Source organism: Haliotis asinina, chromosome 15, assembly GCF_037392515.1.
Source record: "Haliotis asinina isolate JCU_RB_2024 chromosome 15, JCU_Hal_asi_v2, whole genome shotgun sequence".
Lineage (NCBI taxonomy): Eukaryota > Metazoa > Mollusca > Gastropoda > Lepetellida > Haliotidae > Haliotis > Haliotis asinina.
In genome coordinates this window covers 11442628-11586806 of record NC_090294.1, presented here as the reverse complement: position 1 = coordinate 11586806, position 144179 = coordinate 11442628, and the positions used below count along the sequence as shown (strand labels likewise).

Here is a 144179-nt window from a genome sequence, read left to right as displayed (position 1 = left end):
TGTGAGTTCAAAACAAATTCCATGACTTCCCTGAAAAATCTCTTGAAGCTTAGCATGAAAGGACATATTGGTTCACCAGTGGTATGTGTACTTTAAGACTTCCAGAACGTTTTGGCTGATCTAGATCTGTCACTCAAGTGTACTAGTTTGTGACAGATGAATGGTTGTAGCCGAACAAGACGCCATATAACATCAGTCGTTACGCACGGAATTATTTCTTCAATGGCAACGTCAGTCCAAACACATAATCTCTCTAGAATTTTGCAAAATGATGTACAGCTGCTTAAGTTTTACTTTAAAAAGCTAAACCGCATGCAACTGTGGGTCATTTTGAAAAAACAATGGAGAGAAATTATACATATTTTGTTCCAAATGACCAATGACTTCTTTGCAAAAACTCACCTAAAACACATAGATCCTGACCTAATGGTTTAATTGGTGAGGATTTTATATCAAATTGAAATCTATTACATAATTCCATTTTACTACCTCTAATTATAAAACGCAATCGGTTTGCGTCCTAATTAATTTATTCCACTATTTAAAGTTTCCATGAATTTCAGGCGGTGAGATAGTCTAGTGGTTACAAGCGTTAACGGGAACGTTACCAAATAAGGATTCCAGACAGTGCCCCTTCTTTTACGAAAACACTTGTCTCCAGAAGTTCTCCCCTAACCCTCGATCTCTTTGACAGTTTGTTTGTTCTGACTTTCTTCCCGATCTATCTTCCCAAGATTTCCTCCAATGGCATCACGAGTTTCCTCTTTCTAATCAGTGACGTCACGATCTCCACCGCCTTCTTGGTGGGGTCCAGTCACGGTAAACATCTCATGTCGATATCCCTCCTGAAAAGCTTTCCAAGTGGCAGTTTTACAATCACCTTTCCATTGATTGAAACCTTAAATAAATATTTATAAGCGGAACATACAAAAGATCAGGTCTTGTGACTTGCCCCCGCACCTCAAGTATGCTGGCTGACTGCAGGGTGATTGGGTCTGTCAATCCATGGCATAGAGGGGTATTAAGTCTGTCAGGGAGACCCGTGAAAAGACAGCTAAGGAATTAAGCCACATAGAACGACAAGAAATGTCACCTACAATTGCATTCTGGTTGTTTCTATGAATTTTGCAAACTCCATGTGACAGGTGGAATGACAAAAATGATTCCTATATTGCTGTAGAAATTGCCAGGCCATTACCGCTGTCTGAAGCCTCCGGTCTCGCATTCTTATCCATGTCGTTATCATGTTCGTGGTGTTAGTCGCGAGATTCCAGCCACGTCTTTACAGCGTTAGATTTGCATCACCTCGGGGCATTCATCAAGAAAACATTGTTGTTTTTCAGGACTGTCTAAAGCGGTGAGCATGGCGGTCATGGTTTGCAAATACATGGTAACTGTTTTTTCATTTCCAAAATAATATGACTCAGAACAATAGTATGTTTTGCATTTTCATTTAAATCTATCTTCATGGTGGAAAGTGGGTGTCTCCAAGGGTGTTATACAATCATCCAGCAAATCAACGTTCATGTCAGGGTTGCAGGCTGTGTGAGTTTAGTTTTATGCCGCCTTTAGCAATATTCCAGCAATACCAAGACGAGGGACACCAGAACTGTGCTTCACGCATTGTCTAGGGAAACGCGAACCCGGGTCTTGCCGAGGGAACGCTATAACAACTTGGCAACCCCACCGGCCCGCTGCCACCTGACCTTATGCAGAACCTTATAAATATTTTCTCTGCGGGACAGAGTGGAACCTGTTGACCCCATTGTGTGTGTGTCAGGGAACTAATAAGGGTCTTTGTTTACAACGCGTTTCCTGATTGGCCGTGTCATTATTGGTTCGTTCGTTGTTGTATGAGTATGAGTTGTATGTTCTCAAACGTTGCAGCTATTTGGTGTACAAAAGACAACATAATTCAATTACAAAATAATCAATCACTATTTTCACAAATGGCAAACTACATTGTTAAGGCTTACATATCGATACTCTCTGAGGTTTAATTATGTTCCGTACTGTCATGAAGACTGATTAAACTTACTAGGTCAAAGCCACAATGTCTTTCCTGTAACAACAGTAATACTTATATTGTTCTTTAAAATACATTGATACCTAAAGATATTGCATTGTAAATTCTACATTACCTGTTATTTTGTTACACACACTTACAAATTCAGTTCTAAGATTGCGTGTTTATGAAATAAACGTGCTCTACACTCTGTCAGATGAAAAAGTGAAATCTGCTGGTACTTTTCAATGTTCTTGATATCCCCTCAACTATCTGTCATGAATATATAATGCACTGAAGGCGATTTGAAGAGAATATTTTGATATTTCTGATTGATTTCTGACAATGTCTTACTCTGTAGATCATAAAACATTTACTTTCAAGTCCTCTTATATGAAAGACAGTATCGTTATGCCAAAGGCAATCTATGTTATTGGAAAGATAATATGTGAAACAAATTTGAAAAACTATTTAATTGTAACACAAATCTGTGATCTATCTGTAATGAAAGAAAGAGTTCTTTGCATGTAACCCTGAGAAGTATAGTAAGTGTTACATGTTATATCCATATCTCCAAATAAAGTGACTAACATTGACATGTTTATTACAGAGAAGAAAATTCGATTGTATATTTAGTTAGGATAAGAATACATCAGTGGCACTGATGATAAGCTTGGTTCATGTCAATCAGTTCCTAAAAGTATTGTTTTTACCATAGCTGTAGACCAAATTATATAGTCTATATGTTAGAACTTTGCCTATTTGTTAGCCTACAGGCATATCATTGTTACTGTAAAGACATTTCAGAACAAGTTAATGGAAGATAAAAAAGAATTAAAAAACTACAGACTTCGTGCTTTAAATAAACAACAATTAAAGTAGCAGTTACTATCTTAAAATTTGTTTCTTTTAGGAACTCAGAAAAAAATTAATGACAAATTTGGCAGTATTTGTCATGAATTTATGAAACCGTCAAACAGGTTTACACGTAACAAATGTATCCAAGTTTGGATCACCATCCTCAAACTGTTAAACAGGTGTACAACTAACAAAAGAATCCAAGTTTTGGTCATCTGCCTCAAACTGTTAAACAGGCTTGCTACTAATTAAGTATCAAAGTTTTGATCATCCGCCTCAAGCTGTCAAAGTAACAAAGAAATCAACAAAATTAATCTCTGTATTTGTCATACCCATTTTGCGAGTTCTGAAAAACGTAGAGAAATGAATGTTTCGCGGATTTTTTGTTTTAGATTATCACCATTTATCACTAAACTTTATTTAGGAAACTGGATGTTCAACGCTTTGATTGTTTTTGCAGACTGATTATTACAGTGTCATAATTAGTATGATCAGTCACACACTGTCTTTCAAATAACAGTCTTTAAGATGGATATAAGCGTGCAAAGTTTCAAGAACAGACTTCTGTGTTAAGCATAAGGTAATTTTGTCTCATATCTTAATGCACATCTAAATTAATCCGGAAAGAAAAACAAAAATGAAAGATCATTTATATTAAACTGTCTTTGCAGTAACAACATACGTTCTTTAAATAACAGGTATTTTTGAAAGGTGTTAAACATACAAATTGTAAAGGAAAATATGAATTGTCACTTCAAATATAAACTTAATGGTCCTAATGTAAGGACACAGCAAATCTAGACGAACAAAGACCTTCTAGATATATTGGGAATTTTCAAATTTGTATTGAATTGTCTTTGCAGTTACATAACTGGTCTCTCCAGTAACAACCTTTTACAAATATAAGTATAACTGCATTCAGAAGAGAAAGTGCAAGACATGTTTCAGTTTCTGCATATATACACCTTAGATCTTTATCACAACTAACCTGTTAATGACATTGACATTAAGATAAAAAGAATATATGACTAATCAAGATATTTGTCTTTGAAGTAACACTGATGGTCTTTCCAATAACAAAATAGCTGTTACAGAAAAGACAAATTATTGCAAAAGTAAACTCAGAAAAAAAATAATGACTATTCCCTTTCCCATTTCAGACAACATCCTTGTGTTGTAATTATGGTTCCAAATGCAAAGAGAAACACATATTTTTGGAAAATTAATGTTGCTTAAAAGACACCCATACAAAATATTTGCAAATGATTACCTTTTCTACTTGATTTTCTCTAAAAGTTTTGTCTTGAACCTAACGCCACATGTTTATCACTCTCAACCAAAAGTTGTTAATGAGAATGATAAAGAGTTCCACTTATGATCACTGATTGTTTGATATTTTTATGGAACTGTTACATGAAAGACATTTTTCCTGTATACAAGAGAAAAAGATTGTTTTTTACTTAAAAATTCACCTTGAAAATCACAAACATCTGCAAGGATTGGGAAAAGGGTGTATTCTTTTCTTCTCAACTACTCCAGAAACAATATTTTCTTAAATGAAATTTTGTGCACAGTGGACACCCGATGTTAGGTTTCTGCACCCGGATACATGAAAAAATGCATATCCTTTGTTACAAAAAGGAATAAAATAAAACGTATTTGGTTATTCATAAAAAATTCCCAAGATAGATTAGATATTAGTAACGAAGGAGAAATCAGTTTTTTAATATATTGATACAATGTGACGGTTATATTGAATCCTGATACGTGAAAAAGCTGCATCTTTTGAGAATGACTCGTATAGCGCCACGCTTAGCAATATTCCAGCCCGATCTGTAAATAATCGGGTCTGAACCAGACAATCCAGTGATCAACAACATGAGCATCGATCTAAGCAATTGGGACACGATGACAAGTGTCAACCAAGTCAACTTGACCCACAGGGACTTTTATCGCTTAGAAACGGTGTTCGAAAGACAAATGCGTGTATAGACCCTACCCTAGTACTATATAACTGATCAGATCCGCACAAACAGACTCGGACCATCCGATTGGCCATTCCCATTGTATATCTTATTTCCAACCAATCGGATGGCCCGAGTCTGTTTGTGCGGATCTGATCATTCACTTAAATGTCAAGGTCACTTATGGCCGACAAGTGACTAGGATTGACGGCGGTTTGGGTGAAAATGCTTGCTTACTGTCGAGAAAATGATATGTAGGTGTTGCAATAAGTTTTCCGACCCGAGGAATGCCTGGCTGGAATTAACACACGAATTTAAAGGGTGAGTTTTCGCTGTATTTGGTGATCCATGATTTTGGCGTGAATTTGCGGAGGTAGCTGTTTTCGATGAATCGTGGCGTATAACTTTTGAAATAATGACCCGATTGTGACCATTTATAGGCCATTTTGTAGGGAAATCATCTGGCTTTCGATCCGTTGGCGTCGACGGGGCTTTAAAAAAAATTCACGCGGTGACATGTAACTTTGATCGAACAAGGGGAGGTTTCTTCGTTACATCCCTTTCCTTTTATATAGTACTAGGGTAGCGTCTATACACATATATATCATGTCTTTCGAGCGCTATTTCTAAGCGATACAAGTCCCTGTGACCTGACCACCCGATCTTGATAGTTTTCAAACACTGAATTGAGTAACCCCTGTGGGAAGAGAATGAAAGTGAAGATACTTGCTTAATATGTGATTTTATTCTATGAAGTTTTCTTATTCTAGTAACCTTCGTTTTTAATTGATTGTTTGTTAATATTTAGGGATCTATGGTTTAACTTACAATCCAATTTGTTAATGAAGAACTTTTTAGAAGATCACATTTTTTATCATGAGGATATGTCAGCGCGGAATAAAATGGCGTACCATCACCAACAATGAAAACATTTCAATGAGGTTCAAGTGAGAAACCTTGCACACATCGGGCGGCATGATCTAAAAACTAAAACAATCGAAATGTATGCTTCCTGAAACCGGAAATCGTATAATCAGGAGCGGATGTACTTTGAACATTGTTACAAACTTATCAAGCACCATATCTGTTGTCACCGGAAGTGACAGAACGGAAAGTGCTTTAACTCGTAAGAGCTTAGAAGCTGGCAGTTGAAAGCAGCACTAGGGGTTTTTTTTACCAAGAGCATTTGTTTTTTGTATGCCATCATTTTTCATTTCGAGGAGGGGATTAAAAAGGGAACGGTAAAAGCAATTCTCTTTTCAGCAGTTTTGAAGCGTAAATACTATTTACAAGCAGTTTCTGACACGATTTATTGTTTTCGAGAATGGCGAGGAGGTGACGGTGTTCGCTCGTCACGAAAGAGGTCGGCGTTCGTTTCCCATATTACGTGGAGCCTTGGTGTTGATTGATTGTTACTAAAGGAGGCGTAAAATCCTCACTTAATCTATATCTGTCACTCACGTCATTGCACATATAGTTTGGACACCGATGCCAACAGAATTATAGTATGCAGAGAATGTCTTAATTCAGACCAGCTGATTCACATAATGGCCCAACACTCAGTCTAGCTACACTCGCCAGCACGAGGCTGGATCTGCTTATCGGGGGGGTTGGATTGATTCTTGCTTGTTGTGATTCTTGGTTTGTCTGCGCAAAACACCTCCTCGTTGGATTTACTACCAGTAAACGTCTGTCGTGACCGTCACACCTGGATTTCCCTGCCCGGATAAGGTGTCACGTAGGATTATATCTGACATACCTAGATTATAAAGGGAAAACTACTTGGAATCAGCAAAAGCGTGTACCTGATTTCTTCATTTTGGTTTGTTTGTTTGTTTACACTCAGCAATATTCCAGCTACATGGCGGTGATCTGTAAATAATTCCAATCTTGGTCAGATAATCCAGTGATCAACGGAATGTACATCGGTCGACGTTAAATGATATGTAACACTCACTGAGTCACTGTTATTGGTGCTTTTGGCCAGTACCAGCTATATGGCGGCAGTATGTAAATAACCGAGTCTGGACCACACAATCCAGTGATCAACAGCATGAAACGAAGACATGTGCCAAACAGCATGACCACCCGATCCAGTTAGTCTCCTCTTTTTCTCGTCCAGATCCCGGATGGGGTTCAGTGGTGTTAAGAGGATGACAAGGAATACTTTTGGAAACAAGTACATAACCATCCCACTCGTTCACACACTGTAAAAGGCTTTCAAACTCAAAGAGTTGAATGTTGCTTTGTGCATGATCTAAGAACACTGTTCGTAACAATAATATAACCATCTCGCCCATTCACTCACTAGAATATACCAAGAACATACCTACAATGTAAAGGAGAAAGTACTGGGACTCAGCAAGGGCGTGTACATAATATATTCTTCTAAAAAGTAAGGGAACCTGAACTTTGAAGTCGGGTAGAAAGAAAAACCCATTGAGGAACGTTACACTGACATTCATCTTGTGCATGCAGCATCATTTCACGTTATCACCACACGCAAACATAATGTATGGGAAACACGTGCACAACGCGGGAGTCTCCTACACGTGCATGGGGTGTCAGTATGAATCTTGACGTTTTTAAGGCAGGTCGATAAATCACTGTAGACAATAATAATTTATTTTAATTCCGAGAATTTCCTTGCATCTGTGCATGGTCAGGGTTTTCAGGGTCAAATCACACAATATTGACTGAAACTTGTAAACCTGAAATTTTCATGTCATACTCCAGTCACCTAACAAGGGGATAACTGAACGAACAGCCTTGCTTTGAATGAAATCCATGTGATAATGCATTCTGAAAACATCCATTATTATTGTATCAACATTGATTCAATGCCATATATCTCCCAGTTTCGACAATCGTATATTGAAAGTACAATTTTTTAAGAATATATTTTCATTTTGTCAGAACTGATCTTCAGTAACCCATACTTGTCGTAAGAACGGATTAACGGGTTGGGACGTCAGGCTCGCTGACTTGGTTGACATGTTACCGAATCGATGCTCATGCTGTTGATCAATGGATTGTTTGTTTCAGACACGAATATTTACATACTGCCACCATACAGCTGGAATACTGGTGAGTTCAGCGTAAACCTAAACTCACTAACTGCAGTGTGTTTTGTTTGCTGTTGGAATTCCCGATTATTGGCAATATGTTCTAATGACGTCACGTTGCTATTGACCACTACCAAAACAACGACAAATGAACGGTACGGTATAACTAGCTAATCAGCATGAAAAAAATGTAATGTCCAGTTAAAATATTTCAGTTTTGTCAGTTGTGACAGTGACGGACCGACCGCCCTGGTAACATTAATTGACAGATTCCAATTTTATGTTTTAATGATTGTTAAAAGATCTACGGTATCATTGACCATAATTCGAATTAATACGTCTTTCAGGCATGAAACAAAAAAACATTTCATTACTCTGAAAAAGGCATGAGACAAAAATACATTTCATTACTCTGAAAAAGGCAAGTATCACTTGCAGCTTTCGTCGAGCTTCCCTTTCAATAAAATGATTTGTCTAGTAGCAGAAATCACAGAGTATTTATAAACAGATACGTAGCTTATTTGTAACAACCGAGGTTGTTTTTTTTTCATTATACGACATCTGAAACGTCTGTCTTTTCCTTTTCTGCGTCAGGAAAGATCAGTTCTGTTGAAAAGCACATTGTGTTTGCGGTAAAAAACATGTTTTACACTTAAAGCATCTGTCGTTGGTATTTATGGTATTTTATTTCATGTTGTTTTCTAAGAGGTATTTAGGAGACTATATAGTGTTGCAAAATCTATAAACATAACTGAAAGAGAGCACTGTGTATGAAAGACTACATAACTCAAGAAAAGCGTAGTCAAAGCGACAGAGAGGGGACATAACTTGCGTTGAAAGGCTCCTGGGGGACACATATCCTGTTATTGATGGCGATATGAACATATTGCTGCCATGCTTAACTTGAAATGACATCCACAGTGTGTATTATGTCAGTGCTTTATAACAATCCTACTCGTCATTTGTAAGAGCGTACAAATATGAGCACAACTATGTTATTGAGAAAGTGCCTTTCAATACTCTATTTACTACAACCGTTTGTGTGTATTTAACGCCGCTCCCAGCCACTATGATGGCAGTTTGCAATCATACAGTCCAGACCACCCAATGGTCGATATCATGAACAACGATCCACGTCATTGCTGCATTAGCACAAACTGTGGTCCACGTCACATTGCTTGACCACCCGGTTCAGTTAGCATATGTTGCTGAGGGACACTCTGAATTCGACGTATGAGTCGGCTTACGGGATAGGATGGTCAGGCTATCTGACTGTTGGTTTACGCACACCATCGTATCCTAAATGCGTAGGCCGATGCCTAACATGTTGATCATTGGATGTTCTGATCCAGACTCGATTATATATTCAGACCGCCGCAAAAAAGCTGGAATATTGCACTTATCCCTACCCCCGAATCACCACGTGGTGACCTGGAGTAATTTCTTAAACTGGAAACCTCTAGGGTAGATCAGCACAGGGATTTAAGGGGAAGTACTCTAAACCGGAAACCCCTGGTGTACACCAGCGCAGGTTGCTAAACCGGAATCCACAGTGTGAACGGTATAAGCTGCTATTAAACTATAGGACCCGTAAGTCTGGCGAGCCGCTACTTCCGGTACTAAGCTCCGGTTCCCGGCTCACTTTGCACGAGTCAGCTTGGAAGATAGATCCCAGTTTACTTCCAGAACCAGATTTCAGATGACAAGCGTATATCCAGTTCTGATTCCAAATTGCGACCGCCAAATGCGACTTTCCTGGACCGGACCAAATTTCACCGAAGCACTGTCTCGCGAAGTGCCGTGACCTGCTTACGGTCCCTTTTCTAAACTGGAGACCCCTCGGGTAGACCAACTCAAAGAGGTGGGAACCTATCCTAAACCGGAACTCCCATGTTGTGTCCAGTACATGTCGATGAGGACCTTTTCTAACCCGGAAATCCACAGGCATGACGTGCGTACAAGTATGATGATGAGGACCTTCTTTGACCCGAGGTAGTCGGGTAAAGCGTCCGCTCGTCACGACGAAGATCCGGGTTCAATTCCATACATGGGCACATGTATGAAACCCATTTCTGGTGTCCCCCGCCATGACGTCGCTGGAACATTGTTAAACGCGGCGTAAACCTATTCTTACTCACTCATTCACTCCATTACAACTAGGCAGTCTTAAACTGCGAAAGTTTAGCTTTTACGAAACAAAAGCATTAAATACCTTTACTAATACTAATATATCTTCTTTTTATCTAAAAACTTCAAAAAATGTTCACAACGATATATTACACTCTTCGAGTTTTCAAAGTCTATCAAACAGAAAGTGCACTCCAGGGTATTGTATAACTGACTGAACTAAAACTTTTGCAAATAATTCAAAAAGTCCTTTTCAAAGTGGTCAACTTTTGTACACATATAAATGAGACATCATCTCAATGCATGGCACAGAAAACGTTTATCGAATACCGTATTTCTTCTATTAAGACACCAGGACCTACTTGCACAATGCAGTCATAGCGTTACAACGATTGTAACACCAATTCTCCAACGTAGGCTTAAGACAGCTGTAGCGCTAAGATCACATTATGCAGGAGTGTATTTCAAACCTGCCGAAATTAGCGTTTACGTTAATGCAACATCACGGAGTCAACATCAGAAATTGACACATTGTACTCATGAAGGACATCTTGGACGAGAGCCTTCGGCCTCATAACCCAGATCAATACCCACAAACACATCCTCACTATACTCAAGATCCTTGTAACTGATCGGCAGTAACCTATCCATGTCGTAAGAGTCGACTAACGGGATCGGGTGGTCGCGCCCGTTGACACATGTCGTTGTAATGGCGTGATATTCTGGCTAGGGAAATGTATATATGTTCCTGTCTGGTTACGTTGAAAACAGTGAATACTAAAACCATTCGCCGTCCTCCTTACGTCTGACAAACATGTTCTCGACATTTGTGTTCATGTCGCTTTAAGAGAACGTAATAGCATCACTCCTTTATTTGGAAGGACCCGTGAAGGTCCGGGGTGGAATAGGCCTTCAGCCTATTTTGACACAAAAGGTGACTCAGCTTGTCGTAAGAGTGCCTAACGGGATTGAGTGGTCAGGTTCGACTTGTTTGACATATGTCATCGGATCCCAATTGCGCAGATCGATGCTCATGCTGTTAAGCACTGGATTGTCTGGTCCAGACGTATTCACAGACCACCGCCATAAAGCTGGAAAATTGCTGAGTGTGACTTAAAACTAAACCCACTCACTCACTCACTTTAATTATGAAACCCCTTTTAGCCCAGTAACCCACCTTCTGAAAAGGGCATCCCATATGACCAGATGATGTCGCTGGCACCCAGTCTCACCTGGAAATCCAATAGGGCGATCCATAGGGACACAGCTGGATTTCCGGTTTAGAACCTGTACTGGTCAGAAAGGTTCCTCAGCAACCTTTGATTCGAGGGTAGGGGGTCCCTCAGCAAAATATGTAAACTAAACCGGGTAGACAGGCTATCGACCATTGCATGGGAACGTATTCTAACCCGTACATTCCATAGGACTGGCACTGGCTGACGGAGACCCCTTCTCTATCTTAACCAGGGTGAGTGAGTGAGTGAGTGAGTGAGTGTGTGTCTCTGTGTGTGTGTGTATGTGTGTGTGTGTGTGTGTGTGTGTGTGTGTGTGTGTGTGTGTGTGTGTGTGTGTGTGTGTGTGTGTGTGCGTGCGACGCTTTTAGCTGCACTCCAACAATATCACATATTGTACGCCATGCGGGGAATCGAACCCAGGTCATCGACGTAACTTCAGTTGTTGGCGATCTACAGCCCGTGTTTTATACTGTAATGTCTTCTTTAATTGTAATGTTTCAGCTTCGCTCGCTAGTTTTATAATCGTAGCTGTTATTCTGCAGTATTTTACTGTCCATCGTCGACATGTTTTAATCTTCGAAATGTTTTTACTTTTAGTCTATAAATTGCTTTTCATCACGATATGGCTGAGAAAATGCCGATGTGACGTGAAGTAGTAACTCACTCACTCACTTGGACGTGACGAGCGAACGTTGTCATCACTATGCATCCCCTCTCTTATCAAGAAATCTCGGGAGAGTTTCTGCTGTTTCCCTGGAAACTTTATTGCTAGACGCGTCCCTTTATGGAGTGTGGTTCTTTAAAGAGGAAACATGGTAAATTCGAATAACTGTCAAAACAAGCTCCGTGGAAAGTTTGAAAATAAACCAATTACTGAAATATGCATGAAAATGAAATCAACACCTTGCGGTTGTCATAAAACACTTCAATGTCAATATCACACATTTCAAGGCATTACATCTTATCACCATTCCATCATAACGACACCAGTAAATGCCAAGCCAATAAATAAACCGTTCCTCAAAGTAACTTTATTAAAGAAGTGATCAAATAAGAGACGCCGTGTCGTTTGATGCTGAACAGTGATCTGAACTGCCATGTTGGGTCGTCAGTATTCCCATGGCAACGCTACGCCGCGATTGCTATAACGTTGTAAATATGTGCCGAACAAACTTCAGTTATTGTTGATTTGATCACTTGTAAATTATATTGAGTGTTACAACAATTATTGGCTGCACAGTTTCCTGATTGAAAACACGGTGGAAAAACACTGTTGGCTCATAAAATGGTTAATAGGGTTTAGTATCTCTTTCGGTTAAGTATTGAATACATCCTTTATCTGTTTCTTGACAGTTAATTCATCCTGACACTTTATAGCGTTGGCGTGAAGGCTCACTTCTTTCTGATGTCACTGTGACGTCCAGTTTGACGGTGTAAGGGAGGTAACTCTTGTCGCGCTGTTTCCTCATGCAAAATCCCTGTTTATGTGGTTGATGATATTGCGCATATTGGTTGGATCGCGGAGATAAAAATGGCCACCAGGCATCATAGTCAGCGTGAACTGTCCAGTGGTCAAACTTTTCCAAGCTGTAAGAAATATATTTGTAATAAGGGGAATTGTTTCCGTAATTATTATTGAAAGTCATATCGTGAGTAAATATGGCTTCATGCCTCTCTTTGAACTATTCAAGCTCAATCATGGAAGACGGCACCAGTAATGAATTTAGTTTTACGCCGCACTGATAGCAGCCACATCATCAGAAACAATATGAATATTAAGACATTAAGAACAGTTATACCATTTTTTTAAACAAAAAGAAAGAAAGAAAGAAAGAAAGAAAGAAAAGATATAATGCTTGCCTTCTATGTCATGTTTGGCATCGTCTTTTCCATCAAAGAATGACATGGGGCAGGTGAAAGGTGGCTGGCCATCACTAGGGGTGAAGCTGGAAAATAGTTCACAATACAACTGTTGATGTCTAACACCATACTCTCACTAAACAATTCATTGGTAGGTGTGTGTTGCAATTCAGCCGTTCCTTACAATGGGTTATGCGAATTTACAGTAGAAAGTACATGTGTTCTGTTTGGGACCATACATAATTTATGGCCGGGGGGAGTGGGGTTGGGGGTGGGAGTTGGGGGTCTAGGGGTAGTGGTACCATCTTTATCTCATGGTGTAGTGGTTAGACACTCCGCTCGGACGGACGCTCAGCATTAATGGGTAAAACAAGGTCTGGTCGGCTCTGGGTCAGTATAATGTGCCTGAGTGGGGTATTCATGCATTACTACGACATGGTATCGCAGCGAGCTAGCACTGTAAAGCCAGTTATTACAAGCAGTCACACATACACGCGCATGCACGTTGTCATATGAGCGGATGTTCTAAAGTGCGACGTTTACCAGAAACGTCGTGTAAAGAATTAAAAAGAAGTTGTTATCCACAAAACGTGTCATGCCGTTAGAAAAACAGCATCACGAAATGATGCTTTTGTCAGTGTATGAATGTCAACACTTACTCGAACCTATCCAACATTGTATTATCTGCCCGTAAAGTTGGTAAAATAAACTTCATGATTTCTTCATTCTCCAGCACTTCCTTGGGTGTTCCACCTGTTGAAGGAACAAACAACAGTTATATCCGTATAACAAGGAAACATTTACCATACAACACAGTTTTCCTAGCACAACACATTTTACCCAGCACAACACAGTTTATCCAGCACAAAACAGTTAACCTAGCACAACACGGTTTACCCAACAGAACACAGTTTACCCAGCAGAGCACAGTTTATCCAGCATAAGACAGTTTACCCAGCACAACACAGTTTACCCGCACAACAGTTTACCCAGCTCAACACAGTTTACCCAGCACAACACGGTTTACCCAACAGAACACAGTTTACCCAGCAGAGCACAGTTTATCCAGCATAAGACAGTTTACCTAGCACAACACAGTTTACCCGCACAACACACTTTATCCAACATAAGACAGTTTACCCAGCACAACACTGTTTACCCAGCATAACACAATTTGCCCAGCATAACATCGTTTACCTAGCACAAAACGGTTTACCCAGCATAATACAGTTTACCAACATACAACTATTTTTATCAAAATAAAATACTTTAACCAAACAAGCTGGTAATGGTAAGGGAGGTAACTGTTACACATTAACTTTCAATCCAGAGACCACATAAGAATCTATTCTATGGCTTCTGCTTAGTGTTACCAATATTGATTACCATATAGCACATTGTTTGATTCTGTTTTACGGGAATACTGACCTAAGCTGCCCAAAGCCTCGATGAACTCTTGGTCCGTTGCGTTGTGGTCAATGTTTAACCTCTGCCTCATGGGGGACTGCGAGGAGGAATACAACTTTAAAAATACATATCTTCAAGACAACATGATTTATCATCACAAGAGTGAGTGAGTGGGTTCATGGGTGTCTGGATGAGTGAGTGGGTGGGTATCTTTACCATTGTTGGCATCTAAATGGCATTGTGTTATCATTCATGAGAATGATATGCTTATGTAAAACAGCATGAGCAATCCCTCCCCTTCAGCAAGGCAAACACAAAACGCTTCAGCTCCATACATGTATCTACCCAATCTATACCAGGGATAAAACAGGTAGCAATGTTTCAGATTTAAGACTGATGCTTGAATGGATTATCTAGTGTTTGTTAGGCCACATAAAAGAATATTTGCGAACACTTATGGGGCGGGCGGGTGGACTTTATAGTTTAGTTATTTTACAAAAACCCTTAAATTCTCCGGAAATTTACACATTTCTCAAAACTTAAACGTGTGAAAAGTTGCATTTCCTCCGGTGTAAAGAAATCTTATGGTCTGGTCGAATTTTGGGGTCGGGCTGTAATGACAAACAAGAATATTTTTATGGCCTTATTGCACTCTATACTGGGTTCTACTTGTTGTCTAAAGCTGCATTCAGAACAATTCCAGCTGGGTGAGGTTGGCCTGTGAAAAATCTAGGCTGGGCTGAGACTGATATCATGAGCATCAACCTTTAAAGAGAGTGGGTGAGTGAGTTTCATTTTACGCTGCTTTTAGCAATATTCCAGCAATATCACTACGTGGACACAAGACATAAGAAATGGACTTCACACACTGTACCCATGTCGGGAACCCGGATCTTCGGTGTGACGAGTGAACGTTTTGACTATTAGGCTACTTAACTGTCCCGATGAAGGGAGGCATGATGTCATGCACAAAGCAAGTTAGGTTACCTGGCAACCTGAGCAGGTAACCTGGCAACCAGATCCCATGAACCGAATCTTACAACAAGGATGAGTTGTTGTGGACCAGTTGTAAACACTGAGACCTTTCCTTGTCTTCGATTTTAAAACGTGACACAAAGCCAAGGTTGCGTTTCTTTTGCTCTTCAGTGTATAATAAATCTTACATGAGGTGCTGATATTCCAGACAGGTACATCTTCCTTGGTTCCTGTCCAGTCTGGGATTTTAGTCGACACGCCAGTTCATATGCCAGTAGACTGCCCATGCTGCCAGGAAAAAACAGGAACTTTAAAACCATTCTACCATGTGAAATGTTCAGTGGTAAAGATTTGATACAAGACACTATTATGGATGACAACTTCTTTTTAATTCTTTTAACACGACGTTTCAAGGCTAATTCAGTCAGGTGGATGACGAAGGGGCAAGAATTAGCCATGAAACGTCGTGTTAAAAGAATTAAAGAAGTTGTCATCCATAATAGTGTCTTGTATTACCTCACCAACTTCTAAATGCCTTTGAAGGTAAAGATTTGTGTAAAATAGGGTTTCTTCTGACCCAGTAGCCTCTTCAATTGTCCTCAATGGGTTTACATATACTTGGCGTCATTTATCAGGGGTTAAATGTTATATACAGCACATGCAAAGAAACGTTTCTCAAAAATGATAAAACTAAAGCGGCCTTCACATGGCAAACTGTAGTTTAACAACACGTTTCAAAATTCGTGTATGAGGGTGTGAACATTCCACAACTCGCCACCAACACCAATTTCGGAGGTGTCAAACTGATGTCCAGGAACAGAATTGGTCTCTATTCTCACCAACTTTTCGAGCAAACTTTCAGCGTTAACATACTCCAGTTTATCGTGTGAAGTGTTCTAAAAGTAGTATCGTTCAGAAACAACCAATCGCTGTCAACGAAATTGCCACAGGCCCGCATCGATTGAGACATATGGAGTTCGAATGAGAAGAAAGTATGTAAAAACGTGTGTTTTACATTTTTTACATGTGTTGTCAAACTTGAGTTTGCCGTTTAATGGTCACCTAAGCGTGCCATTAAAACGTTTAATGAGCTTACAAACGTGACACATCGTGACAAACAGACAACAATAAACACCACTAACAAACATCAAACGGGCGTACATTGGTTTGAAATCTCTAACACAGTCTACCATTAGCACTGACTCACGTTAAAGGAGTATACTAGAATATAACAATAATTTGCTGAATGAAACATAAAGTCCTCAAAAAACACGTATCCCAATTTTTGATACAAAAACATGTTTATTAATGTTTTAATCGGTAAGTTTCTGTTAGCTGAGCTTCGGCCATTACGCATATGTTCCGCTGGAACTCACGTGACCTTTCCGCTCGTGACGTCATGTACGACTCTGGTCCTGCCTATTGCCAAAGACCAAGCGCTACAGTAAACAGTTGATGCATATACAACGGCAAGTCAAGAAGTACTTGTTAAATTCAATGTTTTGTCCAGCTAGGCATGTCAGCATCACACTCGTTATTTGGCAGTAGTGTGTGCTGATAAATCTGCTCTTCATTCTCATTGGCTGAGAATATGTTAATTTTAAGACTATGACCGAGTACAATAACTATTTCCAATAGGGAAACATATATTGTCCCAACTAGTATTTTATAATTCAGCAATTTTGAAATACATTATTTACGAAAACGAGTATCCTGATTTTTTAACAATATAATTCCTTGAAACAGTGTAGATTTTGTAGCACCCACTTTCTATTTTTGCCCTGATATGAAGCATAGTATTTTTTATAATCCCTGACTCCCTGGAGTCACATATTTGACACAAACTCACATTTCAAAAAATATTTGCCCTAGGGGTTGGTCATTTATTTGTATAGGGTTTGAACTGCATCACATTTTGGTGACAAATAGAATGTCTGATAAATTATGTGGTCTATTATTTTTATATCAAGCGGTGCCTCGGTTTGGCTTGATTCTTCTTACTTTTTCACCGGAAGTTTGCCTTGTAAGATATAAAATCGGAACATACTGATACGGTCTAACATTCGTTTCAGAAATGACTCCAGAAGCATCTTATTTCACTTCAGAATCCATGGACACTGCTAAGCTGTCAGGAGAATCAACGGGAAAGCCATAAGCAACAACTTGTTGAACAAGCACGTATGACGTCATGTCACGTGACACTCCTCTGCTTATTAAATGTCACGTGTTTCCGTTATGGACGGAAATACCAGTACGTTTTTAAATGTATTTTTAGCATTTTCACAAAGCCTTTTTTTTCAATTTTAATCACTGATGGAGACTTTTGTAATTTCATCACCACTATGTAAAGTCTTGTTTTCGTTAGTATTTAAAGCGGACGTCAGCCTGCTGCTGGGTGTTACCAAATTCAAAAATGTCTATCAAGCCTGACCCTTTTCTGCCAGTGTCATATAATGTCCCACTTCAAGCTGCGATATCAGAACAGGTAAATGAACAGTGAATGAAAGTGAAAAGGCATCAATGTGTGTATGTTCATATTGGCAATTTCAATAAACAATGTGTCATTTGTAACATGTTGCGTTGGACGTTAAAGAAAGTAATGATGACATTTCAAAGCAATGTGCTTTTCCATACCGTATGTTTGATATTCAGCTGTATATTTAATATTCAGATGTATAAATTTCAAACAGTTGTATATACTTCAAACATAAAAACGAAGATTTTGTAACGTTTTAGAAATAGTGTTACCAACAGCTTGACACTTCAGTGATGCCGCCGAGTAACGTCTGTTAAGAAATGATGTTTTTGAGTAAAATTCCATATGTGCACTAGACTACAACTTGAGTAAGTGTGTGGATATAGTTTTACGCCGCTTTTAGCAATATTCCAGAAATTTCACAGGGGAAACCAGAAATGGACCTAACACATTGTACCCGGGAATCAAAGCCGGGTCTTCATCGTAACGAGCGAACGTTTTAACTACTCGGCTACATCACCGCCCCGTTAGGCATGCGCCATGTCAAAGTTGTGTCTCTCATCTCGTGACCAGGGCAGCACAGATAGTGAATGAAAACACAAGAATCTTTCTATCATCTAATTCCTAACTGTGTTTGAAAACCATGGTCATTGAGACAAAAGTGTTACTTCACTAGAGTGTAATATTAATATCATGTCTTAAAATCAAAATAAAATTCATCAATAATTGTATAACAAATATCTATACCACTCAAAGCAAGTTAAAGAACAACCGCAACAGGAAGACTGGTTAACTACAGTAATGCGAATATCTGGTGTTCTTTTACGTCTTTTGAGCAGTATGAATCTCCAGACACACTAGTATTCAGTAGCATCTTTACCTGTGTCCAAACAGTATGAATGGCTTGTCCATGTATCGGCTTTTCATAACATTTATTATATCTGTGATTATTTCTTCAAGATCATCACAGCATTTTTCATCAATCCGGGCCTCCCTCCCAGGAAGAGTAACGCCAACCACTACAACGAACAAAATAGAACGGTGTGATCAATACAAATACAAATAACAATTTGCATAGAAAAATATGTATCACATTTTGTTTGTACACTCATTTCCAGGTTATTTCAAAATAATACTGATATAAAAATTCAGATATGGTAAACACGATGAGAGATCATTCCAACATTATATACTGTTCATCACTTCACCCAAGATTAATCAATGATGACATTTGCATGGAATCAGTTTTGGACCAAATAAGCAAGTGATTAATATTATGAGCAATGATAAATATCAGCATGGCTTGATGACATACTCGTGACACCGGAGACCCAGGTTCAGTTCTTACCATGGATACAATAAGCGAAGCCCATTTCTGGAGTCACCCGATATTGCCAGAATATTGCTCAAAGCGGCGTAAAATTAAACTCACTCACTCGCTCACTGATGACATGCCATCAACCAAGTCCCCAACCTGGCAACTGGATCTGGTATAACCTCCGAAAACCCGTGAAGATCAACCTGTGAAGATCCATGTTTGAACTGGTCTTCAGTAACCAGTAAAAACAAACAGAATCGGATGGTCACCATCGCGCTTCTTGGTTGATTCATGTCAGCATGTCCCAATTTCGCTGATTCATGCTCGCGATGCGAATCACTGGTTTGTCTGGTCTAGACTTGATTATGTATTCACACAAATGAGTTACTGCGTACAGCTTTGTACATGTGCCAGGTGACCACTTCTAACTCAGTGTCCCTTCTCGAACTTGCATTGTTATTCATGGGGCGGCCGGTTAAAGCGTTCACTCGTCAGCTGAAAGACCTCATTCGATACCCTACATTTATACAATGTCACACTGTGACAAATGCATAAATATGAAGACCAAGAATATTACCTTCTATATTTTCTGACATTAATCTGCCCCAGCCGGCATAGAAGATTGATCCCCCGCCTCCCCACGGAAGGCAGATCAGCCTAACGCGAGCATTGGGTCTCTTGAAGCGACAGTTCATCAGCCTCTCGGAAGCCATCTTTGATACAGACTGAAATGAAGCCATAGTCATGTCAGCGATTGTGTTGTGTGTGTCTTTGTCCCTTGACGAATTGTTTGTCATCTTTTGTTTGAGTGGAATTTCAGAAGAAAGAAGTACGGTATATAATACGTTTTATGGACAACAACTTCTCCATTGCGTCAGTGCGATGTTTCCATACAGTTTCAAGCTGGAGAGCTTAACAACAGTACAAGAAACTGAATCGAAGTCGCACTAGCGAAATAACGAAGTTGTTTTCCATAAAACTTATTATATATTGTTAGACACTGCAATACTTTAGAAAACCTATGTACATAGGTTTAGTGAGTGTCACTGGCTAATTTAAAGTCTAATAGTTTTATTGAAATTTATGCATAATGTTCAACAAATGCATTTCTTTGTATAATTCATTCGGTAAAAGTTAGCACCACCAACGACTTACCCGTGTGTTCCGCAGCGCACGTCAGTCACACCCTTCCAGTACCAGAGGTAGCAACTCGCAGACCACAGAATAATTCATTCGTGTTATTGGTGTATATTAAATGCATTTATACTTTTTCCAATATTCGGTGTATACATAACAGGGATGCCATTATTATTATTAACATAACTATTAACCGGTCAGGTTCATAATGTATTATTGGTTCTTTTTTATGTCCCAACTGTGGAGTAACAGTTCGGCAACAATATCGTGTTTAATGTTTGATGGCTAGAATAGTGCAATGTGCTGATGACAAATATATATGACCCGAAGCAGCTGCACATGGGCGTTTGGGGAGCCTAATGGTTAAAAAGGGTCACTGATCCAGAGCGACTCATGTTTCACGTCAATTTTATTTTATTACGTGGTCCGGTGGCCAGATGGGCAGCCCCTGCTCCGTCGACCATGACGGACCCACCTGCTCCCTCGACAGTAAAGGACACTGGGACTGGACAAATGCAGAAACGAAGATCGAAGGTAAAAGGTCAATGATAAAAGTCATGTTAACAGTCACAATATTCACAGTAACGATATTTAACTGTTTGGTAATTAAATCAATTACTAAGTATAGTACTTTGATAATGCTTTGTATAATAGTAATTATATAGGTGGCTTGTGTGATGATTGTTTGCGTCGAATACACCTTGTTTTGTTAATAAAGTGGTCTTTCAAATGTTTTCAAATTGTCATTGGGGGAACTCACTGAATTTAATAAAATTGGTTACTGTGACTTTTTTTCCTGTGACAGTTTCCCTAGCCAAAACTGTGACTTTTTTCATGACGTACGTTCCTGTGACTTTCTTTCCGATTACCGACTAGACAAATGTTTACCTTGGCAGAATTTCTTCAGAGAAAACAACGAGACAATAAAAACGGTGGGTGTCTATCACATGCCGTTATTTGAAAATACCCCAGTTAGTTCTAGGCTGATTGTAGGTGCGTAGTTGTCAACGTTGAAAGAATCTTATTCGATTTCATTGATGCACAAAAAGTATTCTGTAGAAACTTTCTAGAGGGGCAGCTGCACCCCTGGTATACCTACGGCCGATTGTAGAAAGGTATTCTTTTGAGTGTGTGTGTGTGTGTGTGTGTGTGTGTGTGTGTGTGTGTGTGTGTGTGTGTGTGTGTGTGTGTGTGTGTGTGTGTGTGTGTGTGTGTGTGTGTGTGTGTGTCGGGAGGGTGTGTGTCTGTGGATTTTGTGGTGAGAAGAATGGTATGATGACTGGTTCCGTTTGATCCTATTTCTGTGTTCTTAACTCGATATTGAATCACGTCATATAACAATGTGATATCTAATGAGTATTACATTAAAATACACACGTTTGATTTATTTGAATCCGTACTTTGAGGTACTGTAAAGAAAACATGTTTAACAATGTTGAGGAAATCCAAGTCTGAGACTATTGATACACTAGCACAACATGGTAATGGATGTATTTGGGCATGGAACACGAACACGAGGAAGGGAGGCCACTGGATGTGAAATACAAACATGTTACCGATTGGTTAATGAGGTTTCGTATGATAAACGTAAGGGATGCAAACAGAGGGCTGTTGGCTTATGAGAAAAGTGTATTTAGATACGTGAGTCCCGAGCACATGGTAAGTAGATTCCATGATGACGGTTGATTGCGGCAGCTGTCTCTGTATGCCGATGGCCTCTGACGCCAGTTGTTCTTGTTAGTAGTGGTTGGCAGTACTGGTGGTTGCTTCCCATTTGATGGTGTGATCTCTGTTCTTGAGGATATGTTCCAATATGCCATTTAGATGTTGTTTATGGTTGAGGGGAAACGCTGTAACCTATCGACACAAGACTCAAGGAACACCAAGCCTCCATCAAAATTGCGCGACTGGAAGTCCTCCGTTAATCTTCTTGGCTAAAATCCAAACAAGACAATAGACTGTCAGAGATATTCGAGTTAGAGAAAACTCAGCATCACAGCATTCTGCTTTAGGTTCATAGAGACTCTGAAAGGTTGAATCATAGGCCAGAAAGAAACAGAACGGAAACGAAACTTCAAGCTTAAATCCTCTAATGAGTGGAAAGGTTTTAGATTAAACAGGCCCAATGAGAGATCCCCTTTTATCAAAGAATCGGCAAAGAGATGTCTCCCTTTGTAAAAGATCGACTATTGAGAGTAGGAGGAAGATTGCGTCACAGCGTTCTTAAGTATGATTCCAAACACCAAATCCTGTTGCCATCGTCAAATCATACCACCATGGTGATATTGAACGACGTTTTCAAAAGTGTCAGAAGGGAAGAAAAAAAGTGAAAAGCATAGTCAGAAACTATGAACAGTGAAGGAAGACGAGACAGCCATCCTAGGTGCCACTGAGAGACTGACAGCACGTTTCTTTCAGTTCTGCAGGGATTTCAGCCATTCATCACTAATGGTGTGGATCTGTTCAGACCGATCTTCCTGAAATATGGACGAAACAAGAGCATGAAAGCTCGGGGTGCACTATTTACATGCATCACAGTATGAGTCATCTATCTTGACTGGTCGAAACCTGTCCATCCAAGCATTAGACCTCCATGCTTTGAGAATATTGGCATCGATTCATGGATGGCCTAAGATGATGCCAGAGACCATATACCGCTATAAGTGCATACATGTACATGGTCTCTGGTGACACTCTCACACAACCTGACATGGTTTGTCGGAGCTCAAAAGGAACTACAAGAAATGACGATTGACCAATATGTGTTAGCGATTTACAGTTCCCAACATGGCGTCAAATGGAGGTTATGCACACCCATGAGTCTTCACCAACGTGGCACCCTATGAAAGTCGCACCAAAGCAGTCAAGAGGGCAATACAAGTCAGCATAGGGAGCCCAAGAAACTCTCGAGTGAGATGACAGGGGGTTCAAGCGCTCATCCCCCTTAAGACCACATTGAAGTTATAATATTTTGCATTGGTGGAGCCAAGGCTGACCTGCCACGTGTGGAATGTAAGAGAGTCTCCTTACATCGAAAGCTGTCGCGTGCGGTATTGTTGGTGTTTGCCGACATGGCCTCACCACTACACAATATTAGAATCAAATACTCCCTGAGCAGGCACTGAAGGACAGAGACTTGTGTCAGCTGTGACTGGATGAAATAGTGTAAGATGAAAGTTTTTGAAAAGAACTTGCATCCAGTAATTAAAACTGACCACACTTTTTGTCATTCTTATCGCCATGACTTATAGATATATGTGTAAGGATATTTTCAAGTAGGTGGCATTTGATTCAAAACTGGGGTTGATGTGTTCCGCTTCTGTGCCTGGAAAATATGACAGAAGAATTACCCAGAAAGAGTGTTCTTTGCAGTTTAAAAAGGCCTAACTGTACCCATGTGTACATAGAATGGCTGCTGAAGGAAAGCCTGGGTGGGTTTTTTTTTAACATATCAGTTTACTTTAGAAGTCCATGGGAAAACATTTGGTGTTGTGTAACCACAAGTTTACAGGGCATTCGTAAAGAGCGTTCCAAGAGACATAACGCTTCGCTCGAAATAGCGTTCGGCCAGTCCGTAGGCCGAGAGTCAATTTAATTAATGCAATGTTGAATGAATTCATTCGAACCTTTTTCGAATGTATTATTGCAATCAATATACGTATGTTTTTAATAAAATATATGGTAGTTTCCCAGGGGGCTGATAGTATTTTAAGAGAAACACATAATGTATATTCAGACACATGGTGTAGCATCGTGCCATGTATTTTCAAATAGGCGACATTTGATGCGGAACAAGATGTATTCAGCTTCCTATGCTCGGAAAGTAGGCACGAAAAGTTGGAATTTATAGTAGTTTAAATGCCAGACTGTACCCATATGTACACGGAATGGCTGTTGACATCCTTGGTATTTTTTTTAAATATATATATATATATATACATCCTTGGTATTTTATATATATATATAGAGGTCAGTGTGAAAACATTGCTTTTGGGGTGGCGCAACAGAAATATCAACCCACTCAAGAATTCTGGGATATCAGAACAGCAATGACAAAAGCGGAATTGTTCTGGATCTATGAGTCCTTAGGGACACAGCTACTCGTTATCGCTATGAAGGTTGAACATAGGTCATAGATCTACACACACACACATCCTATTCACTAGAGGAGGGGGCAATTTAAATGTTAAAAAGTATGCTTAAAATTATGTGAAAGGAGAGCTGGGGGTGGGGGTGGTTGTACATTGCATTTGTACATGACATGCAGGGAGCACATACGCTGTACATAGGCGATTGGGCCATTCATTTCATACAAGCGTCTTCATGAAAATCCTCATCGCCCCCTCCAGCTTGAATTTATGAACGGCCCCTTAAAGCGTCTACTCGTCATACTGAAGACCCGGGTTCGATTCCACATATGGGTACAATGTGTGAAGCCCATTTCTATTGTCTCCAGCCTTTATAGTGCTGAAAGTGGCTTAAATAAATACTCACTCTCTGTACTAGATCGCACAAGGAAGCGCTCTGTGGAAGAAGGGAGGTAACTCTGATTCACAGGCAATGCTTAGACGCGCGTCTTAAAATGACTTTAACAACTGGGTGTGTTGACATGGTCGAGGCTGCCCAGGACATCGCGACAACTTTTACACCACATAATTACAGCTGATTCATAGAAGAAAGACAAACTCGAGAATAATATTAGTTGGCAGATCAAGCTGCGACATTAAAGCTATGCCCACGAGTGAAGTTAGAATCAGAGAAGAGTAGATTTACTGCCCTGTAAACAAACCGACATTGAGCGAAACTGACCAAATCCAAACTAACGCTCCAAATGTTTATGACTAAGTGTACTCCCTGTTGAACTGTTTAATTTTGTAATTAGATGATCACGATACGTTTCTGTCTGTCTGTCTTATTCCATGTAAGACCGTTTTGGGTTTTTTCGTTTGTTTGTTTGTTCGCTTGGATGTTTTTTCGTTTGTTGTTTTGTTTCATGTTTGTTGTCTATATCAACAACAGTCACTGTTAGGTAGGTAACTTCGGTAGTGTAGTGAATACAGCATCTGCTCAGATGTTACATCGTCCCAGGCCTCGACATACTAAAACACATTAAAATTAGCTGCCATGTACCATGTTTGGTATTTATTACACAAACAAGAACTGGTCGGGTCGTTGTCAGTTATATATCTGGTGGGGTATCCATGTTAATTAGTCTGCCTCAAAGTCCATAAACCACAATATTTTCTCCACTGCCAAGCCCTCTCTGCAATGCCAAAGTCTTAAATGAAGCAGTTCCTCAGTTTTAGGAATTTTAATCTAGCTGCTGTCCTCTCGCCCATGGCCGTACGATCACTCAACTGTAGTACCCGGATTTGCCGATCTTGGGCTGCAGTGGTAACTCGAGGTCTGTCTGTACGGGGACGGTCATTTCTTATACCTATTTGGTTGCAACGAGCTGCAAGCCATGATATCTTGCTCAGACTAACATTCATGCGCCTGGCATGAGAAGATCGGTTATCTCCAGCAAGCATTCTTTCTGATTCAGTAGCGATGTCCCGTGTCCCAATCCCAGGGTCAAGACGTGACGTAGTGATTTGACCTTGAAACGCCTTCAAAACGAATGCAATTTTCTGAAAGTAATCTGGATTTTTATTGCCAGACAGAGAATGCTCTTTGCTGCGTAATTTCAACTGGAAGGTGATTCCTGTTGCGTTGTGGCGATGCGTTTATAATCCTTGTAAGGAATGTCATCAAAATCAAAATTTTCAGGTAAAATCAATTTTTTACTTGTGAAATTATGTAAAATCATATTATCAACACTTTTGATACGTATTTTGACGATTGTTTGAAAATACCACTCGACTATGCGTTTCTATTTGGGGATGGTATATTTTCAGAGGCTAAGCATTAGTGTACCGTGCACTGCATCTCAGACTAAAGCCCGAACATGTCCTGTTACTCGCTGAATGAAACGAATACCGCTAAAACACATTTTAATGTATCAATTTTGTTTCTGTAATTGAATTATGTCTACGTAGTTTATACATTAAAACATCATGTCAAATGCCTTGTATAAAATACAACACCCCATGTGATTGTTTTCCGGCCCAAACACACTTAAAACACTAAGCGCTATAGAGAGATAGTTGGGAGAAGAGTTCACTTCCTTGTTGAAGCCCCCTACTGGAGGGATTCGTGATCTTTGTACCGGGATTGGTGTTATTTAATAGATTCGTGTCATTGTCAGTTTATATATACTTCATCCTCGGAGGAAGCATTATTCGCTGACCGTGTATACATGGATAGCGTCGACATAGTTCTTACATGCTTAACGCCTCTCTTTGTTAACAGGTGAGTTATATCTCGATTTGAACATTTCGGTACAATGCATTCCGTGACTGTAACAAATCTGGGTATAGATATTAAAAAATCATTGAGGGCATAAGCCGTCCAAACTCGTAGAGAATTGTGACCTACAGTTTAGCAGGTTGTGCTGTTCTCGAATTAAGAGTTCCCCATGAAATACTGCGTGGGATTCAGAGAGTGATAGACTTTATAAATCTTTACTTCTTTACTCCCGAATGATTCCAGCATATCGTGATACATATATTACTCAAAATAACCTAAAGAACACACATCCACTGTGGAGTGCTCTCAGAGGAAATTAACCCCGGCAGCTAGATATATGTCTTGCAATATCCGACCGGCTTTGACAGAAAACCAAGTGAAAAATATGGTGCATTTGACTTCCATTGAGTGTTATAGCCAACATGCCGTTCTCCGCGACGCCAGACCCAACTCTCTCATTTCGTTGTAGGATTATAAATCAGCATCAGCATGTGAATCATGTCATCTTAAAGGGACACTGATGCGGAGCGAATAATGCTTCTCGCCAACGGTCTAATTACGAAAGCAGACCGCAAATTGGTCAGCGCCCACTCCTTCGACCGTGACGGACAAAGGAACTGGGCTCCTGTCCATATTAGCAGAATTTCTTCACCTAAACAGTCAGGAGGCCGGATGCCCATCACACGCCATTTGTTTAAAATATCCATGGTATTCCTTGTCTGATCGTAACCAAATATCCCAGCAGTGTAGTTCTTTTCGGATGCTTGGATGGTATACTTACTGATCCAATTTGATCCTATTTCTGCGTTTTTAACCTCGATATTTAATCATGTTATATGCAAATATGATGTCTACAGGCACGTAGCAAGCCATTTGTTTCAGTACGGAAGATTGCAAAGCTTTATATTTAGGTAGTTTTGAGTGTTGGTTGAGCTGTGATAGCAAATAGCATACGTAAATATTGGTAGCTATAGTAGCTACAATGGTTTATTATTTATGATAATAAAACACACAGTTGATTTATTTGAATTCGTAAACAAAAAAAACCCGATGACTTTGCCTTTGGTAGAGAAATCTGAAAATTGTCTTACGTAAAGAAAACTTATTTCACCTATTTACCCAAGTACACAGCAAATGCCTGTATGTATTCCTTATGTAACGAAATTCCGTTGGTATCATCAAAACAGTTCCGGCCCATAAGTGTTTTCAGGCTGCATGCGACACAGAGATTACATCTTCCTTGCTGTAACTCGCGTTTGATGGTGTAAACCTACACGTGTTATTTGTCATCATTCTCTTGATGGTCAATTCATGAATTTATAACAGGTATAATTAGTAGCAACACCAATTCGGTTACTCAACAAAGGTTCCCATTTGGCATTTCTCCTGTCTGGAGTAAATACTCAACATTATAAATTAAGGTCTGTAATGGCAAATGTATTGTATGTTATGTAATATGTGCATGTAAGTGATGCAAGAGGGTTTATCAGCTGAGTTACAAAAACAAACATCGATCAAAGGATTAACCGATAACACACTGATTGTTTAATTACTTTTATCTTCTAGCGGATTTGTCAAAAGGAAGTGTTTAGATGACTACACCCTGTCGTAAAGTGTGAGTGCAAAAACAACATCCTCCCTTCAAAGAATTAACCACCCTTGCGTTGATTGATTGATTGCTCAATATTGGTTAACTAAATTACTTAGAATAGTGGACATCATACAATTAGTTGCCAGGTGTGCTATCTTGGGAGACCAATGAGAGGTTTATCTAGTTTTCACCAACGAAAGACGTGAAACGATGTGTTACTTTTTCGCAAATGAGACAGTTGTAAGACACGCGACACAGAACAGGATTATTTACCAGCTGCAGATTAATGGAATACGATTTCCTTTACGTGGATATTGATGGATACATTCCTGAACAAGGTAGTAGTCTGACATTGTTGCTATAAAATTAGTCTGTTTTACATTCATTATTTGCATTTTGTTTTAATTCATTTGTTGTAGCATTCAGCAGAATCTGTATGACAGAAAACAGACACTAGATCGCGTAAGTGTGTAAAATAGGATCCACATTGGCAATCTATACAAGGTATAAATGTTGCTGTTATGTTAGAAATTTACTATGAGTATAAGCAGATCGTGTGTTCTTTTATTAATTTTCAGAATCATACAAATATGACAATAAACTAATTAGGGTTATGAGACAAAATATAGAGACGTGCATTGGCTTCATTATTTTTCCGTCCTAATAGTTTTTTACCATTTCTACCACTGGCAGATGATTAACCTTCAAAGTGTTTCATTTGTTTCCATAATACATTTGTAATGAAGTACAAATGACTTCACCTCAGTTGATCTGTCAATAATTAAACTAACAATTGCGCTTACGGACTGCGCAGCAGAGCTCACGAACCAGTCACGAATTCTGGGATATCATCCGGGTATTCACGGGAGAAAAACAATAACAAAAGTTTACACCAGTCCACGGAAATTGCTCCGCATCAGTGCCCCTTTAACTTGCTCGCGGTGTCACGTAGAGTGAGTGAGTGAGTGAGTGAATGAGTGAAAGAGTATGGTTTTATTGTTTTAAACCTATGCCAGCAATGTCCGGTGGAGAACACCAGAAATAGGTTTCACACATAGTACCGATGGGTATTAATCAAACCCGGTATGTCTTAAAGGTGATTGGACAAAATAAGTCCAAAACCTCCATTAATTATACTACTATACTGGTATTTTCATTATTGATATTTCATGAGTGTGTCATTGAATAAATAGATCATTATTCGTGATTTCAAAATTTCCATATATCCCTAACTATTTTTATCCAGTATATGTTTCTTTCGCCGCAATCGACAGTTGTGTGGAACACAGCCGTAGGGGTGAATGTTCGAGTCTGGACCAGACCAATAAGGAGTTGGCAGCATGGGCAACGTCTCACATCCCAGGGTCACGATGACTTTTTAACCACCCGATCCTCATTAATTGGCTTTTCTGACAAGTACAAATTAACTGTGCCTTGGAATCCGCGCGGAGGATAAGAGCGAAGGCATTTTATTGCAATAAGTTCTATCTGGCATCCCCTCAGATACAAACACGAGTGAGTGAGTTAGTTTGTTAGAGCGTCAGTGAGTGAGTAGGTGTAAAGACAAATGTAATTTGGGGTCATTTCGTTTTCCTACACGATTGCATCCGACTTTGTCACTTTGAAAACGAGTACGTTTGAAAGTTGTCGGATGCGTTCGTACGAATGAGAGTAAGATTTGTGTATTTCAACTATTGCGTGTATTGGACTCGTGACAATACACCATTCTCGTAAAATACCAATCTGAATTCAGAGATTTTCAAGAGATTCGTGGCATTTGGTCATGAAAAAAATCTTTGACCCAAACTACTTTCCTCAGGTCATTTTTTCATAACCAGTACAAGTATATGATTTAAAATTTATCTCAGGGCTGCTCATACCTAGATGTTCTCCAGAAGGTCGAAAAATCGGCCACTTAACTCATCTTAACCAAAGTCAGAAGACCGAAACTTGTAAGAGTAAGACAGAAACAACGCTAGGCTTTCGCTGTTGGGACATGTCTGATAACTGTTATCCGAAGGCTTACCGCAAACGTATAATCTACTCTTCAACAGGGAGCGATGTGGTAGCCTTGTGATTATTTAATGCGTCCGCTCGTCACGTTGAAACCCATAGTTCGATTCCCCACATTAGTACATTTCTGGGGTGGCCGCGTGATATTGCTGGAATATTGTTAAAATCGGCGTAAAACCTAAATCACTCCCCCCTTTTCAAGTGGACAAATAGGGCCCTAGTCCTTTACTTCAGTACTACAGCCGTAATTCAAGGAGAATGTAATTCAATCTAGCATGTTACCGTGGAAACAAATCAACAGTGAGAGCCTTGATCCACTCCATCGGAGTAGCTGTTGTATAGCACCATGGCTATGCTTATGATATAAGCTGAGAGTTGATTTCCTCAGTCAAGGACTTCTACACAACGTTGAATACGTACACATGGGCAGCTCCAACCTTTTGAAAAAGGGGAGGAGGGGTTGCACTTTTCTCATTTTCATCTTCAGTGGGCGGGGGGGTATGGGGGGGATGTTGATTGAGAATCAAAACATGACCTTGGGTCAAGCCCTTTTGCATTTATAGAATCATTTTATTGTCAGCATGGTGAAAGCATAAGATCGCTGTGGTAGAATCAGTCGCTACGTCATACCACACAAGATGAGGTCAAAACGGTCGCTATCTGATGTTGATCCGCTTGCCGTTCTAACACAAGTGAGTGAGTTTAGTTTTACGCCGCGCTTAGCAATATTCCAGCTATATGGCGGCGGTCTGTTAATAATCGAGTCTGGACCGGACAATCCACTGATCAACAGCTTGAGCATCGATCTGCGCAAGTGGGAATCGATGACATGTGATAACCAAGTCAGCGAGCCTGACCATCCGATCCCGTTAGTCTCCTCTTGGAAGCACAGTCACCTTTTATGACAGGCATGGGTTGCTGAAGGCCTATTCTACCGCGGACCTTCACGGGTCCGTTATAACATGAAGGGGCTGGTCGTCCTGGAATGCATACAGTGTCGGATTTGGGTATCAAACAACGGCATTTCCTGGACAGCTTAAGATAAGTTAGCCCAGGCAGCAAAAACACGCGCGTACACGTACATGCACATGCGTTATCCCAGGTAGCATGGCAGCATTGGGCCAGCATTGGGCCACTGCTGTAAAAAAAAATTGGGCCAATGCTGGCATTCAGGATTGGGCCAATGCTGATTATCAACGTTGGCCCAGCATTGGCCCAATGATGGCAGGCCAATATGTAGCCAATACTGGCTCATCATTGGCCCAATGATGACGTGCCAGCCTGTAGCCAATACTGTGCCCTCCTTTTGCCAGTCATATCATCCTGGCTTTTTAATCTACATATATGATTCTTCATTGACTAATGCCAAGAAATCGTATCTTGGTTTTCTCTGCCATCCATCCCTTGTGATTGTGACAATCAGCATTTGTAAAGATACTGTAAAACACTTTAAAACACTGTATTTACCAACTGTAAGTTAAATTCTAAGGTTTCTTAACAAGAATGTTTAAGAAAACATGTTTAATTAAAACGTTATGAAACGGAACATGTGTTCACATCTCATTATATATCTTACAAAAAATAGAACTTTAACAAATATCTACGAATTGTCTTAAGATATTCAGTAGTACTAAAATGTGTGTGTGTCATAAATAGTTGAATCTATGCGGTTGAAAACAGAAAACAAAATAATTAAATGTATCTTCTTAACTTTAATTCTCTCTTTTATAATAATATGTAATGAAATGAGATTCTATGCATCATCAAAAATCATGCTTCATTAGTTTTCAGTGAAAATGTACAACTCTCAAAACTGTATTACCATTAGACTTGCAGTGCAGTGATGCCACAGCATTGTGACGTCATAAAGTTCATTGACAAGGCACTGTACATAGTCTACTGTCAAAACGATATCTCCCAGGAGCTGACACACGATCTCATACAAGCGATATCTCCTGTGGAACACAGTTTTTGATGATGGAGTTGTTTATTGTACGTTTGTTGCAGTTTTATGAGGCTTTCCAGTTCGCAATCAGACGCCATTGTGCACACTGGGTTCTTCCGTGCTGCTTCTGAAATGGAAATTGAAATTGGACGTAAAAGTACATAAAACTGCTGTATCAATAATTCTCTAATTTCATTAAACATTTCAGTGTATATTATTGTGTATTGTCATATATAAAGTCACAAGTTTGACAATTCTAGATTGCCTTACCTCCGAAGCTCCTTTCAATTTTGATTAATATTTAACTATATCAAGTTTGTATGTTTCAAACACTTTCCTTTCATAATATAATTTTAAATTTTAACAATCCCAGTCAGTCAAGTATGCATTTGTTACCAAATGTGGTATTGATCGAAAAGCATATGTATTTCTGATTACAGAAAACAGTGACAAGTAAAGTAGTGAAATGAAATGCTGCTGTAAATCGTGAGGATGGCCATGTTTAACTCAGTGGCACTTACGTATCAAATTACAACCATTTCCAAATAACCCACTTATCCTTTAGTAACATGTTTGCATATATTTTAAAACTGTGAAAATATGGTAGACTATACCTTTCTTTAATGATCCTGGTATATCACATGGAAAAGGGACTTGAAATCTGTAAATCCTCGGACAAGTGCAAGAGTGAACACTGGTGTAAGATACCGCTCTAAGGAGAAATTCTTCAGTTGACAGTCTGCAGCAAATGCCTGTTTCAAATGTTTCCATTGTTTGTAGTTTCTGTTAAATTATAATTAGACTATAAACTTTTATCTTTTGCAAAAACACTTGTGCAGTGATTGTGTGAAACTGGACAAGGGCTTTTTAGATATATTTGTAAGTTAATCTTCAAGTTTCACAACTAAAAGTAGCTCCGGGCAGATGTACTGATAAAGAGGTTAAATTTAGAACACATGGGTCAGTGCTGGGAATCTGCTGGTACCAGCTGGTGGCTGAGAGACAGTGGCTCCCCGGCGGTGGCCCAGTGCTGTGCCAATGCCGTGAGCCCCGTTGCCGGCACAAGCGTAACTCGCGGCAGTAATACAGCATTGGGCCAATGCTGTCATGCTACCTGGGATAGAAGCGCTGTAAGCTTGAAAGTGCAATTTTTTCACCTTTGAAAAAGAAACAAGGTTAGGTATTTGTAGTACTGTGAATAAAGTATTTGGTTCAACGTTTCTGAATTAAGTGTTCGATTCCCACATGGGCATAATGCGTGGAGCCAGAGATGTGGTCTCTGGTGAAGCTCATTTCAGGTGTCTCTCGCCGTGATATTGATAGAATAGAACTGAAAGCGGCGTGAAACTAAACTTACTCACTCACTCAACCGGACCAGCGCTCACTCTTTACAACCTTATTTCAGTTCAATCAATACGACAAGCAATGTTCTCTCACTCATTCAGTCAAACAATGTCGACTGTATGGCATGGACATGTAATGATTTTATGAAGCAGTCGAGTGCCAAAATTAATGTCATTTCACGGGAAAATAATTGTTTCTGTGCATCGCTAGATATATGAACATGTCTTACTCGGGGCGATATATGATGCAGACAAATACTACCTGGTTTAACGTGCGTATAACATTGTACAACAATAAAGTATAAAGGGCACCTGCAGAATACGAAACAACGTCTGTACAACGGCGAATAACTTATCGTCTGCAATAAGTATTGAAGTGCGCATGCGCAATCGCAAGATGGGATGATGGCGGAAGCTAGTACACCCCGCAAAACTGCAAAGATTGCAGCTTGGAAAAAGCTCCACGACACTGTTCAGGATGCCAATACGTTGAGGCAAGAGGCTGTTAGTGCTCAGCATGATCACTTGATTACGGAAATTGAGACCTCAGACGGACCTCTGGCAACAACTCTGAGGTAAACACCTGCCAACTTCGCCGGGCACTTCACTTCATCTATCACTGACATCAGAAATATTTATCATGTTACACCTTGACAGTGCGTTCTCAATGCTCATAGATGGTAGATGTTTAATGTAAGCTGACCATATCTTCGGACTTGATCCCGAATTAAAATGTGAGACTTGCGTTATAGATGGAAAGATGAAAACGGTTTTCGAAATCTGTCAAAGAGCGATAAGATTGCTAATCAGAGTTAGGTCATTTCATAGTAATAAGCCTGTCCACAACCAACGTCTGAACCTAGTTTGTGCAATATTAAGTTCCTAACCACCATGTAAGAAAAATAAGAGGATGGAGAACCAACTTCTGCCTGCACAACCCTTCAAAGGGGAAATTAAAAGGGTGTGTTATTTACACCAGTTGCTTATTATTATCCTAGTCTACAAATGTCAATTTCCCACCCCACCCATGCTCCACAAGTCACTGCCAGAGTATCTTAGTACCAGACAAAAAGTCCCTGTTTTCCCATTTGAAAATCTGTTTGCATGTGCATTATGGCACCTGCATATAGATTTACTTAAGGGGATACAAGACTACAAGCCCTATTATTGCTTTTAAAATTTAAAATTAAATAGATGTTGTGAACCTCCAGGGGTGTATATTAGTAGTAGCATAGATCGGGTTTGTTTATGTAAAAAGTTAGCTGATTACAAGTAGAATTTTCAGTTATTTTGCATGGTGTTGCTATTTAGAGCTTGCATGATTCACTTGCTTGTTTGGTGAATCAAGTCATTTCCTTTCAGGAATTTAGTTCATTATCCATGATCAAAGGATTCAGATATTCTTGGATTGTTTAAGGATAGTGTTTTATGCTTCACATAGTTTCTTGTTTATCAGAGCAATGTATATTCACATGTGTCAGTACTGTCACCTTGCTGACCTGTCAACCAGAGGATTAGTCTATGAGCCATAGGTGTAACAATGTCAACATTGTGAAACCAATGTGAAAATCTATATATATTATTCACTTAATATGTATTGGTTAGTGGTTAGAGCATACAGCTGGAGAGCAGGAGGTTATGTGTTTGATCCCCAGCTGCATCATGCAAAAAGACATAATGTTTCTGAATCTGTGGCATGGTATCTCAGTGAACTGGCACTATAAACCAGCTTTAGTCTGCGCTAGTTCATCAAAATTTTCTCAAGTACAACATTTGACCCTATTTCACCAACCCTTACCCATGAATTTATGTATAATTGTATATTCATTCCGCTTTATTCCTGTTACATAGTATATTATTATTGTACATATGTCATATTCATCATTATGTGTACTCTGTCAAATGAACCTCTACTAGCTGAGCACACACAACCTAACAGTCATATACCATGGTGGGGATTTTTGAACTGGCAATTTATGCTTGTCATAGATTGCATAATAATATTAAGCGTGACTAGTACCAATTCTTATTCCTGCCTTTTAGGTGTGACACCAGGCACAATCATATTCTAGGCATATGATTGCAGCCTGTACATATTTCACAAATGGTCCACTGATAGATATTGTGAGCATTGATCAGGTTACAAGGACATGTAATCAACCACTCACAGAATCTGACCACCCGATACATTAAGAATCATGATAACACAAGATTGCAACTCTGCATACAAAAATGGCAGGTAAATTTGTCTTTCAGGTTTAAGGGGTTGTGGGATAGCTAGTGGTTAAAACTTTTACTCAGCACACCATAGTCACAGGTTCTATTCCCCAAATGGTAATGATATGTGAAGCCCATTTCTGGTGTTTAATGCCATGATGCTAAAGGCAGCTTAAAACTATACTCTCTCATCCAGGTTTTCTTTAGCTCAGTTTATTGAAACAGAGTGTATTTTTGAACTGTCATTTTGCTTTTGTTGCTCCAACGGTTATAGTGTGATTGGTCAGGGTACAAGATGAGATATACTCTTGACAATGCTGGATCATTACCTGTTCCCCAACCAGTTCTGTGTTTTTGCAGGTTAATCATTCCCACCTTTTGCCATGCTTGCATATATCTATTTCTTACAGAGCTGTTTATGATGGAGACGAATTGGGCAAGTTTCAAGAGACTTTGGATACTCGAATCAAAAGTCATGACCGTGAGATTGAGCGAATGTGCAACTACCATTATCAAGGGTTTATTGACTCCATCAGAGAACTACAGCAAGTCAGTGGTGATGCTGCCAAGCTTAAGGTAAAATTGACAGGATTCTTTATTTTTTAACCTAGCAGTTAAGGTGTGTGCTCATCACACTTAAAACCTGGGTTGGATTCCTCACAGGGGTACAATTTGTGAAGCCTATTTCTAGTATCACCTGCTGCGATAGTGCTGCAATATTGCTAAAAGTGTCTTAAATCTAAAATCGCTTTATTGAAAACAACCAGCCAACGGGAACATGACAAACTGACATTGACATAAGTCAACATCAGTAAAAAACTGTAATGTGTGATTGTGTTAGTAATCTAGGTAAAACATTAAATAAACTGGAAGGCACAAAATGTCAGCATAGTTGTTGTTGTCGTTGCTGTTGTTGTTGTTGTTGATGTTGTTGTTTATGCTAGAGCTGCAATGATATTTGTTTAACTAAAATATTTTTATTTGAATTCTAGGATGAGATCAGTGGTGTGGATAGTGAGCTACAAAAGTCATGTGACCCCCTTCTGGCTAAAGGTGATGAGCTGGTCAAGAGTCGCAAGATTCAAAAGAATATTACAGCTGCCATAGAAAATCTCTCTATGTGCCTGCCAGGTAGGACAGTGGGGTCTCTTTGTACACTTTCACATTGAACGTGGTGTGTGTTTAATGTAGAATTTTGATGTTCTTATAAAGGATATTTTATCTTGATTTGACATGGATTTGTTAGAGCAAATTAAAAGCAGATCTGTATAGACTTCCACTGAGGCAAATTATGTAGTTTCCTTTCAGATGGTTTGTATTTACAGTCATCATGGTTACTAGTGGTGAACTGATTGATCATATAATCGGTTTATTGATTGTCTGATCGAAGTATGTATATCGGTTAACTGTAAAAGTAATCTAAATTGATGTAAGTCGTCAAATACTCCATGATTTTCAATATCCTTTTGTCAAAATGTTTTTAATCCATTTCTAAAGAAGAATTTTTTACGATTTTGTGTCATGTAACATATCTTTGTTACAAGTGATCGTGTAGCAGTCGTATCATCAGCTGGTCTTGTGTTCATAAATCAATACTTGTAGTTGATCATTTATCAATAATTGATCAAAAGAAGTCATCGATAATCAATTATGGTTTTACAGGTCGATTCCCAACACTAATAGTTACTACTACGTAATCATATTATTTTCATCTTGATTCTGACTAAAATCCTCAAGTGAATATCTTGATTAGAATTTATCTTAAGATAGAACTAAGAGGATGGGGTGGCTTGGTTCACACAAGACAGTGTACCATAGATTGATGCTATTGATCACGTGGTTGTCAAGTGCAGACTCAATTATTCACAGACTGCTACCATACAGCTGAAATGGTGCTGAGTGGGACATAAAAGTTTAAAACTAAACACTCTCACTCATTCTGGCTAAAATCTGATGGGCTGTTTGTATTTTATGCACAATTTTCAAAATGGCATACTGTAAGTACAACCTGCAATGTGCTAACATTTCAAATTGACATTGGTAGGACGTGTAGAATATGCTTAAAGTGAAACATTTTGAAATGTGTTCCTGTTGCTGGTTTTCACAAACACTGCTGAAAGTGGTTGAAAAGTTTTAGATAAGAAATGTTCAGGAAACTGCCCAAGTGACTGTTGTGTTGCAGTGGCATAATTATCTACAGGAAGTACCGCATTCTTACGATTACTGTGTCGAAAGCGGGCAGAACTTATTGCTTGTATTCCAAATTTCTGCTGTCTTATTTGCTAATTATAGTTAAATAAATACATAAAAATAGTTATTTTACGTGCAGTTTTGAAGTTTCTAAACCTACTCAGGTTGTATGAATGCCCTTGACCAGAGATGGAATGTCGCAGCCAAATGGCTGATTGTTTCAAAAGTTTAGAGTTGGTGTATACAATGATGGGTACAAACAGAGTAATAAAACTGTTGCCATGATTTCTTAGTTGTTTGTATAAAAAAATACATCCAAAAAATAAATATTTCTGTATTTCACTTATCGTTTAACAAATCCTCAAATTCGATTATAAGTCCACAAACATTCAAAGTAAATTAACACTTTCCATGTTTTTAACCGTAGAATACGTGTGTTTTTAATGTATGGCTAGATTTCCTAAATTGGCAGTGGCTGAAGGGATGATGAAAATCCAGCTAGGGTCCATGCAGGAAGCTTAGGTACTGTAAGTCCTAGGATGGTGATCTACCTTCAGTTGTTGGTGATATATAGCCCGTTTTTTATATTGTTTTGTCCAAATAGTGCTACTAGTTTTAACTTTTCACATTAGTTTTAACTGTAACTGTGATATTTTAGTTGTGTTACTGTCCTTTGACGACAGATTTTTATAATCTATACATATTTCATTTCAATATCAAACATGTTCTCGTCACGATATGGCTGCAATATTGCCAATGTTACGTTGAATATTCACTCACTCACTCACTCATTCAAATTCAAATATGTTTTTGTTATCATAAACTAAGCCATTGCAAATTTTATGTCAGTTCAGGAAACATTGTGTCGAAATGTTGAATCTTGTTGTTTGAAGATAAGTTAAATCAAGAGATCTTAAGTGTAATAAATTCGTCACACAGTGTTTTAAAAGTGTGTACAGGACTCTAAGACCCTTGTGAATTCCGTATTTCTTGAGATTACAGTCTTGTTCACCCATTTCAAAACACTGTGTAACTAGTAATATACGAATAAAGAATATTGAAGTTTTGTGATTATCTCTTCGGTTCCATTTAAAATCGTCACTGACTTTTATTTTTTATTGTAAATAATTGACAAAACTTGCAATACATTTTATTAAATAGAAAATGTAATCCCTCAAAACGCAATCTAAATTTGAAATTTGTGTTGTTATAGCCAAAAGAGTATTTTCACGGCTTTAGTTTGTAGAAAATAGGCTTTGCCTGTATAATTGATGTCTCTCACAGTCACAGTATTTCGAAGTACGTGTCAGAATACAGGTACCAGAATCGCAATGTAATACAGATTATTTGCCAGTATTCAGCCCGATAAAATACTGTATTGTTTAAGAGATATTTTCTGTATGTTCTTTGAAAAGATAACCCTGCTACCTGGGTTAGGCATGACACTTTGTGGCTTGTCCTAGTTGGTCACTCTGTGACATGTTTACATGTTTACATGTTTACATTTACATGTTTACTGCTGTTTTGCAGTGGTTTCTGTGGAGATAGGTCCTTCACTCTTGTGTTACACCTGCAAGAACCTATCTTAGTGGCGTTGGAATTTGTTTAAATCTCATAATGTGATGACCCGAGAAGATCCTGGGTTAGAATTAGTCTTCAGTAAGCCATGATTGTCATAAGAGGCGACTTACACTAACAGGACCCGGTGGTCAGGCTCGCTGACTTGATTCACTCATATCATTGTATGCCAGTTGTGTAGATCGATGCTCATGCTCTTGATCACTGGATTGTCTGGTCCAGTCTCAGTAATTTACAGATCGATGTCATATAGCTGGAATATTGTTGAGTGAGGCATAAGTTTATACTCAGTCGTGTGCCTCACGTGCAGTAGCCTATCACTTCTTAGTTGTGTTCAGAATTTGTTAGAATCTCATAATTAATGATTGGTTCATAGGAACCAAGCAGTCAGTGAAAATAATTGGTTAGAAACATGTAATGCATTTTCCTGTTATGGCTGTTAGTGAAGATATTACAGAATAGAAGAAGAAAATTAGATGACCCGTGAAGGTCCCAAGGTAGAAAAGGTCTTCAGCAACCCATGCTTGCTCTAAAAGGCGACTCAGCTTGTCGTAAGAGGTGACTAACAAGATCAGGTGGTCAGACTCACTGACTTGGTTGACACATGTCATCGGTTCCCAATTGCTTAGATCGATGTTCATGCTGTTGATCACTAGATTGTCTGGTCCACACTCGATTATTTACACTAAATTTACAGACCGCGTCCATATGGCTGGAATATTGCTGAGTGCGGCTGGTATTTCTTCAACTAATGACCCTAATGATTATGAGAAAATACATCAACGCGAAATGATTAATGAGCAGAGCCTTAATAATAGTGTCTCAGTGTGATGATGAGAGCTTAGTGGGAAACTGTCATCCCAAGGAACCAGGTCAGATATCAAAGGGTATCCACCAATTACAGATTAGCTCAGCATGTTCTCATGCATCAAAGCTGTCAAGCTGAATTTTTCATTGCTTTATGTCTATTTTCAGATAAATCAAAACCATTTTGTTTTAACTTTGTTCAAACAAACAGGGTCTTCAGTGCTTGAGAAAAAGAAAAATATTAACAAAAGTAATTTGCTATATTGTATTAAATTATAATTACATTGATACTGCAGCAGAATGTAAAATTAACATGTTTTCAAGGGATTAGGATGGTTGGAGGGAGAGGTCTTTGTGCTGTAATGAAAGATAGATGGTAACAGACAAGACATCAGTGTACCAGTAGTTGTAATGACAGATAGATGGTAATAGACAAGACATCACTGTACCAGTAATTTAAGTGATTATAAGGTTAGTAGACAAGATTATTTTGGGTTGTTGTTAAAATGGTAAAAATTGTGGTCATACAATGGCTAATGAGTTGTGTGCAGATCAGTTAGACAGTACAGAACTTTCTGGCAAAAAAATAACCAGCACTGATTCTGCATATGTGCAGACATAATTTAATTCATAAATGTGCGTCTGTCTGCTTTATTTCATTGTCATTGCACATTGTTGGGAATGAATGTTTGTGATTATCAAACTTGGTTGATTTTTCAGTGCTGGAGCTGTATGGCAAGCTTCAAGAACAGATGAAAAACAGAAGGTATGATCCACTTTGTAATTTCTTTCATGTTCTTTCTTCTCCATTTACTTGTTCATCATCCAGACCCATGTCTGTCTCTTGTCAAGTTAATGGTCCCAATCTGATGATATGGCACAGTGTTCTTGATTTTCGTGATTTACTTATTTGAGCATATCTGAATTGATTGCAGATTGCAGTTTGTTTGCCATCATGATCATCCACTGTTGACTATAACTGACGTGGATCATATTTCATGTTTTCAAGGATTGTAAAGATCCACGTTAAAATTGATCTTCAGTAACCCATGCTTGTCTCAAAGGCGACTAACAGGATCAGGTGGTCAGGCTCGCTGAGTTGGTTGACACGTCATATCCCAATTGTGTAGATTGATGTTCCTGCTGTTGATCACTTGATTGTCTGGTCTCAACCCATGCCCATTGTCAGCAGATAACAGAGATCAGTCCACGATTTCTCATAACAAACTTCAGTTTTCACTCAAATTTCAAATTGAGTTTTAACTTGACTGCAATTTGAAAATAAACAACTGAAGTAATTTATGCACCAAACTCAAATTGTCTGAAAGTATGTTTGAATTTAATATCAATTTTGGTTCATTCTGGGAAATGTATTTTCCTACATTTTCTCAAATTTGAGCGAAAACTCGTAACTTAAGTCAAAACTCAGCCGTAAGTTTGTTTTGAGAAATCAGGGCGAGGTGGTCCTGAATTCTGACTTGTTTGATGTGTGTTTCATATGGGCATTGATGCTTATGTTGTAGTCAGTGGATTATTTGACACAAACTTTTACAAACACGTTGTTTCAAAGGCATTTAGAAGTTGGACTTGGAGGAATCAAACTAAAAGTGCTTCATGGTTCAACTTCTTTATTATACAAGGTGAAGAAGAGACTAGAATCTGTCTCAAAACGTTGTGACCTTGTATAATAAAGAAGTTGAACCATAAAGCACTTTTAGTTTTACAAACACGCATTGAATAAATATATTCCTGAGAATGATATTAAACAGCAGATAAAAATTAACAGGCCAGTACCACAAGAACCTTCTCATCCTGCCGTTTCGTAGCCAAAGACACCAAGACAAAGACATGGGTCGGTTTCCCACATGGGTACATTATGTAAAGCTCATTTCTGGTGTTCCATCTCTTAATATAGCTAGAATATTGCTTAAGTAGCATAAAACTCAACTCAACCCAACACATCTCAGCTCCGCTCAGCTAGCTCTCTCTCTCTCTCTCTCTCTCTCTCTCTCTCTCTCTCTCTCTCTCTCTCTCTCTCTCTCTCTCTCTCTCTCTCTCACTCACTCACTCACTCACTCACTCAAAGTATTCAGATATTTAGAGGGAGAGATCTTTTTGCTGTAATGACAGATGAACAGTAAACAGGCCAGGATTCAATGTACCGGTAGTTGTAAGTTGTGTCTCAGTCTTAGTGGAATTTTGCTAAAAGTGGCATAAAACTTAGCTCCCTCATCTGCCAGGTTCTATCCAGCCCTGAAGACCCTGGAACAGCTTGAGCACACATACCTGCCTCGAGTCATCAGCCACTGGTTCTCACAGACCATGTCAGAAGCCATCCCCAAGCTGAGGGAGAAAATAAAGGAGGCATCCATGTCTGAGCTGAAGGACTTCCTGGAGAGCATCAGAAAACACTCAGAGAAAATAGGGGAAGTGGCAATGACACATGTAAGAATGTTGAACTGTTTGTGCTTATGGAGAAGGGTTTTAGGATTTCAAACTAAACCTGTAAGACAGGCAAGAAAAAAAACCCCAAACATACGTGTGAAAATCAGGATTTCTAAAAATGAAGATCTCAAAGCATCCTAGGTGAGATGTTCAGTATGACTGCATATCATGTGAACCGTTTTAAGGATTAGTACTCTTTATGGAATTAATTAGCATGTTAATGTTGTATTGATTATTGCTAGTTAAGCTTACTGGACCGAGCAGACGTTACTTGACTCAGGATACAGACTAGAGTCAACGGTCTCAGGCTGTCTCACCTTGTCATTATCTCTGCAGGCAGCTGAGCAGAACAACATGGATCCAACAATAGTGAAGAAGAAGCTGAAGAAGCGGCGAGCGCCGCCGCCACCGAATCCATTTTCTGGAGAAGTAGAAGCTATGCCTGAGGTTGTGAGAGAAGACTCATTGGAGGGAGAAGAGGTTAGGTTTTATTGTTGTATCAGTGTGTCCGTGTTTGGTTATCCAGTGATTGAAATTATATGTGAAAGCCCAGAACCCTTGAAGGTCTGGGCTAGCATTGATCTTGAGTAACCTATGCTTGTCGTAAGAGGTGGCCAGGCTCACTGACTTGGTTCACACGTCATCAGTTCCCATTTGCATAAATCGACGCACATGCTGTTGATCAGTGGATTTTCTAGTCTAGACTCGATTATGTTCGGACTAATGTAGGTTTTGTAGTGACAGACTGCCGCGATACCTTGCCAAACTTCAGCATGAATCTATGAATCAGACAATCAGCATTAGTCCAGGCTAGTCCTTAGTCCAGCAGTTTAACATTGATGCCTGACTTGCACTCAATTCTTACTTCAAGACAAACGGTCATTGTTTTTTTTCATTTGATACTGAGCATTAGACTCAAGTTTAGAGAAATAGGGGTAATGATTGTTTAGGGTGAAAAACACTGACATGATGTCATGATTATTCTGGAATCTGTTTTAAAGCAGTACAATCAGCCGTATGAGATGTATGAAATCTCAAATGATGTGAACATTTTGTGACTTTCAGGAATTGAGTGCTCAAGATCTTGTGGATTTCTCTCCAGTTTACCGTTGTCTACATATTTATTCTGTCCTGGTATGTATTACTTGATATTATGTTTTGCTTGAGATACTGCAGTTCAGTTCTTGATAAATACATTGCAGAAAGCAGGGTAAATATTAAATGTTTAAGGAAGTGAGATATGGCAGCGGTTACACTTTTACGTTTTGTAGCCTACTCCCCCGTTCTCTCAGTCTATGGGGACAGTTGGTAAGCCTGGTGTTTAAATCATTTGCTCCTCACACCAAAGACACGGGTTCAATTCCCCATGTGTTACAGTGCGTGAAACCCATTTCTGGTGTCCCCTGCCAGTATTGCTTAAATATTGCTAAAAGCAGGTTAAAACCATACGTACTCACTTACAATCTATGATCATTGCAAAAAGGTACTATACATAGTGTGCATTATATATGAAAAATTTGTCTTCATCAAATATTGTAATGTCATTTGCAATGATTAATACATTAGATTAAGACAGCATTATCATGATTACCCGAGGTGTTCAAAATATGTTTAGGAAACTACTTCATTTTTCATCACTGCGAGTAGGTTTTGGTTCTATTTCAACTGATGTCAGTTTTAAAAACTTGTATTATGCCAGTGATGTTATTCCTGTCATTCCTATATGCAGGGTGATAAGGAGAAATTTGAGACCTATTACCGGCAACAGAGATGGAAGCAAGCCAGACTGTCCCTCCAACCACCAGCAGCCATGGTAAGTAAGATGCTACTGTGTGTCAGGACAATTGTTGGGATGCCAGGGCACAGTATTTGTACGGTGACACTAGATTTATTTCAAACAGTTTTCAAAAACATTATGTTGCCAACTCACTGAGCTGGTTGATGTGTGTCATGGTGTTCCAGTTTGAAGATCTGGGTTAGAATTGGTCTTCAACAACCTATACTTGACGTAAGAGGTGACTAATCGGATGGGATGGTCAGGTTTATTGACTTGGTTGACACGTCATCTTGATGATTTGATCACTGGATTGCCTGGTCCAGACATGATTGTTTACAGACTGCCGCCGTATGACTTATAAGTGCTTCATTAAACAATTAACAAAACCAGGCTTTTGTTGAGATCTATGCTCGTGATCTAAATCATATCACTATATTGTTCAGTTCCAAAAAACTTCCATTACTTGCATATTAAGCTTTCTACATGTTGCTCGTTTCTGTTGTCCCCCACTGTGATATTGTAAGAGTATTGCTTAAAGGGACATAAAACTAAAGTTGCTCACTCACTTGAGAAAAAGGTAACCAAGCAAATTCCATGAATACTGAGTCAAGATTGTTTCAATTTCAGCATGAAAGTGCAGACGCTTACCGAAAATATTTCCATGATATTGTAGGGTAAGTTTCACTAGCCACTTGTTGAACATGTTGGTGTTATCAAGTGTTATGTGAGAAGTGACAGTGAATGTTTACACAAACTGAAATATAGTGGTTATAACTTGATAATTGACATGAAGAAGTTTTACAATAATTGATGTGATGACCTGCGTGATGTTAGCACTTGCCGAAAAACTGTATGACACATATTTACATCCATTTGGGTAAATTTTCAAGGTTGGTTCTTCTTTAACTATGCTTGTTGTACCCAATACTTTGCTGGATGTTACAGTAATGTTTTATCACTTTTATAGGTTTTTTGTTGTGGAAGATCATATTTTACACACGTCCCAAGGCCTGGTGAACAGAGCATACATGGATGAGTTATGGGAGAAAGCTGTAGAGAAGATTGTAGCAACCCTTAGATCAACTGCTGTGAGTAGCATCTTTCATCATCAGTGAAATAGTGTCTGCAGTGTCTCCTTAACTCATCGTGATCATTGATGATGCCAGTCCTGTTTGTCAATGCCATAAATGATGGGTTGGCTTAAGTTGTCCAGATGCTCCGTCAGTTTTTCACAAAATGTTGCCACATTGAAATTTTTTTTTTTTGTATATTTGCTGATGTCTTTTTATCCCAGGCTGTCAGTATGAGGAATTGTCAAAAGCAACTAACTTTCAAATAAAAATTCAATGAGCTCATGTTACCTTGGTTACCACATTACAACACGTATAAGTAAATATGTTTGTGTTACAACTACATACGTTGTCTCCGCATATCGAACCATAGTTTGAACTCCTGATGCAATATTGTTTTATTCATGTTTTGGCATCATATCCCACTGTGTTGTTGTTACTACAGTAACACTGAGCCAGATCTTTCAACTTCCTATTCTGCTTTTTGAGTGCTGTAGATTGGCCTGTGTGGCATATATTTACTAGTGTTCCCCCTAGGCACATGTAGGAGGGCGCAGCACCCTGCCCTTTGACTTTTGCGCCCTGCCCTTTGACTTTTGCACCCTGCCCTTTTTCACCTCAATAGCAGTCCTTTACTATGACTAGTGTGTATTTTCCAGATTTGAAATGCTTTTTTCAAATCCTAATCTTAAAATACAAACTGAGAAGAGTAAAAACGAACTTTAGAATTGAAATTATAAGACAATTTGACTTCTTATACATTTTGTTGTTTTTTAAATAGTCTTCACCAACATGCCCTTTGAGGTTATGAAGTGCCCTTTTCCATGAATTTACCCTGCCCTTTCTGAACCCTAGGGGGAACACTATTTACCACCATGGATACATGAGAAATACTACATTTGTCAGACTCATGATGATTGTTATGTTTGAAATTGCTTCAATTTGCTGACTACTCCTGTTCATGTGATTTATGCTTTGTTTACATGTTTGTGTTGAAAACAGGTTCTTTGCCCAAGGTGGCCAGAGTTCAGATTAAAATATTTTGATTTCTCGCAGTGTTCAAACTACTTGACTTGTAAGCACTTGATGTGGTATGTTGAGATTCCTTGACGTGAAACCTGGAACTCTAGTGGTGCAAGACAAGTAGTGACACTAATGCAGTGAAGCAAATCTGGTCACCGGACATAATAAAAATGTACTTGTTTCCAATACAAACTGTTCCTTTTGCATTATATGTACCATTTTTGTTTCAGTCTGTGTTTTGTGTTAATCTGTAATATTTTGTGTCAGGCATTACCTACCTCATCATCTTCAATAACAACTGAACTCTTGTGTGAAAATAGTCAACATTTTATAAACAGATTTGATTTCATATGGGGAACGTTTTTATGTGGGAAGTCACTCAGCCCATTTGAAAGAAATTTGTTTGAGATCTTAACAAGCTCTTCTAATATGATATAGATAAACAGGAAAATAATATACAGTCAGGCCGCGTTAATCCGAACACTTCTGTTTTTCATCAAAAACGTTCGGATAGTGAAACGTACGGACTACTGAAACGAACTTTCATGAACACAACTACAATAGGGTTACTTCCCTTTGACATGGCAATACAAAAACATACGAACGTATACAAGTTGGCTGAATGTGCGATGTGGTGTTTGGGGGCAAGAAATCAACTTTCACGTTGGTCAGTTTGACATTGGCACACTTGTGACTGGCAGCATTGTTACGAAGTAGGATCACGTGTCAACCACGTGATTGATTGCATCTGTCTGTCAAATGATCATAGCCAATCACAAAACATATCCGATGTCCGAAATTGTGCTCTTGCCGATAGACTGTCCGAATTCTTGACCAAAATGTTTGCACATAAGATCAAAATTGGCTTTAGGGTTTTCTCTTTTATTTTTTTTTTTTTTTTGTGCTGCAGTAATTTCACATCTTTTACGCCTAGGGGCGGGACTTACCATTATGACTGACAAGCATCTGGTGATCTCATTTTGACACGATCAGTGTTTTATACAGGAAGTAAGCATGACAGGTATTACTCCAACTAACCAAAAGTGAGACCTACTAATTGATCAAAATCACAAACTAACGACATCTTCAACTCGCAAGTGTCACTTAACAACTACCACTGAATGGGGCTCATGGTGTGAAGGGATTATCCCAACCTTTTTGATGTACCGCCGGACTAATGAAGCAAAACTATGTGTAATTAGCTAATCTGTTACCGCTGATGAACGTTCGGATACGGAGAGTGAAGCACCGGATTACTGAATCAACAGGTAATGAGTTTACATAGTAAACAAGATTGGTTACAGCTAGCTATTGTTCGGATATCGCGGGAATCGGATTGTCGGGGTCCGGACTAACGCGGCCTGACTGTATATTCATTTAGAAATAACTGTATTGATGCTACTAATTTGGTTCACAGTCTCCCAACACCCAATTATGATTAAACAGAAACAGGTTTAGGGTGGCTCAACTTATTAGAGATTATTCAGTGTTTGACACTAACCCAGACATCCTTGTTGTAACCTTGATAGTATTATTACCTGTGATAGCTAGCAAGGTCTATGGGTCCCTTATTCACCGTGACTCACAGTATGGTCACATTATGTACCATACATGGATAGGAAGCATCCAGTGTTGAGTTAGAAATGATAGAGATCTCTCGCTGGCTTGGTTGACACATGTCATTGTGTCCCATTTGCGGAGATAGATCGATGCTCATGCTGTTGATCACTGGATTGTCTAGTCCAGGGTTGATTACTTATGGACCACCACCATATAGCTGAAATATTGCTGAGTGTGGCATAAAACTTAACTTACTCAATAAATAAGTGAAATGGTCTCTCCACATAGCTGAAACAATACTGAGTGCGATATTAAACAACAAATACAATTTCATGAATATGAAGCAAGAGATATCTTTTAAAATGATGCAGTGTTCTTGTTTATATACCTCAACAAAAGGGAAGTAATTAAGTTGCTGTGTCAGTAGACATTTTCCAGGCATATACATGTCCTTTTGGGTTTGTAGGAGAGGAGCATCGCTTTTTGTAAACAGGAGGTACTTTGGTATTGTCTTTCTGTCTGTCCCTACTGTATGTGTCTGTATGTCTGTCTGCACAGGCAAAGCTTGTCAACCAAAAACACTGGAATGCACAGGTATCAACCAAATTTCCATAGCAACATATGTCATGTCAGAATCCATGTTTGTTTTGGGTAAATGGCAACAAATAATATTAGAGCCAAAGTCAGGGTTTTAAAAATAGTAACTTTCTAGAAGAATGTGTGCTAACATTAATCAGGAATTCCAATTTTCGAATTCGAAATTGAGGTGTTAGACCCAACTATTAAACATATCAAATTCTTCCTCATTAACTATGTCCTTACCAGGGAAGCAAAAACATTGATGTTTTTTATTGTAGACATGAGACTTTAAACTCATGTTTTTGTAATTTTTTAACTAATTTTCCTTTGGGCATTGATTTTGTTTATAGCACTCATTCAATAGGCTACCTGAACACATTACAGATGATGTGCCCTTATAGTTTAGGTACAACTGCAGACTATGAAGACTTTTTAACACTGTCAAGTTGCTGATTTTGAATTTTAGAGTAAAAGGAGGGTTCCTCGTGAAGTAACTTTCAATTCACCAATATTTTTTTCTCAAATATTCAAGATGATTGTGAATTTTCATTGCATGTTTTATACATGTTTGTCTACATCACCAGACCCTCAGTGATGGTGGTATCAGTCACTGAATCATGAATATTCAGGTGTTTTCTTTGTCTTCTTGTTTTCTCAAGAATATTCACTTTAACAATATGTAAGTAGTTCTATACTTCTTAAGGAGCCTTTACAAGATGGATTCTGACATTGAACAATGAACACATATTCCTTCTAACATGTCTGTATACACTGATATACCTATCACCTACAGTTACTGCCACTAACTGCTTGTACCATATACTTTCTAACTTCAGTACACAGAATGTTACTGTGCATTTTGAAGATTCTACCTTCAGATCATGTAATCCCCTACATGTAAATATTGCATGCTGGATACAGGAAGACAGTTTGAATAGTAATCAGTTGAGGTATTATTTGAGTTTCTTGAAGTATGGTGACCATGAAGGTTACACTTAACCTGTTAACATGTTAATGAGATTAATTAAACATATCTGATCAAGTTTATTCAAATAGTGTATGTTTTGCATAGATTGTTGCTGATTCTACCCTAAATACTTCATTTAGGTGTTATGTTTGGTGTTAACATAAGTTTAGAACCTTTATAAATCTATGATTGTTCATTTCAAAACACAGTATGTTTGTCTCTCAGTTATGATTCTGTATATTTTTTGAAGAAATTACAACTCACAAATGAATGAAATTGATAAATTAAATCATATACTATAGAAAAATGTGTATGTAAATATGTTTGAAATATTGAAATTGAGTGAAGTGGGATTAGTGACATAAAACAATCTGCTTGTCTGGGTGTCAGCTTGATTATTATTTATTTGTGAGTTTATTTATAAGTTCAGTCTTCTGAAAAAGTCACAGATCTGAATCAGGTGGGGTTCGTTTTCAACATATCCTGCATGTGTGCGTGCGTGCATATGTGCAGTACATTGTACTTAGAAGTCTTTAGTAAACTATACTTCTCATGATTTATCAAAATGCCCAGTCTAAATGGTTAGGTTGACCACATGTTATTCTACACTGTGTCCATCAGTGGATTGTTTGGTCCAGAATGTGATTATTTGGAGGTCACAATCACATGACTTGAGATTTGTTGTTACCCATCAGAAATATAAAAAACAAAGCAGAAAAAACAGCCTCAGTAGATTGTTTGACTATGTACAGTTCTCACAGAATGTACATGTAACAATTTAGATTTAATTGCTGAAATTGAATTTAGTAAACATTTTATGTGTTTTGTGCAACTTGATAGTAGTAAGATAGTGCTGATAGAGACAGAGAAATGGTGACATAATTAGACTTAACTCTGCATAATACATTCATTTTCTTAAGCATGCTTTGAGATATGATAACCCTCTTGCCAACTGGCATGATGGCTACATCTGTTTACGTGTAATGCGTTTCAGAATCTGTACTCAGCTACTCACTGTATTTAAATACAGGAATCCAGCATGGGAATGTCGAAACTCACAGCATGATCAAATATTGACTGATTTTGATTGACCTTTATGAGTACTGATGTGTTAAACTAGGATTTATGGTGCAAATAACTCATTTATTTGAAGTAAAATATTTTTACCGTTATCATTAACAAGATTAAACATTTCGGTATTGCTTTTTTTCCTACTGGTATACCCTTTTAGTTCCTGTGATTAAATTTCTTTTCTTTTGCACCTTTTTTTTTAAAGTAATTCTTAATACTTTCCTTGCCTTATAGTCATACCCGGTATAAGATATCTTTGATTATGTATTGACTACAGTTTGACCAAAATTTCTTTCAGGATGATTTGAGAGTGTTCCATTTATCAATGATTCTTAGTTTCAGCTTTCTGCCTTTGGAACAGAACAAATATTTTTAGTTTACCGTTTACCGTTTCTCAATGACAGAATACAACCTTTCCCAAGGGAGGTAACTCTAGAGTCCCATAAGATTTGTTTAAAGGGACTGTTTAAAGGGAAATGTTATTATTATTTGTCTTAACTTCACTTAAATGCTAGTGTTGTCTTGAACAGTGATGTTTCAGATAGCAACCAGTGAAAAAGTGAAAAATCATTTCTTAATAACAAAATGGTCCATTGTGACTTCTCCACTGTCAATTTGCTTCATAGTCTAATGTAGTGACCTTTTATGAAATCTCTGTTGATCAATGGCTTTTTTGTGATTTCAGAAGTCTTGTAAAGTATCCAACTTAATGCTGGAAATAAAGAAACTCATAGTGTTATTCTGCCATACACTCAAGGTGAGTAGTTTTCCCAATGGGGCTTCCCATGGGGGAGGATTGTGGTTTGAAATAGGTCCACAGCAAACTGGTCATAAGAGGTGGCCAAGTGGATCATGTTGTCCGATTTGGTGACATGGTCACTGATGTGTCATCTTACCTGACTGCATGAATTCTTACATACCATATCAATCACCGAATCATCTGGTCTAAAATAGAATCTGTAATAATGTGTATGTGACATTATGCAACAAATAAACACAACAAATTCCTTATGAAGCAGGGAAATCACTTGCAAATCTTAACTCAAACCCAGGTTTGATATCCCGCATGGTATTAAAGATTCCGTACTCCATGTTCCACGCTCAGGCAGTAAGAACTAGTAGAGTGTCTTTGTATTATAGTCTTAAAAGGAATACAATCTAACACTAGCATGTTGTAGTAAGACACTGCAACATATTGCAGTGATAAGGACAAATTGTCTGATATCCTTGACAGGGATGGTCAGAGGGTTTGTATTCAGACTGGACAGTTTTGTCATCTGCAGACACAAACACCAGATATTCTTTTATTTAATTTTGATCTACATGACCTAGTTTTGGAACAGAAATGGTGAACAAGTATAGGTGCTAAAACTGTTAGAGAAAAAGCAGGTTTGATATGCCCTGTGTTCAAAATAGTGGCTAAAGTCTCCGACACTGCTGCTGTTGCCAGGGTTACGGTTTTAGTGTCGGAAGACTGTTGGAGCTGTTGTTGGAGATGAGGGATCGGTACAGTGAGATCTTGTCGGAGCAGTGGGTGGACATCTTCAATGACATCTTCAAGGAAGACAACTACACCCCCATCTGCTGCAACGACGAGGAGGAGTTTAGCCTCATCATGTCCCAGTTGCCGTTGAATGATGATGAGCTCCAACAGGTAACTGAACCCCTTTCTACTTATCAGAGTCTTCACAGGCAATGATAAGTGCTCCAAGTACATTAATATTCTTGTGTGAAAGGATGTGCATGACATATCGAAAAAGAGCTTGTTCATGAAAAGCACCAGAATTGTATGAAAGCTGTTTTGCAGTTCTTAAATGCATATTGGAATGACATTGGAACAATATTGATAAAGCCTTTTTATATAGACATTAGACTTATGGCTTAGCCCATTGGGTACTCATTTTCTACTTTTGTGAACAGAGGCAAATTTGAACTTGCTTGCCTAAGATGAGACCACATATGTCACATGTGCTTCATTGTGGGGCAGTACAGAAGTCATAGAAACTCATAGAGTTTAGCATAGTTAAACATGGTCACCCATCCAAGGACTCAAACTCTGTATGACCAACATTGCATAACACCAACTGATTTGTGGTCTGGGCACTATGCACAAGACTGCTTACCAACAATAATGTAATTGGAGAGATGTTTCTTTGTAACCTAACTTGTCTCCCTTCATAGCACACCACACATTCCAGATGTGCCAACATTTCCGAGTGTACGTAAGAAGCATTAATTTGTGATCTACGTTTTTCCGTTCCAGTCACCATACCCCAAAGTCCTTCCCTACTCCCAGTTTGTGCCCAGTATATACAATCAAGTCAAAGAATACATCAATGCCTGTCTGAAGTTTTCTGCTGATCTTCACTTGAGGTTGGTTATGTTTAATGTTCGTTTCTATATTGTGCATAAATAGTACTGATTAAATACCTGACCAGCCTTACCATGTATTTTATCATTATTAAACAATCACAGTTGATGTTTTGATGAAAGTTTCATTCTAAACCTGACTCCAGAAAACATGTCCATGACTCCCTCTCACGACCCCAGAGTATCATGGTGTACCCTACATTTTCATGTCTAGGGCAAACACTGATTAAGAGGTGGTAGGGTAGTCGAATAATCATGCTGAGGAGTGGGTTCGTTGTCAAACTAATACAATGTGTGAAGGCCATTTTTGGTGATAAAACTGGAATATTACTAAATGTGACAAAACACCAAACTCATTCACTTGATGTACATACCTGTCTTTCTTCATGCTGTGTTAGTTTACAGGTATGATACACACAGATAAACAAATACATCTGCTCACTTGATGATGATTGAAATGTGCACTGTTCTAGTCACACCGAGATAGATGACATGATCAGAAAGTCTGCCAATCAGCTGCTCACAAGGACCCTTGGTAACTGTCTGTCAAACCTTATCAAAACACCAAAACTTAGCTTAATACAGGTACGTGTGGCATGTCATCTTTGTACATGTATAGTTGGGAAATGCACATGATTATAATTATTAATAGTCAAAGGTGAAAAAACTGTTCAGGCATTGAATCCTTCACCATTCAATATGCCTCCACCTAGATAGTTATGCTAACTAGATATGTATGTTACATGTTATCATACCACAGAGATGTGGGTTATTGTTTACTGTCCAGATTCTATTGTTTACAGGCTGCTATTATGTAGTGGGAATGTTGTTGATGGTGGCTTTAAAACAATAACCATACACACTTCTATGGGGGTTTGGTAATTGTCCAGGGATAATTAAATGTAAAAAGGGCCAATACCTCAGTTGGGATGTAGTTCAAATGGGATATAGTTCGTTTGGAAGGTAGAATTGAATAGTATGACACACAAGCCTGATATAGTTTGTAGCACAGTTTTCTGTCATTGCAGTTAATCCAGATCTCTATCAACATGAACTATTTGGAGCGATCTTGTGAACACCTCGAGGAGTACATCTCCAGTATCACCGGGTATGCGACAATTTTATGACATGTCACTTATTCTTTATTTTAAAGTTAGTTGCTACTTTGAGAAGTTGAATATCTGTCTTTTGATTCACTGTTTGATCACTTGGTAAATATGTGTTAATGTTTTTTTGTAGTGCTGAAAAAGATAGCGTCCATATTGCCAGGTTACATGGCACGTCAATGTTCAAGGTAAGAACCGAGCCCGATTTCTCAAAACAAACTTAAGTTTTAACTCAAGTCTCAAACTGAGTTTGACAATTTGAAACAGCAGAATTTTTATCGCAACTGCATTTTTTAGACTAAAAAAGTCCAAACAACTAAAGAAAACTGTCCACCAAATTCAGATTGTCTACTATGTTTGAGCTGGATACCAATTTCCTTTAATTCTGGAAAATGCATGCTCCTGCATTTTCTCAAATTTGAGCAAAAACTTGAACTTAAGTCAAAACTCAGACTTAAGTTTGTTTCGAGAAATCAGGACCAGATTGGTTATGAGTATTAAGAACTAGTTAAAAGTGAGCCCATGGTTTGCATTATGAATGTAACCACTTGAAATGTAAAGAAGCTGTAATGCCCAGTGAAAGGTTCATGTCTTCATAGTGATTATTAAAGCAAACCCCTGTCAGGTGTATCATTTGGAGCTTCAGAATTTCTTAACAAAAGTTCAGTAATCAGAATTGTGTTAAAATTTGTATTTCTGAGCCATGATAGTGGAAGAATCATTTGGCAATAGTAACTCAGTCAGTGGCCATCTTCTGTTTTGTTTAGCATTGCCATATGGACTATCATTAACTGACCTTATTGGACATCATAGATATTTCACTTGACTCAGCCTAGTGGCTAGAGATGCACACTTGTAACTGTATGTCGTTATTTGTTCTCAGGATGCACGGAATGATGCTGAGCAGCATATATACCAGCAGCTGAATCTGAAAATAGATGAGTTCTTAGAACTAGGTAAGTATTGAGAATGTTGCAACGTAAGGGCAAGAAGAGATGAAGGAGGGAATGGCTGGAGCGTAAACAAAGGGAGATAACTCTTACCTGAAAATGATTTCTAGCTTTATGGAGTATTTTTTCTGTTACATGCAACATGTATGAACATTGGTATGATAAATGCTCTTGATGTTCAGGACCACCACAAATTTCGGTATTTGAGTATTTAATAGTTCACGTCATGATTCATATAGTACTTAAATATGGAATATTGAGGTGGTCCGTAACTTTTGTTTGCTGAGTATATTAGTGGCCCTTTCCATATCTGTAGTAGCCCTGATCATGTGGAGTAGGAATGGCTTGAAGCATGTCATGCCTGATGCTGCCTGGGAGCCATTAGGTTTTATTCCTTGAGCCCTCAAATAGTTTGAGAGTTACTTGACCCAGGTAATCTGTTACATTATTGTTAGTAGATCAGGTGGTTTTTAACAAATTTTGAAGGTAGTTAAATATGCTTGTCTAGTATGTAGATGATGGCATACAGTAGTGCTTCATGTAGCACATATTTTTATCCCCCACAATGCCTTTTGCGGGGGGTATACAATGCACCCCGTCCATCCGTCCGTCTGTGTGTGCAGAACTTTAAAGCCATTCCATGTTTCCTCACCAAACTTGGCTCATAGATAGATCTGGTGGTGTATTAGTGCCGTTTGGCAGTTTGGGTATTCTTAATAAAATATTTTTCGCGTTTCCATGGCAACAGGTGTGACTAGACTGAAATTGGAGCTAATGCAGGAGATATTGATGACTGAGTCTCCATGTTCATAGATAATTTGTTAAAATGTTTCCAAGGTATATTTGATTCTCTAGTGGAATTTGATGATCCAGTGTCTACATGAAGGTATCTTCTATTGCAGCTAATTACAACTGGATGCTGGCAGAATCTTCAGGTCATGCTAGTGGTTATCTCATGGATCTTGTGGCCTTCCTGCAGAGTACATTCATGTCCTTCACAAACCTACCTGTGAGTAACACCAGGTGTCTTGTTAGATAGGTCACAGGCTTGTTGACCACAGTTTTCTGTGCTTAATAGAAGCTTCTACTTTGCTTAAACACAACTAATTTCTTGTGTCAAGTGCTTTCTTTGATACGCACCACTTTTCTTTATAATTTGTCCTCATGCATGAGTTATTGTGAAGTGAGGTGTCATTGAAGTTGTTTGTGATGATCGAATTATAAGTGATTAGACTGGCAATGGCATAAGATTAGTGTTGGATTTGTTTTCACAAATATTTAATCTCTGTCAGAGGTTTTTCTTGGGAATTAAAGTCCCCTGGATTAGGTGCTGTGTGAACAGTTTTGTAAAGACTTGCATTCTATGTTAGACCAGAACAAATCTTGAGTGAGTGAGTGAGTGAGTGAGTGAGTGAGTGAGTGAGTGAGTGAGTGAGTGAGTTATTGTTTTACACCACACTCAGTAATATTCCAGCTATGTGGTGGCAGAACAGATTTGAGCAAGTAGCATAGTTGCCAGAAACTTTCTCTGTACATACGTTCTAAGTTATGTGTTGATACATGGTGTCCCCATCATCTCAGGCAGAAATCTGTCGTCATGAGTGGTCCCCATATGTATGCAGAAGCACTTTTCTTGGTATGTTAGGAATCTATGCATGCTTATAATTTTAACCCAAGTGGTAAACTTCTGGGATTATTCTGGATTTCCATTGTACAACAAGGTGACACACTGTGACATAGCTAAAATACTGATGAAAATGGTGGAAAACTATCTCACACACTATCAGCTGCTTCAGTTATCAGCAAGGGGGGTGGTGATGGGATGGACGAGTGGTTAAAGCTTTCACTCATCACTCCGAAGACCTCTTTTCGATTCCCCACTTGGGTACAGTGTGTGAAGTTCGTTGTGTTCCCGGGTGTGATATTGCTGGAATATTGCAAAAACCAAAAAGTGCAACTCGCTCACTTACACAATATCAGCAAACATTGTATACCCCAGTAGATATATCTACAACCCTCTCTGGAATTATTGTTCACACACAGATGAGCTCTGTTTTGTGTCGACAACACATATTTCTGTACAGTGAAATGAGTTTAGTACACACTATATGTTAATGTTTGTTACAGATGAGAATTAAGAACCCAGCTTTGGTAAACTGACTAGCCTATAAGATTGAGAATGACAGCATGCTATTCAGAGCACACACTAGATTTGGTTTTGAAAGTTCATTGTGCACATAGTTATGAACAAGTGTTACAAGTAATGAAACATTCTGCAAAAGAATTTGCAAGATCATAGCTACCTACCAAATCCAAGCTCATGTATAAGACATTTCATCAACCATGGTTATCCCCAAGACATGATAAAACTGGGAAATGGAAAAGAATTTATTCCAATAATTATCATCTCTATTATCGCATGCAAGTTGGTTTTGAAATATAGTTTTGTGGACAGAGTATATTGAATTTTTGCGCATTGTTTGTGTAAATGTTAAAGTAACAAAGTCATTTGCATTAACAGCTTATAAAGATCTTCGCATGGAATTTTAACCATTGGGAATTAAAGTGGAATCATCATCAGTAATGATATATTGTTGTGATGAAAATTGTTTGACTCATTCAAATGAACTCATCATTTGTAAGTGTTGTTTGTTAATGTTGCAGTTTGGTATTTTAATGTGTGATAAGGCATGGGAATGGTATTCACTGTACATGCAACATAGAACCACAGAATGTTGAATGTTGTATAGTTAAGCATGACAGGCTAGCTGTAGATATGATTTAGATGTAGATGCAGATAGATGTAGATAAATGCAGACCCTGTTCCACAAACAATAATAAACTCAACACGTCATGCTAGCCTATTTTAAAGAATGGGCGTTACAGTAAACCAGAGCATGCCTGCATCATTTCCCTTAGAATTTAGGAGCCAAGAATCAGATTTACAAAAGGTTCCATACTTGCATGATCATGTGATGTTTTCACGTGGCCCATCCTGTGTAGTGTTGTAGCCACAAACCCTAGTATGATCCTTGTCCTCCTTACAATAGCATGGGCCAAGGTTCTCTGGCGTGGCCAGCACTGTCCTTTCAGTTCCACACATGCGCTTGGCCAGTGTGGCTTGGTAAGACCACAAGTAAATGAGTTATTTCATTTTCACTCAAGTATTTATTTAACAGATAATATATATATTATTTTTTGTTTCAGTTTTTGAAAAAATGATAATGTCTGTATAATTTTCTACCAAATATATAGTTTAGAAATTATGTGTAAACCTCGAACTCAAATGTAAGGAGCCTTTGGAATTATCTCAAGAAAAATATGTGAAGATCAGTCTTTTAGAATAAGGTTCTTGTACATGTACAAGCTAACATGAGTACAGTGTGTTTGGGGTGGTTGGTGTTTTACCCCCATGTTTTTGCTCATGCTTTCAAGCTCTGGTTTGTCAGTTATAAACTAAGCTTTATGTTGTTGTATAGCAGGAATATACTTAGTGCAGCAAAAATGCTAATTCCCCCCCATACTGATGATCCAAATCAGTGTTGTATCAGAATTCATGACTGTACACAACATACTCTAAAGGACTTTTAGTTTTTGTTTGTCATAACTGGAGTTTGTTATACACCTTTCAACAAAAATATACAGCACAAAATGACATCATACCTGTCAGTCTTGTCATCAGCAAGTACATTGTATTTGTTTTTGTATCAGCATTCTGAAAAACAAACATTTTCTGGATGTTAATGGTTAGGAAAATATGAAGGTAATATTTGTTTATATATAAACACATCTGCTGTTGGTCATACAGAGTTGTCTCCCTTAGTTATGTAAGGATGTTCTGAACACACTCCAAGATTCTCCCTGATATTTGGTTATTCTCAAGGTGTTCTCTGAAGTTGTACATAACTTTGTTTTTTATCACTAATGGCTTTTCTCCAAGTGATCAAGGCTACCCAGGTGCCTTGGACCTGTCCTGTTTCTCTGGGATGAGTTGTGTCCCCTCACCTGAGGACAATGGGGTAGCCTAGTGGTTGGGTACAGTGTATGGAGCACCATGCTGTGATGTTGTGGAATACTGCTGAAAGAGGCATAAAAATAAACTCACTCATTCACCCTTAGCCTGATCCACTGACATAAGCAATACTGTACTTAATGGACTGCCTCCTTGGTCAACTGCATAGAGTGTCTGCCTGTCATTGTTTTAAAGACATTAAAAGTTAATACTCATTGTTACCCTTCCTCGATCCTGGGACTCAGACTACAAGGGTTGATAGAAGGATAAGTCTGCTGTGTTTACAACTTCTGCGTAGGGTGAACATATCCATGTTGAACCGTGACATGTTAAACCTACCTAATTACAGACTTGTATATATAAGACACCCACACACATGCATTGTTGTATATGTGCAGACATCTTAACAAGACATTGAATACAATTTCTCCTCGCCTCACCTACTGCTTTGTCTCACCCACTCAATCTTGTTTGAAACACAGCCTAGTGGGACTATGTGTCAAACATCGTCATTCAAAACCTGGGTAAGTTCTGTCAATATCATTACCCTCTGCACTCTACTTTCATCCTCCCTAGAATATACATGGAACTTTTGGATTCAATTACTAAGCCAACAGGTATGATATATTAATGGCAATCTGTTTTCCTCTGATTGTGAGTAATATTTTACATGATTACACCACAAGCAAATGCTTTACCTGCTTTAGTGTCCCTCAATAATAAGAAACAGAGCATCTTGCTAATTTGGTCTAGTTCTGGCAAAATCAGACATTCAACATGATACAATGTGACGTAGCCATTGACATCGAGGGAAACAAATACCAGCGCCTTGAGCAAGCACTAGTTGCATGGATATGTGCGCTATGTAAATTTCCTTTAAGAATAACATCAATTTAGCCATCGTAAATAATGCTTCTATCACTGCTGCACTTCCAAAGACCCCCATATCACAACATAGACCCCAAATACAGAAATCACTGTGCCATTTTCCTTTGTTGCGCGATATCTGCCAAATACCCACCCCTACCAAACATTTGTCAATGGTAAATATATAGATTACATGCACTGTTTGTTAAAAAAAAAATTAATTTTACTATCCTTTGTTGATGTATATTTTAGATTGATTACCTTGCTTTCATTGTTATTTGGCTGTAATGTTACTGATGCAATGTAAAATTTTAACTCACTGAAATATTAAAATTCTTTACCATCTGCTGCTTTCTTTCAAATAAGATTTGAAAATCATTGTTTGTGTTCAGTGTATAGTTATGATTGCTGTTATATATCTGTAACTGTAATGTTACTTTTAGAGTAATTGTAATATTTCTTCACAAGCAAACAGGATTTCTATAAGCATGGTCCTCTACTGCTCGTAGTAACAAGAAACAATCAGTTATGGTTGCTATTCCTTGTTTATCCAAACATGTGTGGCTTCCTTTGCAGAATATCATTATTCAGTCCTGAAGTTTACGCTGTACTAATTTATATTTCACACTTTACAATAATAGATTATTTTGTGATGTCTTGCTGAATTTGTCAAGGTCACGTTTTCATTGGGCGGTGAAGATAAAACATTTTAGCAATATTTTACATGCCAAGAAATAATATAGTGATAACAGTACAGTGCATACATCATGAAAACTTCACACTTTCCATGTTAGACAGTCATTTCTTAGGGTAAAAGTACCCAAAGGAAACCATACCAAAATATTTACATACATTTGAGTTGAAACCTTTATGAACCTTTTGTATAATGAGTGTGGCTCTTTACACTGGGCTACAGTTAGGGGCATACAGGCATAGTGTAGTGCTAGAAATCAATGAGGAACAACATAGTATAGATTTCAAGCGTATCATGTCCGCACATTGATGCCTTTGTACATCTAACATTAAATTTCAGTGCATACTGTGCAAATGGAATTCTACTTTGGATCAATACATTTGTCAAAAGTTTCTTTGACTTTGTCACTATTTTTTGATTTGCTAGAAACTACACTGTTCCTATTTATATCCAGTCAGTTGTTTCGTACTTGTCTTCAAAATACATTTACACTAAAATCTCACTTTGTTACTGAGAACTGTGCATACATTGTGTGTATTATCGCATGCTAGGCAGTAACATACCATTAGAATATTTACGATTAATTTGAACAGTGATAAACACTGGATTGGTGTAAAACTGAAGTAGGACGAATCAGGTCTAGCATCTAACATGGCGTGTAAAAAAACAAATAAGTTTTGTTGGGGGGAAGAGGGTCTAAATCAGGATTAGACAATTTTTGACGAAGAAATAAATGGAGGGATTAATCAGGGAGCTACTACATTGGTTAAGTGACCACAAGGGTTGATGTAAGTTAAAGATCCTGACTGAAAAGAGCATGCCAAATTCATACCCATGTTTGGAAATAGTGATTGGGGCGTTGGGGTAGCCTAATGGTTAATGCGTTCGCTCCTCACACCGAAGACCCGGGTTCGATTCACCACATGGGTACAATGTGTGAAGCCCATTTTCTGGTGTCCCTCCACCGTGATATTGCTGGAATATTGCTAAAAAGTGGTGTAGAACTAAATTCACACACTCACTCACTGGAAATAGTGATTGATGAATCGTCTGGACAAGAGAAATTGTTTGGTGAAATGTGCAAGTAAAGCAGATTAGTAACTAAATGTTATGGGGACAGTGGGTTTAAATAGTGTGACTCTTAGGGATTATGTAATCTTGTAAATGAACATTTTGTGAAATAAACATTAACAAAGTTTAAACTTTATACTTCTTTGCCATATGCAAAGTTTAATAGCTGATGGATTGTGTTAAATTATTAATAGCAAACCACATCAACAACTTGTTCACACAAAAACATGTCAATACTCCTTCAAAATTCTCAGCACACCTCCACCTTGTGAGGTGTAAGTGCACTCAAACCTCAAAAAGTTGGGGTACAAATCAAAATGTCCAAATTATTGTGGCAGAGAAATAGTGTTTTAGAAAGCTGCCATCTTATGAGCTCTAAGACCTGACCTGTTGCAGAGATGTCTTCCGATCTTGATGTAGGCATATCTTTGAGTAAAATATCTTATTTTAGCAGGATTGTAAGTTTCAGGACTTAATATGCCTTACTATATTTAAACTGTATAAAATAGTTTTGAAATGTCGCCTGTCAAAGGACAGGCTGCTCAAGAAAGTGACCAGAATAGAACAAACAGAGCCAGTCCCATTAACTAAAATAACAAAAACATCAGCAAGTTGCGTATATTTTTACAAATATTTCCCCCAGCAAAAGGACAGCCTTACTTACATATTAGGCTGTCCTTTACAAAAACAGACTGCCAAGGATAGTTGGACAGGCTGTTTTACACACTGATATTTAACATGTCCATGTGTTTAATCATCAGTGTTTGGGATTTGACATCTCTTGTAGACTTTTGGAGTTACACTGTAATGTGACAGTAACACTGAAATATGTGCTATACATTGAGTCTAGTAACTGGCTGTCTTTTTAACAGTTGTCACCTGTATGGTTACATAGTTTGTATTGTATCAAGGGCAGATAACTCCAGTTACCTTGTGACTGATATATTCCCACTTGCAGATAGATGAAAATGATCAAAATTATAATGTCACTGCATCTGAGATGTAGAAACGCATGGAAGTGTACAAAAACTTGTCAACACCCAGAGATATGTATTCAAAACTCTGCAAAATATGTATGTTTCATTACTTGATATCTTGCTTTGTTCTTGCAGTTACCTGACAAATCACTGTTTGTTTGCATGAGTGAATTACAACTTGGAATTTGTAACCTCATTTTCATGATTTGATTTACTTTATATGTTGATCACTTAGTTCTATATCTAACTATGACTGCTAATTGAGAATCTTGCCTTATGCAAAGATGAAAATTTTCTGTGGATCATTGCAGTATGTGTATAAATGATGTAGTTCTCCAGTTATGTGTCCAACATTCAGTGATAAAAGCACTCTTTTTTATCATGATAATATTCTGGGGTTTAGGCCAAACCAATTTCCTATTTTATGGATCACAAGTCATATTGTTTCAAGAAAAAGAGGAAAAAAGCATCTTTCCCCACTCAAATAATCCTAATGTTTTTCGTGGCAAAAAAGTATCAAATGGCACAGTGATACTTTTAATGTGTTTGAGGAATATCAGGCCAGACCAATTTTATTTCTTGTTTTACAGATTTTTGTCCTCAGAAAACCAACCCAAAGGCAGAAAGTTGGGGGAATCCCCTGGTAAAGTAACATACTTCTAAATGCTCAAAGTATTTTACTCTGGGTATTTTATGAAGTGATATGGAGCAAAATATGGTAAAAAAAAAAAAATAGTTTCTTGTAAGTTTACATGTTGGCCAATAAACACATTAGGATTTTATTTTTGTGAACAGGGGAAATTCTCTTTTATTTATTTTCTTATTCTTGAAAAAATATGGCAGATGGATCCCTAAAAGAAGAAATAAAATTGGTGTGGCCTTATTTTCCCCCTCCTGCCTTCAGCTAAGAAGACAAAGTGTTCTCCGGCTTGACAACAGTATAAGTATCCATACCAAAACATTGCATCTTATATAATAAAAAAGTCATTATTCATAAAGAATCATACTTTCTCAATCAGAATCAGTGTGTTATAGTTGGAATATTGTCAAGTGGGTGTTAAGACAGACAGCATTTGCCCTGTCTCTGGAAGAAGTGTTAAGTCTTTTCTTGTCAGACAACAAGCAAACTAATATCCCTGTCCAGCTTTTCAAACATGTTTTGTACAAAGTTATCTTTAGCAAGTTTTCTTTCATATTGCTACATGTCAAATCTATCGATGCTCAGGTTTTCAAAACAAAATGGTTGTTATTAATATGTGATACACTACATTCATTGAGTAAGTGGAAATCAGAGGGGAGAACATGTGTGGTTGATGCATTTTTTCTCTTTGAATGAGTATTTGTGTGTCGTGTGTTTTTACTGTGAAAGCTGGTAACAACAGGGTGTCCCTAGACAGAAAGATTATGTTGTCTTGTAAATGTATTTTTAATGGAATTTGAATGTTAACATTTGTGCATGATTGGAAGATGGTCCTTATTTGGTGTTGTTAGACAACATGCCTAATGTTACAATATGTTGCATAGCCTCGGTAAACATCTTATTTCAAGTGTCTCATGTCTGCGTATTTGCAGGAGAAGGTGGCAAAGACGGCGTGTATGTCAGCCTGTCAACACATTGCCGGTACCATGATGGGCTTCCTGTTGGATAACGACATCCGACAACTCACCCTTGGCTCGCTACAGCAGTTTAACCTTGACCTTATGCAGTGTGAACGTGAGTCAGAATCGTAAAACTCCTTTGCTGAAATGGGGATTTGGAGCAGTCCTTGTTTTGATCCCCAACTGTCCTGGTTTATTGTGTGTCATCAGTTTATGAAATTCGAAAAAAATCTGCCAGACCACAGGGCTGGTTCTGATATAAAAATTGCTAGCCCTGACCAAGATTTACCTGCCCACAAGATTTCTTCATATACATGAATAAAGTTTAACGCCACTGCTGAGCAGGAAACAGGCAGGCATTTCAAACACTGGTGTCATCCAGTGAACACCAGTTATGTAGATCAAAGCTCAGGCTTGACATGCTCGCAGATGTTGTTAATGCACATGTCATCTTATCTCAAGTGTACGGATTGATGCTCATAATGTGTGTCACTGGATTGTCTGGTCCAGACTACATCAAGTGGCAGGTGTATTGCATGGAATATTGCATTATGATCATAATCCTGCTTGACAATGGTACAAGAATCTGTATCGAAACTGGACCAGTTCTTGAAAGGTTGACTCCTCACTTACAAACTAAACCTCATTTCAGAATTTGCAGCCTCAGAACCAGTTCCTGGTTCTAATGATGGCACTCTACAAATGGCCTTTGCTGATCTTCGGCAGGTAAGAGATTAAGCTTACAGTAATATTACAGTCAGTTTCATCCCTATGATGTTTGAACTTGCTGAGGAGAAATCTAGATAAAGGAGGTTGTGTTTCTTAGCTCCCAGAGGACACAGTCGTTTGGGGTGCTTTTCTCAGTGTGCAAGCCTTACACGCAAAAGTAATGTTTTGATTAACTTCTTTTGATTATGCTTTGTCAGACCTGTGACATTTCAGCTTGTCCATCCATCCACATTGAGCTGAGGTGCCATTACAAGCCTGAATTACTGTTAACAGCAGTGAATCCAATCCATTCACTCACTCCATGCACTTTGCTGAATTCATTGATAGGTAAAACATACTAGAATTTCATTCTAGGCTTACATGCCATGACGTATTGACATACTGTTCACTCCCAGTTTGACATTGCTCTTGGAAGAAAACAAGAAACACATTGTATATAGCATTCATACCTTACTGTTTCTCCGTTTATATTTTCTTGATCAAGATTGTCGACTTGGAATACTGCCTGATGTTTAATTGTTTGTTTTGGTGTTGAATGATCATGTTTGTATGTTTCAGCTTTTAGATCTGTTTTTAAACTGGGATTGGTCTCTGTACCTGGCTGACTATGGCAAGCAGCAGTCAAAGTATCTTCGCGTCCAGCGACACGTTGCAATCAGCTTGCTGGAAAAGTAAGTTTAATCCAGCAACATTATACACGTCAATGTTTTTTTCAATGTCAAGAGAGGTAGCACAGAACCGTTTAACAAACTCATTGCACAGAAATACATTGTAATGGGTCACTGCAGTATGCTGTGCAGACACTATCTTGGGTGTGTTTCTCTTCTCTGATTTCTGTGTTGAGAAAATACTCCAGGAACATATCTGCTGTATTCTTCAAGGTGAATGCCACCCCCCACCCCGCTAAAAGTTATGTACAAAGTAAGAAGGGGGTTGCACCGCTCACCCCACCCACTCACGAGAGGGGACTAATTGGGTTGTCAGTCTTCCTTACTTGATTGATGCAGGTTATTGCATTCCATCTGCAAAGATCAGTGCTCATGATGTCAATCCCTAGATTGTCTGGTCCAGACTTGATTATGCAGACAGCTGCCCTGTAGCTAGCATATTCCTGAGTGTGATGTTAAACACCAAACTAATACTTCCAAGGGGATATTGGAAACTGTTGTTTTAGATTTGACCTGTCCTGTGGTTTTGAGAATTCTTTCACAATATGGTATGTTTCAGTTTAGTGATTTGTTGATGATTGAAGTTGATTCTCAGGTTCCCAATCCTGAAAAGGTTATAGAATGTGGCTGGGGTAAGACTACAGAGTACCGGATAACTTCCGCCACGTTTTAAAGGAAGCAACTTTACTTTTGATTAGGGTTAGGGTAAGGTATAGGGTTTTGTTGACGTGACACTAAGCAATATGGTAGGTATCTGGTATTCTATAGATGTGCCTGCCATCGCCGATCTTTTTTTAACTCCTAGCTTCAATGTTCAGAATCAACAATTCAAGAAGCAAAAAGTTTCTTAAAGCAGATTCGACTTGATGCCAAAAAGTGTAGTTTCAAAAAATTAAATTATTGATTACAAAAACTATGAGAGAGGAACCATACTTTCTTTGCTATGTAATTTTAATATTTCCCCTCTGTTGCATTCAGGCTGAATAATGCTGACAAGAAGAAGAACAACTTATTTGCATCGCTGAAGAGGAACGAGCGAGACAAGAAGAAGCTGGTAGAGACAGTACTGAAACAGCTGAAAGGTCTTGAGAATGGCACTGCACCTCAGGTCTAGTCAGTGTGGTGCGTGTGTTCTAAGATGAATCTGATGGTGACAAGGACACCTGTGTGAGATGTTGTCCTCACTGCGGGGTTTACCCGAGTACATTGACAAATGTTTGAGGAGTCAGGAACCTCCTTGTAGATGCATCTGAATGGCATTGTAAAGGGTTTTATGGCTTGAAGAGTACATGATCAAGACACCCAGGTTGTTTTGTTGAATCTTAATGTTGTGATCATTGACACTCCAAGGATAACTGCCAGTGCAGTTTCACCAGCAGATTTAGATGCCAACACTGGTCCAGCAGCCTCGAGACGTGTGAAATATTGAAGGAACACTTTTTAATGTAAACCAGTAATGTAATTGAGAGCTGGTAACTAATTGGATGTCATTATCCATCCCCAATCAGTCAGGCAAGCACCACAAGAATCATCTAAACCCTGTCCATCTTTTCCAGGGGTACATTGTGGCCCAGCAGTAGGGATGAGGGATGACTGTTGTCACTCATCATTAGTTCCGGGAATAGTAATTATAGAAATGCAGAGATGGAAAAGACCAGGGAGTTGCAGAAATGTTTCCGATAAATACCAGACTGGCAAATGCCAAACATGTGGATCTACTGAACTCTGTTTTAAGGCTGCGATCAAGTAATTTGTGATGGAGTCACTGGTGCTGAGAGGCAGGATCTTGGGACAGCTTTCTCAAGGTGTGCTAAGAACTCGAGATTCATTCCCACAACTCAAAGTGCCATGCTGTGATCAAACTTTCTCGTCAAGTCTTTCATAATTTCCCTGATGCACGTGGAGTGTGTCTTACCCGCCAGAACACACCTGTTTGAGTCCGAGATTTCAGTGTACAGCATGGTAACCTATTTCACCCATACAGGATGAGCCATCAAAGCCAAAATGGGTTTCTTTCTTCTGCAATCTAAGTCATGAAGTCGCCCACAAGCTGTGTGGATGCATGCCTGCACAATATCCCCAACAAATATGCTTATGAAGCTTGAAGATTCGTAGATTAGAATAGTGCTTTGAATTTGGGAATTGCCACTACACCATCAAAGCATGTTGTTGTTTTATTTGAGACTGTAATATGTAACTTTATTTATGGCCCAATTTCAGGAGGTGAAATATCTCTGAATTGGTCACCTTTGACCTGCAGTTATTTCGCTTCTAGAACAGCTTTGTGCAATATTGATGAAGTATTTAAGTCTGGTTTCCCGGGTACAAGAATTGGGTACCCAGACAATTTAGAGGAGACCTCCTCCTTCTCTGACATGGACTGTTGCAGGTGGTGAACATGACTTATTGCAACATTTTTTCTTAAGTGTATGTTCAAGTACGACTTTTCATAATTTTCAGTTCAACATAACTATGTCTCTCTGTTTCATGAAATGAGATCAACAATAGTAGTGTTTTACTGACAGTGTAAACTTGTCTGATTGCATATCAGTATAACAATTTTTAACAAGGTCATGACAAATACAGTCTGTTTGACTCTGATGTGGCCCGATGAATTGCAGTCTTACGCAAAAACTAATAAACATAAAATACTGAATGAAACGCTGATCATAATGTGAAGAAGGATGCAGACGGCTTAGCACAGGTTCATGAATCAGTAACTTTGTCAGCACATGCACATGCTTCTCAAACATCTTGCTGTCCTTTTCTCTGCACTCCTCACTCGTAACAGATAGTGAATTGTGTCAGTATTTTAATGATAGATTTTCAGTACATGAATTCTGAAAAAAAAGAGAGTTAGTCTGATGTTTTGATTAGAGTATTTTATGGTCATCAGTTTTCAAGTTGCAATTCATCAGCCTACTTTTGGAACAAGTGGACTGTGACTTCAAAATTGCTGACATGGCATCAAGTAGTATTCACTCAATGAGTTGACATTGTTACATGTACAGACAGATGCCAAGTTTATGTTTGTATTCTGCAACAGCTCATATGTTCAGGAAGAATTTAAAGCTAATTTATAGCCATAATATAGTTTTGGAATGGTGAAATGACTGTGTAGTTGACTTACACAGATTTTTGCCAAGGTATTTTAGAAAATGTAGTATGGTATATCTACTCTTGTACAACTTGGAAGGAATAAAGAGCAAAAGGTCCTTCAGCACAGTTTTTCGAAAAAGAATTGTGGGATCATTTTTTCCAACTTGTGCTCTGCAGATGTCAGAATTGTCGTGTTGCATTTGTCTTGAAGACAAAATATGTTGTCATGCAGTTAAGGAATCAAGAATTGCCTGGAACAAGAATGTTGTAGCGTTTGTCGTTAGCCTTCTCTTTCTGTGGAAAGAAGTCTCTGAAATTCACAGTTAACCCCCTGGATGCCGAGTTTTTTTTCAGGCGCACATTTTCATAAAGTTTGAAAAGTGAACGTTGTGCGAGATTTGCGATCGCGTGGCCCAGGTTCTGCGTACGGCTATGAAATTGCACAGACATGTAGAATATTTGATTTACTATCCGTTGGTATGAATATAATTGCGGCTACCTCAGGGGTTTGAGAAATAGACACTGCTAAAAGTTGTTCAAAACTTTTGTGTGTGTTCAAAAACAGTAAATTTCTCAGTTTTTTATCGTGCACCAATAAAAGCACTCTGCTACGATTTTTTTAATTTGGCATCTTTACGGAAAGTGTGAGCGAAGAAAATACAGCTTGACATCTGAACGACATGAGTGTATATGAAATGGATGTATGTGCCAATGCATAACGTCATACTCACAAAATCAAAAATGACCCGCAATAAATGTCAAAAATCGATTTTCTACTATGACGTCAAACGTCGACAGAGAGGTCATGCACGTATAAAGATAAGGGGGCATAACTCAGCTATGGTTTACATTAGGTCAATGTAACTCCGATCACATGGAGAGAATTTACTGTGGATATGGACAGTATATTTTCTTGATGTTTTGTTCACAGTGAACCAAACTATTCCAATACAAATTTCCCCAGTGTGAGAGGATACCTTTTGGTAGTTTCACAATTTGTAAGAAAAGATGCAAGTGTACTACATAAAAAATCAGGCAATAGCGATACATATTTTAGTTCTTAGATTCCCATATTCTCCTGTTTGTGTATATGTATTTTTATTAATTTTCCATCATTATTAACGGAGTAACAGCCACATTTTCAAACGTAATGAAATAACTGAAAATAATGCGACATTTTAGTTGACGTCACAGCATGTTTTGTGCATTTTGTGACGTCGGAAAAAGACTACTCTGGTTGCTGATTAGTATATATCTAACCTAATTTCCATTCAGTGTGTAAAAGATATCGGCTTCTGTGTCAGAATTCAACACTTTTTAGCCAAAATATAAAATGAATGGTTTTATCACTGAAATAGTGTCCTGAATATATCAACAATTACACGGTTTTACTACATATCTTATTGTGAGCAACACGCGCACCTGCCTAGCATCAATTTAGCTTAAATGAAAATTTCACAACACCTGAATATTCATTGAGTATTCATTTAGGAAAAAGACTTTTCTTCTCATGATTATGAAATCAATTCCCTTCATAAGTATGCAATGAAAGGTACAAAGAGATCGCTTTTTCAGTAAAGAAGTATTAGAAAATGGATGTAATGCTTGTCGAAATTAAGACTTGACCTGATGTATATATTTTTAACAATTTCCGTATAAATATTGTTTGAGTTAGACATTCTGCCATCAGATATATTTTAATCGCATTTGAATTGACTTAATTATCGAAAAACAATGATAATGAATCATGAAACGTTTTGACAAAGTCGCACCTGGTCAATTAATATTCATAATAGTTTTGTCTATAAAAACGACACAAACCAATACAATGAACAAGACAATTCCTTTAAACAGTAGTATGTGTGCCCCTACATTTGATAAAATGTACAAATCATTTTCATTAATATTATCCGTTTTACTTCTAAGTTGGAATTAAATCGCTGTTTATTAACCTGTTCATATGTAACTGCAATATTTGTCCCAACGTATTGAATATTGCACATCACGTCAACTAAAGCACATGTTGCAGTAATGGCTACGTGTGATCTTCCAACACTTGTGTAGGGGCTTAAAATGTGGTATAATACACTTACTGAGTCAATTTCCCATGTAGATATTATTCAAACAATCAAAAGCTTTCAAAGAATAAAAACGGATACCTTATATCCACACATGATATGGTGTTGAACATGGATATATGTAGATACTGAAATCAGTTTCATGAAAAAATATCTGAACGATGCGCAAAATATACATCACAATACTATAAGTGCAATTGGAATGGTATGGGCATTGTGTTTACTCTTGTTCAACCGACCTTCACCTCAAAGAAATTGCCTAATATGTGCAACAATGTTGACGTATGACATCACTACCGATGACCGATTTCTCTCAAAATGGCGGCTTCGCTGAGAAGGGTACACGGGATTTTGCGACGACTTTTTGCTTGATTCAGGGATCTTTTGTATATAAATGTGAGATGTAAGTAATCAGAATTATTCTGACTATTTGTGTATTGTGATATGTTCTTATCGTTTACATTGTAAATGACGGAACAAGCCAGAAATGCCGATAAGTACCGTTGTCGTTCTGCGTGATTTTGCGTCAGTCATGGCGTCACGCTGCACTGAAAGTTTGACAGTTTCTTATGAATTACCAAATTATTTCATTGTATCTATTTTCAATTTGCTATTTTTTGCCACGATACTCTTCCCCTGAATATACTAAGCGTATTGAGCCATTGTAAGCAATGATTAGAGGGCTGGATGTTGGGAAATTTCCGAAAATGCTACGCAGTGTAAAATTGGAATTTTTCTTTGTTTACATTTCAGTCAAGCGCTGTCTTTCGAGCACAGCGTTCGTTTTCATACTAAATATATTTCGTTTCGTTTTGTCTAGACAGTTGGTACTGGTGACAAAGACCATTTGTAATTTGATTCTAAGATATATGGGGAATTCAATGATGCATTTGTCGCAGCTAACTATGAAGTATACATGATGTAATGGGCTTCTCAATACCGGCCTTCTCGAAACGTGATTTTGTAAACACTATCCAATATGGCGGAAAGCGCACTTCGGCGTTCGTGTAAGTGTATTTTCAAAAACATCCCAACCGATTCTGGGTACATCGGTGACGTTTCAGAATTATCATTCCTGGTTACATGAAAACTTGATATCAGTGATCATTAATATACTATTTTTGAAATTCATTACTCCCAGTAATTATCCGATTTTCACATTTCAAAACATACTGCAAATAACGCTGTTAATCTCGATTTTGTACAGTTTGAAAAATGGCGACATTTACGATGAAGCCTATTTTGAAAAGCGATTTTCAGCACTTTAGCTTGGTCTGAGATGATAGTTTATGGTATCAATAAACTGGGAATTTTCCGCAGAATTCAAAACTGTGTAGTATTTATATATGCGTGGTATATATAGAATTTTATTTGACTTCCAAGTGAGGTATGTAGAGGAAGGACATATATGTCCCTGTGGCATCCAGGGGGTTAAGGAACCATTCATAATTCATGGCTAGGTGGGTTGATGATTGTATTGAGAACCATGTACAATGTGACTGACCCACCCTAAATTTTATGTACAAAGTATGTCATGTACAAAATCAATAAAACAATACACACATGCACACACACACACAAGCATAATTTTAGAATATTTTTGTACAAAATCGATGAACCCCTAACTCCCCAGAACAAAATTGTTGACCACCCCCACCCGCATTTAAAATCATGATCACCCCTATCCTTAACCATATATTATGAACGGTGCCAAAGACATCTTCATATTTCACTTATGAATAATCGGTTCTACTTGAAACAGAATAGCAAACAATTACCCACTGATTAACACTTTCCGTTCTTGGTTTGCCTTGCTGGTCATGGTTGGTCACCAGATTTAAGATGAAAACAAGTTAAGTTTTCAACATGGATATGTTGTTCTAGGTATTACTGCCTCAACATAATGAATATTGAATTTTAAACTGAAGAATGATCTTAGAGAATATATATTCAAAAAGAATATATTTATGCTATTCACAGGTGCATGTTCCTTAAAGCTCTTATCAGCTGCTAGCATTATGAGAAATTTTTTGTAATGAAAATTAGCAGCGATATCCATGGTAATAAGTTGTTAATGTTTAAAGGCGAGAATTTATGGATGTCAACTTCCTGTTAAAGTCTCTCCTTTGTGTTAATCACTTCTAAATTCTGCTTATAGTTTTGTTAAGGTTTGTCATTATATGGAGCAAAGCAAGTACCTGCCATCATTCATGGGTGAATAACACCTGAATTATTTTCTGTTCCAGTATTATTAGGTGATAGTACCAATATAACTGATAATAGTGATGTATACCTTTATATTATTTTGTAATACAGTGTAGTATTCACCTCTACATAGAATACATACAATCCGTTGTTATGCATGCATTTTATTGTTTTATTGCGTATTACAGGAAATATTTATGTATTGTCAAACAGACATAGCGTCCAATTGACCACCAGGGGTGAGTTTTGTATTTTTGCTTTGATATTTATAAAAGTACAAATAAATACGGAAAATATGTTTATTAATTGAGAGTATCTTTGTTTTGATGATAACTGTATGAACTGGAAATTTGTTCATTATAGTTTATATCAGCCCAGAGTACTGTTTTGCATGGCCATTATATTGCTGAGGAACCAGCCAGTGGTTTGTGGATATCTTCAGAATTTGTCTGGCCCTTCAATCATATTGAAGGCATTATCAGTGATACTGTGGTGATAACACCAATACATTCCCTAGGGCTTTTCATAAAACTCCTCCTACATGTCTAGAATAGACACTGGGGGTATTTTCATGTCTGCCAGTACCTTTCCAGCTTAGTTAATACAATTTGGGGATAACTTGTCCTGAGCAAGCAGACTATACATGTGGCTTGCCTAGGAGTAAGTGATCATTACAGGAATTGGACCTTGATATTTATTGAACCTTACTAGATGTCCACACAGCCTGAATATAAGCTGGATTGATCACTGAAACATTCATACATAATATATGCTGATTTGATGATTGCTACTATTGGAATGTATATACTCAAAATGCAGTTGGAATCATGTTGCAGTTCCTACCAAGAATTGTAGGTTGTAGTTGTCATAAGGAGTAACTGGGAGTTCTTCAACTTCTTTTGGGTGGAAATTTGCTTTTCTTGTGATCTTGACATGCTTTAATTTCTGAAGTGTTTTATGTGGGTGTGCCCTCAATAGTGTGGCCAGGTATCCATTGGTTGATAGGGTCTACTTGATCTGATATTTCACTTCTTTTTACTTCATTAGAACAGACTAGCATCAAAGAATGTTTATGGGAGGTCAGTTAAGTTCATAAACAGTTAACATATTCAACATGTTTGCATACTTTAAATAAAGACTTGTCAGTTCAGCTACATTTGTTTTTAAACTATCTGTGAAAACGGCTTTTGTGATGATATGACATATTTTCTACAAAGAGCCTGTCTCATTGGAATAAAATACAGTTCAGTCTGCTTGTATTCTGGGCTCACAGCACCTAGAATGATTTCATAGCTGGAGGCATTTTACCATTGCACAATCACTGAAATACAGCAATTTCATGAGACCTGTGGTTGTCAACCACTAATATTTGTTGTTGCAACTAGCCCCCCCAAAAACGAAATAGATGTATTCAGTCTCATAGTTTGTGTTTTAAAAGTCTGGTATTGCAGTTCTTGCCACACATACCTTTGAATATCTGATAGCTCATCTTTCAGCACTATACAGTACCATTCAGCTTTGTTTTAGTCACGATATGGCAGAAACACTGCGGACATAACTAAAAATCCACTCACCTTTCAGCTGATCATGCATAGCTTAGATAAGCCAGTGCAAGCTCCTTCTTCATCATAAAAACATTAAGTCGTGTTCACAGCACTAAAGATGTATGTTGATGGCAGATCATCAAGCTCTGTATTCATTTTTCTCCATGGCATAACATGGTTTTATTTCAAAGTTTCTGACTACTGTTCATTGATTAAGTCACAGAATATGAAATTATGGTTTTGTTTCTTAAAATAGACTGGAAACTAATTGGAATTGCATTGTTGCAGCTATGATAGTGGCTAATACATGTCCTTCCAGTGATTTTGTCCCTGGTAATCAAACCAAAGACTCGTCTATAGGCAATTCTCTACTACACAGAAAATTTGCCCATATTCATATGTTTTCTTTGGTGGTCATTTTAGATGTTGAGTTGAAGAATGACGGATATCACGTGCCTGACGACGACATTATAATCTATGTCTAAACATCGCCAGAATAAAAGTTGTTTGTCCTTAAAAATTTCATCATTCTTCATTTTCAGATGGTTAATTCAGAAAGTTAATCCAGATAATTTAGATGCTACTTCTAATTTACACTTCCATGGTTCTTTCAGTAGGATGCTGAATGTTTGTCGTATCGTAAACACAGCCAGAATAGATTTGTCTTGAGCACATGGTCTCATTTTTTGTAGAACTTGCCAACAATGTAGCATGATGACATGTCAGTGTTTATTGTGTGGCCTTCGTAGAATTCTTCCATTAGTTACATTGGCCTATGCAGTTTCTGCTTGTGTGAATGTTTGCCATGGAATTTCCACATGCTACATACCTTATGCAAAAGAAATAGTATTCTTTGAACCAGCTACTTGTTTTGTCACTAGATCCAGTTCATGCTGCCCAAGGGCATATGATTGTGATGTAGCAGTTGTTGTCTTGAACATTCTGTAAGAGATTTCCATGTGAGCACTTTTCAGATTCTCTTGAGACAATCAAACTGTCAGTGTGATATTTTGTTTAAAATATGGCTTCTGTTCACAATTTCTATTTGTGACCCACACATTAGATAATACTGGAGGTATCTCTACCAGATCTTGATGTTGTGTTGGAAGTGGAGTGACTAACAAGACTTCAAGAACACTAACTATGATATCATTTCAAGTTTAACTTGTCTTAATAGTTCAGTTTTACATTTAGTATCAGGCTGTAGAGAAAAGCGGAAAGTTGGAGCCCTTTGTTCCAGAATGCTAGCTACCAGACAACTGCAGTCAGGAATATTTAAGCATGTTTTTCAAGATGGTGCCATCTTCATAAACAGATGATACGTGTTCATGTTATGACTTTATACAGACAAGTGTTTACCTGGACCAATCAAAAATACCAAATAACAAATTCAAAGATGGCATCAAAAAATTTGCTGGCCAAATTACTATTTATATTATTAAGTTCAGAGTATGAATAAATGGACATTACTCCATCTGAACTTTCACTGGGGTCAGAAGTTTCAACATCCATTGTATACTGTCAGTCAATACCAGTTTACAAAGATCAAAATACAATTCTTCTTCAGTACCCTTTATTCAGACTCACATCATACATGAGAAGGATTTTTACAGCAGATTTTGAAGCAGTGTTTCTTTGAGATTAGTAATGGATTGTGACAGTAGCAATAATATGGACACATGCACCATAGACTTTTACTTGCCAGTCATTTGTTGGTGCAGAAGCTGCTCACGTGACCTGTGTTGACCAATCAGTGTTTGAGCAGTAGGTATTTGAATATCATGTATATAGGTATGTATCACATGTATAGATAACTTTGTATATAAACATATGCTGTACAGATGTACATGATCATAATTTGCTTTACATGTCTAAAGCAAACACATTCACTGTATTATTGCAGTTTTACAAGAAAGCACAATAAATGTAAACAAAGTGTAAGTGTCTGTTTATTGTTTTGTCTTGTCAGTAACTGTCACATATTTGGTCAAGGTCTCTCCCTTTAAGGATATTCATTGCCTCCTCATAACCAGTATGTATGGGTTTCAAAATGAGAGAATGTTGATATTTGTTTAAATCTTTCAGCACCTGTCTTCATGACAAGATCTTTTCGTCACATACCCATCATGTCGTTCCAGAAATAAAGCTGTCCTATATCTATCGTACATGTGCAAATGTAACCTTTGAAAATGCTCATGGTAAGGTGACCGTGTTTGGTGAGAATTGTGTATATTTGCAATGTCATCGTGGACAGTGCTGATGAACAAATCTGTTCTTAAAATGCATTTAACTTCTCTTTGTCATTTATGGCATTTGTCCACTGTGTTAAACATCATCACCATTGTTAAGGAGATAATAATTCCTAAAGTCTGACATTTGACATGTCTTTGGTGTAGAGTTGTGTCCCCTTTCTGTGACCAGATCCTCTGACTGAGGACAATTTTTTCCTCATTCTGCACCAGGCCTGTGGTTTTAGGGCTAATGTTATAACTGATACATGGGCATAAACCATTTTGCTTCCTCATAATATCCAATATAATATCCTTCTCATGTATAGGATTTCTTTGATATATTAAAATCCATATTGCGTATAAAATGACAAAATAGAATAAGTCCACATATATATGTCCCGTTATCCTTTCTTGGGGTCAAGAATTTCAGGGTGTTCCTCCCAAAACTTGGCCCCTATAATATCACAGTGTAGTGTTGTAACAAGCGGCCTGCTCTTTCCAGTAGCCAACTTTGACATTGAGTGGTTGAGAGAGTTCATGCCTGACTGTGTCCTTGTCGGGGAGGAACAGACTTCATCCTGCTGAGAACAAACTGGGAATTATCAGATAATACTCATTAGATAATACTACAGGCAGGACAGAAGTGAGGTGCTCACGCCTTGTGCATGCATATGGTCAACTGATTTTGAAGACTACCGAAATCTTAACGAAATTTGTAGTGAGTTCCTCAACTCACCTTTTTCCTGATTAATACTGTTCCTTTCCTGTAGAGCTCTGGCAGATTGTTGTAGTTGATATTGAACTCGGTGAACAGAATCTCATTCTTGTCACTAGATAATGTGCCCTGCAAAACAGTCAACATCAAGTACAAGAGTGAGTGAGTGAGTTTAGTTTTACGCCGCACTCAGCAATATTCGAGCTATATGGCTGCGGTCTGTAAATAATCGAGTCTGGACCAGACAATCCAGTGATCAACAGCATGAGCATCAATCTGCGCCATTGGGAACAGATGACATGTGTCAACCAAGTCAGTGAGTCTGACCACCTGATCCTGTTAGTCGCCACTTATGACAAGCATAGTCACCTTGCTGAAGGCCTATTCTACCCCAGGACCTTCACGGGTCTCAAGTACAGGAAGTAAGTCAGCATATCAGCATATGGATATAAAAAATTATTTGATCGTAAATGGAACTGCATATGTAAAAGACAACTCTGAATACAGTATGAAAGTATACAACTATATTATCCTGTGTAACCAACTGGATCCAACCTGTGTCAAAAGAGAAGCACAGCTGGCAGTATGTTATCCTGGATTAATTGGTTTCTGCAACAAGAGGCAGTGTATTTGTGCAGGAAGGTAAACTCAGATTGTGGGATGGTCGCAACTAGCTGGGAACAAGAGGAATGACTGACCAAGGGCATCATAAGAATGTAGTAAGCACTAATGTAATTATAAAAGCAACAGTCTGAACCATGAACAGTTGGTAGACAGTAGTTAAGATAAGGCATATTTAAAAGTATAGAAGGGAGAACAAGGACAAGTCTCTGTAAAAATTACTTGTGTACTTGTCAGTTTATGAATCAGATGTTTTAGGTGAGTGAGTTTAGTTATCCATGGCTACTAGCAATATTCAAATAATATCGCCACAGGGGGACCAGAAATGGGCTTCACACACTGTAGCTGCATGAGGATTCAAACCTGACGAACGAATGCTTTAAACACTTATAGCTACCCCACCACCCCTGAAACTTTACGAAAGGACAAGAGAGCCACAAAAACTCAAAACGATCATAATTAATTCATTGAAAGGGGTGTGGCACACTCTAGTGAACAAAACTAGAGGAATAATAATCAGTGGGAACAATGCATGAAGCCCAGTTTCTGGTGTCCCCAGCCGTGATATTGCTGGAATACAGCTAAAAGCGGCTTAAAACTAAAACTCACTCACTCACTCACTCACTCACACTAATTACAAGCTTGGTAAGCCATTGCAGCTCAGTTTTCAGACAGATTACAGAATTCAGCAGAATTCAACCATGCTTAAAGCATCATCTGCAAATGATTAAGTTCATCGGACTAATGTCGACAATCTTCTAAATCCTGAGAGCTGCATGAGCTGAATGTCCTCTTGTGGCTGAAATGGCAACAACTCTCACCTTCAGTTTTTCCTGAGATTGTGCAGGTGTGAGACAGCGTTCCTGTACCAGCTTCCAGAACACAGTGTTATACAAGTTGTTGATGTGACCTGGGAAGGGAACACAGTATTATACAAGATGTTGATGTAACCTGGGAAGGTAAGACAGTGCTATACAAGTTGTTGATATGACCAGAGAAGGGAACACAGTGTTATTCAAGTTGTTGATGTGACCTGGGAAGGGAACACAGTGTTATACAAGATGTTGATGTAACCTGGGAAGGTAAGACAGTGTTATACAAGTTGTTGATGTGACCAGAGAAGGGAACACAGTGTTATTCAAGTTACTGATGTGACCTAAGAAGGGAACACAGTGTTATACAAAGTGACGAGTCCTTCAGATCATCCCACTGCCCTGGACATATAAAAGTCACTCAAAATTTGCACCAGACTGTTAGGCTGCTTAGCTGTAAATTTAGACCGTCAATCAGAAATTTAGCCCATCTCAAGTACCGGGTATATGCCTAGGCCTTAATTCATACACTGGTCTTAGCCTCAGTTTTCTCCTCCACATGGAATACATGCACCCTGACTCACAATCTGCCTGCCTCCAGCTGAGGTAATCTTTGAGATTCTGGTCACTTGGATACAGGACGACCCTGGCGTCAAATGCTGGGGGATACTGCAGCTCCTGAGTGGCAAAGTAGCGAGGCCAGTTCATCACAAACGCTGCCGAGAATAGGCTGACTAGATTGGTCATAATCTTGCTGAAAGAGGAAAAAGAACATGTTGGAAACAATGATGAACTAAATGACAAGAAAAGCTAGCTGAATAACACGAGTGTAAGCATATACCTGATGAATGAGTAAACATACACTCCAAAACATTGTGTTATTCAAAATAAAGACGTTGACGTCCAAAAATCTTGCGTTTCTAATGCATTCCACTTCACTCACTTTCTCTTCAAAGATTCGATGAACTAAATCAATAACCAAAGAATCGCTGTTGGTAAAAATACTGACAATATAGTGATCTTCATAATCAGTGTACCTTATCTGTAAGTACCACCTGATACGTGATACAGAGTTTATACCAAACACATTCTTTATGCCATGGACTGCCTCTTTGACTCAACCCCCAAGTTTCTTATATAAAACACTGAAAGATAGTAGTCCACCTTTTGTTGCCTTGCCGGGGGTTGGCACTAGGGCCTAAAACAAATACTGGGGGCTCTCTTGGTTGGTTTGTTGTTCAATACCGAGCACAGCGATATTTCAGCTATATGGCAGCAGTCTCTGAATAATCAAGCCTGGATCAGACAATCCAGTAATCAACAGCATGAGCATTAACCTATGCCTTGGGGTATAATGGCATGTGTAAACCAAGTCAGCAAGCCTGACCACCCGATCCCAGTAGTCGCCTCTTATGACAAGCAGGGGTTACTAAAGATCAGTTCTAACCTAGATCTTCATGGTGCGGGGCTTCAGAGTCAGTATGTTTTCACTAGTGTTTGATTTTGATACTGCATCAACTGTGGCTTGGTGTAATACTGGCCCAGCAATATAAAACTGGCACTGTGCAAGCAGCTAGCCACAGAAACCAAACACATTTAAGTGTTCTATCCTGCCACCTTCATTCCAATCGTTCGCACCTTCAGAAGCACTATCCCACTCCATTGTTACAACTACAAACTTTGATCTCTCAAGAGCCAAACAATTCCATTTACATCCCGACCCTCCCAGCTTCAGCCCCGCTCTTCCATTATCCCCACTCCACCAATACAGCCCTTCCCTTCCAATCTCAGCCTCCTCCTACACTCCCACAGTACTACCATACACCTCAAGTACAGTTCCATCCTGATATCTTCCTTCTTTTCTTGGGGCAGTGGCAGAGCCCAGTGGTTAAAGCATTCACTGATCATGCAAAAACCCTGGGTTCGATTTCCAACATGGTTAGAATGTATGAAGCCTATTTCTGGTGCTTCCCACCATGATATTGCTGGAATATTGCTCAGCATGGCATAAAAACCAACTCACTCACTCACTCACTAACTCACTCATCCTACCTTCCTCGTCGGTTGTACATCGTTGTGTGTTTCTTGAAGACAAAGCTGTATTCATCACTCTGCCCATACGCCATGACAATGTCCTTGAAGTCTTCCATGACTGCCAAGGCAGCTCGGGTCATCAGACCAAGTGACCTCTCATCATTTGGCTTGACAAAATGGTGAGTATCAGAAAACCTGCAACATCAATGTTTCAAATCCTTCAATCCTTAAGTTCAACCTCCTTTCTCATATAAATTTCATAAGCTGAACAAATATTTGGAAAACTTAAACAAAGTATGTCCTCAGTGTCTGTGCAGTAGCCAGTAGTAATGTCACCTTGGATATAATCTGTTTTACCAAAACAGATTTCCTGCCTTCATAAACAAAATACCTTGGTTATGAAGCCAAACTGGATATGACATTTGCCAGAGGCTTGGGGAATAAAAGTCATTTTCCCCTGGTTAGAATACAAATTACACTTGCTGCATGTAGTATGCATTCCTTAATTGGTTAATTGATGTGACACTAATTTACTGACAACTCCATAAGATCTTTAAATGGCATTTAGGAGTGATACACACAAGGAAGACAGTTTCATGGATGTCAACTTCCTATGAGAAACAACATTTCTGTGTACATCCTTATACTCCATCATAAGGGGAATAATGAAGGAGTAAGGATACTTTGTGAAATGTTATGCTCCTTATAATAAAGAAGTTGACATCTATATAAACTCTCTTCCTCAACCTCCTTAATGCCTTAAGTATCTTGCAATCACAGATGGGATAACACATGTGAGAATACAATTCCGGCCAGCAACCACAACATGCTGCCCTGAGGGGCTGGGATAATACCCAGTTAATTAAAGCTCACTAGAGGTCAGGTGAAATGGAGTAGTATAGGGAATGATAGTCCGAAAACACTTTTCAAAAACCCCTCTAAAAAGCCTCATTTACTAAATGAGGCTTTGGTGGGACTATTAGCTCTTGCTATTATTGCCCCTACTACAAAGCTACGCCATCACGTTTACCGTGACTTGGCAGGCGGTAACACTGTGCCGTACGGTACGATCAATAATTCTTCTCTTACAAACCCCCTACCCGGCCCACCCCTCAAGTAGTACAAGTTAGGTTCGTCGGCTTTCATATCCACTTTATCTATGTTGTAAGTTTTGACTGACCATATAGGATCGGTGGCTCGCTTACGGCTATGTTATGTTTATATCGATGAAACAGTTTAACGTGAACCGCCTACGATCTCTTTGGTGTTCATAATAAAGGCTTGCTGGGCTTTTTGTATCCCCTGTTCTATGTACTTTTTTTTCTCGTCCTCGCTGATAGCAGACTTACGAGACTTGGACCGAATATCTTGTTTCATTCCGTTATATTTTGTGAGTTCAGATAGGATTGAACGAAACTCCTCTTCTGAGATCTTACTGTCAGAGAGTGCCGTGGAAATTCGCTCACTCACTGTGTTCAGCTTTGCTTCGGCCAGAACCCTGATCTCGTCGTGTTTCAATACCTTACGATTAAGTCTGCGTGATACTAACTTAAGAGCCAACCCTACCAACCCTGTCACCCCAGCCGTTATTTCAATACCTAGCACTATAGGTGCAGCCACGATGGTGGTTAACAATCCAACGCCTGCCGCCCCTAGTCCCATACTGGTTGCCATAAGGGTAGTGTCAGCCCCATCCACGATATTGAAAGCTCTATTATATTTTTTACATAGTGCTTTCCGCGTGTCACGGTCTTGTTCTAGTTGACGTTTTACATCACATAACTGCCTCAAGCGGAACCCATCTACGGTTTCCAACGTCTTCGCTACTTCCTCTACGACTGGGTACAGACCCATCCTATAATATATATTTTGAAAGATATTTTAATTGGGTTTCAGTTAATACTCTATTAATGTATTTGAAGTCTACAAGATCTAGATTACCCAGGGTAATAGGTGAGAGGTAAATAAAATTTCCTGTTGTAATAGAAACCCCACGGAGGCTTATTAAGTGGTTTATAGTACCCCCGTGGGTATCCCACTGTATAACAATACGGCAATATTGGTCTAGGTGTTCGTCCAACCATTGTATTGACACCCCGGGTAAAATTTGGTGTACTAGTGGGGTGTTTTTATAAAAGAAGACTTCTATGATGAGTGTGCAAGGGGATGATATGCTAGGAAGATATTCGCTAAATGTTAATTTAGTGGGTGGATAAGCACCTAACCCTTTTTTTTTGTCACCAACATGTGGTAAGTGTACTAATTCCCTCTCCGGAATGAAATCCCCGACCCAGATGCCGTTGTTCCTAATCTTAGAGATTAATTTATCTTCATCTTCATCTCCTTCTATTGTGATATAAGGTGAGGTGAGTGTTAAGTTGATCAACCATTTAGGCTCTTTAAAATCTGATAACGGCACCCGTCTGTACACGTTGTCTTTGAAGTGTAGGATGTATAATTCATCTTCCTCACCAGGCTGATCGAATCCCTCCGTATCTCCCAGGTCATTAAGCGTAGTGTTGGGATGATGACTAGTCATTATTATACTATTATGATATAATTTCCAACTGGTTTTCTGATAATAATTCAGGGGTTAACTTAATACCCATGAAGTGTATGTTGTCAGGCAGGAAGATATTGATTAGTGATATCTTGTTTTCTACGATCACGTTGACCCCCTGCAGACTGGTCTTGGAGTCGACACCCACCCGCACGTAAACGTTGCAAACTTGAAACTGGTGTCGTTTCACCCACCCGAGTTTGATCCCCTTCACGATCTCGACATCATTCCCCGATGGTTCCCCTAGGTAGACTTTGATGAACAGTGTTGAGTTTGCCGGTAGACTCTCTAGTATCTTAACCACGCCTTCGAATTCAGACACCAACTGCAATTTCACGTTTTGCATGGCCGGTTTACTCGATAGCATGTGGGCTGCTATAGTGTTGACTGGGCTGACGACTATGCTACGTCTCTGAGTTGGGATGTAAGCCACGAGCAGGGTTCCATTGTTCACGACTTTGTTTAGGTGGTTGTCTTTGTTATCCGTGAACACGTAAGGGGAGACGAGTCTAATATTGAGAAACCATTTGTTATCGGGTAACAACACCCACTTGTCATCTTCGGTGAAGACGAGCATATATGGTTTGTTTTTGACGACGGTAGTGCTCTCAACATCGTCTAAGTCGAACAGTTTACCTCCGAATGATGGGTATATTCTCCAGTTGTCATCACCGGTGTTGACGAGGGCGTACTTAGTGTTGGCTGTTGCTCCTGTGGTATCTATCATATCACTTAGGGCTCCACCGGAGGGGATTTCAACGCGTTTGTAAATGTTGTTTTTTAGTTGCAAGGCATACGATTTACCATCTACTCCGGGAGCGTCGAAACCGCGTGTGTCTCCGAGGTCGGAGATCCCGATATTGACGCATTTTTTCACTCCGGGCCCTTGTGCGCTGGTCATTTTACGTGAAGCGTTAAGCTGAGGTATCCTATATTTACAGGATTATGATTTATATCTAACACCGATATTGTCAGCTCAGGTATGTTGCCCTGGGTTAATCTCTTATACTGCCGTGGTGAAAACGACTCGGTTCTACCGTCGTTGAATTTCTCAGTTTTCACCGGCACTGCTCTCAGTATAGTGGAAGGGTGGCCTCCTTGAATGTTATACGTTGTGCTCACCTGACCGAGATGAATGTATAGCTCTCGGTACGGTACTAGTTCGGGTAACTTCGTGCCTGTGACGGTTGTTGTTGGTTTTATCTCGTCAGGAGACATACCGAGTATCCTCGCTAATGGTCGGCCGAGCCTCAAGGAGGTTCTTCCGTTGTTGATCAACACCACTGTACCGTTTGAGTCGTTCATCTTGAGTTCGGCTCCCAGGGGTTTGAAGACCTCGTCGTTTAGCGAGCACACGCTGTAGTAGCCGTCAGTTATTTGACTGCGAGTTCCACTGACGAACAGCTTATTGTTGCTGATATTAATGTTAGTCCATTGCGGTAGGTAGGTGATATCGCAGAGTGCGACTTCGAGTTGACCTGACGTGTTATCGATCGCGTGCGTCAGCTGAACGGCCTCACCGCTAGTTATTCCTGGAAGTGTTATGTACATATTATAATATATAAATTATATAATATAATATGGATTTAGCACACTTGAAAATCGTGGTGAATGCAGATGGTACGGGGTTTAAAACAACCTTTATTGATATCTTTGAAAAGTATGTCGTGTCCGTTAATAACGCGCAGGCGGTGGTAAACTGGAATCAAAACCCAATGCAGTTTTGGCAGAACCAACTCAACTTTGCTGTGTGGTGTGTGACAACAGGGTCGGGTGTGAAACCAGACTATGGTATAGACGAACTGAGTAAGGCGGTTATTTTGTTTCATATTTATTATCAAACGAGACGAATATTGAAGGAAATAAGTGCTCCTCTTCCCCAAGATAAAGCGTGGAGTATGACGAATAACCCCTATGATAGACGCGCTTATGAACGTATTTGTGGGGAGTTTGAGATTCCAACGAATAAAGACTTTCGCCTTCCTGGTGTGAACCATGGTCTCGGTATAGTTCTCGTGTACTTCTACAGGTCCGGAAAATATTATGCCGGTTCTAAAGATGGTTCATACAACCCAAACCGGCATACATTTACAGGCCCCACAACGAATGAAAAGATCCATGTCAGCTGTATAAAGCAAACCAGTCCTGATGCAGCCACAGCCTGGACTAAAATGATCTCAAAAACATCGAAAGGATTCACTCGTGCTGGTACAATACGCTTGAACGACTCGATTCGAACGTACGTGTGGGCGCTGTTGGGTGCGCAGTCGATGACGCGTTCTAACATCCTCGGTAAGGGAACTGCTTACGACGCTCAGACACAATTCGTTTCCAACGTTGAGGATGCTATCAATTCTCCAGTTGATCTCCCGAGGGCCATCGACCGTTACCAAAATGTGTTAGAATACGCCAGATCGAAAGTCAATTACGTGTTCGGCGTGGGGTTATACATGGCTCCGAGTGATATGCAACTGAGAATAAAAAAAGTGGTGGGTTATAACAACAAAATAGTTATAGCCACGGCGGACCAAAAGTTGGGTATCAACCCCGATATTAACACCCCACATATCCCACACATCCAACCACGTGAAAAAGGTATAGTGGCGCCACCTCCGGAGCCTAAAGTTCATGTGGAGGTACCCCCTGGGGGTGTGGGGGTTTCCACCACCTATCAGCAGCATATTGATAATAAAACAGCCTTAGTGATTGGTGGGGTAACTTTGGGACTTATTTGGTTAAAGATTTCTTAGCCGCTACGTACACCAGACCCGCCACGGCGACGATGGCTGCCCACAGGTTTTGACTGAGCCACATGGCAGTTTTAGATAGAGCGCTCAACAACCACGAGACGATGCTACCCAGTATGCCGGGAAGGGCTTCGGCGGCTTTACCAGCCAGTTTAGCTAGGCCTTCCCCGAGTTTTTTGATCCAGTCTTTAACACCACCACCACCGCCTGGAGTTCCACCGCCGGCACTTGGGGGTGTGGGGGCACCCCCCACCAGTGACACCACCAGGGTTGATATGATTAAACCCAATGCAGTCAGAATGCTGGCGATGGTGATCCCTTGCTCCCGGAATAATATCCGAATCCTGTTGGCTAAAGTTGTATCTTCGTTCAGTATTCTATCGATTGTTTCCCGAATGCGACTGATCTGGGATCGAAGATGCTCACGATTCGAGGAAGCGGCTTCCAATCGTGTACGTCTCTCGTCTTCTAAATCGCGTAGTCGTTCATTGATACGATTCTTCATATCATCGTCGTCAGTTTCGGTGAGTTTGGTTTTTTCCCTAGCGATGTGCTCGTCGATTTCGTTCAGTTTCCCCATGTTGTTCACGAGTTCTCCACGCACGCGTTTCACGGCTTCGTCTAAGCCGTACAGTTCCCTTACCGGAAAGTCAAACCCCGGTAACGGTTTGTCCCAGTAGGTGCTCAACAGTTTTTCTATGCTGTCCGAGGCTTCTGTAGCACGCTCTGGCGTCATTTCATCTATAGTGGTGAGGTGGGATCTGGTAGCTTGCAGATCTTCTTTAACGGTCTTAGGTATTGCACCACCGTAATCAGGCATGTTTAGATGTTTAATGATAAATTCGCCACCACCATTGCGGCTGGCTAGAGTTGACAAGGCCAGTGGTTTTTTATTGATCTTGTTAAAGAGGTTGACCTCTGGGGCAGACTTAAGACGTAGAACACCCTTTTTATCAATAAAAAAATTCTTATGGTATATACCCTGTGGTTCAACGTAGTTTTTATCACTTTTTAATCCTTCGTAATAATCATTTACCGTTGTTTCTAAAAGTTGTTGGCTCAATGGTGAACTAGTAAATGAGGTCTCCTGCACATCGGATGCCTGGGCACTAGCGCCCGGCATCTCATCCATATCTATATCTTCATCCATTAGTATTAAAAATATATTTTATTTATATAACAATGTACGGTAGAAAATTAGATCCTTTCAGAAAATTGAGAGAGCCATTAGCTGCCAGAGCCGTGCGCCAGTCGGTGACCATCACCAACAATCCCAGCAAGATAGACCAGAACCAAACTCTGCTGGTTAGATTTCCAAACCTTGGTGAGAATGACCTCATTGTACCAGGCACTGTTCGACTGGCGTTCAATATCACGTTGACCTCCGACAACGACAAACGCGAGCTAGTGCGGAACGTGGGTCGAGCTATCATCAAGAAAACGACCGTCAAGATCAGCGGTAACGAGGTACTGAGCATCGACGACAGCGACGTGTTTCACTGCTACAAGGATCTCTGGAAAAGCGAGAGAGAACGAGTCAACGATGTGTACCAGGGTATCAGCAAATCAACCCGGGCGCGCATAGGATACGTCTTCACGCAAGACCAACAAGACAAGCTATCGGACGGTGAAAAGGCTATCGCTCTAGCATACGGGAATCGATTCTGCGTGCCGCTCGACTTCGAGTTGCTCACGGGACACGCGCCGTTTTACCAGGCCGCGCTGGGTGATAGGCTCGAATACGAGCTCACGTTTAACGACTATAGCAAAGTAGTGCGTACACCGAACGGTGATGAGGCCAGTTATGCCATAGACAACATCTCTCTGGAGTTCGACATGGTCACTAGCCCGGAGCTGGCCAGGCAGGTTCGAAGCCAGTACTCTGGGAAGATGGCTATCCTGTACGATCGCGTACTGAGGCATAGATCAGTCGTGCGAGATAAGAGCGACACTGTATGGAATATCAACCTGAACGTGCCGGCGAGATCGATGAAAGGTATCCTGGTCGTCCCCGTGGAGGATTACGATCCATTCCGGAGGGACAGCGAGAAGTTTTTCAACCCCGAGATTGAAAAGGTGGAAGTGACCATCGAGGGCGTGCCCAACCAGCTGTTCAGTCATGGTATGAGACCACACCAGCAGTGGGATGAGATAAAAAAGCTACCAGTGGGGGACTACATAACAAAGGACCTGGACCTAGGCTCCGTGCAGATCGGTGAATACCTGACCACCAAGTATGCCCTATGGTTGGACATGCGATCCACGGATGATGATAAACTGCACGGTAGCGGGCGCCGTATAGATAACGGCAGCGAAGGGATAACCATCCAGATTAATAAGAAGGCTCAAACCGCTGGTAAGTTGAAATTATATCTGTACGTTATTATGGACGCGCAACTTAATATAGACAATGGGAGATTCGTGCAAGCCATCTACTAGTGGGGGGTACCCCCCCATACCCCCCAATAAACTACCAACCTCTGGGGGGTGTGGGGGTCTCCCCCTCCCCACTGACCCACACTGCGCTATCATATGCGGGCAGACTGGATGTGGGAAGACCGTTTTCGTGTTGGATATGTTGGAGGGTTACTACAAGGATGTGTTCGATAACATCGTTATCATGTGCCCTACTCTGAGCATGAATAAAACGTACGCGCGACCTTGGGTGATGACGGACCCGGACGTACACAAAATCGACCCTGGAACACGCCTGCAGGACTGGTTGAAAGCTCTTCACGAGAAATTTAAAGGGGAACCGACGCTGTTTATACTGGACGACTGCAGCGCTAATCGCGAGATAACAAAAAAGAGAGACATGCTATCGTACCTGGCCTTCTCCGGCCGGCATGCAAATCACAGCGTCTGGGTGCTAACGCAGAAGTTCAACTCGGTGTTGAAAGACCTCAGGGAGCAGACGCGATGGGTGGCCTTATTTCACTGCAAGGACAGGGATTCGTTCGAGGAGTGTTTGAGAGAGAACGATGTGATGAGTAAATTAGAACGGGAACGGGTAAAGAAACAGCTCGCTGAAACTAAACACGCTAAGCTCGTTCTAAAGACCGACCAACCAGTAGCATATATAGTTTGCTAAGCAAAGCTAAGTAAAAGCTAAGCAAAGCTAAGCAAATGCTAAGCATAGCTATGATATTTGAAGTATTTGTCGTGTGCAACTTAACCTTCATTTCTCTGTGTTTTGTTTGTATCGGGTATTATATAGTTAAAACTAAATCTTACTTGTTATATTATAAGATGGAGTGTGAGGAATTGCTCGAACAATTGTCGCCCGCAGGCCCCACTGATGACAAGCGAGAGAAACTGGTGGCGTTGGCTGTTGGCGGCAAAGCCAAACATTACTTTGGAGACTACACTCCGGATAAAATTAACAAAATGTCAGCCGAAGAAATCGATAAGCTGTACGCTAGATACGAGTCCCGGCTCGGAGCAGAAATGACAAAAACAATAGGATCGGCTATGACCCAGATATACACCGGTATTGTATCACAATTCCTTCCCATTCCACCAGAGCGCCGACTTTACCTGTGGGAGGACCTAGATAAAGACCCTTTTATCGAACACGCCGTGAGCTCTATCAGCTGCGGGCTGTACCACAAATATGGTATGTTGTTGGCTCCAGTGACGGCGGCGATTATCACGGCAAAACATTGTCAATTTGAGAGAAAGAATAATAATAATAGTATAGATGGATGCTGCACAGGAGGAGACCCCAGTGGATTCACAGGAACCAGTGACGGTGGAGACCCCAGTGGTGGTACCCCCCACAGTAACCAGACAGAAGAATCCTAAGAGAGTAGCTGCCGGTAAAAAACGGTGGTGTAACCAACATAAAGTGACCAATCCAACCCGACTGTTGTTGGCTGTAGGTGTAACTGCTGCCGTGGTTATAACATGGTTATACGTGGGGGATACCCCCACACCCCCTGCCGGTGAGGTAACCCCCAAGCCGCCGGCAGGCCCCACTATTGATCCGCATATCATGTTATAATTTTAATATTTTATATCATATACATAATGTCTGAGGGGAAAACGTTCGTCAACGACGCATACCACGCCACAGTGGTCGCCAGTTTAGCAGTAGGGTACGCTCGGTTGACTAAAATGGTGCTTAAACAACCAACTATCAAGCTAGATTTCAACCTGCAGGATATGGGTATGCTCATAATGAACCTTGGTATGGCGATGGCCACAAAAGACATCCTAGTAAAACAAGGAATAATACCTGATAATATAATGAAATAAATATAGGGATGGCCACGATAGCTATGATGGTCGGTGGGGCGTTAGTGAATGCCCTGGCATTTTCCGGGAGTAATTTCCTCTTCTCGAAACTACGAGATGATCACGCGGCTGAAATACAGGAAGAAAGGAAGCGACACGATCTCGCTACTGAGAAATTACAAAGAGCACAGGCTGAGTACGCTAAAAAACGTCTCCAGAGGATCGATTTCATTAACGAACAACTCACGCGTGAAAACCATGCCGTTCAAACATTCAACGATGTCGATGAAGCAATGAAAGAATACTATCTACTAACTGGTAAACGATTGGAAGCGCTCAATAAACCCACACTCGCTCAGTACTACACACCATCCAAGGGACAAATGAATCGTGAACTGGGCTTCATAGTGTTGGGTATAGCAGCTACTGCGTTGGTTGCTAAGCAATTAAACTAAAATACCTATATAAGTAAACATGAGACCCGCTCCATACCGATGCGAATATATACTTATGGGGAAGACCGAGGCCTGTGGTAGGAAATGCAGGAATCAGGGGTTCTGTTGTTTCCATATGGGAAGTCCTAACTACACGTGTTCTGTGTGTGGTATCGGGGTTAAAGGGCACTACTGTTTATGTAAAGCTCACGGAGCGAACGTAGTCAGACATCAACTCATATACGAGAATAAAAAAGGCTACATAAAAGAACGTAGGCGACTGCTCAAGATAGACTCCAATTAGAGATTATACACACCTATGTATAGCTATGTCTGTGGAAAACATATTCAAATATGAACTGGCTTTATGGGGCAGCTTCAGATTTAAGATAATAGTGGACGTGGTATGGATTAAAGAGGGTGTTAAGTATACTCGCCCCTTCGAATGGGAGCGGGATATCGCGTCTCAATACCATATAGAACGTTTTTCGAGTATAAGTGAATACAAGGAATACTATAACCAAGGTGAGTACTGGATTGAAACAGCCACACTATATATTTTACCAGGTACGTGGGACGATTTGACAGAATGTCTAGAATTGTACCCGGCCACCAGAAAATATTTTTTAAGAGTTACTGCCGACCAATTAGACATTGATTCTCTTAGGTGTAAACACTATGGCTACTGTGCGCGAGCTCAAGCGGGCCGCAAAGCAGAGAGGTGTTATCGGGTATTCTAGAATGCGGAAGCCAGCATTGTTGAGATTACTAGGTTTAGAAGTCCCTCCTACGGTAAAACAGTTAAAAGCTCAAGCGAAACAGCTTGGATACACGGGTTATTCAAAACTGGGGAAAGCCGGATTAACCGCATTGTTATCACATACCCCAGTAGCACGTCCAACTGTAAAACAACTGAAAGCCGAGGCACACGATTTGGGTTTAGGCGGGTATTCTCGTATGAGAAAACCACAGCTTGTAGAATTATTACGACAGAATAGAGCTATTGACCTACAGTTCGTGCGCACTGAGCACGCCGTAGGCAATTATTTGAGAGGTTGGCGCATGCGTGTTGATAGAAACATAGACATTACAGATATCAAGCCTCTGATAGCTGATAAGGTCAACCAGGAACTAAATAATCTAGGAAGTATCAAGTTTCAGATCACAGTGAAAATGTCACTCGATAAGCAGGTTGGGAGTACCACTGAGTATGTTCAACCTTACTTCCGAGGTAAACAAGAGGTCGTCACACATGCAGAGACCATTGACACATCAATCGATAATAGTTTTCAGCAGATACGAGAATACCTAGAACGCTACACACACATGGGGTCCGGGTGGGCTGTAGATAAAATCGATAATGTCTATCTAGATATAGCTAAATACGTGCCGTTCAGAGGTGGGTCATACCTAGCCTTGCCTCCCTACTATAAGAACAAACAAGCCATAGTAAACGTTAAGAATAGAGGAAACGATTGCTTGAGGTTATCTATCAGGTCAGCCTTATTTCCAGCTGCCACTAATCCGAACAGGCCTTCTAATTATCCACAGGACGATGGGCTCAACTGGGATGGTATAGATGAACCCACCCCAATATCCCAGATCACTAAAGTAGAAAAACAGAATAATCTGGCTATAAATGTCTTTGGACACGAAGGTAATACAACAATAATACACAGGGTCAGCCCGGTGAAGGATTGTCAAGTTATTAATTTATTCATGATTCAAAAAGGTGAAACGTATCACTACACGTGGATAAAACATCTCAGCCGGTTGTTGCACGACCAGTCGAAACACGTTGGGGAAAAACACTTTTGTGTACGATGCCTACACTGTTTCAGTCGGGCCGATTTATTAGAATCCCACCTGGAGGATTGCCAAGGTGTTGGGCAGACGGCCATACGAGTCGACATGCCTAAGGAAGGTGAAAATATCCTAAAATTCGACAATCACAAGAATCAAATGTCTGTGCCTTATATCATATACGCCGACTTCGAAGCCTTAGTTGTAGGGGAATCATCCCCCAGTGGGAGTTTCACACACAAAACACAAGAGCATAAAGCCTGTTCGTTTGGATACATTGTCGTCCGTTGTGACGGGGAAACGAAAGCTCCGGTAGTGTATAGGGGTCCTGACGCGGCTGAAAGGTTTCTAAAGTGCTTGCAGGAGGAAGAAAAAATTATTAGGAATGCATTGTATAAAATCGCTCCAATGCGTATGACCCGAGCCGACAGGCTAGCTCACGCCAGTAGCACTAACTGTCACGTGTGCGACTCGCCACTTAACGGTGATTCGGTGAGAGATCACTGTCACATAACTGGTAAGTATAGAGGCGCCGCTCATAACGCGTGCAACCTCAAGCTTAAAATCAACCCTAAGACAATAAACATCCCCGTTGTCTTTCACAACTTGAGAGGATACGACTCTCACTTGATCATGCAGGCCATCGCGAAAATCGATGGTAATATATCGTGCATCCCAAACAACATGGAGAGATACATCTCCTTCAGCTTAAACGGACTTAGGTTCATTGACTCGTTTCAATTCCTCCTGTCGTCACTCGACAGTCTGGTCAAGGCCAACAATACCTTCCCTATCACAGATCGATACACAGACGCCGAGACTAGACACCTGCTCATGAGGAAGGGCGTATACCCATATGAGTACATGGATAGCTGGGCTAAGTTCACAGAGACCAGACTACCTCCTATCGACTGCTTTTATAGCAAGCTGAATGAGGCGTCCGTCTCACGAGACGATTACTCGCACGCGATTAACGTATGGAATAAACTTGGTTGTAAGAACCTTGGTGATTATCACGACCTGTACTTGAGGACAGATGTACTGCTGTTAGCCGACGTGTTCGAGACGTTTCGGCAAACATGTTTCAAGCAGTATAAACTCGACCCCGCATGGTATTACACCAGTCCAGGTCTGTCGTGGGACGCCTTGCTTAAAAAGACAGGAGTTAATTTAGAATTGCTCACAGATTACGACATGCACCTATTCATTGAGAAAGGCTTGCGAGGTGGGATTTCCATGGCATCCAAACGATACGCGAAAGCAAATAATCAATACGTGAAAGGTTACGATCCTAACAAACCAACCAATCACATTCTCTACCTCGACGCAAATAACCTGTACGGCTGGGCTATGAGCCAGTATCTACCTACAGGAGGATTCGAATGGGTACCAAACATTGATGTTATGGGTATTGCACCAGATTCGAACAAAGGGTATATCCTCGAAGTTGACTTAGAGTATCCCAAGGAATTACACACATCGCACAACAGCTATCCCCTTGCACCCGAACGTATGAAGGTTAACACAGACTGGATGTCTGAGTACCAACATAACTTGTCAGGTGGTCGTGTGGCGGACGTTGAGAAACTCGTGCCTAACTTAATGAATAAGACCAAGTACATAGTTCACTATCGCAACCTACAGCTGTACCTGTCATTGGGTATGAGGCTGACCAAAATACACAGGGTGCTCATGTTCGACCAGAGCCCATGGATGGAGCCCTACATCAGAATGAACACAGACCTACGAAAAAAAGCCACCAGTGATTTTGAGAAAAATCTCTACAAGCTCATGAACAACTCGGTGTTTGGTAAGACTATGGAAAACCTGAGGAAACGCGTAACCGTGAAACTGGTTAGATCTAGTGAGGAAGACAAGCTCAGGAAATTGATAGCCAGTCCGGCATTCAACCGTAATAAAATATTCACAGATGACCTAGTTGCCATACACATGAAGAAAAGTCACATAAAATTCAACCGACCTGTTTACGTTGGGATGAGTATCCTCGATTTATCCAAACACCTGATGTACGACTTTTACTACAACGAGCTTAAGAAACAGTACGGCGACAGGTGCGAAGTGCTGTACACTGACACGGATTCCCTGCTGATGGAGATTCGAACCGAGGACGTGTACGAGGACATGAAAAAACACATCGATTTATACGACACCAGCGACTATCCTAAGACCCATACTATACACAGCACGGTAAATAAAAAGGTCCTAGGTAAGATGAAGGACGAGTGTGCTGGCACGCCAATAGCTGAGTACATAGGTTTGAGGCCTAAGATGTACTCCATATTGAAAACCGACAATAGTGAGATCCGAAAAGCTAAAGGGGTTAAGAAGTATGTGGTGAAACAACACATCAAACACGCCAGATTCAAGGAGGCCCTGTTCAAGACCCGTACCTTTAGGCATAAGATGAACACGCTTAGAAGTGATGGCCATAAGATATACGGACTGACTATAAACAAGACGTCCCTATCGCCTATGGACACGAAACGTTGGATAGCTATTGATGGTATAAACACATACGCGTATGGACATGAAAAAATTTGAGGCTATTTATTACAGCCCGCGTGGATATTGGAAAGGAGCTAGCGCAGTAGATAAGCTATCTAAAATGGCACGAGTATCACCAGAGAAAGCCAAAGCGTGGCTTGAAAAACAAGCCCTGTGGCAGATCTATTTGCCGGCGCCACGCTACGTACCTAGAAGGAGTTTCGGAATTAACATACCTAATAGCATTCACCAGGCAGACCTACTGTTCCTACCTCATGATAAGAGGTACAAGTATGCCTTAACCGTAGTGGACGTAGCCAGTCGTTACAAGGAAGCCGAACCCTTGACCACGAAAGATTCGGCCAAAGTAGCCAAAGGATTAGAACGCATATACAAACGCAGCCCGCTGACTTGGCCAACAGAGCTGCAAGTTGATCCCGGACGGGAGTTCATGGGTGCCGTTTCACAACTGCTAGCCAAACACGATACAAAGGTCAGACGTGGCACGGCCGGAGCCCATCGCAGCCAAGCTATAGTTGAGAGATTTAATAGGACTTTGGCTGAGCGCTTGTTCGGCCATCAGTATGCTAGGGAGATGGCCACCCCTGGAAAACGATCGACCGAATGGGTCACGAGGTTACCCGAGGTGGTGTCGGCAATCAACCATGAAGTCACCCGTCTCACCGGTAAGAAACCGGCAGACGCTATCAAACTAAAATCAATAGTTGCAGAGTCGGCCGCTCCATTGCGTGGGAAGGAGAAACAGATACCGGATAGGGCCTTAGTTAGGTATCTGTACCAGCCTGGGGAACACGAGGGTGATAGCCGTAAGCGAGCCACCGATCCTATATGGTCAGTCAAAACTTACAACATAGATAAAGTGGATATGAAAGCCGACGAACCTAACTTGTACTACTTGAGGGGTGGGCCGGGTAGGGGGTTTGTAAGAGAAGAATTATTGATCGTACCGTACGGCACAGTGTTACCGCCTGCCAAGTCACGGTAAACGTGATGGCGTAGCTTTGTAGTAGGGGCAATAATAGCAAGAGCTAATAGTCCCACCAAAGCCTCATTTAGTAAATGAGGCTTTTTAGAGGGGTTTTTGAAAAGTGTTTTCGGACTATCATTCCCTATACTACTAATGGCATTTTGAACGTCACACTTCAGAATATTTCACTCGTCATGTGTATGTGTGGCTGCTTGTACTAGCTCAGACTTGTGTTGGTTTTATATTGCTAGCTCACTGAGATACCATGCCACAGTTAAGCATGGATACCCCACTCGGACACATTATACTGACTGAGTTGACCAGTACTTATCAATGCCGAGCACCAGACAGTTCTTGCTATACCCATTAATGCCATTTACTAGTATGTCTTTTGGTACGACACAGCCAGGCATCAAACCCACGACCTTCTGCTAGTGTTTCCTCCAGAGCATTTTAGAAGGGCGCTGCGCCCTGCCCTTTTCTTCTGGCACCCTGCCCTTTTTTCTGGCGCCCTGCCCCTTTTTACTGCACCCTGCCCGGTACTTGCTCGTTGTGACAGAGCACAGGAACAGACTGAAAGTCAGCAACTGTAATAGGCATCTTATGATCAGCCTGACACTGACAGCCACAATGACACCGACTTGGAAGCTGTTGTGAAAAGCTTCATGAGAAAAAGGCAAAGGAGACGGTAGGTTAATTATACATGAGGTTCAATCTGATCATTTTGTTTTGGTTTTTACTGTGGTTTGTGCCCTTTTCAAACTAGGGTGCCCTTTCCTATAGAAACTTCACCCTGCCCTTTTTGTGGTCTGGAGGAAACACTATCTGCTCTCTGGTTTGATGTTCTAACCACTGCACCACGAAGACATCCAGCTATTAGAATAACTCCGCTAAAGCACCTTGCTAATTGCATAGGGCTTCTAATGCCACACTGAATATAACACCACATTTTCTCCTGGACAAACGTCTGTTAAAACTAATAAAAGAACCCACAGGTTGGATTACACTGAACATAACCAGAAACCATGCATCAGTCAGAACCAAAGCCAAACTCAAATCATGACACTTCAAACAAAATCACTATTCAAATATTTGATACTCAAATCAAAGGAATTCTGACTATGGTAACACTGTACTCTAATCACACTGACAGACATAGTCTAAATACAGGCTTTCAATAACTCATTACACCCTACCACTAATCTCATCAACAGTGTTTTCAAATCCACATACAAGGATTTTATCTCAGCAGTCAGATACGAGGGGTATTACCATATTACCCAACAACAGGGCGGTACGACTGATAGTAACCTCCTCCTGAAACGCTTCAGTGTCCTTGTCAATACTGTGCTATCGGCTTGTAACTCGAGCAGCAGTCCAAGCCGGGCCTTATGCCAAACATGCCACTTTATATTTATGAGAAACCTACAAACTTCAATGTTTGAATAATGTCTTCCCAACCCACAGTGACAAAACATCTCCCCTAATTTCAGGCCAGAGCAAGACTTGTAGATTTGACCCGTGTCTTGCACTAGATCTGCTCTACCACTTCAGAATACTGACTCAAACCCTGGCTTGCTTAATCGGAGATCATATTTCAGTCTTACCTGCAATATTGTCAGACTTTCCTAAACATCAACTTTTTCATGGTACAAACGTCAATGCTGTATGTGAACTTCAGTATATTATCTGTCATGTTGTTTACCTTACTTATCTCTATGAATATTGATCAGCTTTGTTGTTTTCAGGTCATGCCAACAAACTCTTGAACAATCCCACTTCACACAACAACATGCTGTGTGTATATATATACTACATACAAGAATTCAAAGACCATCTGATTGCTTCATATATCTATTCTTAATCTGTCATACCCGCCTGTCAAGTTCTGTTCACTATAGGACATACTGCTGCCTTGTCACATTGGTCTAATGTAATCCTGTTGACGTTAGTACTTACGTGAGTTCAGCATATTTCTTCCCCCATATTTTCATTGTTGTTAGAGAGTAAGTGAGTAAATATTGCTTAATGCTGCAACAGCAAATTTGTTGTTACAAATGACTGGCTTGTTCAAAATTAACAGCTGTGAAATGCTTGTCTATTGCTGAACTTTTTCTGTTTATTTTCAACATATTTCTGTAACATCTCACACATAAGTGCTTGGTTTCAATTGCTTTTATGACATATAATGAATATTATCATAATGACCTGTTATGTAAACCATGAATTCATTATCAAATAGTCAAAGATCACAATTCAAATAGGTATTTACAAGGTTCTTGAGAGGCAAGTAGAAGTTGGTATTCAAGTATAAGATAAATGTTATGGACAACAACTTCATCAGGAAAGAAGAAGTTGATATCTATAACATTTTGTCCTATAACTATTGACAAAACAACAATTCTGCTTACAATCAAATCATTTAAGAGTGTACAATTAAAGTACTCCTAGTTATCAGTTCACTTGTTACGGGATAACAATGCATTCTGAGTTACCCACCTACACTTTATTCAACAAATACTAAATACAGTAAAAGACCAAATGTACGAAGCAAAACATTAAATATTTGTTTAATGTACCCATGAAAAGATGAAAAAGAGCTAATGTGACAATTTTCTGAACACATTTTCTCAAGATTGATTATCTTTTTCACATATCTAGTAAACCCTCACTAAATGGAAAAGTCTTCAAAATAGAATAGTGTTACTGTTTTGGCTGACAGTTGAAAGATGTAATAAGTAACATCATTATGGCCGTAATTACTGTCTTTCCCTTCCCTGCCTCAACGGATCACTTTCTTTTAACTCCTCACCCACAGGGGAGGGGCAGTAGTCTAGTGGTTAAAGCTGTCGCTCACCACACTGAAGACCTAGTGGGTTTGATTCCTCATATGGTTACAATGTCTCAGAAGCCCATTCTTGGTGTCCCCAACCATGACATTGCTAGAATAAGTGGTAAAAGCAATGTCACTCACTCACTCACTCACTCACTCACTCACTCACTCACTCACTCACTCACTCACTCACTCACTCACTCACTCACTCACTCACTCACTCACTACTTATTTAATTTAACTCCACCTCCACCACCTGTGGGAAAGCCTTCTATAAGATATCATAACGGGCATCTTAAGGTGTCAATGTCCGTAATCCACACACTACGGACAGTACACCTGTATATCAGTCATTGATCTCTTCATTCTATAACCCAAGCAGTCCTTATTGTCATGAACTGGAATGTATATACAGCATTACACCTACAGAAGACATTTGCAAGTCATGGCAGTAGTAACCCAGTGTACCCACATCCAGAGCGGTTTATCACCAAGAGTGAAGTATGTTACTACTGTAGCATTCTATGGTGTATACACGGTAAATATGATACAATGAACTTGAAGCTATTCACACGATTAACATGTTATCCGCATGCAGTTATTCGGTTTACATATAATGTATGTGTACAGGATCAATAGCAGACAAGCTTGCACTTCTTTCAATAATCCCAATAGACTCCCATAGTACTAGCCTTGACATACTGAAAGTGTACAACTGTTAAATGTGAGTACAGCTGGGAAGAAAGTGGTAAACGAAAAGACTATCATTATGGGCGATGTTTTATGCTGTTTATGGCCTAAAAATATTTAAGAAATATCATGGTGATGAGAACCAGAGATGGGCTTCACACATTGTACACATGTTGGGATTTGAACCACAGTCTTCAGCATGATGAGTGAACACTTTAACCACTAGGCTACCTTCTGTTCTATTATAAACGTGATCAGGAGATAGAACTACATGATATAATTCATCCACTTATTCTCTGTTCATGACTAGAATCTAATATTTATGTTTTAGTTTTAAAAAATGGAACGTTTTCACTTGAATTTGAGCTATATTTATCAAAATGAAATATGGAAAATGGAATATATCTACACCAGTCATGACAATAATCAACACTCTTATCTATATAATTTACAATTTGTATCATGTGTGACTGGGCATAAATTAATTTAAAACAAAGTGAAATAAATCTTGTTCTTGTCTAACTGAACATTAACAAAATGCACTGCATTCTGACATGTTACTGTAGTACTTCCATGACTGGCATTCTAGAAGTTGAAGAGATGAAGAATGAGAGCTACTTTTACGGATGTGCAGCTTCATTATTCTGTCCAGGCGACATTTTGGCACAGATTCTTATGTCGCCACTTGCTAAACAATGACATTAGAATCTCTTCTGAAATATTGTCTCCACAGAATAAAGAAGCTGTATATCCATAAAATTGTCCTCATTCGTCATGTTCCTGTATTGTCAATATTCAGTACCCAGTATTCATAACATGTATCGTACTCACCTCATACTGTATTTGTTACAGCCCTAGATGATAATGATATCGCCAAACAGACATGATGGACAAATACAAGACTATTAGCTATTACTGAGCTCCTGACTTACATCTAATCCCTGTGGACGTGGACAAACAAACATCTGTACGAAACTTCAACTTCAACATTAGCAGGTGACGCCGGTGAAACCGTGACCATATTCAGATGTCACACAAACATCTACCCTAAGTATTTCCCTCACCCCTTCCTAAATACTTCCCTCATACACATAAACACACCTCAAACCCATACCTGTTCATACAACACATATCTTGCAAGAACCCAAATTAATCTACCCATGTAACCACAAACCACACCAAAAGCATGTCCATTTCACTAACCTGTCAAACTAATCCCTCCTATTTCACTACCCTGCCAAAATAAGCTCTCAGTGCACTATCCAACATCAATGACCCTATTCAAACCATTATCCCACACCAATACCCTCACTCATAGATATGACTGACACCGTAACTCCACAACTACAAATACCCCAAACAAACAAACCCTCGCATACCACAATCCTACCCAAACCACTACCCCACCCATACAACAATCCCAGGAACCAATAACCCTCTCTAAATCAGTCCATAAAATTATACAATTATACAATTTACCCACTCATAATACAACTTGCAGGCAAAATTCCACCCATTTCAAAGCCTTCCACCCCATCATACCAAGTCATGTGTGACCCACATCATCACCTATCCATCCCTGATGAAGCCTGATATCACCCATTCCCGTCCTCCTCCAGTCACCCAAAACACTGCCCACTTACCCATACGGCATTAAGATAGCCTAATGGTTAAAGAGTTTGTTTGTCTTGCTGAAAACCTGGGTCCAATTCTCCAAATTGTGTGAAGCCCATTTGTGTTGTCTCTCGCCATGACACTGCTGGCATATTACTGGAATATTGCTGAAAGTGGGTCACTCTCTCACTCACTCACTCACTCATTCACCATGTCCTGTGCCAGCTCACCTGTGGAATCCCTTGCCATCTATCCTGATCACAATCCAGCAGTTGGGTAAACACTTGTCCTCCTGTTCAAACTGCTTGACATACTCGAACTTGGATTTTGCCATTACTGCTGATGAGTGAAAACAGCTCCTTGACTTAAAAGTTTCACAATATCTCTTCCTCCCAATACACACAATAAACGACTGATCTTTATTCAAGAACCTTCGAACAAACTTGAGATTTCTAGTTTTAGTTGGTGGCTTTTCACCAGTTTGTGAATTCCAACTTTGTCTCTCACTCTCATCTACACCTACAGGTAAATCAACCTGCTTCAAGCTTCTTCTATGGGAGCAATCCCACTTTCCAGAATGTCTCCCGCCTTGTCCACTAAAGCTGAAACAATTTGATAAACAACAACTCCAGTGCAAGTATCCATACAATATATCTAGTTTCTCTGTACAAGAATCAGAACCTAATGTCCATGACGCCTGTAATCCCACGTCTCTGAGTTGTAAAGCTGTTTGCTGACTGGTCCCAATCTTGCTGTCTGCTGCTCTAGTCACAGCCCTGACGTCTGCTCCCTCTACAATCCTGACGTCTGCTGCATGAGAGAGCTGACACAACTTGTCGGTCTTCCCTGTGTGTCTGATCAACACTGCCCACAGTCCCGGCCGCGGTCTCATGCCCCCATTGTCATGCGATCAGCAAGGGGGTCCCATGGTCACAGTACGATTTAACACTTGTTATCTCAGCTCCTCTACACCTGAAAGAGGGGAAATATGGAATGTCACACACAACACGACTTCCACTTGTCTCTGCCTGGGTTATGGTACTTATTCATATCTCACTCTCCTGTCAATGGAATTATAACAGTGCTCAAGTCAAACACACTCTCTGAAGCCAGACCTTTATCTAAATTGGCAAAATGATTGGGTGTAATGGCTTTCAGAGGTAAATAGCATGTCTGCTCAAATAAACAGATTTTTCTTAATTGGATCAAATTGATCTTATTGAACATACATTACTGATACTTGGATACATAGCACGAACCTTTTCCTTTGGTAACAGATACACGTACACTAAGATAATTTGAATAAATTCAATCATAATATGTTTTCCCCTAAAAATAAATATCAGCCCCTGTGATATCTGATTACAATACTATTCTTTCTGCCACAGATGCCGGTTAGATGAATACTTCACATACACTGGTTACTGTTTACTGTTTCTTTTGAAACCAGCAATATGCACACTGTTCTTTAAACACACACTTGGTTTTAATCTTTAATTTTATGTTGATAGCAAGACTGGTTGGTTGGTTGGTTGGTTGGTTGGTTGGTTGGTTGGTTGGTTTTCTAACACTGCACCCAGCAATATTCCAGCTATATGGTGGCAGTCTGCAAATAATTGAGTCTGGAGCAGACAATCCAGTGATCAACAGCATGAATATCTATCGACGCATCTGGGGGGGTACAATGACATTTATCAACCAAGTCAGCAAGCCTGACTACTGATCCTGTAATTCGCATCTTTCGACAAGCATGGATCACTGAAGATCAAATCTAGCCCTGATCTTCACAGGTAACCAAATTTCAAAGAAATGTCCCTGAAGTATCTTTCTGTACACAGAGACAGCAAATAGTCTACATATGGTATGCACCGGTAATGATATATCATTTATCTGATGCGTGGTACAGACAGGTAATCAATCAAACTCTGCACCTTGGATTATTATGGATGCATAAAATCTATACTTTCTTGTACCAAACTCACAGACTCGAAATACCAGTGAAATGGTATGCTCTTATCGTGGTACGGTACATATGATGGTACAAGGCCTTCTGTTAGGTCTGTTTCAGTTCAGTACATGAGATATGATCATAATGCAGAAAACTGACAACATGATCCAAACCTTACACTGTGTAATAACATGGAAAAAAGATATCCATAATCTTTGTTAAAATGTTATTTTGAATGAACAGACTTTCATTTCACAAAAGCCAAAAAATACCAAGTTTTGGATTGCATTATGGCACACCAAACTGAAGTAAATTCCATGTTTGTACCAACACCATGGTATTCTGTTTCATACTTACCTTGGAAGCTGAGAATACAGTTTTGAATATACATATACAGTTTTGTTGACCAGGATATACAATGTTAAGGCTTTTGAGAAACCAAGTTCTAAGAAAGGGTGACCACGTATTTTAAACAGACTATTAAAATTACTTCTTATTTTCACATGGGCTCAGGGACTGTTACACATGTCACCACAGACAGTAGCATATTGTCCTTACAACAAAAGAGCTACCATTTCACAAGGGTCATCCAGTGCTGTCATTACATAGGCCTACCGATCACTCCCCTGTAACCTGGCAATGACAGACTCCCCACGTGCTTCTGCATGAGCTCACCATTGTCACACACCTAATTAATGGACACCTTTCCTTGACGGATTTGGGTTTACTCTCTTCCAAGAAATGTAACAATAAGTGGTCACATGTTTGGCTTAACAAATCCTCATTAGTACTGAGCCGGCAGCCAAACAGGCCCCATCTGAACAAGTATATATCGACTTCGCAGAATTAAATAGTCGTATCTGACACTTACGCCCAAAAAACTTTTTTGTTCTCTTTTTACTTGTATTAGTCTTGTGCATATTCTAAATAAAAATCGTGAAATTATCTCAAGTCATTTTTTTGATATATTGAATTTATCAAAGGTCGTAAGTACTCATGCACTGTTGAACGTAGAATTAAAAAGACGTAAGTGACACTCTCACATCACTTACGACCCTCTGGTGTTAAGTTTAGGATGAGGTGGAAAAACAAAGAGTTGTAAGTGGTACTTCCGACTAACTAGATGCACTGCAATTAAACATGTGCAAATTATGTCAAATTTGAAGTTCTATGAAAGAACAGTTTAAATGGTATAGTTAAAATATTACATTTCATGGACCAAAGTATCCAGGTTTTGATTTTGGTGGATTTGCAATACCACAGCGATGAATCTACAAAATCAGGTGACCATCGAGTCTAGGAAACACGCACTGTGTGAACTGTGACAGAAATTCGGTAAGTACGGTCTACAAGCAATGCAGAGACTTAAATAATTGAAATATAATCTTGCGTGTATGTTTGCTATTGCATATTTACAGACACATGTGGAATATATGTTTATATCATTGTCAATTTTGTGAGGAAAGTTTGACAGATAATAAAGTCGTAACTGTAAACATTCTGCTGATTCTGGTATATTACTTCAGGATCGTAACTGACACTTGCGACTTTTTGTCACCTGATTTGGAAGTCATATCACAGTTTTTCAAACAGATACATATACACTAATAATTTCATCTTTTGTTGCAGGTTAATGCTAATGAAAACTAGGAAATTGTAAAACACTGGTCTTTGGGACGAATTTAACACGTCCCCAAACTGACATTGTAGGAATTGTTAACTGGGAACTCCTGCTTTTTGTGTTGAACAGATCTGGAAGACTTTAAAGTAGGCATACAAGTTGTTACATTAATGTGCAGTAAAAAGGTTGTACGTTTGCCATCCTTGTCTTTTTGGACTTATTGACTGCAAATCCATAATATGTGCTAATTAACAGATCAAACCAGTGGGTCAGCAACGAAGGGGAAAACAGTCACGTGTGAAGAAGGTTGAAACTAGTGAGATAGGTGAAGATTATATTTCACTGAATATTACTGCGACCTATATCGGTGCTACTGACATGTCTGATGACAGTTTGGATGAAGCTAGTATCTGCATGAATGAAAATATTGACGTCACCATTAGTGACTCTCTATCAACCAGTCTTCCACAACAGAATGGTACTGTTGCTACAAGTAACATCAATGAAGATGAGATGTCAGATGATAGTTTTGTTGAAGCACTTGTCACAAGTTTTGAGGAAATTGAAAACAGTATTTCAAAGGCTCTTGCCCCGAAAGTGTATGGCGACAATGGGGCAGAGAAGTTTCTTGCCTTTGATGACAGTGGGGCACGAAAGATTCTTACCTGTAAGGACCATCAGATGGATGAGAGTAGCGAAGAGAATATTCTCGCATTTGAGGAGCAGCAGATGGGTGGCTGTAGAGCAGAGAAGATTCTTACCTGTGAGGAGCAGTTGGTGGATGGCAGTAGAGCAGAGATGATGCTTACCTGCGAGGAGCAGTCGGTGGATGGCAGTAGAGCAGAGATGATGCCTTCCTGCGAGGAGCAGTCGGTGGATGGTAACAGAGCGGAGATGATGCCTACCTGCGAGGAGCAGTCGGTGGATGGTAACAGAGCGGAGATGATGCCTACCTGCGAGGAGCAGTCGGTTGATGGTAACAGAGCGGAGATGATGCCTACCTGCGAGGAGCAGTCGGTGGATGGTAACAGAGCCGAGATGATGCCTACCTGCGAGGAGCAGTCGGTGGATGGTAACAGAGCGGAGATGATACTTACCTGTGAGGAGCAGCAGGTGAATGGTAAGTGAGCAGAGATGATGCCTACCTGCGAGGAGCAGCGGGTGAATGGTAACAGAGTGGAGATGATGCTTACCTGTGAGGAGCAGCAGGTGAATGGTAAGCGAGCAGAGACGATGCTTTCCGGCGAGGAGCAGCAGGTGGATGAGACTGGAGAGGGGAAAATACCTCTACGTAAGGACCGCCAGATGGATGAGAGAGGTGAAGAGAAGATTTATATAAGTGATGGACAGCAAGTGGATGACAGAGCACAGACGATTCTCACCCGTAAGGACCATCTGATGGATGAGACTGGAGCAGAAAATAATCTTACCTGTGAGCAGCAGATGGATGGCAGTAGAGCAGAGAACATTTTTACCTGTGAGGAGCAGCAGAAGGATGGCACTAGAGCAGAGAAGACTCTTACCTCCACGAATACGACATTCAGTGAATATTGTATCCAAGATAGTACATGTGAGCATGCAGAGCGTCCCGATCTGAATCAGTTTCCAGTGCTTCAAACCCATGTTGATAACATACCAAGCTTTACTGAGCAAAGCAGAGAAGATCAGCACCATTTGACAATCCTCCAAGTAATAATTACTGCACTTTCTCAAGCCATAGTCAGACATCTGACTTAATCAAAAACAAACCGTATACAGTTGACATCAATAAGATTCCAGTTTCAGATGTCATAGAAGTTTCCTCAAATGAAGTAAATCTTTGGTCATTCAATGATAGAGATGACGCTTCTAACAGGCAGTGTACACTGATGAAGGAAACCTCAAGTAATGATGACATCCAATTTGACTCAGATGATGACATACCCCTGAGCCATTTGCTGTCTAATGCGCTATTTACATCCAACAGTAGTGGGTATCCTGTAACTTCCATGGAGTTATGTAGTGGTTCATCAACTCCTGAAGACATAAGTTTCAATTCAGACCTTCTTGAATCTAGTTCTTATGATAAAACATCTGCATCTAGCGAACTCACTTTGCTATCGTCGTTTGATGACACAGCAGAAGGGGATACAACCAGCATTTGTAAAATGAAACCACTCCAGAATATCAGTGACTCATATTCACAGGACGAATGTGAATCATCTGGTGATGAGTACAGACCACCAGATTCTTTATCTGACTCTACAGATGACAGTGGCATAAATCTGAAAGAAATATTGAAGCGTAAACGCCAGAGGTCTTCCCGAACTAGAACATTTCAAGTTTTTCCACAAGTGTCTTCTGAAAACACAGAAAAAATCTTTGATACTAATGGAGATAAAGAAGGAGCACAGTTAGCTGATAAAGGACCAAACACAGCTGACAAAAATGATGATAAGCAGCAGCCTCGGTTGTCAAGAAGTCGTACTCGCAATCCTGAAAAATGGAAATCAAATGAACGGAAAAGAAAAAGAAACAATGGAGAGGAGTACACAAATACTCGAGGAAAAAGAGTCCCAATGAGAGAATGTAAACAATGTCCATGCAAATGCAAATATTTCTGCAGAGCATTCAAAGATGAAGACAGGTACCATGTTTTCTCATCCTATTGGAAATTATCGTATGAAAGACAGCGTGATTTTCTGAAACGTCACGTAAAGGCAACTGAGAAAAGCAGACGTACGAAAAAAGAGTCAGCTTCAAGACGTAGTCAGACGTATGAGTACCATCTCCCATCCGACACAAATATGCTACAGGTGTACAAAGCATTTTTCCTGTCAACATTAGGCATAGGTGAAAAGACCGTGTATTACACGATTATGAAAAGAAATGACATTCACTCTGTTGACCAAAGAGGGAAGAAGAGTCCAAAGACCAAAATCCCACAGGTAGAACGCACTCGAGTTCGGGATCACATAATGTCTTTTCCGAAAGTAGACTCTCACTATTGCAGGCTATCTTCTCAAAGACAATATCTTTCAAAGGATCTCTCAATTTCAAAAATGTACAGACTGTACAGAGAAGAATGCAAAAGAAACAATCACATTCCCGTCAAACAACACATATACAGCTCAATATTTAGAACTGAATTCAACTTGGGTTTCCATGTGCCCAAAAAGGATAACTGTGCGTTCTGTTTTTCATACCAAAACATGTCTCAAGAGGACAAAGTGATCAACAAACCCAAAATGGAGGATCACACACGTCGTAAAATGGAAGCACGCACCATGAAGGAAGCTGACAAGACAAGGGCAAAATCCAACAGTGCAATAAAAGTTGTAAATTTTGATTTGCAGAAAGTTCTCATTACTCCCAAATCTTCAGTTTCCAACTTTTACTACAGCAGGAAACTTGCTACATATAACTTATCTGTGTATGACATGGCAACACACAATGTTAACTGCTACATGTGGGATGAAACTAAAGCCAGAAGGGGAAGTTGTGAGATTGCTTCTTGTCTGTTTGAATATAACAAAGCCTTGGGACCTGTCGACGAACTTATCTACTACTCAGACAGTTGCACCGGTCAACAAAGAAACATTCAGTTTTCGACAATGTGTTTGCTTTCAGTCACAAATCTTCCCATCAAGATAATAACACACAATTACTTTGAAAGAGGACATTCACAAATGGAAGGGGACTCTGTACATGCAACAATAGAGAGGTACACCAAGTATGCAGAATTGTACACTCCAATGGAGTGGATGGCTGCTGTCAGAAATGCAAAACAAAAACCTCCTCACTACAAAGTGATTGAGGTTGACCGCAGGAGTGTCTACAACTTCAAATCTATTGTTGATACTCTGGTGACAAACAGAAACAGAGCTACTGATGGAACCAAAGTTGAGTGGACAAAGATTCACTCATTTCAGTACAGAAAGGAGGAACCTCAGAACGTGTTCTTCAGATATGATTTTGGAGATGAATACAGCTCATTCTCAATCAACAGGGCAAATATCAGACATGCAGCTGGACAACGTGCTAAATCCCTCAAAGGTGTTGAAGTTAGACCTTTGTATTCTGCAGCCATACCTATAAGCGATGCCAAATACAGAGATTTGTTAAACTTGTGTTCCAAAGGCCTTATTCCAGAAAACTGCAGGTATTTCTATACATCACTGGCCCATGGTGACCACAACAAAGACAGACTCCCCGAGCCAGACGAAGAGGAGAGCTCTGATTCAGATATTTGAAAAATATTGCTGAAAACTTCCTTTGAAATGGTTTCTCAGAAATAATTATGTTTATGAAAGTGTTGTTCTTTAATCATTCGTTTAACAAATAGGTTTGACAGTTCTTTAATATACTTAATGTTTCAAAAGCGTTACTGTTATTTCAGAGAATCATGTATGGTAACTAAGTTTAATTGGTCTGTGTGAAACCATAGCCATGTGTAGAATTGTCTAGTTTTGTCAGTTTTGTCAACTGAGTATCAGTTTGCAAATGGCTGGTTATATTCCAGAAGGAAAAACATTTAGGTTATTTGTTGCCTGTGGATAATGTTGCTGAGAAATCTTCTCGTAGTCATTCATTTATATCCAGTTGTGACTGCTCTTTTTGAAGTAATGTTACCTATTGATATTGCTCAGTTGAGTAAAGATTCATGCAAATGATAACCTTGAATTTGTTTTTCATCCTAGACTTGTAAAATCCCAGCAATCTTTTCCTCCCGTTCATCAGATACGTTTAACAATGTTTAAAACTACACACAGTACAGATTTATTTGCAATCATATCATAAAAACTCCTGCACAAGCATCCCTCAATATGGTGTACAAACGGGAATACACAGCTGGACGTATCTCTGCGTATAGGGTAGACTTGAAAGGCCGTAAGTGCCATTTACAGCCTTAGTGTACATTTATACAAAGCATCAAAAGGCAGTATGTGTCACTTACGACCACTGTTTTAGGGAACTTCGAGACATGTGTCAGAATAAAAACGAAATTAAACTTTAAAAAATAAATAATGCCTCTTAAAATGGACAATGAATAAGGTACATAGCATGAAAATACTCCTTTGTTATGACTTTACTGTCATGAAAAGGTTCAAATCAAAATTTCAAGAAGTATGTGTTTAAAACAGTTTTTCTCGATTATCTCAGAAGTTTAAACATTTGCAAATCTGCAGATACAACCTTCTAATTCTGCGACGTCGATATATAGATTATCCCATAGACTTACTTACCTCTTGTGAGACTCGCCAACCAATCAGAATCTGTTGCTGAGCATTGTACAGCTATCATATATACAGACTTATACACCAAGTGTATGTTTTAGTGTTTGTTGTTTTCATGCCACACAGCAATGGTCATGTTATATTACAGGTATATCTTCAGCAACCCATGCCTGTCATATGTTGTGACTGAACAGGATCAGTTGATCAGCTTTGTCATCTTGGTTGATACATGTCACTATATCCAACCTGAGTAAACAGATGCTCTTATTATCAGTCACTTGATCATCTTGTCCGCACTGACCCATGAAAATATCTGGGTTAGAATTGGTCTTCAGCAACCCATGCTTAAGGGGATTGGGTGGTCAGGCTCGCTGACTTGATTGACAGTCATTGTATCCCATCTGCCTTGATGATCACTCTATTGTTTGGTCCAGTCTTGATTATTTACAGGCCGCTGATATACTGCTGGAATATTGCTGAGTGTGTTTTTTAACAACAAACTAACCATCTTGTCCATATTCAAGTGCTGACAGACATCATACAGCCTGAATATTGCTGAACAAACAAACATACATCAGAACTTTAGACCACTATACCGCTACTGCACCAAATTCTAACATAACTCTTAGAGTTGAATCCATCAGGAATTCTGAAGGAGGTGAAAATTAATCCCTGTGCTCAGTCAACAAAGCTATCTTAGAGCAACAACAAACACAATTCACATACCAAACATAAGTTTATTACTGTTGTTGTCATAAAATTCACTGCAACTGAACCCCAAAATATCCTACTGAACTGAACTGAAATATCCCTACACTAACTGGTAAAGCTTGAAGTTCCTATCCAGGGCGATCTGCTCCTGCTACAAGTCTCCCATAAACATGACAAATACACCTGAAGCACACCCAGCAGCCACTTAGGACATAATGTCATGATTTCTACAAACACTGTATGATCCACTTGGCAATCACAAGTCTCATAAAGTCTACATAAATATCCAAGCACCGCACCTTGCCTGACCAACAGTTTAAACTCAAGTGCCATGCAAATATATTCCTTATGCAATACAGTGACCCCATACAACTGCCTGTTTGATCTACTCATTAGTTTGGCCGAAAAAATATACTAGGTTTCCTTCTTTCTGCACGAACTAAGACTGATTGTCAATATTTCAATTACATCTAAGACATAAAGCAAACAAAACTGACTCGTTAACATGATGTATTTGTGTGAACATTTAATCCAGTTCTAATTCTAGGTGAAACAGTGGGGTTTGCTGTTTGATCAGTACGGATGATAACGTCTTGTTTATTGCATACAACTACATATCGGAGTAGACTTATCAAGCCAAACGTGGAACTGGAGGAATCTAACAATGAAATGTTTGTCTATACAACAAGCTGTTGTTAGATGCTTCATTAATGACGCCTGTGCCAGATATTAATAGCTACGAGGGGCTGACATCAAAAACATGAGTGAGTGAGTGAGTGAGTGAGTGAGTGAGTGAGTGAGTGAGTGAGTGAGTTTTATGCAGCTTTATTCCAGCAATATCATGGCAGGGACACCAGAAATGGGCTTCACACATTGTACCCATGTGGAGAATCGAACCTAGGTCTAGAGTGTAATGAGCAAACACTTTAACCACCAGGCTACCCAACCACACCCTATAACATCACAATCATATGACATCACTACACTCAGAAACTGGTTCGATGTATATGTGTTTATATGTAACATACCGGCTTATAATGTTTACAAACTGAAAAGGTTGGCAGAGTCTCATGATGTCTTAAACACTAGATACACAAAACATCCATCAGGTATGCGAAGGAGGTTGTCTTAGGTTAATGTACAGAAGAGCTATGTTTATAATGAACTCAGAACTGACTGAATGTATCTCTGGTCCAAGATATTTGTTATGCATTTCAGTTGAAATGTCACTAATGAACTGAAAACAGTTGTCCCTTAGAGTCTGTTACAGTTGCAGTTCACAGTATTTGATATTCTACATTACTGTGTCTGAATCTTAGAAATAGTTTGAATGAAAGAGTAGAAGTTCAATAAAAAGGTTTATATCCCTTGTCCCTGTTCTCACAATATATGGCCTCTTTAAATATACTAGACAATATAATTGCTATTGACAGATACGATCTCTTGTATCTTCTAAAAGATTTATGTTATAGTTAATAGCACCATAGAATGCAATTCATGATTTGCATGAAACTGCATAGGGTTATGAAAATGCCTCACTTTGGAGCAGATGAATACAACCTTAGAAGATATTTTTAAGATTACTGTAAACATAATTTGACTGATTTTGTACACAGTTCTGCAAAAAAAACCGTTTACTTCGTTTATACTGTCACTTTTTTAATCCATTTTTTGATATTTTTGGCTGTTTTTACCTATTTCCAGCTTGCTGCAAAACTTAAACACTGGTTCAGAATTATACTATTACTATAACAATGCACTGGTTTACAAAGCATTGCAATTCACTATCATGGCTGACAAGGTCATTACTCCATATAAGGAAAACTTTCATTGGATTATCAGTTGTTTGGGAAACAGATTTTCTACAAACACCTTACAAGGAGCATTCTACTTGTCTTTTACAGCGTACAGTGTAAGATACTGAAGATAACACAAAAACAAACTACCTTCACATCAACAATCACTGATTAACAATGCCTCTTCCAAATGTGCATGCATGTTGCTATGACAACACATTACAGGTTTACAATCTCAAACCCGTTTACATTAATTATCTGTGTTGAATCTGGCAATTTGTACTTGAGAATATATTCCATATGCAATCTTCAGGTCCTTGCCCATGACCTCATCACAAAACACTAATTTTAAATTACTTACACACTAAATTTGGTTATAATCAATAAACACTAGTTCAACAGTAAAACGTAATGAACGAAAAAAAATGTGAAATGGAACAAAGAAGAGAGTGAGTGAGTGAGTTTACTTTAATGCTGCACTTGGCAATATTCCAGCTATATGGCGCCGGTCTGAAAAAATCAAGTCTGGGGATAAATGGTGAAATCAAGTACACATGAGGCACATGAAACTCCCTTGGAAACACGCTGCTATGTCTTCATCAGCATCTAGGTTTGACTTCCAATATGGCAGTCATGAAATCGTTATTGTTTAACGTTTAAAGCAGGACTCCAGCAACATTCCAGCAGAACAGAAAATCCAGTGATTGATATCATGAGCACTGGTCTACACAAATAGGATACAATGACATGCATTAACCAAGATAGCAAGCCTGACTACCCAGCCCTTTTAGTTCCCCCAAATGTTTACAATGATAATAACACATACACATATACGTCTTTTATTCTTTGAAAAGTGACATGACAACAACATCAGAATCTATGTCAAAACATCTCCTTTCACAAAATAAAAGAAGCTGTATATCCATAAAAAATGTCATCATCCTTCACCAACTCAAGTTCTAAAATGCCCATCAAAGAAGTATACATCTCATCATGTCAGTCACGATCTACTGAAAGCCCAATCTGACCACTTGAGCAAGCTAGCCCTGCTAGAAGCAAAGCAAACAAATAACCTAACCAGTTCAAATAACTGGTATCTACAAAACATGGCAACAGTAACAAATGACAACGTCAATAGATTTTTACCGAAAATGCCAAAAACACTCAGCGCTATTCTGTTAATTCATTTTGTGTCAATGCCATCAGAAAAGAACGACATTATTCATTGGCTGAAAGAATTCTGTAGACCAGTCACATTCAGTGTTAGATAAATGGGTTGGTTGATCTATGGAAGTTACCATGTGATTGATCATGAACTCTACAGACAGCATCTAGTTGAAACAATCGTAAATTACTTTCGAAATATTTCCCATATTTAATGACATGGTCAAATATATACCGTTGGAAAATGTATTGGTGCACAGGGCCAGCCATAAAATAAAGTTGTAAGCCCGCCATGTAACTAGCAAGCAGCGGGCCACCGCGCAGATGCTATTTCATACACTGGATTTGATGACCCACAGCAGCACAAGAACACAACTAGCAAATCAATTTTTCTATGAAACGTGTTACATAATCAATTCATATAAGTGTCTATTCTTACAGATCACCCACGTGTTGGTTTTTTTATAGTACATTTTTAACTTAGGCATTCAAGACAAGTTGTTATTGTTGTATTTACTTATCAAATACATATACCCAAATGATACACCATTACACCAATCGACCCTGTTTCTGGGTTGAGAACACAGACAGCTCTACATGAGGTGATGCACCTTCAACCCTAGTACTAGTACCCAAGATCAATACAACTGACACCCGACTTTATCTCCCTAAATATCTCCAATACCAATATAGGCTTCCAGTGATTACTGTCGGATCACATCATAGTGTACCGGTACATTAGCTGATCAATGTTTAGTGCAGATGACGTGATTGAAGGCTGGATCGTCTCCATGTCTGTGTTGCCAACATGGCAAGGATGAACTGCTTCTAAAATAATGCACTGTACATTTCAGAACATTCATACACATGTCAAAAGGGCATACAGTCCGTTTGGATAAAACTTCATACAGAAAAATCAAAACAAAATGCTCATAGTTTGTAAGTAACTTTCTTATTTTAGAGGCAAACATCATGGAACTGGTTTCCAGAATTCAGGTCTGATGTTTTCATCACATTCTGCACTGAAATGAATGTTTGGTCGTGAACTCATTTGGAGTTAGATTGTGATTCATCGGTATCGTTTTGCCCCAAACAGACTATTGTGGAATACGTATTACATACAGTCTGAAATGAATAGCAAGATTCAGATATGCAAAATAGGTAATTTGAATTGCATTAATTTGACATTTTAACCAATAATTGGTGACAAACATTTTGATTCACAATGTTACAACACTGATATGGAACTAACTATTCATTACTAAACACTGTGTAGCTCAAACTACTCTCATTTTCTCTCAGTCGACATTATTCCATATCATGATGATGAAAAATGAAAACCAACACCAGAATCCGTTCTTTAAAACAAACTGAACAACAAAAGTACCATCTCTTCACAAAATCAGGTAAACGAATGTTTTGTTATGTTCAAAGCTGCAATTATCAATATTCCAGTTACATGTCGGCATCCTTTAAGTAGCGAGTCTGGGCCAGACAACCCAAACAACAGCATGTTCACCAATTGGAATACATCTGTCAGTCAAGTCAGCAAAAGGAATGTAGATATTGCTGTTTGTGTGCAGTAATAGCAGAGTATTTATTCCATCAAATCTAAATTTACTCACAATTTTCATTACTTTTTTTTCATATTTGATGTACTTCTTTGTCACAAACAACATGTGTTGGACTAATAAATGCTATACATTGCACATGACACGGTTTGTATGACAGATAAAAGGTTAATAAATTTGATGAATAGAAAAACATTGTGAGGGATCATGATAACTACAATATATTTAGCTGTATAGTCTCTCTTCCTATACAAGTACTAAAACTCTACAATGGTACTGTGGCTGTAGCTCCACAATTACCTTCTCTAACACTAACCTGTGGCGATTCAGGCTAGAAATAGTCTTTGGCAAACCATGCCTGTCATAAGAGGCAACTAACATGATTGGATGGTCAGATTCACTGATGTGGTTGACACATGTCATCAGTGTGTCATCATATTCCAGTTGGTACTCATTCAGTGTATCACTGGATTATGTTCAGACTCAATTTACAGAACGCTGCCACATAGCTTGAATATTGCTGAGTGCTGAGTTAAACAACGAACAAGATCCTCTTATTCCATATCTACCCTTACATCTACCATGCTGACATCCAGTATGTACAATCAAACAACCACTACACAAAACATATCTGTATTTATTACTGTATACAACACCAATATACCTCCTAACAAACTCACTGGTATAAAGGTTGTAATATCCAGCATACAATCAACTGACAACTCACACAGGACTGATTGACAAAATAACTAGTTTGGGAGAACATGACCCACATCTAATCTGCGGATAATCTGTGGATCAGCACTATAATCTCTGATGTTTGTGTCTCCATACACCCAATCTTCTGTGATAGGCAAGCCTTGTGGTAATGACAGCCAAGAGATTGGAACAGAAGCCTTTATGAGACAGCAACATTCTGATATGAGTGAGTGAGTGAGTGAGTGAGTGAGTGAGTGAGTGAGTGAGTGAGTGAGTGAGTGAGTGAGTGAGTGAGTGAGTGAGTGAGTGAGTGAGTGAGTGAGTGAGTGAGTGAGATTAAATTTCAGCAATATGATGACAGACTACACATCGCAGCTTCACATATAAAACCAGCATACTGTATTTCCTCTTAAAAGTGCCCCCCACCCTCCTCCCCCCCCAGCACTTGTTTTTCAATCGGACCCCCAGACAAGGCACTTATTACTTATTAAAATGCTGGTACCCTGTATTTTTAAAAGATAGGAGGAGTACAAAGTCTATCTGTCCTTTAGTTCCATCAATTTGTCTCCAACAGTCAGTCAGTCAGTCAGTCAATCGATCAAAAGTCAACCTGTTCTGGAAAAAGAAAGTCATCATCAAAAGAAATTCATCATCATCATCATCATCTTGAGGTTTTAATACTTCATGGCACGTTCTATATGATACGTTAATACTAACTACTAGGATGATCCCTGTCAGACATAGATCATCAATTTAATTTCATGTGCATGTTCTCCATCTACCAGAAATAACATGTACCCATATGTGTTCGAAGAAGTCCCCACGGACTGTAACTTCATACACACATATACCATACTCCCAGGCGCACCCTGTGAGGTTAACATCTATTTTAACACATTGACTATTTTTAACACTATGACAATTTCTGCAGCTAAAAACATTACACAGAGCAATCAATGCAACACAACCTTGGAACATCTGTCATAACATAACCTCTTTGTGAACAAATTCTATTACAAATGTAAAAAGGCGACATTTTACACAGAATCATCCCAGACCAATCACAGTCAGTTCCTTGCAATATATCTAGTTGTGAAATGTCACAAAGATATCCAAAATGCAATCCAGTCAGTGCTTACGGTAGGCACAATGTATTTGTCCAGCAGTTTGATCATTATGATAAAATTCAGAAATCCTCAACAATAATTATTAATGCACCAAACTAACTGTTCAACAAATTGTTTTCAAACTGGTTAATTTCCCAGAGCATGCCATTTTGTGACTGTAAGCAATCAATACGACTGACAAAGGAGCACACTGTATTAGTTTCTTTTTAAAACTTGTTCCATTATACTTTTTTATAACAAGTTCAAGCTGTTACCTCGAGCTTTGTGCACAGTATATGAAGTTGAGTGAGGGAATCCTCTTTTACCTGATAGCGTACCATTCCACACTTCTAATTTTGATACATAAAACTATATCAAGTATTTGTGCACCCTCAATATCTCCAATGCCAATATGTTAAAGTCTTCAGGTGATCACAAGTGGATCAAATCACAGCGTACATTGGTTAATCAATGTTGTTGTACGAAGGACACAATCGAAGGTAGGATCATCTCCATGTCTCTGTTGCCAACACTCAGAAATATTTCAGCTATGTAGTGACTGTCTGAAATCAATCAAGTCTGGACCAGACAATCTAGTGATCAACAGCATGAGCATTAATCTATGCAACTGGGGTACAATGTCATGTGTCAACAATGGCAGCAATCTTGTTAATACTTTCTTACAAAAGGCATGGGTTACTGAAGATCTATTCCAACCCGGACCTTTAAGGGTCCAAAACTTTCAGAGCACCTACTCAAAGCTAATACAAAAAGTCAGCAACCATACCCTTTCAGCCACCAAGACTTCCAGAAAATGTTCAACAACTAATAGTCTAATTCATTTACTTTGTGTACCCCAAATGTGGTAGGCATACAAATGTTTCCTGTGTCTCATTGACAAAATATCCAGTAGGGGGAAAATCACTTATCTTACCTTCATGTAGTTTTTAAAATAAATTTTGATTGGTCATTGACACTTGAACAAGTTTAGGTGTCAACCCCTCCAAGGAGGATGGCAACTGGAAAATATATAACCCACTGCCATGGTAACTGCGAAACTTTCAACCGAGACACTGTATCGTTAACAACTCTTTGATGTCATAATATGACACATGCAGTGCCCAGAGTCTGAAAACCATTTGATTAGCTTATTTTTAGTTCACTTCTTGCACATCTATTTTACCAACCTTCACTGCTTTATTGAAACTATTTTTTTATAAACTGAATCATTTGCACACTCAACTTTCACATAATTAACCAATCTGTAGCAGTTTCATGCTTGCCAGAATATGTTTTATTTTTAAAAATCAAGTCAAGAGGCAGGCGCCATTTTGTTTACATGTCAAAAGCGGTCTTCAAAATAAAATAAAATGATATTTTGTACATTTAACAAGGCAGTACTGGCTCAGGTGAAACTGCTACAAACACAAATACTATATTACCTTCAAGGGAAGTTATATTTGACATGGTATTAAAATAAGAAACTCAAATGGAAGAAGGGAAAAGCATGCTTTTTCAAAAAGTCTGTTGCCAACAGTTCTAAAATCCTACGTAGTAGCAAAGTACTGCATTTGGAAAGTAACAGATATATACTACTGCAACCAAAGATCTCACACCTCAGTGCTCCCTAGTGAGTGTCTAACTGCGTCCCTGATTACACAGGCATGATGGGAATAATGGTGGAGTGAAGTCTGCATAACACACAGCAGATCAAAGAGTGCAGGTTATGACCTAAGTGGAACTAGTTGACATACACACTTGAAACTTGATCTTGTGTCACCGGTGCATTGCTGATAGCTCCTCAAACATACAGGTTCATGAAAACATGGTAAACAACTTGAAATATCATACAATTTGTACACAAAGACTTAATCCACATGCCATAAACATTACAACTTGTCTGCAGAAATGGAGTTCATGTTGACATGGTAGAAAGATTCACTTAGCAAGGTAAATTATAGGATTATTTTGATGACACTGAGTTATCATGTTTAATATAAGTATTTATTTTGACACTATTGCATATGTCTTTGTATGAGGAATGCTCTGGAGACACAAGCACTGGAGGACCTCGGTGTTTGGAACTTTGTCCTGCCATCTGATCTGCAGCAAGTGGCATAGCAAGCGCAGGTAGAACCCATCCAAGACTCAATGACTCAGAGGAGAGTCAAGAGGACATAAGCTTTGTAGACCCAGACCTTGGTTCTTATGCTCAACAGGTTGTTGTTCCACACTCGCTTCTTGAGCTTGGCCAGGGTTCTAGCAGCCTTGATGATCCTCGAACGTTAAGACTGTCCAGAACTTCCAACTTTGTGTCCCCGAAATGATGGAAGGTGGGGACTCGGCACCTTGGGCCAAAATGTTAGCATTCTTGAGGCTGATCGTCAGCCCAAACTCCTTGCCGGCATCGTACAGCTTGTCGATGAGGCACTGTAGACCTTCCTTGCTGTGAGATGTTAGAACAGCATAGTTTGCGAACAAGAGCTTGTGCATCAGGACCTTGTAGATCTCCACTGGCTTTGTCATGTTCACCCCACGGAGTCTCCTTGCCTGCATAGAGAAATGCTCTCAGGAGAACTACACAACGTCAACCAACCCCTGCTGCGCTTCAAAGACACCATCAAGTGCAGCTTCAGAGCATCCCATATCAATATAGCCAGTTGAGAAGATACTGCCGAGACATTGTCATTGCCAGAGCTACCACTGCCAAAGCTGATGCAAGAGTCCAGACCACAGCCATAAATGTGGAGAGAAAGCAGAGCACAGTCTCTGCATGCACCCCAACCAACTACATTTGTGTGTCCTGCAACAAGGACTGCCACTCCAGGATCACGTTCCACAGCCACACAAGATCCTGCCCTGAACCCCAAGTGCACTAACCATCACCTTTTGAGATGAGGATGCCACTGTCGATGAATGCATATGTGAACAATGAGACTATCTGAAGGACTTCATTTCCATGTCCAAACAATGTCATTGCTCCATCACTGTATCATGCCTACTTTGTCCACAGAAAAAGACTGGTACTCTATAATCATGTGGACAGTGTGTGATGATAGATACAGGTTTACCAATGTCTACATTTAAGACTCTTTACCAGAAAGATCAATGTCTGTTCGTCTTAACAGTGTTCATTCTCACTCTGATGACTAGATGTGTGGTTTTCCACAGGGATCGGTCCTTGGCCCTGTCCTTTTCTCCATTTACACACATCTGTCCGGAGACCTATTATGAAAACAGCTGTATATCAGTTTTAAACTCCTCAACATTAAGACTGCAATCCCCCAACTTGAACTGTACATCGATAGCATTCAATTGTGGACGACATTCTAACTTCTTAAACTGAACAATAACAAGCCTGAGTTCATAATTCTTGGAGCCCCTCATCAACTTGCAAATGTAGGAAGCATAACACTTTCCATGGGAACATCATCAAGACAGAAATTTTGGGACTGCGATGGACAGACAGTTGTCTAATTGAATGCACCAAAACAGCTAGATCAACACTGAATAGTGTTAAAAATGCATTCACAGCCACCAAATACCCTTGGGGGAAAAACATACCCCAGGGGAAAAACATACCCCCATAGGCAAGTAATTTGCCCTACCTCTAAAGCAAGGCAAATATATAAATCCATATACCCCCAGGGGTATATGCGTTTACAGAACATAAAATACGCTCACAGGAGCATGTAAGAAACTCTTACCTGAATCATCTAACAATATCTGTGTTAGAAATCAATGCCTCAAGCACCCCAGAGTTTGATAGTTTGAAAAATGCTCATGTAGTTATTCTTATAGTTATTGTAAGAATGTGACATGTGACCTGCCTATCTGCATGACCATGTCGCTGTTCCAGGAAGTAGCTCAACATCCTTGACATGTGAGGTGTTGTTGTGACTAGAAATGATGACAGCTCTTATAGACAACATACTTATTATCGAGTGATAAATATTATGACAATTAAAATCCCCAATGGTCAAAGAATTATAAAGCCTCATACCAAATTGGAAATAGATAGCACTTATAGTTTTAAAGTAAAGTTGCCAAAAACTGTCCTGAAACATTTTCTGCCAGACAATAGCTTTGACTGTTGATTTTCTCCCCCTCTCCTGTCTTTTGGTAAAAGAAGAAACGAGACTGGTCTGGCCAAACAATTTCAGTAAAACTTGCAACAGTTTCTTGACGACCTAAATATTCAGTCTTGGACAAATGTTAAACAGTACACAACATAAGACAGATTCAAAGGATGAGCTAATATATGATATTTTGAACAATCAGGTAGAGAACTAGCGTACTAGTGTTTGGTTTGGTTGTTGTTTAACACCACAGTCAGCAGTATTACAGTGATCTGTAAATAGTTGAGTCTGGACAATCCAGTGATCAGCATGAATCAACCGAGTCAGTGAGATTGACCAGTGACCATCCCATCACATTAGTCACCTTTAATGACAATAAATAATGATTCCTTCCATGACTGAAAATCATGGTAATTAATTAACATTTATGCTGAGTCAGAAATTAGATTGTTTCCTGTGGCATTTCATTGAAGTTGAATGGTATCCTGGAAGATACCAGAAAAAGAAAAAATGGTTGTCACAAGAAGTAAGCAATGTGTATATGTTTGTCAGTGGATTAATTTGTTTGAATTTAATGCTGAATGTCCAGCAGACGGAGGCAACTGATCGTTCTCAAGCCCACACAACACATCAAGTTGACGTGCCCAGGTAATTTTCCATACATGTATAACCCCACAGGCTGATTTCACTAAGTTCATGTCATGTCTCATTAAACTTGTAAAGCAGAAAACATGGCAGTTTCTAACAATCCAAGGCCTCTTCAAGGTTTTTCCAATGTAGTCATCCTTGACCTGTGTAATACAATTGTAGTCACAATGATTGGTTGGTTGGTTGGCTGGTTGGTTGGCTGGCTGGCTGGTTGGTTGGTTGGTTGGTTAAAGCCACTCTCAACAATATTCCTGATATATGGCAGTGTTCTGTGAGCAATCGTGTCTGAACCAGACATTCCAGTGATCAACAGCATGAGCATCAATCTATACAATTGGGATATAATGACATGTGTCAACCAAGTCAGGGAGCCTATCCACCCGATTGCCTCTTACTACAAGACCAATTGTAACACGGATATTCACCGGTAGCAGTCATGAATTTTCCCTCATCATGGCTTATTGAAAAGTAAATTCAGTTATATACATTGTATACAGTGGAAGCTGTCAAAACCAGCATCTGTCTAATCCAGCAAGTTGTTAACACCGGCATAAAATGCAAGTCCCTTCAGTGGCTTGTACATTTATCATCAGCTCTGCGATCTGGCACAATCTCTAAAACGGATTATTTCCTCAGTCAAAATGAGTGGTGGATTAGACAGCTTCCACTGTATTGGGTTCAATGTAAACAAACTGTTTAAAAATGTTTTCTTATGTTTATTCTAAAGAAGGAAAAATTATCAAGTTGAGGAATCCACTGCCTATGTCTGATAGTTTACAAATTTATTTAAGTCAAAGCTATATTTCTCCATCTCCTGCCAGACTCCTATATTCAACAGTGGATAATGGTTATAAAATTTAAACTTAATCAAGTTTTGCCAAACATCTTCCATCAGCACTTCTAAACTTGCTGAACAAGTAACATGTCACAGTCTGTTGCACCTGAAAAACCTTTAGGTGAGGAATGTTCATTACAGATGGCTGATTTTTATTTTAATTACATACAATACTGAGTTCACATGTGAAGTTTCACACATTCAATGGGTGTTATTACAGAATACAACAGGTACAACCTTTGAAAGCTTAGTCGTGTTTCAGAATGTTCACATGACACTAACCTCTTTAAATATGTGCTGTGAATATTATCAAGATTAAATATAATGAAATTGAACAAATGTACCTCATAAAATCAATGTTCACAACAAATCTGATTATCTTTTTCAGTTACTTGACCTGTAAAGTTTTACTTTGCACAGTCAATGTGAAAATAACCCAAATTCTATGTTCTCATTTTTCACCAATTTTTAAGCATTTTCCAAATCAAAAATAGCAATTAGTCTTGCTTTAATGGTCAAATTCATTGCAAAAACAAATTTGCAGATTCTGATACCGTTATATATGGACTTACAGAAACAAATGATAAAAAATGCCAATTCAACTTACAATGTTAAAAAACAATGTGATGAAAAAAAGCCCAGAAAATCACAGTTCAAACAATTCACTAATTCTAACCCAGCATTTGCCAAAACTGTGGTTTCACCAGTTGTGTAATCAGGTTTGCATGGCTTGACCCAGGAAGGTGACTCATACAAACACAGCAAGTGAAGCGTGAAAGGATTATCACTAAGGTCAAAGTTGTAGAACAGAGATGTTTCTTGTGATTACAAGCATCTTGGGTCTGCAGTAATAAATATACACTGGTCCCATAAATTCAGATTTGCAAACCAAGTCTTCAAGAAAGTGTAGCATTAGAAATACTAATTTCACTGCTAATAATTGCTCAGCTTGAAAACTGACATGTTTAAATACATGTCTATGCAAACGTAGAAAGATATGTTGATTGTGACAAGCTATCTCTGTCACTGACAAAACTTAATCTCTGTTTTACTGACACCTATGTATCTGCCTGTAAGTCTGCTACTGACAATATGCAAAACAAAACTTCAATCATTGACCACATGCAACTTGAAGTTAACACCTATCAGGTTATACTTACTATAAACAGAATACATCAATTTATGACTTGTGAACCTGGGTTCTGTCAATGTCACATTATGTAGCAGTGATACTTGTACACATGAGATGTTATTATATAGAGAATAAGCAATAGAGAAACAACAGAACTCTTCACCTTTGAAACATCACTAAAGACTCACCTTTTCCAGAGGGTCTTTTTGTCCTGACATCAGCACTTAGAGCATGCATTATGCATGGAAATATGTGCTTTATAAATGAACTATTATTATTTTATATATGTGGGTTGCAAACAAACGACATCTTTTTTTACCTGATGACAGATCGGACAACAACCGGTGCAAACTCAGATTGTATAGACATCTCTATATACATTATTTATGGATTTATGGATTCTTCTGCTGTATATGATGCAACATTCGGTATGGATTTTATACTGTTATCACTCTTGCTTGACAACAGTATATGAATCCATACCCAAACGCCACGTCATATACAATGAAAGAAGTTGTTATCCATAAGAAATCTTACTTTTTTTATTAATCACCATACTTCTGAAATGCCAGTCAAACAGATCATTCCTTATCATGCTTATACACACACAATGAGCTTTCTGCACATCGACAAATGAACCAGCCAATGAAAAGTCTTCAGTACACTTGAGTGCACAACCACCTGCTGTGACAGGGTTCGGTCTCAGGAGTGCTTCATTTCAAGGGAAGAAAACCCACGTACAAGATATTGCACTTTGGATTCAGGATTGTAGACTTATAATTTTGGATATTTGTCTTTTCACAAGCAACAATGTATAAAATAAGTCACGAATAAGTGATAATTGTTTTTTTATCATGTTTGGCTGTATGTGACCTTTAGAATATTTTGTGCTTACCAAATTATTTATACATTGTTTCATTTTACAATTTGCTTTGCTTATAAGACACGTACAGAGAACTGGAGCCTACAGTAAATTATTCAAATCATGTATTCAAAGGTAACATATGTTATACTTGGAATTATGTTTTCTCAGTTAAGTACATATTATGGTACTTTTGTTAGGTTGAGTAGGGTTTTCTAGGATATATATACTTCAGGGTCTGTACGACAGCCTAGAAATGCTCATGAAGCTGAGGACTTGGTTTGCAATTAACAGTTAGACCAATTGTCCAAATTAATTTCCCACTACATTTTTCAGTCTTCAAGTAGGTTCACAAACACTTCTTAGCGCTGTTTGAATGCATCCTATCTCTTCATCACGTCCAGTTGCAGGGTTTCAATTACACAAATTGTCAAAAGCACAGATGAAGAGCGATCATCGATACCAACATGTTTCCATGTAGTACTAAGTAGTGGGACGAAATTGTCAGAGTAACAGTTAAAGAGACATCAATGGTAGAAAATAACTTCACAAAAACTTGAAATAAAGAATAACATCACATAAACGTCCCCACTTACTTCGCCACAGTTGCTAAAAATCCTATTCTTTACCTTCTCAAATGGGTACAATGGTGATCGAAATTAGAACCATTACACAATATTGGTGTGTTGATAAATGACTTCTGGGTTAATAATTGCCCCACAAAGGGCTCATAAATTGGGTGGATATTTATATTTTGTCGTATCACTTACCAATCGTTAATGGCTATATTGTGACTGTAAGATGTTCATTGATGTTGCAATACGGAGAAAGGTATTCACGTGTGCTAAGCTCTTTGCACTATTCAGTGCTTCCTTTTACATTCAAAAGACATTAACACCATGCACAGAGCTTGAATGTTATCCTGATTATTACTAATATCAGCAATAGATTTGAAGTGAAAACGAATTCATAAATTAAACTTGTAAACAACATACTTAGGCCCTCTGTGTATACATTTTTTAAAAAAAATAAATCGGAAACTCTTATATGACAAAGTTTCTAACAATCATATTGCATTTTACTTTCATCAAAGTCGCTTTTGATTTTAAAGGTCACATTAGATCGTTTCTTTTATAAATGCATAAGATAAAAATTATTTACAATAAAGCTGATTCAGAAGTGTGCTTAAATATTTCGCTAATTTATCATATTGATATATTTACATTTTGCTGAAACTACAATCAAGTCTCTGTATTACATTTTAGAAATGCTATATGCATGTCCTGTGGGAAAATAAGTGCTTAAAGAATTTGTGCCCCTGAACATTTTAACTAAAATGATATGAAACCCATTACTTACCCACACTCCAAGAAAATGAAATGTTGCCTTCATAATGACATGCACAGACTGCCCTTGTAGCAATTGTTGTGCAATGAATTTTCTGTTATTCTTTTGTTACATGGATGTAATGTGTTACCTAATTGTCCCGAACAAGTATTACGTAACCTCATACCAAGCGAACGGGTGCAAAGGTACTTGTGAAAATCTGGGCACGACTCACACCCGGTTGGCATCATGTGACTTGTCTTTGAGGCTGTCAAAATATAATGATTTATGTTTAATCGCCATTCCAGCATAGCAGTATCAAATGTACGCTTTGAACCTATTTTCGGCTGGCAAATTGGAATCCGTTTTCATATTATTTACAAGTATGCTTTTTCTGCTAAACTATCATAGGTGGAGCCTTTTCAAGGGAGGTTACTCTAACAGTTGGTCATTTGTGGAAAACACCCTCGAAGTTTTTACGCAGAAGATACACAAGTCGACCCTTCTCGTGTGAGTAAATACTGTCGATTTATGAGTATCGTTTGTCTTTTTACCATTTTCACAGATTCATTGTTTCTTTAAATGAACTTAGATGGTGGTCATTAGTCATACAGGCAGCAGTGATTAGATCAGGTTGTCCTACATAGAAATAATTTCTGTCGCCCCAAGACATTGGCTTGTCATACAGTCAAACAAGACCTTTGCTCTTGCCTATGATATAGCCCGCATATTTGACCAATCGGAAAGATGACTACCAGGTTCTTCGTAGGTCAACAGCTCTCAAGACAGGAGGGGGCATTTATGTTTTGGTTTAGAGATAAAGTTATGATCATGCGGAACTAGGTGTCATTGGTGATGATAGCCGAGCACTGTTTCAAACAAAGAGAATTCACAGATGGACAGCAACCCCAAACAACAAAATATAACATATATACCATAAAAGAGTATGTCATTAGAGTCATTATGTAAAACTTCTGTGCTGTGGGGTTTTGAGGGACATTGCTTGTTCACTTCACAAAATATTACTCTACTGCTGTTATGGTACAGTGGGTAAGGGTATTCCAGATCACTGCCACGTACATTAACACTTTAGTATCAACTGTAAATCTCAATGGATTTCTTCACTCAGTCCACAGGAACCCGATGTCGCACTGTAGGTTAAACATAGACCATAGATATACACTCACGTCATATATATTAATAGAGTAAAGGAGCAGCAGCTGCCATATTGGATTGTCGTGTCGACATAGACTCGTTCCGATTTCAGGCTGAAATGTACGCTAAGAATTTAGTGACATTCGAAACTATGCACACGTACCTCTCAATTATACATGTCCCCACACATCCTGCCCGATTTCCACGACATAACACCCATTTTATTAACTTTAATATGTCCTCAAACTCGAAAATCAAACCAAAACACCTCTGGGGTGAACGTTATCCCGCACTCGCAGCCTCTCGAGCAATCTCATTGGTCCGCTGAACGTAAGTAATTTTTCCAGGACAAATTCATTAAACTCTGTGTTTACTCTTTAGCACTATTAGTCTTGCATTTTAGTTTGACAGGAAATAGTATGCATTTTCAGGTTTGTTGTTATTGTCTGTGAGAAAGGCCAGATTCAATTCACTACACCCCCTAATGGCTTTGTTGTGCTTAACTGATGCAGTTCAGATGCATAACTACTTTTTATGGTCAGTCATAAACAGTTGATTTCGAAGCTTTGCCTGAATTCCAGATCACTGAAAGGGTATTTGGTATTTATTTTGATAAGGCATCTAGCCTTCCAATGTGAAAGAAAGTTAGATTCCTTATGTTTGTGCCTAATAAGGTCTGATAACTTGTAACTCTAAGACACAAAAAATATACATCTTTAATGCATTATTTTGCATGAATAGCCAAGACGTTGCCATGTCAGCCATGAGTGTAATCATCAGGGTTAGCATGGGTAGGTGCTATTTTTAATTGATTTTGAACATCTACACTTGCTGATATCTTCTAATCCATTGGTATGACAGCATTTTATCTTATGCCACGTGTTTCAATATTACGGTTATTACAGTATCCTGTAAAACAATGATAAACGCTGTTTATGGGAAAAACAAACAAGTCTTGAAATCCTTAACGAACATTTATAACTGGAGTCCATAAGTGAAGCAAGATTCACAGATCATTAGATATCAACTTCTTTATTGTAAATAGCGTGACAATTTGGAGTGTATTCCTGCTCCTACATCAGGTGAGCATACACTCTGAAATGTTGTGTTATTCACAATGAATACATTGGTGTCTACAAATCATGCTTTTCTTAAAGAAGTGATAGATGAGGAATCTGCTTTTGCTATAAAATTTCACATGGCATCAGGACACCGGAACTGTGATGCATACTTTCTTTCTTGTTCACCTGTGTAACACAAGGTGTCTTCAATGCTCACCTGTGTAACACAAGGTGTCTTCAACTTCAAGGTTATCATTCTAAATCAACTCTCAATAGTCTCATGACAAATATATTCTACTCACAACCAGCATGTCCAGCATTTCTGTCCAGCATATAGATGAACCAGATTTGTAAGATGATAGTCATTCTTTCATAACCAGCAACATCTGTTAGCAGCACTGCATCAGTAATTGTCAACACGTCCTTTGTCATTATCACCAGCAACATCTGGTATCAGTAGTGCATAAGTACTTATCATCACCTCCCCTGTTACTATCACCAGCCACATCGGCACTACATCACTAATTGTCATCACATCATTTGTTATCATGGTTATTAACCACACCAGCAACATCTGTTATGAGTGCTGCACCAGCAATTGTCATCACATCCTTTGTCATCATGACCAGCAACATCTGTTATGTGCATCAGCCCCCCGCCTTGATATTGCTGGAAAATAGTTTATATCACTGATATTGATACTGCTGGCTGAAGCACCAGGCTAGATTGACATCCAGTGATCAAGGGAAAAATAAAGTGCCTTTGAGCAGCTGAGCAGTATACTGGTGGGGGGGTGGGGTAGGTAGGTAGGTAGATAGGTAAGTTCACTGCATCTGTAACAGTCTTCTCTGTGATTCTCACTGTTTTCACTGCATGTGTTCTTAGTGTCCTCTATTTGTTGTTTCAGTGCCTATGATGACCAAGAGTTCTGATGGCAGGAAGTAGAGTAGATATCAAAGTGGTTCTCTTGGGGAAGGCATACGCAGGGAAGACAAGTCTTGTTGAGCGCTACATCCATGACCGATTCAGTGGTGATGTGGTGCCATACCAGAATGTAATGGTTTGACGGTTTGCTGCACTCCTCCTTTGCCTGCGTCCTTATCAGAGGGCTCTCTCTTAAGCAAAATAAGTGTCAGAGATTTATCTCACCATAGTCAGGGGCAAACATTTGTCTCAAACATTCAACAAATGTCATTAAATTTCACAATTTGGAATCTTAAATATCTTATATTTTGTTTCATGAGCGGTAATGAGTGATATGTTTTAACCATTGCATCCAGTGCAGTGTTGAAATGCAGTGTAGTAATTCCTCTGAATTTGGAGCTTAAAAAAGTTACTAAAAAGTCCCAATATTGACCAAAATGGAAACAAAAATCGTTTTTGAATTTGCCTGAGAAGGGCGAATAGTTTAGAATGAGAGATAACCCTCTGTGATTGCCTGGCTTCCATACTATTGTATGTTTCAGTTCTTCGTCACTGTACTAACATGTTCATAATGTACCAACAACTGATTGTGTTGTATTGTTTAGTTCTGACATCACTGTGTTTGATTAAACAGAAATTCATTGACATTATTCTCCCATACTCCTGGGTCCACAAGGTGTTCATGACATTCTGACTTGTTGTTAGTCTATAGTTTACCACAGGTTTGCAAGGGCTGATCTGACCCTGTAATCTATATAAATAAGTGCATGTTGTACTACTAATGTACTCAGGGTTCACGATGGTTTTTCAGAGTAACAGGACATTGGGTCCTGTAAGTTTCAGATGTCTGTCTGACCCACGGAAAATTCACAGGACCCACAGAATTAAGTTAAACAAACATTTGAGATTTAACATTTCTTATAACTGGCATTCTACCATGACTTAAGAAAATATTGGATTCTGATTGGTTGTTCAGAAAAATCAGACGGTATTAATTCTGGATTGACGCTATCTGATTTTAGATCGTTTCACCACACATTAACAAGTCTTATTGTGAGAACTACTTCCATTTGACCACAATGGTGGCGGGTCATAACAACAACAAATAGATAGATTTTGACACTGACTTGGGACTTTCCACATATGCATTTCAAAATTCTTGGATTAAACATGTATCTGATTTCACAGTGCTTCACTACAACATGTATATACAACACTGTCGCACTACTTCAGCTTGACCACCAACATGCCTGATATCAACACAACAGACGTGCTGGAAATGCTGATAAAATACATTTATTCAAACTCAAAAAATGCAATTATATGATATTTCGTCCACAATTATATCATATTACCATCAATTATAAAAACACTCAATTACAATAGATTCTACATAGCCCCTAACATAAACAATATCTAACACATAAATCAGAATACCTTGCCAAAATACACCCCTATCTATACAAAATTGTGCATCAAAACGTTAGTAAACATTTACCTACCTGGAAAATGGTATATTTCTTTCCATTTAGAATGGGAAGTTTGCAAGATAACTGTCTGGCGAAACACCAAATTTATGTTACTCATACTCCATGATGTCACAATAATATATGTAAAATATTGAACCACCAGAGTTTTGCTCTGCCATCCTCCCTGCAAGGCGGTCACTGTTACGTTCGTACACTTTGAGAAAAGCTTGACCTCAATCCATCCCCAAATGATTGAAACAAATTTTCCAAGAATCCCTAGTTGGTCGCACGTATACACATTTTGACAAAACAGCACTGTGACTCTTTTGCCGCATGCCACATTGACGGGTTGGAGGCAAGTACATGAAAGCACAATCGACACTCGCCAAGCATAAAAATCAACAGTTTTTGATGAGTTACAGTTCAAGGTCTATAAGAAAAGGATCTATTCTTCAATTCGGGGGGGCTCTGATTCGACATCCAGTCGTGTATTTTCCACTTTCACATCAAATTTCAAACTTTGGCAAAATGTAAACACTGTCTCATCCGCCATTTGAACCTGTTGCGTAACTCTACTTCCACGAAAATAAGCAGGTCAGACGATTCCATTACTGTATAACCAAGGAGGAAGAGTATCAGAGCAAACAAAACAGTTGCATTGAATAAACAGTTATTTGTTTTCTTTAGACAGAATGTGTTTTATGTTGAAATGTTCAAAAAATAGGAAAGGCACCAACCACTCCCTTCACAGACGAATTTCACTTGCCTCTCATCCCTTGCCGGATCATGCAGTGTCTTCTGCACGAAGTTCAATTTTAGATGGGTCATGGTAGAATGGAGATAGACCTACTGTCTCTGATTTTCAAACACAGTAGGTCCATCTCCTAATTGAAATTATTAACTTTATATGATAACAAACATAAGATATATAAACAGCAAACAAGTGCCACATGCCACAAATAACAACTTCACACAAAGACAATGTGAAATATTCAGTCAGACACTGGGGCTGGCGGATTGGTGACTTCTATCTGACCACTGGCGAATCTGCCAGATTTGTCAGAAGGTCAGACGCTATTCGTGAACACTGGTGTACTATAACATCTCCCAGCCACAAATAGTGTCTCACAATCCCCGAACCACATTATTTTTCCTACTGCCTAGCCTTCCCCGCCATTCTCTTCCCTAAATGAAGTAAGTCTTGATCCCACGTAGTTTCTGAATTTCCCATCTGCCTTTTCAATTTAAATGTGTTTATTTGCTACCATCAGAATGATATCTATTCACATGATTCAGAGACTAGACATAAGTCTAAGCTACAAGCAAAGACTTTCCGTGCCAACATTAGTCTGTAGGAAAACAGGAAACCACAGGAAACTATTGAAATCCAAAGAAAGAAGTGAGCCATCAACCATATAAACTGAATCTCAGGCATAGACCTCCTCCACTGAGCTGTAGTCATACCATCCGCCACAAATAAACATTGTCATTGTATGTTTGTTGTTGTTGTTGTTGTAATAACCTGCTATTTTTGTTATGACAGCTAGCTTTGTCACTGTGCTGCATAAGCTTATGTCTCATTAATTCATTGGCTTTGTCACTTCATGTCTTGATAGTTGTTGTCATTTATCGCCATCTTTGTACATAAGAATGAATAATTGTAGCAAGTGTTGACAAGTCATTGTGTAAATTTATTAACTGTGTGTGAATCCTCAGTGAAAAAGAGGCAAGAAGTGGTTCTAAAGTATCGTTCCAGAGGTTACAAGGAATTGTTGTCAAATAGCGAAGGTCATCAAGTGGTCAGACTCGCTGACTTGGTTTACACATGATCATATCCCTTTGGCATAGTTTAATGCTCATGATGTTGATCACTGGATTGTCTGGTGAAGAATATTATTCACAACCGTCGCTATATCGATGGAATATTGCTGTGTGTGGCGTAAAACAACAAACAAAAATTTTGGGTATTATGCATACTGTTGATATATTGTTTGTCTATACAAATTCTCTATACTGTCTCAGTTCTTGCCTGATGAAGGAACCAGAAGTAGCTCGGCAACATCATTACAAAGAATAGATGAATTTGTTTTAATAGGAATCAGTCCAGTATTCATGCCACTGGTATGTTGAAATGTTTCCTGTATACTTAGCCATATCTACTGTTTTGTTTCTCCAGACAATCGGGGCAGCTTTTGGTGCGAAGAAGATTGATGTTGATGGACAGACCCTGGTGATGGGAATATGGGTTAGTGGGATAGAATCCTGCACATGCTACATGTGTGTTGTCTGTTTATATACCTCATGTTTATGATCAGTTACTATGTAATCCTGTATCTTTTCACACATGGGACTGGGAGGGCTGGGGGAATGATTAATGTGTTCACTCATCAGGTGAACCCAGGCTCGATTCCCCACATGGGTACAATGAGTGAAGGCCATTTTTGTTGTCCCCTGGCATGATATTGATGGAATGTTGCTAAAAGTAATCTCACTTACTCACTCGCTCACACACACATGGAACATTTCATACAGCTATACAAAGCTTTGGTGGCAGAATGTACATGGTTTCTATACTTAACTTTTGTTCTAGTCTTTTTTATCCCCTACCATGCGTGAAGCATGAAGCAGTGGATATTATATGAGGCTCCGTCTGTCCATGCATGCATCCATACATACATACATACATACATACATACATACATACATACATACATACATACATACATACATACATACATACATACATACATACATACATACATACATACAGGCACATACATACAGGCACATACATACAGGCACATACACACATACATACATACATACATACATACATACATACATACATACATACATACATACATACATACATACATACATACATACATACATACATCTTTGCCTCTTTCCATATTTGGTAGATAGGTTCATCGCAACATGAGAAAGTGCTGGTCAGATTTGGTGACCTTGACCTTCATTTCAGGGTCACAAGGGGACTTTAACATTTTGCCCTTGTCAGCAAGATATCTCAAAAACCGGTTGTTGGATTTTTTTCATATTTGACACAAAGTTTTATCTAGGGATGGCATAGGGTGCAGTTGATTTTAGTGACCTTCACATCGTTTTCAAGGTCACAACAACACTTGTGTAGCTTGTCAGTGAGATATGTCAAGAACTGGTCACTGTATTTTCTTCATACTTGACACCAAGCGTCATCTACAGATTGTGTAGGGCCCAGTCAGTTTGGGTGACAGTGATGTCTTTTTCAAGGTCACTCTGACACTTTGAAAGTTTCAGCTCAAAGTTTGATTTGATAATTTGTGACAGGGAATTATGTCACTTCAGTGACAATGCTTGTTCAAACTGATGTTGATACTCTCAAAACAATACAAAAATGCTTTCAAAACATGAACTTAAATTTATGTTTAGAAGTATTTATGTCACATGAAAAATATAGTGAGTGAGTTTAGTTTTACGTCGCTTTTTAGCAATATTCCAGCAATACCACGTTGGCGGACACCAGAAAATGGGCTTCACACATTCAAACCCGGGTCTTCGGTGTGACGAGCGAACTAGGCTACTCCACCGCCCCTGAAAAATATATGGATTCAGTTGTGTTAAGGAAAATGATGAGCAATGTATCAGGAATAGAATGGGGCAATATTAATCATTCTGGAGGAAAGTAGTATCGCTATATCCAAAAGTAGCACTACTATTGAAGACATCTGACTTCGGAGCTCATTTGATTTTAAAGTCAGTGTCATTGCACATTCCGATTCAGTATGGTATTCAAGATCTGAGTGTTGGTGAGTAAAGATTGACTGATGGTTTTGCAGGACACAGCAGGAAGTGAAAGGTACGAGGCTATGAGCAGGATCTACTACCGTGGTGCCAGGGCAGCCATCTTGTGTTTTGACATGACAGACAAATCCAGCTTTGACCGTGCTCGGTTCTGGATAGGAGAACTCAGGACACATGAGGAGGTGTGTTGAACTTTATGTTGAGAAATTCACTCAATACTGATTTAATGTTTAGTAGGAAAGCTGTTACAGTCTTCACAATTGGTTTGTGTTGATATTCATAATTTCATAAATATCTGATGAATTTGGAAATGTGTATGTTATGAATTTTTTGCTTTCATTTGCTGTGGTTTTAGCAGCGGATATCTGAGTAGGTTTATTTCAAACAGTGGTAGGACATTAACATTTTAAGGACCCGTGGATATGAGAGATATTTAGCTTGTTGTTAAAAGCGAGACCTACAGAACTTGTTTTGATTTCTGCAGAGCTGTAAGATCTACCTGTGTGGAACGAAGAAGGACTTGGTGACCAACGATCCAGAGACAAGGCGGGTAAACCAGAGAGCAGCAAAGGCATTGGCTGATGGTACGACTCTTGGATACATCCATATACATATGTCATGATATATCACCTTATCTCTTGCTAAACAGTGTTAAATCTTGCTCCCTCACTCTGTATTGAAGTGATGCTAAAGAGTGTAATTCAATACTATTCCTATTTGTAATATATATTACATTTGAGATTACACTTTATCAGGAAAGTACAGTATCTTGTGCTTCAGGTACATTGAGTCCCTCCAGGATTCGAAGCCCCCTCAGAATCAGGTACCTAAGTGTCATCCCACAACAACATCAGCTGTTTTAGCTGTACAAGAGTACCAGAATCAGTAATTTACTGAGAAAGTGTAATTGCAAATATATGTTTAGGATATGTTATTTTTGACTACTTTCTAATTGGCACTGAGTATTCATACTATTCCTGTTGGCGTTAGTTCCCCTCACTCACTGCCTATTGTTTTCACAGATTGCATGTCTGATGTATACGAGACTTCCAGCAAGACAGGGGAAAACATCAGTAAGTTTGTCAAGCATTCTGTTTGATTGGCATATTAGAAGTTAATAAAGACAAAGAAAAGCATTCTACATTATTGATGCCAACTTAACTGTATTCTGATGTGACATTTCGGTGTAGGTCACATCATTATATAAATATCACCACATCATAATATAATGAACAAGTTGTCATCCATACAGTATCATACCTTTATCACATGTCAAGTGTTGCTGTACACTGTACTAGGTACAGTCAAACCCTGTTTACTCGGACCCCGCCAGAGCTCCAGATAATTTTTCAAGCAATTGGGCATTTACTCTCATGTCTGTTTATGTATGAGTAATTGCATTTTTTGAGGAGTAACTAGCATTTTGTATACTCCCACTACTTAAAAAGAATTGAGTACTTTTGCACGGAGAGTCTTTTCCTCATTGGGTAATTAGCACTTCTAAATATGTAAATATAAATGCTTCACAACAGATCTAAGTTTTTATATTCCCAAATAGTTGACAGCCATTTGTGAACAGGTAAGATGGAAGTCATGTGACTACTACAGTCACCTCCAGACAGTGGTTTCGGCTATAATAGTATGAATGAAGGAATGGATGAATGAATGAATCAGATATAGCAAGGCTTTGAGGTTCCAGGAGCTGATGCCTTTTGCTGTAATGTCAATAAATACAGGCCAGTCATTCAGTGACATGTTCACAATGAGTGGTGCGATTCCACCTAAAAGTGTGTATATATAGGCATGACGTAACATTTGCTAATGCTGGTATAGTGTTTGGACTCCGCTACAAATTATCATACACAAGCCAATTTAATTCATTGAGTAAAGTATGCAAGGTATTATATATAGACCCATTGGGTTTTAAGTAATTCTTAAGCGTTTTTTGTACTCCCAGATTTGTAATTAATTGAGTAAATGTGATTTTTATTGAGTAAAATATGCAAATACATGCCTTATCTGGAGCTGTGCCCCGTCTACCTGGAAACCCTGTCTTCTGGATGATTTTTATGTGAAACAAAACTTACGTTGAGTAACTATACTCACTTAACAGTTAATTGGACCACACATTTCCAGACCCAGACGGCAAATTTTAAAACCATTCCCATAGATTTTTTTAAAAAAAATATCCTGTGTCCAGACAGGAAGATCTGTGTACATGTGCATATGTATGTGTCACGTCAGACACGTCTGTTTCCTTATGACTAAGTGTATTCATTCATAATCACTCGGAAGGCATTTGATGTGAATTGATCAATTACCCATCAAAAGACTAGGGATGCATGTAACTTAGGTTGTTAATTAGGATTTGACAGGTGTGAGAACATCTCATCACTAACGAAAACACCTGCTAAGTAGTGAACTATACTGTAATTGTACTGTATATAACACTTATAAATCGACTCATACTGTCTGTCATGATGCAAGTTAAAAATAGCCTGCAACATGATCTACATCATGTGATCCTATCCGGACGTGTACTTTTTGCTGACAGCATAAGTTTGATGTGACACCATATGTTTTCAGGGCAAGAAATGTGTCTGTGAAATTGAAAAAAGAATATGCAATTGGCAAAATAGTGTCTTTTTGTTGTGGATTTACGTTTAACTTACCACCAGAAGCATCACACCCCACATGATAACATCTGAGACGACCTGACAACTTGTAACCTGCGTTCCACCTTCCGTGTATTATCGGGACACTTATATGTTATGACATTTTGCTTGTTTTGTGTGAAACCAAAATGTCCGGATAAACGGGATTCAATTGCACATACAATTTATGGGGTGGTGGGGTAGCATAAAAATGGTGAAAGCATTCATTCGTCATGCCAAAGACAAGGGTTCGATTCACACATGGGTACAATATGTGAAGCCCATTTCTGTTGTTCACCCTCTGTGATATTGCTGTAACATTGCTGAGCATGATGTAAAACTAAGGTCACTTACTCACATACATTTTACTGTTTGTTGTTGCATTGGTCACACAAGGCTGTCAATTACACTGTACACTGACATGTTTACATACACTTTCACACTGATAGATTTACTACCATCTTATGGCACAGAGTGATATTGCATCACTTTAACTGTAAAACAGTTTCTCAAATTAATTATCTCAAATAGTTATATATGAATCCAGAATAGATAGGAGTAATATCTTGGTGTTGATTTTAAATCCTATTCACTTATGTTTTTTGTCAAATGTGATTTCACAGTGTCTGACAAGTTCCCTTTCCCCCCTTTTTCCAGAAGAATTGTTTGAACAGATAGCCAAAGAGTACCTGGCATCTGTTAAACCAGAAACACCAGAGAGTAAGTATGTAGAAAAATGTAGAACCAGCTATGTAAGGCTAAAAAAATTAGTGAAATGTTTCTTGGTCATGGGTGCGTCACTTTTATTTGTGCATGTAACAGTTTTTTATGGCCATTTAAATAAAAATACATTTGACTTGTCTGCGTCCCGATTATCCATTTGTCTACTATAACAATGAGTGTCTTGTAGGAACGAGTGTGAAGGAATCTACAACTCAATAACACGTGTAAAACTTCCCAAGCTGTATTTCTGAGAGAACAAAATAAAAATGTGTTCCTTCCTTGTCACTTTTTTCCTATAAAAAATTAAAAAGGAAAGTCCTACCGCACTCGTCACTTTTGAAATAAATGCGACCGAGAAACAAATAATTATTTTGATGCAGCCTAATTACTGCTGTTATGATGACTGACACCATTAGAATACATCCAGAGAGCAGAGCTGGTCATAAGTTTTCACTATTCCCAAATATCACGGGAAACCAAGAAACAGATGCTTTTACTGTTTAGTCAGTTGTAAATAATTCACTGAATGGAATGTCATTGTCCGTGACCATGCATTGATGACTGGTCAGTGTTGTGTCTTTGGATCATAGACATGTTAGCACACTTTCAGCAGCTATTGGCATCAGGTCACGGACAAGGTGGTTCCATGTTGTGAGCAAAAAGGGTTTTAATCTGTACATTCAGCTCCATCTTATAACGCATCTGGCTATGATTTACCTAGCTACAAACTTCAGCTGACAACATTGTTACCATCAGGAAAACTTTCTCCTTTGCGAAGCATGTGTAGATGTTTTCATTCAACACAACCTAACTCCTTGTATAATATTTTTTCAGAGGAAAAAGATTCTTTTGTATTACGTGAATTCCGCAAGTCTGGATGTATTTGCAAAGGCAGCTGACCTATCCCATGATTTCATGATGACGTGAAGGACGCTTTCATGCACCAAGGTCAAGTTCAACACTGTTGTCGTGGGGATGGTAGACTCGACTGACATGGGGACAGGCAAGAGAAGGAAGGACCATTCATTCTGGATTATCTCTGGAAAAGCATTTTACAATTTAATCAATATCTGATATTGCCAAATCTCTGCTTGCAGCCATCTTTAATGACTTGAATGGTACATTGGTACCATCATAATCCCACTTTTCAGAAAATGGGATTTTTTAAAAGCTTGTTTGTTGTGTTTGTGGAGGAACTGTTGTCATTTGAAACACATTGCAGGATACTAAAGCATGTGTATGATCTTGTGCTCATTTGGGTTATTGTTTGCCTGTCTGCATGTGGGGTGGTGTTGTGGATGAAGTGCTTGTCACATTAAATACCCAGGTTCAAATACAAACATGGGTAATGGTAAGTGGTGGGTAATGTTTTTGCCGTTAGCAATATTTATGAGCTCTTTTATGAATTTCAAATTTATCAACATACAATGGAATCATATTTTTTAGTAGCTTTTTAAACAGTTGATGCTTGCAGACCGGCAGACAAACTTGATTTCTGTTTCCAAAGAGGATCGGGCCGACTAATATGATTTTTTTTTGTTTCACTGGGTCAATTTGAGGTTAATTTTCTGTTTTTGCAAACTGGCATATTTTTTTATGTATTCATTTCAGCATGGTAAACCCCCCCAAAAATTGCTCTTTCCTGGTCTTTGATCTAAAATATATTCAAATTTACCTTATAACCTTTATTTGCTCTGTAACATTATGTGATTTTATTCCTGAAACCCATGCTTGTTGTAAGAGGTGACCAGTAAGTCGAGAGGTCAGACTCGCTTCCTTGGTTAAAGCATGTCCTCAAGTCCCCATATTGTCCATGCTAATAATGACAGTCACTGGATTGTCTGGTCCATGATAATTATATTGCATAATCTTGCAGTGTCTGGTACTGAACAACAAACACAAACAAAACAAATAGAATGTATGCTGGCGATATTATATTAGATTGTAATTTGTTATTTTCTTACTCTTTAAGCATATGTGTTTTGTAGTGAAACTCCTTTCAAGGAATCTTTCCAGTACAACAGAGATGTTACATGTTTAGTGCCACAACTTTGGTACGGTTATTTGTTTTTTGTGAGTAATTGATATTTCTCTGAAGGAGTACAATTTTTTAGTGTCATGCTCAGAAAAGATTTTCATTTACAGTTTGTTTTATCTCTCAGTAAGTATAAGTTTTGATACTAACCCTGTTGTTACATAATCTTGCTCCTGACATTGAAGCATGTTCTCATTGGTCGATTGTACAGCAGTTACAGACAATGTGATTGGTTGAATGAAAGTGTCACTCCATGTTTTCCAAAGTACACTGGAACGACACATTTCTCGACCCCAGATACAAGGAAACCTCACTCCAGACAATAGTTATGTGAAACAAATTATGTGCTTCATTAAATGTTTCATTTTCCCCAGCTTATGGATCCAAACATTGAATGTAAATTACACACTAGTGAATTACAGACACACTGTTGTGTCCCAATTACAGCAACAAAACCATGCAGACATCTGGCATTCAACATCAAATCTGCATACATATGTATATTCTGTGATAGCTTTTTGAGTTTATTGTCTTATTCCAAGTATTGAGATATGTTGAAATGGTTTATTATTTTGAGGGGACATAAATTGTCCAGATAAGTAAGATTATTGTCAAACATACAGGGTTGTCTTGTACCTCAAACATGTAATGAGTACTTTTGTCTGTGATCACCATGGTTACTCACATTTTTACTCTAATGACAGTCTTGCATTTTTTTTACCCAGGTAGAACAAATTCAAGGTATTGGTACATTCACAGTGAATGAGTGGAGCAACTGATACGATGGATTCTGGACAAACATCAGAATCAGTGTTAAAGCAGCATTAACTCTGTACTAACTTTCACTCACTGAGAATGAGAAAGAGATAGAGGCACTTTTATGAATGTGAATATTAAGTTCAATGTAATCGTGATATTGATGGAGCAGTGGTAGCCTAATGATCAAAGCGTCCACTCATCACGCTGAAGATCCAGGTTTGATTCCCCTTGTGGGTAAATTGTGTGATGTCCATTTCTGGTGTCCCGAATCATGTTATTGCTGGAACATTGCTAAAAGCAGCTTAAAACCATAATCACTCACTCACTGTGATGTTGACAGTAATATTCTCAAATAGTGTTTGGCAATGCAGAGTAGTTTCCCTTTAATTCAAGAGTACTTCATATGACCTGACTTTGCCCCACCACACACAGACAGTTACTTTGGTTTACTAGCCAGGGCCCCCTTTCACAAAACTCTCATAAGCTTAAGGTCTCTTAACTTCAAACGAGTAGCATTCCTACTTCCTGTGTTACAGTATAGGAGGTACAAATTCTACGAGAAAAGTTGAGAACTTTTTGAAACAGGGCCATGGTCAGTTTGTCTGGATTCTGGGCTGGTAATATTTGGGGCTTTGTATGATGTGTACTTTCCTGTTCCTGTCTCTACTTTGTCATGGCTGTTGGTGGACAGTGATGTAGCCGCGTGGTTAAAGCATTTGTTTGTCACACCGAAGACCCAGGTTCGATTTCCCACATGGTTTCAATGTGTGAAGCCCATTTCTTGTGTTCCCTGAGATGATATTGCTGGAATGTTGCTAAAAGTGGCGTAAAACTGAAGAGGCTCACTGTTCATGACTTTTGTGATGAGGTTAATGTTAACAAGCAACATCACTGCCACATTTCTCAAATTAAGGCTTTTTTTTTTTTTCATTATCAGGGGTGGCAACAGGAAAATCGGTTTTCAGCTGAAAAATTAATAGTGTGTCATTGAATAGAGTTCAGATGACAAAACTGATCAGTTTGAAATTAAATCAGCGGAAATCCACAGTTCAACAGAAAATTGTCATCCCTGCATTATATGTACTGAAAAACTAAACACTGAATCCAACCCATCACACTCACAGTGTTTTATGTATGCATGAAGTTTGCAGTTTATTTGGTGCTGATCAATCATGGCTTGTCATAGCTGAAATGTAGATTTCATTGTCTGCTTTACTGTTATCTTTCTGATCTACATATGTATGTCAACAGACTATTTACTCAAGGAAGTGTGAAGATATGTCCATATTATTTTATGTCAAGACAAAAGTCTCTCTTCTTAAAATCAGACATAAGTTGAAAGCACTAGGGTCTGATTTTAATGAGATTGATCTTGAGGTAAATTTCTTGAGAATATATTTCTTATTCATGTTATACATGTATATATATTGTTTTGTTAATATTTCTGTACATTATGATGAAGCATCCCAGTGATTTTTAGGGCTGCAACGATTCGCCCAGACCTTGATTGGATCCAGTTTTCGATATTGGTCCCTTGATGCGATTCTTCATACATGTGAAAACATCAGATTTCATTTAACTCTTAGAGTCAACTATTTCAGGGTGAGGTCCATTGTCAACTAGGCGATACATCTTCTAACAACAATTTTCATTGGATAATTAGGCCAGCATCAAACTATCATGTTTCACCATATTGCAGCGCTAGGAACTGCTCATTTTAGAGTCAAAATTACATTCTGACTGTGTGGAAATAATTTAAATGCGTATTCAAATATTGAATCGAAGTAGTGATAATGGCTCTCGAAAATCAAAACTAGGTTGTCCAATTCGCTTTTCAATGAATGAAACCGAATTGCTGCAGCCCTAGTGATTTTAAGATGTCAGGGTGATACTGTCTTGTTCAAACAAATGAAACGCTGAAATGGATGTCTCGTTACACTCAGTAATGTTAGAACTGACCATCAGTGTGATGCCTGTGAAGTACAGGACAGGTTGGGCTGATCAGCAATTTTATGGTATACTCAGGATGAGAATTAACTGATTATAATGGTCATACTGACTTATCAGAACAATAACTTGATGTGGACAAGTCCGTTTGAGACATTAAAATGTTGACACAGTTCACTATTTGTTACAAAGGAGGCATGCAAAACAAGGGACAGAGAGGTGTGCGAGAAAGGATAGAGACAGCCCACCACAGGTTAATGAATCAATGACTTTGTTGGCACTTGTGCACGTGCTTCTCAAACACCTCCCTTATAACAAATAGTGAACTATGTCAGTACTCTAATGATAGTTTGTTAAACTTCTGTATTTTTAGGACATAAATCTTGCTAAAATCTCACTGAGTTGGTATGATATTTTGATTATGATCAATGTTTCTTTGATTGCAATTCATCAGTCAACGGACTGTATATAACATGTGTATCTATTTTTCTCAAAAAAAGACCACTTGTGAAGACTTGCATAGTCAAACATGGCATTGTCAGTCACTTGATTGTCTGGTTCACATTCAATTTATTTAGATTGCCGAGTACAGTGTTAGAACTCAACTTCTCCAACTCAGTTTTGTTTCAATACAGTTTTTGTAAAATGACCTTTAGCAGTGACCTTTTCATTTGATAAGCTCATAATAAAGAGTAAATTCTTGTAACTGCGACAGCACAATGATGATGTTATCATTATGCCTGAACAGGTTTTTTTAGGGAAAACATGAAGCACCACATTCTGTTTTTCACTGAATTTATGACAACCCATCTTTTTCACTAGTACTTACATAAGGACTCACAACTGTCGAGGGAACTTGAAATAAATGTTTTTTTAACTTATCTTATTATAATTCATTAAAATATCATTTTAGAAAATCACCTACTATGGAGTATAGTTTCAGCAGGTGCAGTAGATCTAGAGTGAAAAAAACATTGAGTCAGGTACTAATATTTTATTGTGTTGTAAATAAGAACATGATCAGTTATTCTTGTTTGGTAGTGTATTTTGAAACAGGAACAGCTCACTTTCCATTAGATGGGGCATCTTCACCCAGAACACTCATGGTTCCATGTCTACCAGTACTTAAGATTGTGTTAACCACCAGATTTATATTTTCATTCCACATTAGAAATGTAATGGCACTATTGTGAA

The 144179-nt window shown here is 39.0% G+C and overlaps 5 protein-coding genes across 9 annotated transcripts; 3 read left to right on the top strand and 2 right to left on the bottom strand.

Moving 5' to 3' along the window:
* Window positions 1-12163: 12163 nt before the first annotated feature.
* Window positions 12164-24969, bottom strand: LOC137265495 (S-acyl fatty acid synthase thioesterase, medium chain-like). Of its 2 annotated transcripts, none has more exons than XM_067800909.1 (8): window positions 24922-24969; window positions 19868-20015; window positions 18853-18991; window positions 15685-15784; window positions 14543-14618; window positions 13774-13867; window positions 13115-13200; window positions 12164-12841 (listed from the first exon to the last, which is right to left on the bottom strand). In XM_067800909.1, the coding sequence occupies exons 2-8, from the start codon at window positions 20001-20003 to the stop codon at window positions 12720-12722; spliced, it is 753 nt and encodes a 250-aa protein (XP_067657010.1). In that variant the 5' UTR covers window positions 20004-20015; window positions 24922-24969; the 3' UTR covers window positions 12164-12719. The 2 variants fall into 2 exon arrangements, with proteins under 2 accessions (XP_067657010.1, XP_067657009.1); XM_067800908.1 differs by lacking the exon at window positions 24922-24969 and adding an exon at window positions 20446-20528 and having other exon boundaries at window positions 12266-12841.
* Window positions 24970-34060: 9091 nt separating this feature from the next.
* Window positions 34061-69232, top strand: LOC137265143 (exocyst complex component 6B-like). 2 transcript variants are annotated; one of them, XM_067800461.1, is made up of 23 exons: window positions 34061-34242; window positions 36295-36460; window positions 36877-37015; window positions 41180-41225; window positions 42700-42904; window positions 43241-43384; window positions 43970-44038; window positions 44634-44717; window positions 45309-45355; window positions 45649-45769; window positions 48801-48830; window positions 51637-51708; window positions 52402-52605; window positions 53215-53324; window positions 53795-53906; window positions 54350-54429; window positions 54561-54615; window positions 55311-55383; window positions 56280-56386; window positions 64571-64712; window positions 65250-65323; window positions 65885-65997; window positions 66973-69232. In XM_067800461.1, the coding sequence occupies exons 1-23, from the start codon at window positions 34070-34072 to the stop codon at window positions 67106-67108; spliced, it is 2502 nt and encodes an 833-aa protein (XP_067656562.1). In that variant the 5' UTR covers window positions 34061-34069; the 3' UTR covers window positions 67109-69232. The 2 variants fall into 2 exon arrangements, with proteins under 2 accessions (XP_067656562.1, XP_067656563.1); XM_067800462.1 differs by lacking the exon at window positions 48801-48830.
* A 7247-nt stretch (window positions 69233-76479) lies between these two features.
* Window positions 76480-126062, bottom strand: LOC137265151 (probable tRNA(His) guanylyltransferase). 2 transcript variants are annotated; one of them, XM_067800474.1, is made up of 7 exons: window positions 125902-126062; window positions 101974-102715; window positions 81352-81528; window positions 79884-80053; window positions 79309-79397; window positions 77888-77995; window positions 76480-77732 (listed from the first exon to the last, which is right to left on the bottom strand). In XM_067800474.1, the coding sequence occupies exons 2-7, from the start codon at window positions 102633-102635 to the stop codon at window positions 77553-77555; spliced, it is 1386 nt and encodes a 461-aa protein (XP_067656575.1). In that variant the 5' UTR covers window positions 102636-102715; window positions 125902-126062; the 3' UTR covers window positions 76480-77552. The 2 variants fall into 2 exon arrangements, with proteins under 2 accessions (XP_067656575.1, XP_067656576.1); XM_067800475.1 differs by having other exon boundaries at window positions 76480-77729; window positions 125902-125998.
* LOC137266290 (type VI secretion system spike protein VgrG1b-like) lies at window positions 105691-106440 on the top strand. The gene has a single exon (XM_067801776.1). The coding sequence runs from the start codon at window positions 105691-105693 to the stop codon at window positions 106438-106440; it is 750 nt and encodes a 249-aa protein (XP_067657877.1).
* Window positions 126063-126891: 829 nt separating the features above from the next.
* On the top strand, window positions 126892-139238 carry LOC137265904 (ras-related protein Rab-24-like). 2 transcript variants are annotated; one of them, XM_067801381.1, is made up of 8 exons: window positions 126892-126967; window positions 129581-129727; window positions 133243-133311; window positions 134903-135049; window positions 135352-135451; window positions 135890-135940; window positions 138179-138241; window positions 139079-139238. In XM_067801381.1, the coding sequence occupies exons 2-8, from the start codon at window positions 129605-129607 to the stop codon at window positions 139141-139143; spliced, it is 618 nt and encodes a 205-aa protein (XP_067657482.1). In that variant the 5' UTR covers window positions 126892-126967; window positions 129581-129604; the 3' UTR covers window positions 139144-139238. The 2 variants fall into 2 exon arrangements, with proteins under 2 accessions (XP_067657482.1, XP_067657481.1); XM_067801380.1 differs by having other exon boundaries at window positions 129581-129733.
* Window positions 139239-144179: the final 4941 nt, after the last annotated feature.

What these genes read in the sequence shown, in the direction of transcription:
- LOC137265151 (XM_067800474.1), bottom strand. Translation starts at nt 102,635, where the DNA reads ATGAGACCGCGGCCGGGACTGTGGGCAGTGTTGATCAGACACACAGGG. An exon ending in CAGCTGGAGGCAGGCAGATT is followed by an intron (nt 79,398 to 79,883) that starts GTGAGTCAGGGT and finishes TTCCCTTCCCAG; the next exon opens with GTCACATCAACAACTTGTAT. An exon ending in AATCTCAGGAAAAACTGAAG is followed by an intron (nt 77,996 to 79,308) that starts GTGAGAGTTGTT and finishes ACTGTTTTGCAG; the next exon opens with GGCACATTATCTAGTGACAA.
- LOC137265143 (XM_067800461.1), top strand. Translation starts at nt 34,070, where the DNA reads ATGATGGCGGAAGCTAGTACACCCCGCAAAACTGCAAAGATTGCAGCT. An exon ending in GAACAGATGAAAAACAGAAG is followed by an intron (nt 41,226 to 42,699) that starts GTATGATCCACT and finishes CTCATCTGCCAG; the next exon opens with GTTCTATCCAGCCCTGAAGA. An exon ending in ACTCATTGGAGGGAGAAGAG is followed by an intron (nt 43,385 to 43,969) that starts GTTAGGTTTTAT and finishes TGTGACTTTCAG; the next exon opens with GAATTGAGTGCTCAAGATCT.
- LOC137266290 (XM_067801776.1), top strand. Translation starts at nt 105,691, where the DNA reads ATGTCTGATGACAGTTTGGATGAAGCTAGTATCTGCATGAATGAAAAT.
- LOC137265904 (XM_067801380.1), top strand. Translation starts at nt 129,605, where the DNA reads ATGGCAGGAAGTAGAGTAGATATCAAAGTGGTTCTCTTGGGGAAGGCA. An exon ending in CCCTGGTGATGGGAATATGG is followed by an intron (nt 133,312 to 134,902) that starts GTTAGTGGGATA and finishes ATGGTTTTGCAG; the next exon opens with GACACAGCAGGAAGTGAAAG. An exon ending in CAAGACAGGGGAAAACATCA is followed by an intron (nt 135,941 to 138,178) that starts GTAAGTTTGTCA and finishes CCCTTTTTCCAG; the next exon opens with AAGAATTGTTTGAACAGATA.
- LOC137265495 (XM_067800909.1), bottom strand. Translation starts at nt 20,003, where the DNA reads ATGGCTTCCGAGAGGCTGATGAACTGTCGCTTCAAGAGACCCAATGCT. An exon ending in AATGTCAGAAAATATAGAAG is followed by an intron (nt 18,992 to 19,867) that starts GTAATATTCTTG and finishes TGTTCGTTGTAG; the next exon opens with TGGTTGGCGTTACTCTTCCT. An exon ending in ACAATGTTGGATAGGTTCGA is followed by an intron (nt 13,201 to 13,773) that starts GTAAGTGTTGAC and finishes ACTATTTTCCAG; the next exon opens with CTTCACCCCTAGTGATGGCC.